Raw genomic sequence first — 144,179 nt, 5'->3', positions numbered from 1 at the left:
ACATTTTCAATAATATCACCATTGGCTGCAACACAGGTTTGTGCGCGGACAATTAAGTTCTCAAACGCTTTCTCTACCATTTCTGGTGTGACGTCTCGGCAAGCACTGATTATTCGTCTAATGAGTTCCTCCCTAGTTTCAATGGGCGTGGCGTATACCTTTGCTTTAACGAATCCCCAGAGAAAATAATCCAGCGGTGTTAGGTCAGGTGACCTTGCTGGCCAATGCACTGGACCATTTCTCCCTATCCACCTTTCAGGAAACTCGTTGTTGAGGTGCTCAGTTACTTGCCGGGAAAAATGCGGAGGGGCGCCATCTTGCTGAAACCACAACTGACGTCTTTCAGCCAATGGAAGGTCGTCGTTCTGTAGAAAATGTAAATACCTTTGGCCGTTGAGGTTCGTCGGCAGGAAAAAGGGACCAATCAAACGGTTTCCAACAAGTCCAACCCAAACATTGACCTGTTCAAATTGAACCTGGTGATGATATTCAAAACCCCAATGTGGGTTGATGTCAGACCAAAGATGGCTGTTTTGATGATTAAAGGGCCCATCTCTAGAAAATGACGCTTCGTCGGAGAACAAAACATGGCGCAAAAATTGTCTATCTTCTTGGACAGCATTTAGTAACCAGTTGCTAAATTCATAACGTCTTTGATGGTCTCCGTCAATTAGTCCTTGGTGGAGCGTAGCTCTGTATGGGTGATAGCGATTCTTACGAAGAATTTTCCACACACGATTTGCAGAACAACCCAAATCAGCAGCGGCGTTAGCGCAACTGTGACGAGGATATGCCACAGAGTACGCGAGTACATTGTTCTCGAAGTCTAAATCCGGTTGACCCAATCCGCGAAACCTAGGTTGCAAGTGACCAAATTGATTGAAATCGTGAATTGCTCGTCTTACTGTATTTACAGATGGTGCTCCATTTGGATGTCTTTCTGCGAAGATTTCAGTCACTCTTCTAAGGTTTTGCGCTGCTTCTCCATAGTAAATGGCAACTATCTCGGTACGCTCAGCTACTGAATAACGAGGCATTGTTCGAAATATTATCAAACACTGATAATAATCTCCCAAAGTTTTCCTTTAAATACCCAATGCATGTTTAGGATTGACCTATAGCCTCGTGTTTTTAAATCCGGTCGTTTTTTTAACCAAAGTTTCAACTGGATTAGGTAATTCGGTTTCAATTATCGTTTCAAACAATCGTAATTTGGCTTCACCAACTTGTAAATTTTTCAAGCTCGAATTTTCACTGATAAATAAATTGTTTTTCGTCGAGTGAACAATTTTTAAGGGTTTTCGATGACGGCCTACAACTTTATAATAGAAATTTTTTATCTCGCACCTAGTGGTCGAAAAATAATTTTTCAAAATTGGTTAAAAACATTACCGAAAACGCTCAAATTTCTCAAACTGATGTCCCCCGGTATAGAGAATTGACCTTCCAAATTTGAAATCGGTACTATAAATAGTTTTTGAAAAAAAACACTTTTCCGAGCAAAAAAAAAGACCCTGTATATAAAACGATTTTTGTGAAGCGTTTTCTCTGTGAAGAAACAGATGAAATAAAAAAGAGCGCCAGTGACTTTTGAACATAGCTAATCGTCTTATCTATTCCAGGAGGTGACAAAAAGAGGTCTTGATAGCCAGGTGACTCCGGATTTATGTGAAGCGATGTCTTATAACAGCTTGATTGTTTGGTCGGTCAGCGAGCGATAAATTTTTTGTCGACGGACTGAGCGACCACAATCGTTCTGAATTTTGGAAATGGGTATTCTACTCCTCTTATTCGGCGATGTAGTTAATAGATCAGTCGTTCAATGGTATGAACGACGGAGATTTTAAACCAAAAATTCTTCCTATGAATTTAGCCAATCACGACGTCCGTTGCAAAGGGTTTTGCAATCAGCTGCTGCCGGTCAGCTGGGGAAAAAACCCAAACAGCACACTGCGCGTCACACGTGGTTATTGTTGGCTGCATATTGTCGTGTTTTAGGGTTAATTTCATAATTTAAATTAAAATGGCAACTAACAATGGGAAACGGTCGGGGAAAATATCAGGTATACAAAGAGAAATAATGGTGAATTATATGAGTAGTAATCCGGAGTTTTTATCATCAAAACAATCGCAAACGTTCACAAACAAAAAAAGGCTTAATGTGGGAAACATTAGCTAACATTCTAAATAGTGATGGAAGTGGTCCACAATAAAGTGTCATTTAATTCGAAAGCTTGTGATTCATCTCTTATCACTCTTTGTCTTCTTATATCTCGACGACCTAACCTTTCAGTTATTTCAGCGTATCTTAATATTTGCATTTCGATTACTACTTCCGCCATTTTATTGAGAATATTGGTCGGTGAGATCTTAACTACACCATCAGACCATGTCGTTCACTGAACGAATAATTCTGGTAGTTACCTAACGAGAAAAAATTTAACGACGGAGTAGAATTCCATTTTTATCTTTTAGCGACCAATTTTTTTTAAACGACTTTTTTGTCGTTCAAAAGCCTAACGAGTCGAGTAGAATAGGCCTCCTGTACTGGTAAGTGGCGTCGTTCATTGGGATTTTAAATATATATGGATGCCGATTGGAGTTGAATGCTGTGACGCAGCCGCCGTAACGCCAGATTTCCGCGCGCGTGGTCCGAGATTTTTTATCTCGTTTCGAAAATTGTGTTTTTTTTTACCCCGCAACATCCGAAGTCTATAAATTCACCGAATTCAAGAAATCGACTCCAGAGCGCCAGTTACTTTTGAACATAGCTAATCGTCTTATCTATTCCAGGAATAGGGACTACGCCAGATGGCATAGTGTAAGACCCAAAAGAAGCTCAGCCTTTTGGTCTTTTAGAAATTAATTCGGCCTATACCATGAAAGACATGAAACCGGCAGAGGCAATAAATGACCAAAAGTCATATATGAAATTTGTTGATGATTCGCCACAGCTCAAAACATCTCACCCATATCATTATCAGGTTACGGCACAAATGGGATTGACAGGCTTTAGTTGGTGTGTATGATTTTAGAATATATTAATTATATATTTTAAATATGAGTATGTAAAAGTACAACTTTCCTTAATAGATCTCATAGTAAAAATAGATAACTCGTTCGTTGACTTCTTTACAGTTTAAAACTAATAAAAATGAGTTAAATCAGTACAAATGTATTTGAGCCTCTTAAGAAATTTATTTTAAAACCTATTCAACACAAATGTATTTTGATCTTGTTTGGTTTACATTCTAATGAAAAAATAAAATAAAATTTACATTAAGTTGTCATGTTTTGAATTTACATCCAATTCTCCTTCATTGTCATCTTCGCTAATTGCTAATAACTTGTTGAATTCATCCAAATCAATTAACGAGTCAGTAGCTTCATCTTCTTCGCACTTCAATATCGGATTTTGGAAATTGGTTTGAAGTACTACCACTGTCCAAATTTGATTGATCATAGGCGCTAATGTTATAGGAATTGGCCTGTCAAAAATATGAAATCGCTTAATTTTATTTATACGGCGTTCCACATGAATCCTAACTTTTGCAATATTTTGGCATTCAATGATTTCTTCTTTTGAAATCTGACTTTTCTCCTTTAAAAAGGCGGGTATGTTTAAGAAAACCTCTACAGGTAGTTTTTTTAGCAAATCCTCAATGAGAAACCCTTTATCTGCCATAACTGAATCATTTTCGTTAAATTCTAATCCCAAAAAACCGCTTTTCCTAGTCAGTTCTTTGTCCGAAATATTGCCAGTGTGTAGCGCGGACACAAAAGTGACGTAGCCATTTGGATTTATTCCAATTAAACCTTTGTACGTGTTTGTCGATTTATAGTTTGAATAAGTAGCCGTTTGCAAAACCATAGATTTTGAAACTTCGCATTTTATTTCCGTTGCGTCAATTATGCAACGTGTAGAAAGGTATTTAACTTTAAACACTTCCTGCATGTGTTTATCAATGTCTTTTAGTTCTGACAAAATATTCATTTGGCCCAGTTGCAAATACATAAAGTTAATCAACGATATGCATGTAAAACCTATCACACTTTCGGAAACACCAAACCGATGTGCCAAATCTTATACCATGAGACCCAAGTAGGGTCCTCGAGCCGGTCCCAAAACAGTACAGTGGAAGGCCGCCACCCGGTTGGTGAACGTAAAAATGCAGGGTGGCGCTGGTGGTGAACGTACAAAGGCAGGGTGGTGCTGGGTGGTGAAAGAATCAAAGGCAGGGTGGCGCTGGTGGTGAACGTACAGTGGAAGGCCGCCACCCGGGTGGTGAACGTACAAAGGCAGGGTGGTGCCGGTGCTGAACGTACAAAGGCAGGGTCACAGGTGGTGCTGGGTGGTGAAAGAAACAAAGGCAGGGTCACAGGTGGTGCTGGGTGGTGAAAGAAACAAAGGCAGGGTGGCGCTGGTGGTGAACGTACAGTGGAAGGCCGCCACTCGGGTGGTGAACGTTCAAAGGCAGGGCGGCGTCGGCGGTGAACTGTCAAGACAGCACCGCTGGGCGGCGGTGGATTAATAAAGTGACACCACCAAGCGGTGTGGGTGGTGAACTAGCAATGTTACATCTCCACCATAATGTTATAGTATAAATATAGGTGGGATCTTGGTAAAAGAACATTCTAAGGAGCCAGTATCAACACGAAATCATCTATGTAAGTATATTATTTTTTTTACTTAGTAAATATTTTGTTTATGTTCCTAACATATAAATTTTCATAGCATGTTTGCCCAAGTTTTGTTCGCCGTCTCGTCAGAGAAATTCATCGGTGTTACGTCTACACTAGACTTCGAGATAGTGCTACGGGAATCACAGTGGCGTAGCAATAGGGCGGCCTGGGTGGCAAATGCCGCGGGCCTTGGACCACGAGAGGGCCCATCGGGAGGGAACGTCATGCCTTGGTCGAAACATAGTTTCAAAATCAAAAAATATACAAAATATAATTTAGTATTTTAGTAACTACTTACTTTACTTACTTTTCGTAAAACGATTTAAAACATAATTTAGACGATCGGGGTCCTTTAACTTTAGGCTTTTTTTATAAAGTAGTACTAGGTTAGTTTCGTGATATACTTTTTCGTATGTGTCGGGGACCCGGTTTTACTACGAATATCAAAACTATCATGTAAAAAGGTTTTATGTATACATTTAGCTATTTCTGCGATAACTTTTCCCGCCTTTCACAATTTTTTCATCCTCTTTAAAGCGGCTAGTTCAAAGACTATATAACGCTTCGCTTACTAGACAGGCGTGTTCTATGGCTCAACTTGCATACCGATTGTGGCTCCATCTCGACGCTGGCCCAAAATTTCCCCTAGCTTGAGCTGTGTTACTAGTGGCGCCTCTAGCCGCGGGTATAAATATTACCCCAGCTTTTACAGTGCTACAGAGGTGTTAACATGTTTTTCCTAGGAACACACCTGTCTAGTAAGCGAAGCGATATATAGTCTTTGGGCTAGTTGTCAGTTGACTCGGTCTTGTTACTGAACTTACTTGTAACTTGTCTATTTGTATCGCAATATTAAACAAGTTGGCAAGCCAAAATATACCTCTCCTCGGAAGAATTGTCCCTAGTGGTATTAATTTCTCGAGATAACCCTTAAAGATATATCTCCGCAATTTAGAGTTATTTGTTAAAAATATTAACCCATTTCTATCCCGCCCGGTATAAAATTTTTATTATAATTAAAATAATTGAGACGAAACGACCAATTTTAATTTCTTCAGAATATCATAAGTTAAGTAGTTACAACAGTAAGTTAGACGTACTATAACAATGCACAATTGAATTAAACCCTTTTACAGAACAAGTTTATCAGTTAAATATAATACGAAGCAAATTTTAATGAAATAAATATCTACAGAGGCTTTTTGGAATTACTCGCTTACGAAATACTTGCCGCATCTTTAACGCTCATTTTATTTCAACACTCGCCCTTGATGAAGATACCGTAGATATCTGGTAGTGGACGACTCGTTCACTTCCTGTTGACGTTGTGACGCATACCACATGAAAAAGACCAATGCCGTCCAATTTCCAATATCATATAATGACTCGCACACCCAAGAAATCATTGACTGCGTTAGAAATCGTAGATATCCAAATATCCACACCAAATGTATTTACAAGAAGCAAAAACCTTACCATCAACAAAGCACAGAGAGCCACTTGACTAACCGCCAGCTTTTAAAGCAATTAACGTTAAATTATCTCCTTTGAATTAAATATAGGTCGTTAAGAAAGTGGACCACCCACAGGGTCTACCCTTTAACCCTCTAATCTCGGCTGACTGCGCTAAAACAAGATTTAACCTTTAAAAAATACCAGATTAGGCCTTCATAAATTCATTAATAAAAAAAGACTTTATTACCTATTATGCTTACGATGCCTGTCTTAATTTCAGTGAATCTAAGCAGCTATCGGTGGTTCTGTGGTAGAGCGCTCGACTGCCAAGCCGAATGGTCTGGGTTCGAAATCTGGGTGGCGCATTTGTTTTTAATCAATAGAGAAACGCTAAATTAGAATTTCTTCGATGCAATAATTTCAATTTCAATTCTATTTCAATTAAACCAAAATTTCGTACTCTATTAAATACGCTTCCGATAAAGCTGAAGGTCTAATTTTCAATAAGGCGTAACAAGTGTCGGTGGTTCTGTGGTAGAACGTCCGCCTGTCAATCAGGAGGTCTCGGGTTCAAATCCCGCCCGATGCGATCGCAAATTGATACTAAGACGAATACCGTGTACAACTGGTGGAAACCCTGCCATTGGACGTTGAGAGGTAGCATTACACTCAGCACTCGGTCCGTCCCAAAGTCATTAAGAAGAAGTTGGAGAGAAAACGCCCATATAAACACAACAGACTCAACATGCACATCCATCAGAACACAAACACAACAAATTCAACACTCACAACCTACGCATAAACATTACAAAAACCGTAATACACCAAACCGTCACGACGGTGAGCGAAAAAAACACCATCCAAACCAAACCGCAAATGCATCCGTTAACGCTCACCGTCACACGGTGGTTTTGCCAACCCTTTGAGAAACTGCGTACGCAGTGATTACACTTTGCACCGAAAATGCGAACGCGTTCGCGGTCCTGACAGACAGACACACCCACAGACCCACCCACAGACCCACAGACAGACACGGTCGTTGTATAACCCCTCCTAGGGGACTTTGTCCCCTCGGAGAGGTAAACAAGTTGGCAAGCCAAAATATACCTCTCCTCGGAAGAATTGTCCCTAGTGGTATTAATTTCTCGAGATAACCCTTAAAGATATATCTCCGCAATTTAGAGTTATTTGTTAAAAATATTAACCCATTTCTATCCCGCCCGGTATAAAATTTTAATTATAATTAAAATAATTGAGACGAAACGACCAATTTTAATTTATTCAGAATATCATAAGTTAAGTAGTTACAACAGTAAGTTAGACGTACTATAACAATGCACAATTGAATTAAACCCTTTTACAGAACAAGTTTATCAGTTAAATATAATACGAAGCAAATTTTAATGAAATATCTACAGAGGCTTTTTGGAATTACTCGCTTACGAAATACTTGCCGCATCTTTAACGCTCATTTTATTTCAACACTCGCCCTTGATGAAGATACCGTAGATATCTGGTAGTGGACGACTCGTTCACTTCCTGTTGACGTTGTGACGCATACCACATGAAAAAGACCAATGCCGTCCAATTTCCAATATCATATAATGACTCGCACACCCAAGAAATCATTGACTGCGTTAGAAATCGTAGATATCCAAATATCCACACCAAATGTATTTACAAGAAGCAAAAACCTTACCATCAACAAAGCACAGAGAGCCACTTGACTAACCGCCAGCTTTTAAAGCAATTAACGTTAAATTATCTCCTTTGAATTAACAGAACTATATATAGGTCGTTAAGAAAGTGGACCACCCACAGGGTCTACCCTTTAACCCTCTAATCTCGGCTGACTGCGCTAAAACAAGATTTAACCTTTAAAAAATACCAGATTAGGCCTTCATAAATTCATTAATAAAAAAAGACTTTATTACCTATTATGCTTACGATGCCTGTCTTAATTTCAGTGAATCTAAGCAGCTATCGGTGGTTCTGTGGTAGAGCGCTCGACTGCCAAGCCGAATGGTCTGGGTTCGAAACCTGGTTGGCGCATTTGTTTTTAATCAATAGAGAAACGCTAAATTAGAATTTCTTCGATGCAATAATTTCAATTTCAATTCTATTTCAATTAAACCAAAATTTCGTACTCTATTAAATACGCTTCCGATAAAGCTGAAGGTCTAATTTTCAATAAGGCGTAACAAGTGTCGGTGGTTCTGTGGTAGAACGTCCGCCTGTCAATCAGGAGGTCTCGGGTTCAAATCCCGCCCGATGCGATCGCAAATTGATACTAAGACGAATACCGTGTACAACTGGTGGAAACCCTGCCATTGGACGTTGAGAGGTAGCATTACACTCAGCACTCGGTCCGTCCCAAAGTCATTAAGAAGAAGTTGGAGAGAAAACGCCCATATAAACACAACAGACTCAACATGCACATCCATCAGAACACAAACACAACAAATTCAACACTCACAACCTACGCATAAACATTACAAAAACGTAAAACACCAAACCGTCACGACGGTGAGCGAAAAAACACCATCCAAACCAAACCGCAAATGCTTCCGTTAACGCTCACCGTCACACGGTGGTTTTGCCAACCCTTTGAGAAACTGCGTACGCAGTGATTACACTTTGCACCGAAAATGCGAACGCGTTCGCAGTCCTGACAGACAGACACACCCACAGACCCACACACAGACCCACCCACAGACCCACCCACAGACAGACACGGTCGTTGTATAACCCCTCCTAGGGGACTTTGTCCCCTCGGAGAGGTAAAAATATTATAGTGTATGAAAATGATATCATGTCTTACAAAAAAACAATTAAGTGGAAGTGAGAAAAGAAAAAGAAGGAGAGGAGAAAGCGTCTAAATTACCTAAAATCAGTGGATTTTTTGCACCTTTTGAAGAAACAAGTAAATCGACAGTGAATAAGTGCACTAGAACTACTGAGGAAGAAACAAATAATGATCAGACCAAACGTAACTATGAAGATAATGATTATGATGTGACTACCATGCCGAACATCATCGATTCTTCCGAGAAACCTAATAGCATAGCTAAAGCTAATAGTGATGATACCTGTTTCGAGGTAACTAGCATAAATTCAGAGAATCGTTCTCTTTTTGCTATTCCAATATTAACATCTTATCCAACGGACCGCGGTAGTATTTTGAACGATTAATACAAAGCGATATATTGTTGAAAGGGGACATTGTAGACCGACTGGTCCCTTTGAAATGGACGAAAAAGGTCGTTCTTTTTCCGAAAAATGGTTTTATTTTACATCAAACGTTGTATCGAAAGCTTTGCAATCTACAGACATAGATTTCATAAAGGCGGCTAACCTTTTATAAGTGTGTATGGGTGAACTCACTAGTGTTAGGAATAATTTTAAGGACATGTTAACCGAGGCGAAGGTTATTGCGAGGAGCTGGTCCATTCGGCCAGAGTTTGAAATGAAAAGACAAAGGAAGGTAAAAAAACATTTCGACGAATTATGTGAAGATCAGCGCTTAACGGATCCTGAAAGTTATTTTAGAGTTAAAATATTTTATCGAACTTTAGATATTATCATCGATCAGCTTAAATGTCGATTTACTGAGGTTGTGGAAAGATTTAACGTAATAAAAACGATAAGTTTAAAAAATCTAAACGATACCGAACTTTCGAAAGAAGCTGATAAACTTGTAAAAGCTTATCCTAAAGATTTATCTAACTCATTTGTACCAGAAATTCTCAGTTTGAGGTGTGCGTTGAAAGAAGATATCCGAAAGGTTTCGACCGTAAAAGAGTTGGCCAATTTATTCATCATAGATAACCACTCTTTGTCTGCCAGTTTCCCTGAACTCTACACGGCATTACTACTTTTTCTAACAATACCAGTGACATCTTCCAGTGCCGAGCGCTCATTTTCTAAACTAAAAATAATTAAAAACTATCTGAGAAGTAGCATGAGGCAAGAAAGGCTATCGGGGTTGGCATTGTTATCAATCGAACAAGACACTGCACGTCAGTTAAATACTGATAAACTAATCGATCAATTTGCAGTTTTGAAAGCAAGAAAGAAATATTTCACATAATGAAACATAATTATGTGAAAATGAGCTTCGTTCTAATCTCCTATTCCTAGACTCTAGTCGAAATAAATCCAACGCAATCAAACACAGATTAACGTATTTACACTAAAAATAAGCATTTTGAAAAATCTCACGTGATATTAGGGGGAGGGGGTCGAGCCAAATATCACGACATCTCACCAAGGGGGGTGGGGGGTCGAAAAACCGCCAAAATCGCCTCACGTAATTAATGGACGCTCCCAGAGCGCTCAAGAATTTCTATCGTATTTTAACGATCCATTTCTTGAAAAACATTGTGGGTGTTACGAAGGGGTGGAGCTAAAATCACCCTAGTACAAACAATTGCCTCGAGTCCACGAATCGTTGGATAAAATCTCTTGGGACTTTTAGGGAGAGAGCTTCCCTAGGAAATTTTTTTTAAGTGTTATCTAATATTGGTAGAGAGTGGTCAATTGCAAGAGATCCCTTGGTAAATTGTGTAATTTTCCCCAGAATACGATCAAAATTATGACTACCGCCTATTCCTGGATAAAGACAAATTCTAACATACGCGTTAGAAGTAAATCCTCTTTTAATAAACCTTCAACCATGCCATGTCTTAAGGAGCAAGATATTGTATCATATCAGAGACAAGCCGAAAAGATGAATTGGCAAATATTTAATACATATAAAAAGTTTCAAACTAGATTATGGGTTGTTACTATGGATCAGAGGTGGGCAAAAAGTTGCGAGCGTTCGGAAAAATGAGCATATAGAGTTTTAAACACGGCTTGCTCAAGTGAGCGAGTACTCAAGGCAAACGAGTTTATTTTCTCTATCTCTAATTGAGAAGCCTCTGGGCGAGCGCCGAATAGTTCGCTCCGGCGTTGATGGCTGACGGCGCGCTGAGGGAGATTACCCCCTCGACGGGTTAGTTCCCTCACTTTTAAGCGCTCACCGCGCGCTGAGCGAGATCTCCCGATCGTCGGAATAGCCCCCTCACTTTTAAGCGACGCGTTAGTACCCTCAGTAGAAAGCGCTGACGCAGCGTTGAGGGAAAATTACCGAGAGAAGGAATAGTTCGCTCAGATTTGAGCGCTAGCTACGAGCGGATTTTGATCACGGTGAGCGACGGTAAAGTTCGTTTACGCAAATCGCTCACAGCGCGGCGAGCAAAAATTTCAAAAATCAAACATTAAACTATTACTCGGCTATGGGTTTATTATTTACTTTTTTTATTAATAAAATGAAGGGTACTCTAAACGTCGGGAGTTAATGATATCTCCGATTGAATAAAATTCAAAGGTTCTTCCGAATTTATCCAACGATAAACTAGACTGCAAATATTCCGTTTAGTGTTAAAAGAGCTTTATTAAATATTAAAAGCCACAAATTATAACAATAGGCGCTAGTATACATTCTTTTGGTCTTGACAAACTTGGCAGGTGAAATGGGCAACGCGGTACGCGTTTCTTCATTTTTAGGGGATTGTGGCTCGCGCTACTTTAAAGGAAAATATTAGCGCGCTCTCAACTTAAATTAATGATCGGTACCATTAAAACAAGTGGACATTTACTAACCCCTAATCCAACTCATTTGTAAATCTCCAGAATTTAATAGACAGTTTTAGCAACTACCTACAGGGGCGGTGCCAGAAGATTCTTAGGTGTAGGCTAATAATGTTTATCATTTGTGGGCCCCCTGTTCCTCAATATTGGACTTAAAATTAAATTTTGCAAATTCAGGTAATTTATTTATTATTTGATATTAGTGCGGTTTTTAAAATTTTACAGTATTAACTATCATCACATATTTTATTTGAATTTAAAAATCGACTTGATGTGGCCCCATCAGATCGATTTGTGGGCCCCTATTTGAACACAAAAGTAGGCTATAGCTCGTGTTGCCTACCCCTAACGCCGCTCCTGACTACCTACACCGGGATTTTATTCACAGTGAACGACGACAGAGTTCGTTTACGGTAAATCGCGAAGAGCAAACATTTCAAAAATTAAACTTCACATTTGACGGTATGAACAAGTTAATAATAAGATTATTTTTAATGTATATATAAAATATAATACAATATCTTTGCATATAACCATCTTCGATTTTGTCCATTGTTTATGACATCGACAAAAATAACCATATCATCAAATGATCAAGCTAATTGCGAAGATTCACGGTTTTTAAATAATAATTTTTTTCAGAAAAAAGGGAGGGGTTGGAATTAATATAATGGCCAGCCTGTGCCAATATTAAAACTGTTTTAGTTCCAAATTGAGGTAACTCGATTTACGCGAATTTTCTTTTTTGCCGTTTTTCAAACTTCCTTTACACTAAAAATATAAATATTACAAATAGCGGCCAATGTATAGTTACAAAGTTATCGATTATTTTCCATTTTTAAAAAGCATTACGTTATAATTTGTTTTCCAATTTAAATAATATTTTTTAGATACCTGATTTTGAAACTAATAGCGTTCTTTTCGTTTTTATTTCACACCGAATTTTAGAAATAATAGAAATGTTTGAATAATTCTAATGTCTAGTTTGTGCGGGTAACAAAAATCAACAGTGAAGAAGCTGTCAACGATCACCGTCAAGCTCAGCATGTGGGGAGTGGGGACCCGCTGGCTGCCGGGGAGTATGAACAAGGAGGGAGGGGGGTGGAATTACCAAGGTAACCTATTTAAAGTTACTATAGACAGTAGGCTATAATCACTATGCTGTAAACATCTGTGTCGCGCGAAAGCGATCCAAATGTAACGACTGACGATTACTATAAAAATTACATCATTCTTCCGAACTTCAAAAGGGCGTTATTTTATTTCTGGGGGGGGGGGGGGATTTCTATTTGAACTTGTAATAACTTACACACAAATATTTTCTTTACATTTTTCTGTTTTTATTGCTTACGATGTTACACTTTATATACAATATTGGAAGTATTTCAATAATTATTTAAATCTTCGCTCTTGCTTGATACCTACAAAGATTCTAAAAAAAAATTGTGTGGATCGTGTCATTTTCGCCTAATTTGGTATGCACATGTTTCTTAACAATGAAACGAAACCAAAATTAGTTACAGACATACGCCAAACGAGGAGGCAATGAACACCGCTAATGCCCCACAATGGAACATTTTGAAAAAAAAAAGGATCCACCGTGGAACTTCGTATGTCATTAGAAAGTGTTCATCTTGTAAAATACGGAAGCGAACTTAAAGCCTGAAACTGAATAAAAAAACTCAAGCCACAGTCGAAGTACTATAACTCCAAAACTATGGACTCGAAAAAATTAAACTTCGAAGGCGAGAAAAATTATGAACAGCTAAAGCAAAAAACACGAAAAAATTAAACTAAGGAAGGACCGAAATACGAATCGAAAGACGCAGACTTGAGAAAAGTCGACAAGAAACTGTAACGAAATGAGAAAGGAACCTACTATTTATACTATTATTGTAGAAAGGATTACGAAGCGAGGTATAAGTATAGGAAACTTCGGAATTCTGGCGTTGACCCCCCGTCATATGACGTTAAGAAGTACACGCTATTGTTGAAATTGAAAACTGCGAGAATGAAGAAAATGGGTTCGATGCTAAATAGAAAAAACCCTCCATCGACTGTCCCCCTATTTTAATATTTTTGTCAGGTGCAGTAACGAGTAAGTGGCGCCCTTGCTGTCTGGAATGGGCAGTGTTGGAAAAAAAAGCCCAAAGTGGGAAAAAAGGTTTGCAGAGCCAAATAGGATTTTATGAATCGGGCCAAGCCGCCAATTCAATGCTTTTGAATTAACTAATATTATTCTAATGTCTGAATATGTCGGCTATAGATTCCAAGGTTCAATAATATCTAATCGGCCCGATTAGTCGCAACTTAGTAAATAGTAACACAGAATAAATAAATATTGTAAATAAATGTAGTAAAAATAGCTAATAATACCATTAGTTAATAATATTGTTACATAAGTATGACACGTCTTATTCTTTATATGCAAAACGTTTACTGATAACTAGCCACAAGAGACACTCTCTATAGAGGGCTTCTCGTGTATGACGTGCCCTTTATCAGCATCTCGCTAGGGGCGATTTTTTACCGTGATGACGTCACTCTGTAAATAGCTTTTAGTGAATTATTTCCATTAAATTATGGATTTATGATATTACGTAGTATTTTTATTTTTATTGATTAACGTTTTCATGTTAGTCTATCCGTAGTCCAGAAAAATATACTTTGGAGCTAACGTTCCGTAGACGCGGCCCGAATATACATGGTTTTCTCCGTTTTCCTATATACTTATTTCGGTTTCAGAAGGGCTAGTTTTGATCTAGTCTATCTATGAAGCTATACGACTCATTTTTAGGGGGAGTTCAGTTTAGCGAAAAGTATATTTATATATGTATATTATAAGTCAAGCCTAAATTAGCGAGTGAATGCCTATTTCGGGGAAATATTTGGTTAGTCATGTCCCGCTGCGACTAAGAGACGTTTCCTATGAGTAGTCAACCTTTGCCTTTTCGTTAAGATGCCGAAAGAGACGCCTTCGTGTCTGGACTCCACCTGCGGGTCCCAAAATTGAAACGATTGGGATAGTTTGGAAAGGGGTTGAGGGTCCACCCCCCCCCTCTTTTCAAGCTTCAAGTTGAAAGCCGATCGCTAAAACGTAAATACAGCAACTTAGTTTTACATATAGTTATTATTATTGTTTCTAATTATTGATAATTTTTGTTTTTTTATTTCTTAGGACGATTTACAGAAAAATATTTTGATATTTTCCGCAAAGACTATATAACGCTTCGCTTACTAGACAGGCGTGTTCTATGGCGTTATATAGTCTTTGATTTTCTGTAACGAACAAGAACTCGCCCAAAGGCCAGACGAGCTGATGAATTCCAAGTTAAAGAACGGGGCAATGGAATTTGAACTCCAGTTGTATAAGGAGCAGTTGGACAATGAAAACAAAGCCCCCTAAGTGGCTGTAGCTGGTTGTTCTTGCGTAAAGGTCTCAAAAATTCAAAAACCAGAAGAAGCCAAATAATTGGCTAAAACCAAAACGGTCCTTTTCAGGACCACCTTCGTTTGGTCTAAAGACCATTAGACTGTGTGATTCTAAAAGGCTGAACTATTGAAACTAAAATATATTCGCTGTTTTAATTGTTCCGTATTTTACAAGATGAACACTTTCTAATGACATACGAAGTTCCACGGTGGATCCTTTTTTTTTCAAAATGTTCCATTGTGGGGCATTAGCGGTGTTCATTGCCTCCTCGTTTGGCGTATGTCTGTAACTAATTTTGGTTTCGTTTCATTGTTAAGAAACATGTGCAAACCAAATTAGGCGAAAATGACACGATCCACACAATTTTTTTTGAGAATCTTTGTAGGTATCAAGCAAGAGCGAAGATTTAAATAAATATTGAAATACTTCCAATATTGTATATAAAGTGTAACATCGTAAGCAATAAAAACAGAAAAATGTAAAGAAAGTATTTGTGTGTAAGTTATTACAAGTTCAAATAGAAATCCCCCCCCCCCAGAAATAAAATAACGCCCTTTTGAAGTTCGGAAGAATGATGTAATTTTTATAGTAATCGTCAGTCGTTACATTTGGATCGCTTTCGCGCGACACAGATGTTTACAGCATAGTGATTATAGCCTACTGTCTATAGTAACTTTAAATAGGTTACCTTGGTAATTCCACCCCCCTCCCTCCTTGTTCATACTCCCCGGCAGCCAGCGGGTCCCCACTCCCCACATGCTGAGCTTGACGGTGATCGTTGACAGCTTCTTCACTGTTGATTTTTGTTACCCGCACAAACTAGACATTAGAATTATTCAAACATTTCTATTATTTCTAAAATTCGGTGTGAAATAAAAACGAAAAGAACGCTATTAGTTTCAAAATCAGGTATCTAAAAAATATTATTTAAATTGGAAAACAAATTATAACGTAATGCTTTTTAAAAATGGAAAATAATCGATAACTTTGTAACTATACATTGGCCGCTATTTGTAATATTTATATTTTTAGTGTAAAGGAAGTTTGAAAAACGGCAAAAAAGAAAATTCGCGTAAATCGAGTTACCTCAATTTGGAACTAAAACAGTTTTAATATTGGCACAGGCTGGCCATTATATTAATTCCAACCCCTCCCTTTTTTCTGAAAAAAATTATTATTTAAAAACCGTGAATCTTCGCAATTAGCTTGATCATTTGATGATATGGTTATTTTTGTCGATGTCATAAACAATGGACAAAATCGAAGATGGTTATATGCAAAGATATTGTATTATATTTTATATATACATTAAAAATAATCTTATTATTAACTTGTTCATACCGTCAAATGTGAAGTTTAATTTTTGAAATGTTTGCTCTTCGCGATTTACCGTAAACGAACTCTGTCGTCGTTCACTGTGAATAAAATCCCGGTGTAGGTAGTCAGGAGCGGCGTTAGGGGTAGGCAACACGAGCTATAGCCTACTTTTGTGTTCAAATAGGGGCCCACAAATTGATCTGATGGGGCCACATCAAGTCGATTTTTAAATTCAAATAAAATATGTGATGATAGTTAATACTGTAAAATTTTAAAAACCGCACTAATATCAAATAATAAATAAATTACCTGAATTTGCAAAATTTAATTTTAAGTCCAATATTGAGGAACAGGGGGCCCACAAATGATAAACATTATTAGCCTACACCTAAGAATCTTCTGGCACCGCCCCTGTAGGTAGTTGCTAAAACTGTCTATTAAATTCTGGAGATTTACAAATGAGTTGGATTAGGGGTTAGTAAATGTCCACTTGTTTTTATGGTACCGATCATTAATTTAAGTTGAGAGCGCGCTAATATTTTCCTTTAAAGTAGCGCGAGCCACAATCCCCTAAAAATGAAGAAACGCGTACCGCGTTGCCCATTTCACCTGCCAAGTTTGTCAAGACCAAAAGAATGTATACTAGCGCCTATTGTTATAATTTGTGGCTTTTAATATTTAATAAAGCTCTTTTAACACTAAACGGAATATTTGCAGTCTAGTTTATCGTTGGATAAATTCGGAAGAACCTTTGAATTTTATTCAATCGGAGATATCATTAACTCCCGACGTTTAGAGTACCCTTCATTTTATTAATAAAAAAAGTAAATAATAAACCCATAGCCGAGTAATAGTTTAATGTTTGATTTTTGAAATTTTTGCTCGCCGCGCTGTGAGCGATTTGCGTAAACGAACTTTACCGTCGCTCACCGTGATCAAAATCCGCTCGTAGCTAGCGCTCAAATCTGAGCGAACTATTCCTTCTCTCGGTAATTTTCCCTCAACGCTGCGTCAGCGCTTTCTACTGAGGGTACTAACGCGTCGCTTAAAAGTGAGGGGGCTATTCCGACGATCGGGAGATCTCGCTCAGCGCGCGGTGAGCGCTTAAAAGTGAGGGAACTAACCCGTCGAGGGGGTAATCTCCCTCAGCGCGCCGTCAGCCATCAACGCCGGAGCGAACTATTCGGCGCTCGCCCAGAGGCTTCTCAATTAGAGATAGAGAAAATAAACTCGTTTGCCTTGAGTACTCGCTCACTTGAGCAAGCCGTGTTTAAAACTCTATATGCTCATTTTTCCGAACGCTCGCAACTTTTTGCCCACCTCTGGAAGAATGGTCCCTAGTGGTATTAATTTCTCGAGACGACCCTTAAAGATATCTCCGCAATTCAGAGTTATTTACTAAAAACGTAATCTCGGTTCAATCCCTGCCCGGTATAAAATTTTAATTTTAATTTAAATAGTTGAGACGAAACAACCGAGTTTAATTTATTCAGAATGTTATAAATTAAGTAGTTACAACAGCGAGTTAGACTTACTAAAACAATGCACAATTGAATTTAACCCTATTTACAGAACAAGTTTATCAGTAAATAATACGAAGTAAATTTTATGAAAGAAATATCTACAGAGGGTATTTGTATTTTTCTCGCTTACGAAATACTTGCCGCATATTTAACGCTCATTTTATTTCAACACTAACCCTTGATGAAGATGGTAGTGGACGACTCGTAGACTTCCTGTTGACGTTGTGGCACATAACGCATGAAAAAGACTAATACCATCCAATTTCCAATATCATATAATGACTCGCACACCCAGGAAATCAATGACTGCATTAGGAATCGTAGATGTCCAAATATCCACACCAATAAAAAATGTATTAACAAGAAGCGAAAAACTTACCCTCACAAAGCACAGATGGCACTTGACTAAACCACAGCTCGTATATCAATAAATGACCGTAGACGGAATAGTTAGTGCGACACCTTACCATTAACAAACAGGAATTTTCGACGTTATTATAATGAAACCGGATAAGCTAAACAACACGACCTACACACTATAAAGTCTCCTCCAAAGATGGACGTTTTCGTGGAAACAAAATAAATTCAAAAAACCAAAGATAAAAATATAAGATCAAAGAATAGACAAAAAACAACATCATCTCGATCAGTAAAAATAACATACGACCCTTCCTTGCCTAAAACCCAAATACATATTATATTAAAATAATTTAAATCTTACACGAAATCTTGTTCTATTTCAATTAAACCAAAATTTCATACTCTATTAAATACGCTTCCGATAAAGCTGAAGGTCTACTTTTCAATGAAGCGTAATAAGCGTCGGTGGTTCTGTGGTAGAACGTCCGCCTGTCAAGCAGGCGGTCTCGGGTTCGAAACCCGCCCGATGCGATCGCAAATTGATACTTAGACGAATACCGTGAACAATTGGTGGAAACCCTGCCATTGGACGTTGAGAGGTTGCCATAACACCCAGCGCTCGGTCCGTCCCAAAGTCAATAAGAATGAGTTGGAGAGAACGCACCCATAACAACTGGCGCGACGGTGAGCGTTAACGAAAACCAAACGCAACGCAACGTAAATTTAGCCGTTAACGCTTACCGTCACACCGTGGTTTTGCCAACCTTTAAACTGCTAAAACGGTTATTCGACTGCGTACGCAATGATCCAAGAAACTGCGTACGCAATGATTACCCTTTGCCCCGAAAATGCGAACGCCTGACAGACCCACAGACAGACTGACACGGTGGTTGTATAACCCCTCCTAGGGTACAAAGTCCCCTCGGAGAGGTAAAAACCATTAATATCCTCTTCCGATAAGCTGAGTTTATAATTTTCAAAGAAGAGTAACATGTATCGGTGGTTCTGTGGTAGAACAATCGCCTGTCACGCAGGAGGGCTCGGGTTCGAAACCTGGGTGGCACTTTCGTTTTTAATCAACAGAGAATACGCTACATTAGAATTACTTCGATGCAATAATTTAAATGGAACACGAAATTTCGTTTTATTTAGTAACAACCAAAATTTAATACTTTCAGCACTCGGTCCGTCCCAAAAAGTCAATAAGAAGAAGTTGGAGAGAAAAGACGCATATGCAAATTCAATCCTCACAACCGCCATTACACAAACTCAACATTCCTACATACACATAAACATTGCAACAAACAACTGAGCCGAAACCGAAACGACGGCGAGCGTTAACGAAAAAAACGACTAAACCGCACCCTACGCAACCGCAACTTTACCAGTTAACGCTCACCGTCAGACGGTGGTTTGGCCAACCTTTAACAACGATTTCACGACTATTGGACTTTGCCCCCGGTAACGCGTTCGCACACACACACACAGACACGATGATTGTAAAACCCCTCCTAGGGGACTTTGTCCCCTCGGAGAGGTAAAAATAAACATTTCTTATTTAGATTGCAATATGTTGATTTTAATTACACATACTCAAAGCGATAAATTTTAAGTATATTTTTTTAATTGAACCTCTCCAAAAAGATAGACTTTATCAATGTACTCAAATCAATTCCCGTATATAAGGTCTGCACAATTTTTTCCGATCTGTAGTCGCTATTTTGAACAGATTCAATCACATTGGTTAAATTCTCACGATGTTTTCTTGTGTGTTATGCGCTAAAGAGTTTAGTCGGAAAGACGCGTTAAAACGTCATGTTAATGAACAACACGAGAGTGTCACATTTAATTGTGGAATTTGTGGAAAGTCTTTCACGCGGAAGGATAATCTGAAACAGTGGCGTACCTAGGGGGGCGGGAGGGGCGGTCCGCCCCAGGCGGCACTTTCTAGGGGCGGCATTTTTCACTCAAGAAAAAAATTCGTCTTTTAGTAATGGTTAACGTTTAGTCTTTTCTTGTAGTGAGCAGGCCCAGATTTAAGGGTAGACATCTAGGCTCATGCCTAGGGGCCCCCTCAAAAATTAAAAAAACAATTCCAAAGGATTGAAAAAATCCAAAAATTTGTTGAGACATAGCTACGGCCCTGGGGAGTTCCAGAGGGCCCCTCTTTAGTTCATTTTATGACCTTGATTTTATTTTATTCTACCACGGCACAAGGTTTTCAGTCCTTAGGAAAAGATTTTTTGATAAATCGGGGATAATTATAAATGAAGAAAGTATTAGAATTATACAAGTTTGTAAATACGAATTTTACTTTCCTGAGTCCGGCGGCTACTCTCACAGTAATAACCATAGAAATCTCATAGGTAACTAGAATGCTGCCGCCTACGTCCGAGCTTGACGCCAGTTCACCTTCACTTTAACTTACATTATTAGACTGCCTTGAAATCAGCGTTGCCAGACGTACAAGACGTACAATAATTATTGTACAAAACAATAATCTTAGGTTAAAATTTTGGTCGTACCATAATGTTAGGCTTGCACAATATTATACGCTTATTTACTGTAATATAATATTATATTATATATACTTTACATTGCGTTTTGGCTCTTGAAAATTGGGAGGGTTGGCAAATTCGTGACCCGCCCCGGGCGTCAATGGGTTCAGGTACGCCACTGGTAAGTTGGTTTTCCAAGGAGGATTTCAAACAGCGTGAAAACTTATTATCCTTGGTGTAGCCACGTGGTGCAGCAATGGACAGATTTTGGTGGTCAAAATATGACTGCTGGAATAGCTTGATTTTGAAATGACGTTTTAGCGCGCGACACTACAGGTACATGTCTTGGACACACAACCTTCTTTGCGTGCTTTTTTGACCATAACATGTAGATGTATTTTCACGCGCAAAGTTAATTTTAAAAGCCGTCAATTTCGCTCTCATTAGCAAATTTTTCGATTTTCTTAGCTCACCGGATGCATGGATTTTGCATAAAAACCGCGAGAGGCGCATTTATACAAAATAAATTCGGCAAAATCATGGAGGAAGAGAGAGGAGGCTTTATGAATAACCTTTTTACCCCGGGAGCTTGATGCCAACTCCCACAGGGTAGGAGAGTGGGGGCTGACAAAAAAGGGGATCAGCATCCGTCAACTCTTATGGCCTGGCTGCACGTTTTCTAGTTGGCTCCCTCTATTTTTGTTGAAATTGTTGCCCGTTGTGAAATTACTCCGAGTACGCCTAAACACTAAAAGAGGGCGCCAAATAGGGAACGCGTGAGACGACACGAAAACGGACGGATGCTGATCCCCTTTTTTGTTAGCCCCCACTCTCCTACCCTGTGGGAGTTGGCATCAAGCTCCCGGGGTAAAAAGGTTATTCATAAAGCCTCCTCTCTTCCTCCATGGCAAAATATGGTTCTCCTTTTTTTACAGAGAGATAGACTATGGCAGATAGCGCATGCGCCGTCGTTCTTTTTATCTACCACCTGCATGACCACTTGCGTTGCCCTTTAAGCTGAAATTAAAATTAAAGTGATAAACGATTCAAAAGCTAACAAATTTACCAATGTTGACATCAAAACCAAGAGTTAATCCACCCTTACAGAATTGGTGGTAGTTGGGACATTAGTTTGTGATATTTCGAAGATGATCAATTCTAATTATCCTGTAGAATTATATTATGAAGTAGGTAAATTTGTATTTACGAATTTTGGCATTAAAATGTATAGAATATTGAAGCGTATGTTTTAAATAACGCAGTTTTTGACTGAACAAATAAACTTTAAACATATTAGTAATTTAGGTAAATAGGTTTCATCCCAGTTCCACCCTTCCAATTTCCTTGCCTAACAACTTTTTATATCCCAGCCTTGTACGGGGTACCATATAGCACTGTATTGCAGACGATATTTCCATTTCGTTAGATGGCGGTATCGTTACCCATCGTCCCCCCCCCCCCCCCCGAGAATCGTTTCTCCTTTTGAGGAGGGTGGAATAGAGTAGTAGCACTCCGTAGCTTTGGCCATGGCCGCCATTGTGGGCGCGAATTTTTTATGAATAGGAAAAAGCATGGGTGACGTTGTGTGACGTAGCACTGCCATTACTCTATTTTCAACGAGAAAGAGACTTACCCCCTGGGCCCCCCCCCGCATTTGTAAGGCATTTGCGCTTCCAGAATTTCAGGCTCTGTGGTAAATTCTCCTAATCTAATTCTTTTAAACCTAATAAAATTCGTTAATGTAAACAAATAGTCCTCTAACGAAGCCCCAGGAGGAAAAGTGTTTAGTATTAACTATCCAGTTTAAATGTTGACTCGATTTCCCCACACTTATCTTTACAGGCTCTACTTTCAATGAAATTTAGATAAAACAAGCAAAAATGTATAGATTAGCAAATCTTTTATTTCTTAATTGAATAAGAAGACGAAGTTCCAAAAGGTCCAATAAATTGCTTAACGGTATTCTTCAAATTGACGTAGAGGGTGAGGCAGATAAAATTGTTTAAGATAAAGTGTTTGGCACTTTAGGGAGGAACAGGCGAAAGGAAATCGCATCCACATATGTCTAAACATATAGTTTTCGCGGGTCCCACTTTATTTCAAAATTGAACGAATAGAGAGATAAGAGTTTCCTCCTATGATGCTCCCATCTATACCAGCGTCAATCTAGCTGATGGTAAAAGTTGTCTTCTTGAGGGAGAGCAAGTTTTCAATAGCAAACATATTATTGCCTGTGGAATTGAAAAGGTAAACAAACAAGCACTAACTGTAAGCGCCCTGTGTGTGAAGTCTAGTGGTTTGCAAGTTGATCCATTCAAAATAACTTGCTGTTTAAATGGTGATGATGGTTTTACAATTGAGTGTTCTTGTGAAAGAGAAGAAAGCAGTAAATGCAAACATTGTATGGCTGTTATGATTTACATTAACCACAAAGGGGTCTCTACCCTTGAAGATATAAGCCAGACAAATCCTGAGCAAACATGGAGAGCAGTAAAGTCAACACTAAAAAAGACGTGCAAAGCTACCTCAAAAACCTTGCTAGAAACTGGTACATCTAAAAATGTTTTACCGATGTCCCCAAAATGTGTGGAACAAACGAACCCTCAATCTAACGCAACAGAAATTTTTAGATCAAGTCCGTTAAAGGCAAATGTTGAGAATTATATTGAACATGTTGTGATTTGCCACTCTAAAGATGAAAATAATGTGTTTGACAATTTGAGTGATATTGAACTATTACTACAAATTAACGATCAAAAGTGCCGAGACTATTATGAACGACAAGTATGTGTTAGTTTTCTTAAAGCTGTAGAAATATGTAGAGGAACTAGTTATCAGGGTTATGACATAAGTAATAAAACCTGGAGTTGTGAAAGGCGCAAAAGAATTACTGGATCAACATCTTACGCATTGTTCACCTACACGGAGAAGAAAAATAATTGGTCAACAAAAATTGAGAGACACTTAAAAGGGTTTGATTTCAAAGGGAATTCGGCTACCAAATTTGGCCAAAGATATGAACCAATGGCAATTAAACGATATGAAGAAGTTAACAATTTAAAAGTGGAATGTATTGGTATGGTTATTAATCCAAGTGCACCATGGCTATCTTATAGCCCAGATGGTGTTATTTTAAAAAATGGAAAACCAAGTATTCTACTCGAAGTCAAATGCCCTACTAAAGGAGCTGATGAGTCAATGGATGATCTACTGAAAATGAACAAAATTAACTTTCTGAAACAGAATGGGAAAAACCTAGAGTTACGCAACCACCATAAATATTACGGTCAGGTACAACTTGGCATGGCACTCCTCAATTTGTCAGTTTGTCATTTCGTTATTTTTAGCCAAAAGGATAATAATTTCGTTTGTGTTGTTGTAGAAAAAGATTTAGATTTCATTGAAAAGTTCATTCAAAAACTTGAAATGGTTTATTTCAACCATTTATTACCAAAAATTGCTGATGAATGAAGTATAATTTTTAATACATCAAATTGATTGAACTTATTTAAATAGATGCTTCAATAAATCATTCTCCAAGGAAATTGCCAAGAAGTATAATTTCCAAGATCCGGGACCTGCAAATGGCTGTTTATATAGTTGTCAGTCAAATATAGTAGAAAATAAGATTACACCAAGATACTTAAAGGATTAGACTCATAATTTCTGTGCCTTCTATTTCAATGAATTGATTAGGTTGTTGGGATTTTTCATTAGGACAGAAAATAATAAATTCATTTCCCTCATTTAATATAAGATTACCAATAAAGTTTTCCGTTGAATTGATTAACGCATTATCATCTACATATTCTTTTGATAGACTTGTATTCAAATGCTGATTTATATCGCTGTTACAGGTTATAAGGAGCTAATTTGTACCACTGAAAATAGTGGTAATAACAAGGCACAACGTAGTTACTATCTCAAAATACCTTTTTCTCCCGAGACACTAGTTGGAGCCACTCTTTTATTAACTCCCTCGCAGCTTAGCGCCATCTTTGTGGGTCTTATAAGGTGTTAAAAAAGGTAAGTATACTTCCTTGGGGAACACCTCTAGTAACACTTTTGAGTCATCGGAAATTTCGCCACCAATAACCACAGCTTGTTGCGTATCAGTGAGGTACGACTTGAACCAGTCCAATGAGTTATTAGAGAAGTTTTTATATTTTAAAATAGCCAGAAAAGCTCCATGATCTACAGTATCAATGGCTTGTGTTAAGTCAACAAACAGAACTTGTACACAGTGCCCATTGCTTAGTCGCTTTACTATTGTTTCCAGTAGATAAAATACGCTTGTCATTGATGAGTGTTCTTTGTGAAAACAGGACTGTAGTCTGTATAAATGATTATTTATCTCATAATAATCACACACTTGCTCATGTTAGGTTTTCTTTCGGCTATTGTTTCCCATATTTATTCTATCACCTGACTGGCACAACTTAGACTTTCTTCCAAGTCGCATGCAATTCCGGAAGGCGCTTTCCTCGTTAATGGACCTGTACAAGTAATGCTTCCCTGTCACGACGTGATGGGTTTTTTAACCCTTTGTTGAGCAAAAACCCAATACAAGAACTCTTCCATTCAGTGGGGAAGGTTGCAGTAGAAAAGGACAAGTTTATAATCTTAGTCAAGAAAGGTGTTATTACTATTTTGGGGGGGGGGGGGGATGTTATCAAGCACAGTAGCTTTATTAGCCGCGATACCGTTAACATAGTGGAATACTGGTTCTTCACTAACTGAATGAAAGCTAAACGTTTCTGTCGGTTCTTTTGGGTGCACAGAAGAAGCAATTTATTTAGGGGTCGTTAGAATATTACCATTTGATTAAATTCAAGGTTGGCTAGTTTAATCCACATTGGTTTAAATATGTAATATATATATATTATATTTTAGCTACTGATTTTCGATAAGAATCCTTATTTTTCCTTATGGTTTTTCCTATATTTTCCTTTGATTGCCTTGAAAATTTTTCTATAAAATTTTCGAGGCATTTTCCTGGTCACCCTGCATTTATACAAAATCAAAAAAGAAACTAAACTGAAACTTCGTTCTGGTGATATTTGGAAAAAATCAAAACCAAAACTTAAACTTCGTTCTGGTCAAGTGAGACTTGTAATAATACTCATATATTCATTTTTAGTTCATTGGATATATGTATGCACAGTTAAACAAAAGCCAAAAATAGTTTAAAAGTAAAATAAAGCCATGTTTAGAAAAACCTGATAAAATGTAATATTTTTTTATAGAAATAATGCTTAGACCAAACGATATTTTACAAAAACGTTTCTGTGTACAAGATGATGCACTGAAAAATGTATTCTTGATATTGGAGGTGTGTCGCCTAGTGAGTAAAATTTTAAGTGTCACCCCACGTTTTGACTCGTATATCAAAATTTATAGCAGATAAAATGAAATAGATTTCAAATTCTGTTTCAGTGTTCAGATTTACCTTGGGATACCCTTTTTATGTTTTCTAACCTTTAGCGAACGCAATATTAAAATAAATGTCAATAACAAATTTCAGAAAAACATAATTTTAAAATTTTTCAGGTAAACTTCGGAAATCTTCATTGTAGAGGTAGATGAACCCACAAAAAAAGTTTGGTTAGAATCTGTTACTATCTGATGATTTCAGAATTAATTACACATAGGCCTCCACCATCTTTCCTGATAAATGTGTAATTGGGAATATCAAAAGTCCCAATCTGATAGCCCTGTTTCCGATAGTCCAAGAATATCAAAGGTTAGTTTGTTCAGTAAGTTAATGACAGCAGTAATATGACATGGTAAGCCTTTGTGAAATATGGTAGGTAATAGTGATGATTGATCCTCTTTAGTTAGTCATTCTGTCATCTCTGAATGTGCACTTCGAAGTTTCCCCCTGCCATTTTGTCGGTTAAGTCGTGAGATATATCTAGTGATCCAATAGGTAGGTCGAGGTCAATTTAGTAAGTCCAGAACCAGTTGGTCATACTGCCTGTTACATTCGAATTGAAATGTTTTATATTTGGCCTGACTAGCTTCATTTAAAATTCCGGCATTTAAGCCTACTACCAAGTCTGTGCCTGTCTGATAAAACTAGGTTCTTTATTCGGGTCCTGCAGGTATTCTGAGATTTTTTCCTGTTACTTTTCCAGAAAAATATATAAAACTATATTTATGTCAGTGCTTGCTAGTCATATAGTTCAGTCAATTGTAAAATCAGTATTTCTTCATTATAAGTAATTTTTTTAAGCCAAGCAATATTGTTCTAAATCAGAACCACAATATATTTTTTATTAAAGTAATTTATTTTTAACTGCTTAGTTAATAAACAATAGATAAAAATATCCTGTTAATCGCTATGCTTATATAAATGTGAGACTCAATCTGAAAAATATTGACGTAAGTGACACTTTTTAGCAGGGAGAAATTGAGTTTCTTCAAACAATAATTTCACCATGTAATTTTTTTACCTAATATAACTGACTGTCAAAACTAAGAATACCACAAAAGGTCTATAAAGTTGTTAATTTTCATATAAAAAGGTTTTTGTTACTTCCATTGCCAGCGTGTTGCAAATGTGTCTGGGAAAATAGGCAGAAATTAACCATGCATAAAATCTAATAGTAATTATAAAAGGCTAATGCCCAAGGCACCACCTTAGGTCCAAGTCAGCTAGCTAATTCATCTAAGACGTAGCTGGTTACCATTGCTAAGCCATAGAAAAAAAATTACATAAACTCACTCGGAAAGACTAACCACGTACCAAATGGATTAAGGATACCCCAAAACAGTTCTCACACTGAATAACTTGGATAATTTTCCATACTCTTCATGAAACTATTTCTGCGAAAACCATGTATTAGTATTACAGGGTTAAAGAATTAGAGCAAAGGAGGTAAATGAAACAAGGTTTATTGTCAAATCTCTTCTGTAAACCATGCCTATTTCTAAAAGAATCATCAGGGCCACAATAGTCTTCCTTAGCCATTCTAAGTGTTTACACATGGTGTTGAAGATAAACAACGAAGATAGTTCTTTAATACAGCGGGAAAGAAAAACAAAAGAGGTGTTTTTTTTATTTAATCCCTCCGTGGTATTTTTATATTTTTTTAATGTTTATTCCGCTGGGGTTTTACTACAAATACCCTCTACACTGCGTTTTAGTGTGTCACATTTTAATCATTTGCAATAATGTAATAAGTTAGTACTTGTTGATCTCTGTGAAACGCTGCTGCTATAAAACTTCAACACAGTTTTCTGATTCAAGGTAGTAGCTAAGATAAATGTTATGAAATAATTTTTAGTAGAAATTAAAATTGATAAAAATCAAAATTATTATTTTATTGCACCAATATTGAAAGATTCATTGTTTAATTAATTATAAGACAAACGTTTATTAAAATATTAAATGACAACTAAAATACAATCCTGCTAATTAGAAATGATTAAAATTTAAATCATTATTTTAATGGACCAGAGCTAATTAAACCAAAAATATAGCATTTAATATAATATTGCAAAGCACCCTGCCAGCCATAGTTCGCAACAAAAACAACGTATTATTTATGCATTACATGGCCACGTAATTGAATTGCCTTAAACAGAAGATTTAGCTTTTTCTAGAAGTTCCTTAGCTATAATTGTACGTTGAATTTGAGCTGAGCCTTCAAATATCTATTGAAAAAAATAAACTATTTAATTTATCTTCACTTTTGAAAGAACTGTTTGGACTTGTTTATAGCCACAGTAAAACAAGACCTTAAAACCAAGTCATGTTTGAATGCCAGTTTCAAATAAAATTGAGGGAACCATGAAACCTGGTTTCAAGTGATGGTCTGACTGTGGCTTTCAAGTAGATTAAAATTTTCGGTAAATTCTGCAAAGCAAACATTCAATATGATATAAGACTAAGTGTCTCTGCAACCTGTAGGATTGCTCTCAGCAATCTCTTTAACAAGTTGGAATGTAGAGGTCTGGACTTAAATTCCAATAAACAAAAATAATACTTAACCTGAAATATTTTTGCATCACGCATCAGTTTTTCTACAGGGTATTCGTTATTATATCCAGCACCACCAAATATCTAGGAGGATAAGGGAAAGCCGCAAGTTAATTTTATGCTACAAATACCTAATTTAAACCTCTTTAAAATTTTCAAAGTTCATTAGTAATAGAAAGTGGTATTTTGGTATTGAAAAATAAGAGTTTAATAATAATATTCATGGGTTAATTTCTTTGCTTTTGAACCCTACCATTTCTCGAAAAAATTATATTTATTTCAACTCAGTCTAAAGCTAAGACAAGCCAAGAGGAAGAGGATGAGTGTTCAGCTAGTTGCTGGCCAACCAACCAATAAGAAAGTAGCACCCCTTGTGGCGGTAACCTATAAGTTAATAACTATATCACAAAGTTCAAAATTAGAATTGTAATCAACATTTCTCAATTTTCTAGTATTTGCAATTGGATTCACAAACCCTCATTGGGGTGGAGCTCTAGCTGCCTTGCAGTTACTCCGAGTAAAAATTTTGTACATATATTTGTTGGGAGTGTGGTCTTTATGTCTAGATTTACATTTTTATCCAAATTGAAATACCATACTAATTACTTACTTGAACAGCATCTGTAGCACATTTGTTAGCAATATCTCCACCTAAGCACTTGGCTATGGCAGCTGAATATGTGTTCCTAATTCCCTTATCTACTTCCCAGGCTGATTTCATCCAAGCTAGACGAGAAGCTTCAATTCCTATAGCCATATCCACCAACATAAATTGAATTGCTTGATGCTATGTGTATAAACAATTGTAAAAGTTACATTCAAAGGGAAACAGATCCAAGGACCCGTAGAAAAGCTTTAGGGGAAATTCGAGCATTCAAATACAAAAAGCATGCAAAAAAACTTGTTTATATACCTCTATAATATGTTTGCCAAATGTTTTTCGTACCAATGCATACTTCATAGCTTCGTCATGTGCTCGCTGAGCAAGCCCAACGGCAGCAGCAACATTCTGTTTTAAATAAGTTTTTTACACATAGTGCTGAGTTACATTTTCCAATAAATCATTTTTAAATTAGTTTCAAAGTGCTTCTTTTTTAATGATGCAAATTTAATTTGTATCTCCATAAAAAGGTTAACATTTTGCTAATTTATTGTCAAAATAGCATTTTCTTTATAAATGTTTTGATATTATTTTCTTGATAATAGTACCAGTTAATTATTGTAAAAAGTAAAAGTACCGGTGGTCTTGATATGTCAAAGGCACTCATTGCAATTTTAAATCCATTTCCTTCTCCCTGGAGAACATTCTTCAACAAAAAATTTAAACAAAACTATTAGTAGAGTACAATATAATTATAATTGTTTCACATAAATGTGTCAGTTTTCCATTTTCCGTGTGTTAGTTCTTTACTGAGAGTTATTTCTGGAATCACCACATATTATTGGCGAACTTCACACGTCCATAAGCTATGTATGTCTTTTTTGGCTTGTTGTATGTTAAGATGCTCCAAAAATAATTAACGAAAGCGACGTAGCAAAGCAAGAGCTGCAAATGGGATTATCACTGATTCCATAAGTTCCTTTTAAGTTGACAATATTCCATTAACAGACCACTTGCCAACCTAATACTAGTTTTAGAGACCAAGAATAACTTAGAGTAAACTCTGTGACTTGTCTCTGACCATCCATCTAAACCCGAGGTTGAATTGGCAATCAGCTATACTGTTAGAAAGAGAGTTCTATACCAAGCCACCAGGATAGTCTAGTTTTTTGAAAAGCCCATTTTTTAACAACAGTTAATTAATGCTTAAAAATATTTCAAGGAAAGGACCCATAGCAGAAAAGTTATTTAGGCTTTTCCTTGGACTCAGAACCGTCCCTTAAGTAGGGTGAGCGGGGCAGTGGCCCAGGGCGCCAAAGTTTTAGGGGCGCAAAATCAAAGATTTTCATTCAAATTGAATATTGAAAAATTAAAAATTTCTATCTAAGGTTTTGGGGGCGACATTTTGTTTTTGTTTTTTTTTGCCCAGGGCGCCATTTGGGCTAGGTACGGCTCTGCTTGGACTTCTATAGCCCTTAGGGATTTTAGTACATGGAAAAAAATTCACATGTTATTCTAAACATTTACATCTACAATTGAGTTTTGGGTTCAAAGACGTCACTTTAAAAACATGTTGACAACTGATTAAAATCAAATTTATTTTTAATGTTTACTAGAAAACCTTATGGTAAATACATTTTGTAAGTATTGCAAGTTTCGCTTCATGACTATTATTGAAATTTGGCTTTTAAAATTTCTAAATAAAAAACTATGAAACTAGAGGCTAGTGCTATCAATAAAGCCATCTGGCAATGTTACTGTTGTTCAGTCAGGAAAATAATTAATTTAAAAAGACATAATTAATCTTTTCTTTTAACTAGACCTATATTTTCTAGCCAATTTAAAAAATTTTAATTCTACAACATGGGGTAAAGGGAAACTTAAAGTATGAACTGGACTAACTTGAGTTGTTTGTTGGACCCTAAAACTAATTGTAGAAAGAGTTTAAAGTAACTAATGTCACAAAGGGGTATAGAATGACACCAAGTAAACAGTGACGTGTTGCTTAAGGGAAACTAACTTCGTAGCTATGGGATGCAGCTAAGAAATCTTTGGGTCACTTCTAGTTCTTTCCTTGAACTAAATATGTAAATATTATTCTGACCATTAATTACATGTCACTTTGCCAATAAATGTGCTTTTTAAATACTAGATATAGATGACAGGCCAAAACCCAATGAAGTCGAACCTTGCAAGTGATGACCAATAACTAACCTGTATATCGGAATTAATTCAAGTTCTTCGAGAAGTGATAAGCAAAATTTTCTACTAGAATAAATGATAAGGCTTTCTTTAAAACCACTGTTCGGATATTATATTATTATTATTATTATTGAGGGATGGGTGGCATGGCCAAGACCAGCTTAGCACCTTGATCAGAGGTCCTTTGTGCTACCCCAGACATTTAGACATATTTGACTGTATATTCAAACACCAACGACATAATTACTTTTAAAATCATCTTTGAACCAAACAATTTCCACCCTGGTAACTAAGGGAGTATTATGGGACTATTCAGCTCGCCATGAAGACTATACACTAAATGTAATACTTAGTATCTTATTTCCTTTATCCCAGTTCTACAAAACTTAAATAGTATCAAGTTCAGTAGATGCCACCACAATAAAAACTGAAGTGATAGATTTTACCTCTTCAGGTACAACAACGTCTTCAAAGTGGATTCCACAAGTATTAGATGCTCTTTGTCCCATGTTATTTTCCTGAATTAGAGATGAATAGTTTTAGTAATTTTTTTAGGTTAAAACAATTTTTTTGTAAAATATCAGAGTAATACTAGGATGACAATATTTCATTATATTTTAGAGTTTAATTGAAAATTCTTAACCATCAAGACATATATATAAGATATATATGATTTAAGGATATATTCAGGGTGCTGTCTGACGGTCTGAGCCATTAAACTCCATGTTTCATTACAGTTTTGATAATATGCCAAGGGACTATAGTTAAATAATAAAAATAGTTTCGTAAAAAATTAACACGTAAAAGTGATGTAGTAAGAAAATTTCCAGACTCAAGGTCAGAAGATTTTACCCTAAATGTTTACTTGACAGCTTTGCAACAGAGGGATAACTGTCAGGATGCAGAGGGTTCTATCATGTTAAATCAGATGCGAAAAAGGCATGCAATGTTTGACACTACAGAGCTTCATTATTACATAGAAAGGATGATAAATGTGTACTTTTTTGCCTTTAGTTACTCCAGGGCTATCAGCATCAACAATAAAGGCAGTGAATGCCTTTGAAGTAGGGCATTTTGGATCAGGATCAGTTCTTGTCAGAACAAAGTACCTTGAATATTTTTATGAAAAAGTATTAGAAATGTTAATTTTTACCTGTATAATAAAATTATATATAATAAGGCAAATATATATGTCTTGTTACACATAAATTCACACATTTGTATGATTAAAAAAGGAAATGAGACATGTTAACTTTTATTTAGGCCATCTAATCTATTTTCTTTTATGTTTATATTCCTACTAAACATAGTCCATTTCTAGCCATCAAATCCATTTTCTGGTATGATTATATTCCTACTAAACATTGTCCATTTCTTGCCAAGGCGTTGGCTTCATACCAAAGGTAACAAGTCAATGAATTGGAAAATGTGTTTAAATCTTACATTGCAGGTGCACTACAGTCTTAGACATTCCAAATGTATATATGTATAATTTCCAGATATTGTAGTAGTGTAAGTATGAAAATAATTATACCTATTACCCTTACCAAAAAATAAGTTGGATTTCAGTTTGTATTTAGTTTGTATACACATTATTAGTTGATATTGAGTTGGTATTAAGTAGGCTCAAGTTGTCAGCATATTTCAAGTTACTATTAAAGGGGTAATAAGTTGTTATTCAGTTGGTAGGAAAATACTGCTTTTGCTAAGTTTATAATTAGTTGGTTTTTAGTAGTCAGGAAATTACATAATATTTTTAAGTTGGTTTTAAGATGTTTCCCTAGTAGGATTTAAGTTGCTTTTAAGTAGTTAAATGTAAATGTTGATTCTGGTTTAGTTGGATTATAAGTTGATTAATAAAGAGGATTTAAGTTATTTTTAAGTAGGCATTTGTCCCAAATACAAACTGAAAACCAAGTTGATATACCATAACTATTATTTCATAATTATTGTAACATACCAATTAGCAACTCCTCCATTCGTGATCCACATTTTTTCTCCATTAATAATCCATTTATCCCCTTCCTTTACAGCTTTTGTTTTAATGCCTGCTACATCTGATCCAGCCCCCGGTTCACTTACGCAATATGCCTAAAATAATTATTATTCTCAGTTGAAATAATAATATACTTTATTATTAATCAGGAACTCTTACACCATAATCCTTAAGTCAAAATTTTTAATATACTATAGTAAAAAAAGTTTGGCTAGAGAAGAACTATGGTCCGAAAGCTCCCAATTAATAATAAAGTATAGAATTATTATTTCAATGCTGTGTTGTATTCGTTTTTTAATTAGTAAACAATTGGCAATGGAGTTTCCAAATTATGTGTTTGGTTGTTTGTCATTTTTTATCACAAAGAGATAACATACTGAATATTAATCAAATTTAATAAAACTGTATTTAATGTTAAATTATACAGGGTGTTTCAAAAGGTTATGCAAAAATTTTAAGGAGTTGTAGGGGGTGAGTTGAGAAGTATGCTTGCTTTTTTTTTATTTTCCTACTATGAGTTAAAAGAGCGCCAGAGAGCTTCAAAGTGTGGCCTACTAGCCCCTAGAAGTAGGCTGCAACAAGCACAAAACCGAGCAGCAGGGAAATGCGAACATTAAGGTTTGGGTTCGTGTGATAGTTAAAAAAGGACTTTAACAAATAGAGGTAACCAGAGTAAAAAAGAAAACTTAAACAGTATTTAAAGTCCCTTCTGACAGAAGGAAAGTATCCATCAATTAGACTGGAGAAGAAGCATTAAATATTTAAAAATTAAAGGGCAACGCAAGTGAGCTGGCAAAATAAAAGAAAACGTGACATGATTTGTTAACCCCCAAGCCGGCACTCGGACTGGCAGAGGCCAAGCAGAGTCTACCGTAAATTTAGCACTTTACACATATAATATGAACACAATAAAAAAATCTTTTTAAAGAAAATTGATTTTATTTTATCAGAAGTAAATAAACCGAAGTTATCAGACTGCTATACTCCCCATGTTTTCCTTATGAAGGTACATTTTGACCTCGAATTTGAAATTTTGCCCGCTCCTAAGCCAAAAAAAACCTTTTTGTTTTTATGAAACCATTTTTTATACATACGTAATAAACTCTTTTTCCATCGTCGGAACGATTACATTAACTTAATTATTATTAAGAAGGAACGCCTTAGTTTAGTAATTGAACATAAAGTTTATTCCACAACTCACTCTTTACCTTGAGCAATCCTTTCACACCAAAACCTTCCTTCCTATTCGTGGTCGGGTCAACGGTATTCTCTTCAAGGGACACCTCCTTTTATATCATAGAAATAGCTACAATTCCCAAGTGAAATTTAAGTGCGATAACTTCGGTTCATTTACTTCTGATTTTATTAACAAAAAGTGCCAACTGTGCTATTTAATTGATTTATTATTTTTAAGTTAATAGGTGTATAGATGTTAAAAGCAAGTGACTTACACAAATAAGTGGTTCCTTAACCATGGAAGACACGTACTTCTTGATTTGAGCTTCATTTTTAGAAATTATCACTGCATGTTGCTATGGGAAAGAATAAGCTTTATTATATATTCCCACTAAGTAATTTAAGAAAAAACTTCATTAAAACTGTTGAGTGAAGTTTTTATGACGGTACGAAATTGTGGACGAAGTATTTGAACAAAGTTAAATTTAATAAAATAAACTTAGTTAAATATATATTTACAACAAATGTTACAAGTGCCATGAGAGACAATAGTTAACAGTTAAATTTTAAACATAATACCAGGCAGATGGGCACAGCTGAAGTGTGTGACTGGAGTTAAGAGTGAGGTAAGTAGCTATATCTGCATGGCTTTATATACCAGAACATACTGATGGTGGCGCCACCAAGCGATCGTTACGCGTACTGTTTTTTTAAACAAATATGTTCAAAAGTAAATTAGATTAACATAAGTAGATAGTTAGATTTTAGTAATGCCAAAGTAATGGAAAACTATGTTTACCAACACTCCCCCTCTTTGGTATACCCAATACGATTTCAGGAATGTAGTTGTAATAAGTTTACACAGTTGTCAAAGTTCGCGCGATTTAATGTCTTCGTAAAGATGTCTGCAATGTTCTTCTTTGATTCGACGTACTTCAGCTCGAACAGACCGTTGTCCAAGACATCACGGATAAAATGGTATCGCACGTCGATGTGCTTCGATCTCTGCTTCTCGACATGGTTCTTTGAGTAGAATATTGCAGATTGACTATCGCTGAGGATGGTTGGTCGATCAAGAACAATGCCAAACTGTTCCAGCTCCTTGAGTATGGGTAATAGCCACAGGAGTTCTTTCGTCGCCTCTGATAATGCGACATATTCTGCCTCCATTGTTGATAATGAGACGGATTGTTGTTTCAATGACCGCCATGCGACTGGGGAAAAACCAAAACAGACGACATATCCACTGATTGATTTTCTGGAGTCTCGATCGGAAGCCCAGTCGCTGTCGCTATAAATAGTCATATTAGGTTTGCCGATTTTATTATATGTCAGACCTTTTGTTGATGTGGTTAAGAGATAGCGTGTCAATTGGACTAAACGACACCAGTGTACGTATCCAGGATTGCTGTTGTATTGTGATAACGCTATCACTGAATAAAGGACATCTGGTCTCGTCCGTTGAGCTATGAAGAGTAGGCTCCCAATCAACGACCGATAAGGGAATGATTTCATCCTGTCTATTTCCTCTTCATCAGTTGGGGAGTCATTCCTGGTCAGGACAGTACCCGCAGGAATTGGTAGGTAGACAGGTGTTTCGGTCGTTATCCCGTAGTTTTTCCCGACTTGAAGTATGTAGTTTGATTGATGCATCCTGAATGAGCCGTCCGCCTGGAAATCAAAGTCGATTCCCAGTAACTTTCGTATCGGGCCGAGTTGTTTGATTTCGAATTTTGACGAGATTCTCCGGAACACATCATTTAGGGAGTCTTTGTTCTTAGTCAGCACCACCAAGTCGTCAACGTAGACCAATACTATTGCTTGCATTGGTATGTAATATACGCAGTTAGTTCCTATTAGTGATCTGAAGCCCAACTCATGAAAACATTTGTCCAGTTCAACAAACCATTGGCGCCCACTCTGTGGTAATCCATAAAGGGCTTTCTTTAGGCGTAGGCAATGCGTTGACGTCTCTGCTATCTCGAAACCAGGTATTTGTCGCATGTATACCTCCTGATCCAAGCTCCCATAGAGATAGGCATTCTTCACATCTAAGTGGCAGTGTTCCCAACCTAGACAAGTGACAAACAGGACCAGAAAGAGTCGTATCAGGCTGAAGCTTACGACCGGGGCAAAGGCATCTTCGTAGTCAACTCCTTCGACCTGGTTGTACCCCTGGGCTACCAGCCGTGCCTTATATTGGGTAATGCGCCCCTGACTATCTTCTTTCAGGGTGTAAACCCAACGACATCCAACGATCTTCTTTGAAGTCGGTTTATGGACAATTTCAGCGACGTCTCGCACGTTGAGAGTGTCAACTTCGGCCTCCATGGCCTGCTGCCATTGTTCTGCTTGGGGTGATGAGATAGCTTCGTCATACGACCTTGGGATCTGTACATCAGCGTAATAAATCTCAAACCTCTCACCGGACGTGTCTTGCAAATGGCTCGGGTGAGTTGGTTGTTTTGATCCTGCTCGTCTATGAGGTAAGAGGCCAATGACGCTGTGATTGTTTTTCTGGAAAAATCAAACAATGATTTATCATATGCCAACCCATTTCCGCGGAAATATTCCTCCAGTGATTTCCACGATCGGAACTGCTTTCCGTCAGGAGTGTAGTAGTACACATCCCCTACTCCTTTAGAGGCTCCAGACTGACGTATACGGACTTCACGTCTCCAGCCCTGAGGTAACGTTGTAGCTGACGGTTGAGCCCGAACCTCTTGAATCGTAACTTCGGGCTTGTCCTCCATGTCAGTGGGCTCAGGACATATATTGGTCTCCGATGTTTCATTTTCCGCATCTGACTCTCTTACCTCATTCTTAGCAATGTGGTCTTCATTATCAGGTGCCCATCGGAATTCAACGAACTCATCATCAGATAAGTCATGTTCAATGTGGTTAATCCCGGCTTTGCTCTCGTCAACTCGGACGTGTTGACTTTCAACCACCGTGTTATTGTCAGGATACCAAACTCTATATCCTTTCGTTCGGGTGGCATACCCTACAAGTACTCCCATCTTAGCTCTTCGTTGGAATTTATTGCGCCGTTGCTGTTGAGGGATATGGACATATGCTATGCTTCCAATACGTCGAAAGTGAATCGAGCTCGGCTTCCGCCCCATCCAAATTTCCAACGGTACTTGGTCTCCGAGTTTATCATGTTTAGAATAATTTCTAACATATGCGGCAGTCTGAACCATCTCCATCCATAGATTGGTTGGTACTCCGGAATCTTCAAGGAAAGTTCGTACCATGTTGAGAAGTGTCCTATTAATACGCTCAGCAACCCCGTTCATGGCAGGTGAATAGGCATTCGTTCGCTCGTGTCTCAGACCCTCTTTGTCACAAAAGTCATCGAACTCCCTTGAACAAAATTCCAACCCATTGTCGGTACGAACTGCCTTGATACTTTTCCCGGTTTGTTTCTCAACAAATCTCTTATACTTCTGAAAACAAGGTAACGCTTCATTTTTAAGAACCATTGGATACACTGTCAAATATCGGCTCCTGTCATCAATGAACGTGATGAAGTATCTCGCTCCCCCTAGCGAGGGTATCTGTACAGGTCCCCAGACATCTGAGTGTATCAGCTCCAGCAGCTGTTCGCTCTGGATCTGGGCAATAGGCTTATGACTTGTCTTCGTACTCTTGGACAAACTGCAGGCTTTGCAGTTCTCCAATGATCCTTTTAATGGACCAAGACCCCGTAACATCTCGTGTGAAGCCATAAACTTAACATCGTTCTCGTTCAAGTGACCTAAACGGTAATGCCACAGATTAAGCTGACTTACAGTTGCCGTTGCCGCTGCATAAGACTTAGTACTCTTCTTGTCTTCCCCATCTGGACCATTAATCATGACCTGTGCGTCCACTGCATACAGGTTGTTTTTCGACAACGGGGCTTGAAACGCAAATGATCCATTAGGGAAATACGTACGACAGTTCTTTTTCTCTCTACAACTCCTGTATCCGGCTTGATCAAGCAATCGTTCGGAAATGAGGTTTTTCCCCATTCCGGAAGAATACATAACGTCTTTAAGTCGAAACATGTTACCTATGTCGTCTTTTATCTGTATCCAGACATCCCCTCGTCCTTCAATTCGTGAGGTTCCTTCGCCAATTATAGCATCAGATGTGAAAGAAGTAAAAGTGTAAAACCACTCACGCTGATTGCAGAAATGCTTGGTCGCTCCAGAATCAAGAATCCATTCTTTTGAAGCCGAGTTTGTGCAAAAGGCCATAGTCAAAAATGCGCCTCTTTGTGTTTTCTCTTTCTGTTGCTTCGGATTCTTCCGTTGTCGGCAATCGCCGGAACGATGTCCTTGTTTTCCACATTTGTGACATTCACCCATGAACGTCCTGGACTTGTCTTTAGTGGATTTACTTGCCGAAAATGCATTCTTAGTAGATTCCTTTTGCAATCGCCTCCCATATTCTGCGACCAAGGTTTGTTTTATGCGCTCTGGTTTGAACTCTGAATCGTCAAGTTGATAGATATGTGCCACTAAAGAATCATAAGTGCTAGGTAAAGTACCAATCATTTTGAAAGATACCTGAACATCGTCTATGGGATGACCTGCTTCTTCTAACTGTATCTTCAGTGTGTATAGTCGGCCTAAAAATTCCGGTATACCTTCACCATCGTGATACGTAAGCGCATAGAATTCGGTCATCAACGCTCCAACACGGGCCCTTGATACTGGCTCAAAATGATTCTTCAACACACTCCACAGGGTATAGGAATGCTTCGGCGTACCGGCAAATAGACCCCTCAACTCCTGGCTAATGGTCAACGCTATGATAGAATGAGCCTTGGAATCCCGACTTCTGAATTTGGCTACATCAGCATCCTTAGCAGTAGAAGGATCGGGTGGCGTATCGGTTCCGATTACTATGTCCCAGTAATCTTTCTCAGCCAACAGGTATTCCATCTCATATTTCCAATTGCGATAATTAGTGGAAGTTAGTTTAACTATCTGACTCACCGCTACTCCGCCTTCAGCCATGACGTCGTTTGTCTCTTCTCTTGTGGGTTTTCTCCAACAATAGAGTCACCAATACCGCCAACCACGCTCTGCTACCATGTTGAGTGAAGTTTTTATGACGGTACGAAATTGTGGACGAAGTATTTGAACAAAGTTAAATTTAATAAAATAAACTTAGTTAAATATATATTTACAACAAATGTTACAAGTGCCATGAGAGACAATAGTTAACAGTTAAATTTTAAACATAATACCAGGCAGATGGGCACAGCTGAAGTGTGTGACTGGAGTTAAGAGTGAGGTAAGTAGCTATATCTGCATGGCTTTATATACCAGAACATACTGATGGTGGCGCCACCAAGCGATCGTTACGCGTACTGTTTTTTTAAACAAATATGTTCAAAAGTAAATTAGATTAACATAAGTAGAAAGTTAGATTTTAGTAATGCCAAAGTAATGGAAAACTATGTTTACCAACAAAAACACATACCAATAGTTATAAAAATTACTGCGTGTATACTCTTTAGTTTGACGTTTAAACTGGCCATATCAATGATTGACTACTATTTACATCTTTAAGCAATTTATTATAATATTTAACCTCTACCTTTTACTTTCAAATACAATTGGCCAAGACTTATAATAATACAATGTTTTATGTCTTAAGGTGGGGTGGAGGACTGGAAAAGATCGTCAAGCCTGTTGCAATGCAGGGTCTAAAATAGCTTACTTATTTCTGCTCTTGTAAAAGTTTACAGTAAAAAATAAGTATAGACTATTCGCTGGCTCTGGGACAACTACTTTACAGTTATTTAAATCAGTGTTGTCTCTGCAATGGTGAGTAGTGTTAACAAAAGCAGAGGCTAATTGTGCTACACACTTTCAGAATCCCATATGTATAAGAAATTAAATAACAAAAATTGACTGTAAATGTACTTACTGCTAAGCAGTTTGTAAATAAAACAGATTTGATTCCAGCACAACCATATGCAATCTCTTCACCAATGACACAGGAGTCAAAGATATTTAAACCTTGCCCACCTAAGCAACCAAAAATAAAATAACATCTGTTGAAAGAAAGACCCATCTGACTAATATACCTGGCGGATTGTACCAGTTGCTTGATGACTTAGGCTTAAGGTGGTGCCTTGGGTATTAGCCTAGCTGATTATTATTATTATTATTATTATTTTTATATGTGAAAAGCACATTCTCTTACAAATTCATAATAATTATTTTAGTTGACTTATAAATAGGGAATCCTAATAGGCATCAGGAATTTATTAGTAAAACCCTTAGTGCGAGTTGCGTAGCTAAAATCTCTAGGGCCCCTCCTTGAAATTCTTGCTAAGGTTTTAACTAGTGTCTAACCTGTGGGTCGATAGGAATTTATGATCAGAAGAAGCCCCCCACGCATTCAGTGGCGTAGCTGAGATCTGGGAGGCCCCACCGCAAAAATCTCTATGAGGCCCCCCTTTTTAATTTTTTTATGGTTAGCGGGCCCCCCCGCACCGCGGGCCCACAGCTACGCCACTGCACGCTATGAGGGGTCTGTAGGGGTAATATTTACACCAATGTTAACTGTATTTAGAATATGAAGCCCGCCAATCCACATATTATGCAAATTCATTAAAAACAATATCACAGTGTATATAAACTCTAACCCAGGTAGCTTGAAAGCTTAATTGCTTCCAGTAACTTTCTTTACCCACATGTTATTATAAAGTATAGTACTTAAATAACTTTAAGGTATAAAATAAAATATTTGTAAACTAACCATATTTTTTTGGAATTATAATATTTACCAAACCAACTTCCCATGCTTTCTTAAAAATATCAAATGGATACTGAAAACAAAAATAAAAATATTAATAAATTTAACAAAAATTTTACATAATAAATGATGTAAATACATGATAGACTACCATTAGCATTTTGCCATAAATCCCTTCAGATTTTTTCTATCAGGAGCTTGAGAGGTTTATCAATTTTCCAAACAAAAAACATAACTTCCTACACACAGAGCTTAGGTCAATTTGGTACAAACCATAATAATACCAGATGTATATAATATATCTCTTAAGACAAAGTTTGAGCTATTATGTGGTGTGCGCTTCTGAGATTTGGTGGGAAATTTGCTGCCATCGAAAATAGCCTCAAGCCTGCAAAGGTATCTGTTTCATTTTAATGACCTAGATGCATAATTTTCTGATAAGAATTTTCTGTATGGGGTCAGTCCATGTCAAATCGAGAGGTTGGGAGGCACTACATCACCGATTTGTACATCAAATTTTGGTGCGTAAGTAGCCTTGAAATAATGACCATTTCCAAAATTTTGGCCCTCTATCGATAAAATTGTCCATTTTATGAACAATTGAAATTTTCCCACACCAAAGGCTCCGCCAACCCAAAAATCAAAATTTTTGGCCATATCTTCCAGCGAAATACCTTTAAACTATCGCAAATTTGTTTTCTAAGTGTATTTTGGTCAAGGAATCGTATTATTGCTTCAGAAATTACCTGCAGATATTGGTTTGGAAGATATTAACGTTTTCGGGGGGTCTAAGAAACCCCCAAGAAACGGAAATGACGTCACCTTAATTTTTTTATATTTTTTAGCTATTGACCAAAGAAGCACACATTTAATATTTCAACAATGAGAAATGTTTGGTTATAAATATATAAGAAAAATTCTAGTTCGAATTGAATTTTTGATTCTGTTGATAATAGAGATAATTTGTGAATGACCTTGAAAAAGGTGTTGAAGGTCATCAAAATTTACATTATCGCTGAGGCTTTTAAATGGTTAATGTGCCCTGAAAGTTTCATTTACTTGACATTATTAGCTTTAGAATTATTGACCCTTAAGTGCGTCTTCTTGGACCATGTCTGTTTAACATAAACTGAACAATGTTCAATGTAAAGAGTTTATTTCGAAATTATATTAACTCTAAATGAATAATGTCTATGACCAAACACTTCAGGTATAATAAGTCTGAAACTAAAAGTGCCATATAATTCAAACTTTCAGGGCACATTAACCATTTAAATGGCCTAGCAATAAAGTAAATTTTGATGACTTTGAACACCTTTTTCAAGGTCATTCGCAAATTATCTCTATTATCAACAGAATCAAAAATTCAATTCGAACTAGAATTTTTCTTATACATTTTTAACCAAACATTTCTCATTGTTGAAACATTAAATGTGTGCTTCTTTGGTCAATAGCTAAAAAATATAAAAAAATGAAAAAAATCGAAGGTGACGTCATTTTCGTTTTTTGGGGGTTTCTTAGACCCCCGAAAACGTTAATATCTTCCAAACCAATATCTGCAGATAATTTTTGAAGCAAGAATACGATTCCTTGTCCAAAATACACCTAGAAAACAAATTTGCGATAGTTTAAAGGTATTTCGCTGGAAGATATGGCCAAAAATTTTGATTTTTGGGTCGGTGGAGCCTTTGGTGTGGGAAAATTTCAATTGTTCATAAAATGGCCAATTTTATTGATAGAGGGCCAAAATTTTGGAAATGGTCTTTATTTCAAGGCTACTTATGCACCAAAATTTTATGTACAAATCGGTGAGGTAGTGCCTCCCAACCTCTCGATTTGACATGGAGGTTAAATATTTTCCAAAAACTGTGTAATATTACAATAACAATTAAATATAAGCTTTAGGTCATATGTGTCTTATGAAAGCTAACTACTAAAGTAGGTTTCTTACCAGATGAGAAAGGGGATAAGAGGGCACAAATTACCATGATTCGTACAGGATGTATGTGAATTGAAGCGTTGAACATAATAAATATTAGTTCTATTAATATTCCTGAAATTTTCCATGGAATTTCTGGCTGCATAACTCAACTGTGATAATTAATAAAAAATATTACCTCTCCAGTTCTGTCATGATAAGCTGCTTTAGGAATAATTTCTTCTCGTGCGAATTTCCTGGCCAAATCTTGATATTTCTTTTGATCATTAGTAAGTTCTATGAAATAAAATATACATTAACGAAGGTGCTACAGTTTCCAATAATATTGCCTCATGGACAAATGGATATGGCACTCAACACAATATTGCCATTTATCAACATCCAGTGAAGAAAAACCTCAAATAAATTAACATTCCTTTTTTTACCAATGATGCTACACATTTGACTCTGGACTTTTCTGATAATTTGTTACACCGCATACATAAGTTAAAATAATTTCGGTTTTAGAAAATCGAATTTAATTAAACCATTTATATTGTTTTTTATGTAAATATGCTTCAAATAAAATACTGATAAAGTAGTGAAAAATTGAAATTCACTCAATAGCAAAAATACACGTTTATGAAAGGTACTAGCACAAGTTGGATGCTAAATAATTCATAAGTAAGGAAAATGATTAATTTGAAATTTTAACATAATCAGCTAATAATAAGCTAGGCTAATACCCAAGGCATCACCTTTATAGGCCCAAGTTTTCAAGCAACTTATAATGCCTTTTTAAACAGGTGGCCGGGTTACAATGTGTATGAGGGTGGTGGCAAGCCCTTCATGCCTCGCAAACCAACCTCTCCCTACACTTACTATTACCGTTAACCTCTACAAGTTTTTATGGAGAGGGGAAACCGAAGAACTAGGGCAAAAACCCCTTTAACCTGTGGGGGAAGAACTTGCAAACTCCACGCAGGAGTGGTTCTGAGTTTTCACCCAGTGCCACAAGCCGGAATTGAATGCGAGGCGAAAGTGTTAACCACTCTGCAATTAGTAATTATTTAGTTTATAAAAGGCCATTAGAATAACTGGACTTCGAGTACTACATCTTAAGGGAAAGTGTGAGGTACTAATACCAGTGGCGCCGATCCCATGGGGGCAGCGGGGCCGAAGCCCCACATTGGGAAAGAGCCCCCATTGGTAAAACCGCCGATGTTAAAGGCCATTTACTTTTAAGCATCCGTAGCAAGAAAGTGTTGCCAGCAGCCTCATTCCAAGTTTATTAGTGAGCTTCGGCGCCCATTGGGAAAAAGAGCGATCGGCGCCACTGACTAATACCACATTATCCAATTGCGCCAAATTTTAGTGCGTTAAGTTCTTAATTGTATTCTGAAAAAAATTCCAAGTCTAATAAGCCATTTAAATCTGAAACGCTAAATATTTGTTTTAAATTGAAACTATACGAAACTTTGAGGTGCAATACATTTATTTTGGCAGCATATAAATGTTACACATTATTTTGTGTTTAGCTTGTAAATTTTTATTTTGGATACAATTTTCGTCTTGGTATTCTTCAACACAATTTTGGAATACCAGACCAAAATTAACCAGATACTAAAAATGGGATATATTATGCCCAATATATTGTCGCAGACAGACCAGGCTCGGAAAAAGCGTAGGACGGATTCACTTCGTGAGCTTGGGGTTCCGCAACCTCTGCTGTCCGGAGGATCGGACCGGCGACAACGCACAGCGAGGGGTCGCTGCTGATTATAGACAGACGAAAGCCCTGCTTGCCAACACGAGGCACCAGCGTAGGAGTATGGGGTGAGGGGGAGGGTAGGTAATGCAAGGTCAAACGCTCCCCCCTCCCAAAGTTTCCGTCTTTCAGAAAGTAAAATGGACCTTAGACCATGTGCTTAGACCAAGAAACACGGTCTAAGAATGGACCAAACCAAATTCTGTTGTGAAACAGTGAAATACTTTTATTTTTTAAACGTACACATGCTAGTCTGCACGGACTACTGCACACGTACCGTAGTGGCAAAAGCAATTCCTAGAGGTACTGCCGAAGAGACAGCCTAATTTCTCACAAAAGATGTCATTCTCCACTACGGGGCTCCTCGGGAGCTTATCACGGACAGAGGCACCGAAAACGTCAATAAACTCGTGGAAGAAATAAACAAGTTGTTCACCATCGAACGACGGCGTACCACCCCAGAACAAACGGCCAGACTGAACGGTTTAATAAAACGCTCGCGGACATGCTATCGCAATACGTGTCTGGTAACCATCGCGATTGGGATCATTTTTTGCCGTTTCTAGTATTCGCATACAACACTTCAGTTCACGCCGTCACAAAATATACGCCATTTTTTCTCCTTCACGGATACGAAGCGGATCTGCGCCTCGACACCGCTCTTCAGCTGCCTGCCACCTCCGTCAAGAGCCAATGGGGCTTTGAAAGTATATTATACGCACAACGCGCTCGTGATCTGGCAGCTTCGCGTCACGCGATTGCGCAACAAAAAGACAAGGAGCGTTTTGATCCAACGCGCCGGGAGATATCATACCGAGCAGGGGACTTAGTTTTTCTCAAAACGCCTCGTGGTGTTCCGGGTCTGTCGGAAAAACTATTACACCAATATTCTGGCCCCTATCAAATCATCCGGCAAACCGCGCCTAACAACTATGAAATTCGCAATTCGGAGGGGACCAAAACCGATATCATCTCTGTCAAGCGCCTAAAACCGTATTTCCCGCGCAAAGATTTCGCGGCAGATGATCCCCCAAACGCCACCTTACGGGTTACTTTTCAAACCTCGCCTACAGTTCTAGAATTTTCACAGGATGATTCTCCTGATTCTCTAAAAATTCCAAGAACCGTCTCTTATTGTTCGTCGACCACGCTCTCCATTTCCCCACATTCCGCTACCCCTTTTGCACCTACAGTCCCCCTTCCCCCGCTTGGGTTTCCCGGACCCCTACCGCTTCGTCACTCTACTCGTCAGCGGGCCAGCCCCGATCGACTCTCATACCGCCGCTAACCGCACCGGAAAGCAGCCATTGCCAGTCAACCACTACGGTTTCTTTTCTCCTTGGCCTCGCAAGTACACGCATCTTCACCTTCACTATGAAACCTTCCCAGCTTCGTCGACGCCAACTCTACCAAACTAGGACTAAATCATTACAAACAACGGACCCGCTCCATCCCGTTGTACTTCGACGGGTGGAAAAACAAAACCGTCGGGACGAACGTCGCCAACTACGACGCAATTTATTTCCAACTGCGACGGCTACGACACCCTCTTCGATATGCGGAATCCAAACATTTTGTAGTACACTTTCTCCGCAGGATCTCGCCTGCTTGAAGAGTCCGTCAAGGGATGCTACGGACTTCACGGCTTACGAACTTTCGTCTCCACTGGTGAGTTTTTTCATTCAACATCATCTCAACGCTGAACCTGAACGCGCTGCTTTCGCATATCCGGTTGCGTTTGGCGCCTTTCTGGCCGCAAATCCGCCACGCAAAGCTCTCCACTTCACTACATCCGAAATTGACCTTTCGCCAATGCCGTGTTACTCATCCCGTACTACTATGCCAACCGTTGGGCCCTGATTATCGTCGACCTTTCCGGCTATGTTTTTTATCATCTCGACGCTACTACGCCAACACCTTCCTAAGCCATCCTCGACCGCATCAAACAATATCTCACCGCTGAAGCTGCTACTCGAGGCATTTTGGAATTCGACGACTCCTCCTTCGCCACCAGGTTCTCGTCACCTAGACGTCTGCATCACAGCGTTAACAGTGGAGTCTACCTATGCACTTGCATCGCCCGCTACCTGCAGGACTCCTCCCGTCTCGATGCTCCTATCGATGTTCAAGAGGCTCGACGTCGCATTCTCAAAGAACTGACATCAGGATCCATCCTTTCTTACTAGTTTTTTATTTTTGTTTGTTGTCTCATTATCGCCGAGACGGCTCTTCTTTTTAGGGGGAGCTGTCTCGGACAGACCAGGCTCGGAAAAAGCGTAGGACGGATTCACTTAGTGGGCTCGGGGTTCCGCAACCTCCGCCCCGCTCTGCAGAGGTAGCCTTTGGCGAGATCTTATGACTGAAAAGTCCAGCTCGCTAAAGGTTTAGTAGCCTGGGAGTTAAAGCTGAAAAGCTCACCTCAGGTTGCTAAGTTTTCTTACAGTGATCTTAAAGCTAAAAAGCTCCGCGCCGTGAGACTTCTATTTCTGTAGGGCTGGTCTGCGAACTTTACGCCGTAAGAGTACGCCTGTACGCCCGCTCGTCCTGTCCGCGTTTACGTCGCGTTGTAAATGATTTATGTAAATATATTTTGTAAAATAAGTGTTTCCAAATAAATGGTTTAAGAGTATTTAAATCGACACACAAACTGCACGAGCATTTTAAGCTTGGACAGGTACATGTAACTAGTGCTTCGAACTATTTATCAGATAACAATTGCGTTATCAGATATCACATAATCAATATTTACATTTGACAGATATTATCTGTTGATTCAGGGCAAAATGCAAACCAGATAGTTTAACTCGATATTTGTCTGAATTCAGTGTAAACCGCCAGAGAGGATATTTGTCACCCAGGGTAAAACACCCAAATTTGCGCCACCTTTGGCTGCTCCCATCGCGCAGTTATAGAAGTATACCTTGTTTCCAAATGAAACCTAATCATTATCAGTCATAGTATAATTATTAAACTATTACAATTTAATTGTTATGATGAAACGTAAAGCCTAGGCTATAGTTCCTATAAAACAATAATATTTAGAAAATAACATTAAAATAATTAGGCATGTCATTCGGTGATTGCATATAGTACTTTATATTACAAATTGCGTTTTACAAAAGATTTATCTTCCTGGCCTTCAGTGCTGAAAACTGATCAATAACATCAAAGTCAATTTTTTCAAAAACAATATAGTTTGGTGTTACTCAAAATAAGTGTACTTTTCAAGTTTCAACAATAATGGTTTTATATAATCCAACAAATCAATTTTGGTCCCCCCAGAGACACCGGGGCCAGGGGCGACTGCACCCTTGCTACGCAGCTGCACATTTAATAAAACCCTATCAAACATGCAGGCAAAACGCCCCAAAATTTAAAACCACTGAGCATTAACTTACAAAAGTGAAAAACCTAGCAAAATTTTTCAAAAGTCAGTAATACAAGTGAGAGTTACTTAGCCCATAACAAATATGTATCAAAAAAGTACAATAGACCTATAGACGAAGTGTGCGATTGGGCTTATTTTGACCCATATCCCCTTTCAATCAAAAAAGTAATTTTATAATTAACTTTACTTTGATTTTGCCTCTTTACAGGTAAATAATTATTGGTTCCTACTTACCAAAGTTACATCCACCAGATTGCCTGGAAAATTTGGTTGTAACTGAGAAGGCCCTTTTTGCAAATAGCTTGAAGTATTTATTCTTAGGAGCTATCTGAAAATATTAGGAAACCTCTGATTTGTGAAATATATTTTTCTGCTAACTTTATTTATTTACTTGACTCAATGATTTTTATGTATAGAAACATTAACTTTTTTTTAATGAGCTTACAGTGCCAGCCAAGGGCTCATACACCAAAATATTATCTGAGCAAAGAATCACGAAATGTTTAGTGGAGTTAAAACTTGCTAGCTCTCAATATTGGTTTTGATTGCACTTTTTAAAAATCCAATTAAAAATCATTACTATTTTTTGCTCCAAATTATTGACAAACAAGGGCTGCATTGTCATTAAGCTCCAAATGACCTTAAAGGTTAAAGGAGCTTATACTGAACCTCACTTACACATGAATGCCCCTTTTAATCAAACAAATGTTTTGAGTAATAAAGTTTAATTCCCATGGTACTCAATTCATTTTCTTTACTTTTATACTTATTTGGTGTCAGACAAACACTTACCAGTACACGATTTCCCATCAACAGCATTTTAATATCCAAACTGAACTATTCCTATAAAAAAGTTAAGATACTCAACAACTTCCGTAAAACTAAGCAAAACAAATTACACTGATCATACACCAACTATAAAATATAAGGGTGTAGTGAATAATATTATCATATTAAAATAATAAATGTTATCTATTTAGCATTGTATTCATAATTTACTGTTTATCTATACACATGTAACTATGTTATAAAAGTATATTGTTTTACAATATAAAGACCACAGCGCCATCTGAGAAAAAAAGGAAGCTAAAAATTTTTATAATAGCTTGTCATAGGCAAGCATTATATTTCAACAGTCACCTTTGTGTTCAAATTTGATTTGTGAAGAGGTTAAGATGAAGGAGCTCTATGATGGATAATTACTACTATTTCCTTTAAGGGTAATTGTTTACTATCAGCCAGAATTTAATCATGGAAAAAATATTTTTTAATTATATTTTAATCGGTAATGTACCAAATCCTAATATGATATATCTTTGTATAATTATAAATCCTGGTTTCTTTGTAATCAGTGTTTGCCTTTGTTATATTAATTTAATATTGATTTATTTAACTGTAAGAGTTTTAATAATGCAACTTGAAATGATCATAAGGCACACTTTCTGTAAGGCAAAACTTTGAAGATAGTTCTGAAACAGCAGATTCCCATGGCACAAAACTTTTCATTTGGGGATAAATTCTTAATCAGTGGTATAAAGCCTAGGCGCAAATGAATAGTTTGTACCTCATTCACTTTCTAGATATCTACATAGTAAATGAATTATTAAATAGTTTTGGGGAAGTGAACATTTTAACTTCAGTGTGAACACAAATGGGAGATTGTTTATCTATGTTTTTGAGTGTTCATTTTCTAATGTTAAATTTTTACATCATTTGGCCATAAAACACCAAGACCACCAGTGATACTAGTAGACGTTTCCTGCTAGTTGTTACATCCACCATTTCAAATGACTATTCGCACTTAAGTAGGTAACTAATTATTAAATGACTATTTACAAAATATCAATTTATTTATAATTATATTACATGGTTTATTTATATAAAATTATGTAACATTTTTGAAACTTTGGTATGAAAAGATTAATTGATGATTACATAAGATAATTTTTGATTGCGAGCTATTCACCATTTGCATAAATCCTTATAAGTACACCTTAGGAAGAAGTTTTTGCTTTGTTTAAAAGTTCCCTACTAATAATCATGCGTTGAATTTGGGCAGTGCCTTCGTATATCTATTAAGCAAAAGTAGGAGTTAATTAATACACCAGAAGATTTTCAAAACAGTGTTCAACTTAACCTGATAGATTTTTGCGTCCCTCATAAGTTTTTCTACAGGATATTCACTATTGTAGCCAGCTCCACCAAAAATCTGAAATAAAATTGTAGAATTTCAATCTTAAGAATAACGTATGTGGTGATATTTTCAATAAATAAAAGCTATATGCCAACCAAAGTTTAAGGGAAAGATGTAATTATGATGAAAGAGCAAATATAATAGATTTTATAGAAGGAAAAGTTACATACTTGAACAGCATCGGTGGCACATTTGTTAGCAACATCCCCAGCTAAACACTTTGCAATTGAAGCCCAATATGTGTTTCTTATTCCACGGTCTACCTCCCAGGCCGATTTCATCCAGGCAAGGCGAGCAGTTTCAACTCCAATGGCCATATCGGCCAACATAAATTGAATTGCTTGGTGCTAAGTGTAAGAAATAAAATATGTTGAGAAATTGTCATGCCTAGTAAAATGAGGACATTTTTCGTTAAGTTGGGTTATTTTCAACAGCTAACTGAAATTAACAAATCCATGCACCCAGTCAACTCTAAAATGGCCATACTTTAAATTTTAGGGTCACACTTGCCTTTAAAAATTACTTTCCTCAATACTAAAGTTCTAAAGTTTATTGAAACTAGCAAAAAGCAATGCCCATCACGCTAGTATGAAAGAGATACAGAATAAAATGTGTAATAGTGAACACATACAAGAATATATACAGTATATACAATCAACTGAGCAATAATAAAAAATTACTACTGGAGTTCGAGATGTCGCTTCAATTCCCGCAGAAATTGCGAGCGAAGAGGAATGCACTTTAAATGGTCCGGTAGCAAATTCCATTCTTTTACAGAGGAAGGCAAAAAAGAGTTCTTACGAACTGCTGTCTTCACAAAAGGAAGAATAAAGGTATTCCCGCGACGTGCTCCCCGAGGGAGTTGCTTTCAGGGCGAGATTGACGCGGACAGTTGGGATAGAGCCCCGCACAACTTGTGAATCACAGAGTTGATCGCGACAAGACGTTTGACACGCCGACGCGACGATATAGTTGGCCAGTTAATGTTTTTAAGGACCCTAGTAAGACTAACATCCCATGCGTAGCCCACTGAGGACGAAAACCGAGCAGCCTTCCGTTGCACCATGTCAAGTTTATGGGAGCCTGCCGCTGTATGCGGGGACCATACAGAAGAACAGTATTCCAAAATCGGTAAGACATAGGTTTTAACCGCGGAAGACTTGGTTGTAAAAGAGCAACCAGAGAGGTGACGACGGAGGAAGCCCAAAGCACGGTGAGCTTGGGACACAATTCGGGAAATGTGGACATTCCAGGAAAGCGTGGTGGAGATAGTGACGCCAAGATATTTGAACTCGGGCACATGATCGAGATCAACTCCATCAAAACTGTATCCATAAAAGACCGGTGTAATCCCCGAACGATGCAGGCTGAGGACCTTACATTTTTTTTTACCAATTTCAATGAAATTTGCAAGGCATGTTAACAGGGTGAGATAAAATTGGTTAAAGAGCCAAAAATGCTATACCACCGACTTAAATTTTTTCAGACTATGATAACTACTTCAATTTCTAAATTAAATGTTGTAACGGTTTATTTTTAATTAAATAAATTTGAAGTTCTCTTTATGCCTTGTTTATTTGACCAACGTTTTCAACATCAAACACGAAATTGATAAATGGTGTGCAATTCCTTAAGCCTCCCCAAACGTTTGTTCTTATGTTTTCCTGCCATTAACGTATAACCTTCGTTGGTCTTGTAAAACTGTTGATACAGTTATCACTTGCCATCCATCGTAGAATGTACAAAGGGTAATCTAGTAATCATTAGACTTTCTCAATTTTGTGATGTCCACATGATTGTCATTTTGTAGTTTTATATATAAAGGTTTTGGTGTCAAAGGCCATTGCCTGACACCATAAGCTGATTTTTAAAAGATATTTTAGCCCTAGTAGTTCAGGTAAAAAAAAAAGTTAAGATTCATTGTCACAAAATTTAACTATTCTCTACGACAAGATATCTGCTCAACTTAATATTGCTATATCATATGCAACATAATCACTTATACCTCTTTATAACATTTCCATAGAAAAAAAATTCAATTTACACCAAACATGCAATAGATCCATTAAATGCTGCTCTCTTTTTCTTTCCCCCACTTATGTGCTAGTCATGCGCGTATCAACTAGCGTGAGTCATTGAATAAAATAGTCACGTGATAATGTTAGTTTTATTTGTAGGGCTAAAGTTGATAGTGCGCACATTTTTTTCTTTCAGGTGTGCGAAATTGAACGATCCTTAAAGTATGTCCTGGCTCTGTATTACTACTTATACAGCAAAACGCTGAGTAGGTTTTATTAAAGCTTCTATTAGTGGACTGAAAATTAAAAATTCTAGTATTCCTTGCGTTATTGAAAAGATTACAATGGGAAAAAATCTTGTGACTAGGAGGCACAGGCTAAACTTTTACCCTTCATTAGGATGTCAACGCCAGCAACGCACAAAAAATTCTAGACACTGTTAACTTCACTAACATAAGTTATATGATAATGCAATTATACCTCTGCAATATATTTTCCAAAGGTTTTTCGTTCTAAAGAATACTTCGTTGCTTCATCGAGTGCTCTTTGGGCGAGTCCAGTTGCTCCAGCAGCTACCTAGAAGAAAAAATTATTAGAAAGCATTCAAAAACATTGAAAAATGTAAAACAGTACTTTATAGGACAATAAATGTGGTTTGTTTGTATCCAGAATTTCATTTCAGGTGAGGTTTAAACTATGCACTTCCCTTTTTGACTTAAACTTAATTACGATATGCACTCCACTTTGAGACTTCAAATAAATGATACGTTTTGCACCACCCCTCGATCTATATCAGGGGGGTTGAACCCCAAACCCCATTAAATAAGCTGTGGTTTGTAGTTTGTATTTTGTTTCTCTGGAATCACCGGTAATACATTTGCATTAACTAAATTTATAAGTACCGGAGGTCTGGTTTTGTCAAAGGCACCCATGGCAATTTTGAAACCCTGCCCTTCTGAAAGGAGTACATTCTGTAAAGACAAAAAGTTACTTAGAATTTGCGAATGAAAGAATACCGTATTACATTCAAACATTTTTTAACATCATGAATATTCAACAGGATTAAGATAGATCACCTCTTGTTTAGCAATATATGGAGCATATTAAAAAGGCTTTAACTCTTTCAACTTTGAAACTAACTTTTGGATTTATACCAAGAGTATGTATATGCTTCTTCGAGCAACGTCCATTGCCGCTTGAAAAAACTACTTGGCAAAATAACAAATTTCAAAATTCCCAGTATAAATTTTTCTCAATGAAATAGATGGACAGCTTAAAATTGCTTACACAACTTTTGCCTAGTTAATCATTAATTCCTTTAATGCCCCATTAACTGTTCCCTCAAGCCAAACAGCCTGCTCTACACTGAAATTTATTCTTATTGGCTTAAAATTTAAACACATCACTCATGTTGTGAAAATGAAGAACAATTACAATATTGATTCTGTTGAATATTCAAGCTGATATAGAAATAAATGTTTCAACAGAAAATGAAATATGCTCTACCTCTTCAGGTACAACTACATCTTCAAAGGTAATTCCACAGGTATTCGATGCTCTTTGTCCCATGTTAAGTTCCTAAGAGGAAAGTTTTCTAAATAAATTGCCTTCATATCATATACCAAAATTTAACACAAAGAATTTGGAAGTTTGTAAAGAAAAATGTTTCAACCCAAAAAGTTTTTACCACCTTGTCTGATACCCTCACAATTTGTTTCTGGTATTATATTAACAAAAGGATATGAATTTCAGAGCTCTTCTAATAAAAATTATGTTCCAAATTATTAATGTAAAAAATTATTAAAAATGGTTCTAACAATACTGTTTTCATTGAGATAAAATTTATGAAAACCAAGAACCAATTATTAGCAAAAGAAATAACTTACAACCAAACAATTTTTAATATATACTTTAGGAGAATGACTTTAAATGATACGTGGGTCATATTTACCCCACAGTCACTATCCTGAAGACATTTATGGAACAATATTATACTTTTCTTTGGGGAACTAATAGATTTAGCACAATTATTTTTTTCAATTAGAATTTAAAAAAGTGAAACTATTTACTTTTCTGCCTTTGGTTATCCCAGGAGTATCAGCATCCACAATAAATCCTGTGAATGCCTTTGATGCTGGACATTTTGGATCAGGATTAGTTCGGGTCAGAACAAAGTACCTTAAATTGAACATATTTCAATATTTTGTAAATAGTAAGCTTTTAAACACTAAAACTTGAAAGCTATAACGAGAAATTCCATACCAAGAAGCAACTCCTCCATTGGTAATCCACATCTTTTGCCCATTAATAATCCACTTGTCGCCTTTCTTTTCCGCTTTTGTTCTAATACCTGCTACATCTGATCCAGCTCCAGGTTCAGTTACGCAATATGCCTGAAAAATTAACCTTTTTTATAAATTATATTGCAAAGACTACATTCAAAGTGAAACCAGGCAATTTTGAAATGTATGGATAACTAAAGTTACCTGCGCTGTCAAAGATAACGACAATTTCCTAAACTAGCTTGAAAGGCCACAGAATCATTGAAATTTCATTGGTCTCCGAAAATAGTGCTAAGTTATTATTGATTGAACATGCTATCATGAAGTATTTAAGGGGGAAAGCCACCTAAAGTTCTGGTTGCTTTTTTTAAATTATTCTATGCCCCTTAAAATATTGCATTTATTATATTAATTTTTTTATTACCATTGACCAATAATGAAATTAAAATTAACAGTAACTTTTAAGAGGTAATTAAGAAAAGCTTTATTTGAAAGTAGAAGATATCACCTAAAACATTTTGGTTTAAGTGTATGTGGCGTTACTAAAGGAATGTCATTTTACACTGTTGTGAATGTATTTTGTTTCCTGTATTATGCCAATAAATCTACTTACACACATAATAGGTTCTTCAATCATACGAGTTAAATACTTCTTCTTCTGGGCATCATTCCCGGCTATTAATACTGGAGTTTGCTGGAAAGAAATTCAAGGACTATTATAAATAATACCAAATTTAGATAAGCTTAATTTAAATACAAATTGACACTTATTATTATTATTGAGTGGGGTGGCAAGCCAAACACTTCGACCTAAGGTCCATTGTGCATCCCCAAACTGGTTGACTTAAATAAGTCCTATTGCCGACATAAAGCTTAAAATCTGCCCGGCCGTGATATTAGAGACGTCATACGTCTCCAACCGATGCATACCCAAATGCTCAAACCTCTGGGCTGCATAGTAATCGCAGCTACAGAGTACATGTGAGGCAGTTTTCTCCTCAGCTAGACAAGATCTGCAAATCGGGTCATCACTGACCCCAATAAGCGTTAAATGTCTGTTAAAATGGCAGTGGCCTGTAAGTAGGCCAGTAACAATCCTAATACTGGACCTAGAGAGCGAGAGTAATTCTCTAGCTCTCTCCCTAGATGGGGCAAGAGTGAACTCTTTGGCCTGCCTTTGACCCTCAATTTCAGACCATTGTCTGAGTTGACGATCCGACATAAACTTGGAGATTAAGCCGCGTACAAGTCCTCGGGAGATGGGGAGATCAGGTTCTGGACCAATGAACCCAGCCCTCGCACCTTCCTTGGCCAAGGCGTCGGCCCTTTCATTCCCAAGATGCCCCTTATGCCCAGGTACCCAACAAAGTTGAACTTTATTGTGCAACCCAAGAGTGCAGAGATGTAAGCAGCTAAAAACCAGTTTAGAAAGAATACTATACTGGCTGAGAGCTCTAAGAGCAGCCTGGCTATCTGAATAAATCTGGATAACCTTCCCATGATACCCCTGATGTAAACAGTGAGCAACACAGGAGCAAATGGTAAAAATTTCAGCCTGGAATACACTAGTGTGTATCCCTAGACTTTCATAAAAGCCAAAATTATTAGTAAGGCAATACATCCCCGCACCAGTGCCCTAGTGTGTCTTAGACCCATCAGTGAACCAGACGATCTCTCCTCTGGTACCGAGGGTCAAGTGACTCCACTCCGCACGGCTAGGGAAGTTGACCTCAAAAGGTTTACTAAAGTGGAGTTTAGTAACCATCAGATCAGAGCCCATAGTTAAAATCGGCATCTGATTGGACATATCTCGGAAGAGCTTGGTGTGGCTATGCTCCTAATTATTAGCCTTCCACCAGCCATTTTGGTTAAGCCTATAGGCACCTAAAAGGGCAGCTTCCTCAATAAAAAGGTGGAGAGGAAGCATATTCAGGAGTATTTCCAGAGAAGCGCTTGGGGCTGTTCTCATGGCTGCTGTAATGCCGACACAAGCCAGCCTTTGCAGAGTGCGCAGATCAAACTGCACAGTCCTTAAAGTAATCCTTGGCCACCAGACCACAGCTGCATAAGACAGGATAGGTCTGATGATCATGGTGTACAGCCAGTACACAGTCCTGGGGCTTAAGCCCCAGGTCTTGCTAACTGCACTTCTAGTTCTCCAAAATAACATTTTGCCCCTCTTGACTATGTAGTCAAGGTGTGGTTTCCATGTTAGTTTGCTATCCAGGATGACCCCGAGGTACTTCACCTCGGTGCTCTCCACTAGGTCCTTTCCAAATAAGGAAATACCCTCAAACATACCTTTTATCCTTCTACGAGTAAAAGGAACCAAGACAGTTTTATTAGGATTAACCATGAGGTTGACCTCCCTGCACCAGCTCTCAACTGATGCTAGGGCCCTCCTCATTACGTCCTTCACTGTTGCCGGGAATTTCCCAGTAATGATGATAGCAATATCATCGGCGTAACCGAAACAGCGGCATCCTCCCCTGTTCAACCTCCGAACGAGTTCATCCACCACCAGGCACCACAGAAGGGGAGAAAGAACGCCCCCTGTGGGCAACCACGACTGGTGGAGACCATAAGGGAGTCACCCAGCAAGGAGGATACCACTTTTCGGTCAGTTAACATAGATTTGATCCAAAGGCACAATGTGTCATTGATACCAAACCTTTTCGCAGCCTTAAGTATAACTGCGCTGGAGACCTTATCAAAGGCTCCCTCAATATCAAGAAAAACTGCTAACGCAATTTCCTTGTGCTCAATTGCTTTTTCCAGGCAGCTGCTGATACCATGCAGGGCGGTCTCAGTAGACCTGCCCTTCTGGTAAGCATGCTGCGCAGTCGACAAAGGAGAGTTGCAAAGAACCTCCTCCCTAATGTAGTTGTCCACCATTTTCTCCAGAATTTTTAGGAGAAAAGAGGTAAGACTAATTGGCCTAAATGCCTTAGCTTCCAGGTAATCAGATTTACCAGGCTTAGGTATGAAGATCGCTTGAGAAAGCTTCCAGGTGCTAGGTAAATGCCCTAGAGCAATACAAGCCCTGTAGATTCTCAGCAGCATAGGGCATAGAATATCAATGCCCTCCTGTAAGAGGATAGGAAAAATCCCATCCGGTCCCGGGGACTTATAGGGTTTAAATGACTTTACAGCCCATATAAGTCTGGAATGTGTGGCGACCTTATTCGCCACTGCCCAATCTTCCCTTTTGGTTCGATTGATCCTCAATGGGCGATTGTCAGTGTTACCATTGCTAGTGAGCTTAGAGTCCGGAAAGTGTACATCTAACATATGTGTCAGAGTGTCCTTACCGGACGTGGAAAAACTACCATCTTTCAACTTAATGGTGTCAAGATGCTTAGTATTATCGTGTGCCAAAATTGACACTTATGTAAGCAAGAAATTTTTAAGTCTTATCCCCAAAGTAACAGGCGTGGCTTATGAAGAAATTTTTATTAGCAGTATGTTAGGTTAAACCCTGATGTAGAGGATAGCGCCGCCGATTACTTTGATAACGCCGAAACGCCGCCGCCGAAACGTTTTTATTTCGCCGTCGAATTAATTTCCATTATTAAAGTATAATAATTGCGTTTTGAGATCTTAATTCGAACTACATAGATTTTTCTTTTGGTAGTACTACGATTTCTAGGCTGTTGGGTGCCGTTATGAAATTGGAAATAATTCATAATTTCCAAAAGATCTGGCACTGCGCGGACCAAGATTTTCTCTAGCAGACAGCTGGGATCGGAGAGAGAAACGAAAACGGTTTTGGAGCAGGGCAGGAAATAAGAAATTAAAGTTATCGGACATTTGTCCAGTGACCCCCCTCATTTCAAAAATTTTATCGGACATTGTCCAATGAAAACACTTGAAAAACAAGTTTAATATTTATTTAAAATGAGATCTATGCAAAGTTAGTTTTGATAAATATAGGAACTAATTTTTACAGGCAAGTCTTCTTCCTTTTTCTTTGTACCACTGTGTAATAGATTTTTCTGATTGAAAATCTTGTTATGGAAGGACCATGCCAAATAATAGTCATAAATTGACTTAAATGTTCATTAGTTATACTAGCGCGTTTATTGGTTTTTATATTATTCATAATACTGAAGCCTCTTTCTGCTTCAGCACTTGAAGCTCCAACACAGCTTCCCCGGTCCCCGGATCCCTGTGCCGCCACTGCCCGCCAGGGGGCCATCCCTCTCTCTTTAGCACAGCTACAGCACAGACTCACAGTTACAGAATAGACTATCAAGTATCAACTTCAGTAACTCGGTACTTCCTCATTTTTTTTGTAAAATAATTGTTAATATTTTTATTTTGTAGAAAAAAACATTCCCAGTTAATTGAAAAAGTTATCGGACAAATATCCAATGACCCCCCTAAGATTTTGAAAAGTTATCGGACATATGCAAAATTTATTGGACAATGTCCAGTGTCCTGTGCTTATTTCATGCCTTGTTTTGGAGATGCCTCACCTCGTATTTTGTAATAAGTACAGAAACGTATCAGCTGCATTCAGCAATAACTAGTCTTTTATATTTTAGAAAATTCCTTTGATACAAAGATAAAATAATTTATGATAATAGACTTAAACGCGCCTTCCCAATCGACCGCCATTACCTTACAGTCTACGGGGAGGGTGATGTAAAAACCAGTTTTGTGGGGATGAAATTTCTGCGGTAGAGGGCTGGCTCGTTGGTTGTCTGTACGATCATGGCGGCGCGGCGCCCAGTAAACGTTTCTAAAAAGAGTGTATAGATAATAATACTAGTGAAATGGTAGTAAATAAGTACAGTATTGTTATTACTAGTGTAAATGTTTTAGTTTAATAGTATCATATGTAACATAGTTACTCATAAGTGTGCCTCTGTTTAACATCTGTATTAAAAATTTAATTGAGACCTTGTCAGGCTAATATTAAGGGTAAGTTAGTTGGGTCAGATTAAGGTTAGGAAAAGTTCGGTTTTGGTTACGTTAAAACATTGCGAATAGGTAGAAAAGTCCATAATTACCTATTCATGTGTTTTATTATTCTTTGCAATGCAGTCCATAGATGGTTCTTATTAGCTTTACTTATGGTTAGGTTAAGTTAAGGTTAAATTGGGTTATTTTAATACCAAGGTCATACCGTTTGTCTTCTAGCTTAAAATCTACTTTAGACTATGCGGGGATTTTGAGGAATAAAAATGAAATAGTTTCAATCCAGTTTTCAAAAATGAAATAGTTTCAATCCAGTTTTCAAAAATGAAATAGTTTCAATCCAATTTACAAAAATGAAATAGTTTCAATCCAATTTACAAAAATGAAATAAACGTTTCAGTCAAATTTACAAAAAGGGAAAAAAAAAATTCAATCCAGTTTCCAACCGCAATTTACAAAAATGGAATACAAGTTTCAATCCAGTTTCCAACACCAATATAAAAAGATGGAAAACAAGTTTGAATCCAATTTACAATATCAATGCATATTGATCACATTGGGAGTTACTCACCAAGCATATTACTGCAACAAGACAGTATCACATTATCAGCTAAACAGGAGGGTCACGTACCTATCGACTGAGAGAGGAGTTGCCAAAGGCGCTTCAAAACTGATAATAACCGCGAGTGATTTGACAAATGAGCTTATTCCATGTCGACAGACAAAAACTGCGTTTTTATTGATATCGATAACTACTAAACACATTATTTAAGGTGAAACACTATGAAAATTACCTTGTCTGATTTTTTTAAATCTATTTGGCAGTTAAATTAAGATAGACTTGTTTTGAAAATAGCTTTGTAGTTTTTTTTTTATTAAAGACAGTGATTTTAGTCTAGACTATGCTACCTTTCACAGTCAGTTTAGTATCGTCGTTGGTACGGTTTTCTTTCAAATTTAATATCACCTACCGATCAATTTACCAATCACAATATTAGACCGTCCTTCATAAGTTCGATTTTGTTCTGTATATATCATAGATATGAGATATTGTAATAAATTTTGGAAAAACTAGAAATTGTTTTAGATAGAGATCTGCACAACTGAAAGATTAAAATTATATTGAACAAAGAATAAGAATTATCACTGGTCGAAGGAACAATAGGACATTAAAGATAGAAGTGTTTAGGCATCCCCCTACATGATAGCCAATTTGGCGACCAGTTAAAAATTAACCCCCTTAACCCGGGTCAGTACGCCTCAGTCACCTCTTTTTGTTCATTTAACGGAGAACGTTTGAGGAGAACTGGTCGGAGACAAAAGGTTTGGGTTTCGTTTATTTTGCTCAATCGATAGTAGACTAGGATCAGGAGCAATTTCATTTTCCATTCAGGTATGTAAATAATACACTTTAGCCTTCTTTATTTTGAATATAACCTGAGAAATTATTCTAGCTTTTATAAGTAACATAACAATAGATCGATTTTGAAAGTAAGTAGGTGATAATTTCGTCCCTCCTGCCTTGTGAAGTCTCGTTTCCCTTACGTCATAACGTAGCCCTTCCTTGAGCTATGGAACAATGCATCATTATTTTATGATAGACAGAGTGAATTTTACTCGTCGCGTAAAACTAGTTTTAACTTCCTTCCCTCCCCGCCAGAACTACTTTTGATGACGATAAAACCGTCATCGACTGGGAACTGACGTCAATTACATCATATCCTTGCAACAAGGTCTCATTGTGAAAAAGTTCTTTCTGGCACACTTATGATTAAATAACTTACCAAAGTTACCTCTTTCTCATTTTGGAAACAAGTGGTTCCTTTTTTAATAAAATACATTCTATTAAACATTTATTTTTTTCAAATGTGTTTAACAGTTTAAGTTCTAGCGGTCTATTAAAAGGCTGGCGCTATTTCTGAGGGGGGGGGGGCAGATTTTCCCTTAGGCGCCGCCACCACCGATTTTTTTCAACGCCGCCGATTACTTTCTGCAAATCGGCACACCACGCCCAACTAATTATCGTTCCCGCCGCCGCCGTTCAAAATTGGTTCGGCGCTATGCGGAGAAGGGAGAGAGATAGGCCCATTCGCGCACTTCAACCAATGGTCAATTGTGCAATCCCAAGCCTTATGACTTAAAAAACCTAATATCCGACGAAACTGAGAATCCGCTTGGCCGGTATATTGTAGAAATCAGAGGTTTCCACCTGATGCATCCCAAGATGCTCAAACCTTTAGGCCACGTAATAATCACACCTACAAAGTACATGAGAGGAAGTTTCATCCTCAGCCTGACAAGCCCTATGGATTGGATCGTCATTGATTTCAATCAAGTAAAGATGTCTGTGAGTAGGCACCCTTACCAAAAAATAAGTTGGTTTTTAGTTGGTATTTAGTTGGTTTTCACATTTAAGTTGGTTTTAAGTTGGTTTTTAGTTGGTATTTAGTAGGTTTTCACATTTAAGTTGGTTTTAAGTAGGTTCAAGTTGCCAGCATATTTTAATAAACAATTTAAAGAGGTAATAAGTTGTTTTTAAGTTGGCTGGAAAATACTCATTTTTTGAAGTTGGTTTTAAGTTGGTTTTTAGTGGTCAGATAATTACTTATAATTTTTAAGTAGGCTATAAGGTGGCTTTATTAAGAGGTCTTTTTAAGTAAGTTTTAAGTTGGTTTTAAGTGGTCTTTATTAAGAAAGCTTTTAGTTGGTTTTAAGTTGGTGTAAAGTGGTTTTTAAGTAGGTTTTTAGTTGGTATTTAGTTTGTATTTGAGACAAATACCAACTAAAAACCTACTTAAAAACAACTTAACACCAACTTAACACCAACTTAAAACCAACTAAAAACCAACTAAAAACTTACTTAAAATGTTACTTAATAAAGACCACTTAAAGCCAACTTAAAACTTACTTAAAATGTTACTTAACAAAGACCACTTAAAGGCAACTTAAAACTTGCTTAAAATGTTACATAATAAAGACCACTAAAATCCAACTAAATACCAACTAAAAGAAAAAGGCATTTTCCCACCAACTTAAAACCAACTTATTACCAAAATATGCTGACCACTTAAAACCAACTTAATATCAACTTAAATGTGAATACCAACTAAATACCAACTAAAAACCAACTTATTTTTTGGTAAGGGTAGCCCTCTCAATGCAATTACTTATGCCATGGAGGGTAGATTTGCCTTTTTGGTAGGCATACTGAGCCGTTGAGAGAGGCATTTGAGAAATAACCCCCCCCCCCCCCCTAGTATAATTGTCCACCAATTTTTCCAAAACAATTAAAAAAAAGGAGGTCACATCAAGCAAGAGAAAAGTTTCAGTGTCATGGCACAACATAGTGACTTACAAACAAAGCTTCAAATAGTATATTATGAAAAACCTAGATGATGTGTTAAAACTTACACCTAGACCATTAGTTTCAAGAGCAGTCTTAACTCCTGTGCATCCATAGGCAATCTCCTCAGTTATAAGGCAAGTGTCAAAAACGTTATGTCCTTGTCCACCTATAATTAAATTAAAACAATTAAGAAAGTATGTCTTACAAAAAATTCACTCCCATAAATAAGTTTTTGTGTAGGAAGGTGAAAGTATGTTTTTATTCGCTGTGGGAGTGAAGTGGGCAAGCTTGAAAATCAGCAGGTAAAATTATTTGGGCATTTATTGTCGGGCAAAGTAAGTAAAGATATTTTCCAAGATGACACCATAGTTTAATCAAAATTTATATAGCAGACTACAATTTTGACCGATCAGACATTTATCTTTTCTATTTACACTGATTGCCCCTACTACTGAGCATGAGTAAAAATTGTTACAACAAATGTCCCACATACACAAATTCTATCGATAGTTTAAAGTGTAGTGTAGTATAACATTGTATTTGGGAAGCAAATAATTTTAACTCATAAACATTATATCCTGGTACTGTAAGAGCATATTTTTTACTCATTGATAGTAATCTAATCAATCAAGAGTTATATTGAATGTAATTTTTTCATAATTTATTTCTAAATATAAAACGAGTATGAGTCCAGTTATATTAAATTCTAAATATGATTAAGTTTAAGATAATATAATTTATATAGTATTTTGAAAGCAATAAATCTTAAATATGACATCTTATCCCTTACCAAAAAATAAGTGGTCTTGTAACTTTTTAAGTTGGTTTTAAGTTGGTATTTGGAACAAATGTCAACTAAATACCAACTAAAAACCTGCTTAAAAACCACTTTACACCAACTTAAAACCAACTAAAAGCTTTTTTAATAAAGACCACTTAAAACCAACTTAAAACTTACTTAAAAAGACCTCTTAATAAAGACCACTTAAAGCCAACTTATAACCTACTTAAAAATTATAAGGAATTATCTGACCACTAAAAACCAACTTAAAACCAACTTCAAAAAATGAGTATTTTCCAGCCAACTTCAAAACAACTTATTACCTCTTTAAATAGTTTATTAAAATATGCTGGCAACTTGAACCTACTTAAAACCAACTTAAATGTGAGAACCTACTAAATACCAACTAAAAACCAACTTAAAACCAACTTAAATGCGAAAACCAACTAAATACCAACTAAAAACCAACTTATTTTTTGGTAAGGGATGTATCTTAAGTTTATAAGAAAATTACAAAATATTTTTCACAAGAGGCAGGCACACATAAAAACTTAAACCTTATAGCTACATTTAAAACATCAATAATTGAATGAGTGTTTTTTTCGCCTGTTCCTAATTCAGGTAGCCCAGCCAAAAAGTTAAAATCCTTATAGGAAAATTAGGATTTTTTTTCCAATTAATAGGATTTTATAGGACACTAAATTTGGTTGAAAGGATAATATAGGACTAATTTTTTCTAAAATATACGATACTATCAAGAACTAATTTAAGTATAAGAATGACCTTTGAAGCCTGCTGCACTTGTGAAAGTTGTAGTTCCGCCCTTCCTTTTTAATTTTACTAACATAACACCATATGTATATATATATATATATATATATATATGACACAGGCGATGGCCAAAAAATGTGCGCTTTCTCAACTGTTATCACTCAGAAATAAAAGCAGACGACGCACTCTATAGCTACTTTGAAGTGAAAGGGCAGAGTAACCGTAAAACGTTTTTATTCAGACTAACTATTGACCACCACAAAATTAAGGTAAAATGACATCATAGCAATACTACGTAAATTCCCAGAACAGGCGAAAAGAAACCATCTATAACCAGATATAATGAACAGTTTATGGTAGCGATTTAATTGATTTTATAATTAGTAACAATAATAAGTTGTTTTTAAATAACTAGATTAATTTTAAGCCAAGGCTTGAGGTGATTTTTCAAATTAAGTACAATGTGCTCATTAATTATATTACTTGATAAAACACTAGCCACATTTAATTTAAAGTAAATGGTATTTGAAATGATTTGATTAGTTTTTCAAGAGACTTCGCCTTTCATTAGCTAACAGACTTGGAAAAACTACTTATTTTTCAAAAGCTTAGTTTCCACTGCGCATAAATCCACCAAAAAACGGCCGAAAACCTGTCGTTCCAAAAAATTTTACGGCTGCCGTCAGCGAAAACGGATTTTCGGTGGACGATAGCCAGTTTCTATTTTATTCGCCCGTAAAGTTTTACATAGCCTATTTAGGGCTCTCAAAAAATTCACGTGACTTCTAGACCATTTCCTCTACCTGCAGCATCACGGCAAAGCCGAACAGATGGAAAAATGTAAATAATGAAAAAGTAATAGAAATTGTTAGAAAAAGACCGATATTATATGACACTAGTCATCTTGACTACAAAAATCTGATCAGGCCTAAAATTTATCGAACAGTTCAGGGGACATTCGAAAAGAACATACATGGAAATGTTATAACGTAAATTTTTTTATTAAATTGATATTTTTCAACAAGGCTTAGCTAAAATAGCTTTCTCTGTCACCAAACCGCTTTTCAAGGATTAAATTATTAAAATATCCCTGATCTTCGCGTTTTTGAAGAATTTCTCGAATCCAACATCTTTCCTTATATTTTAGTTTCTTCTTCAAAATATTGGTTGCTAAAAAAATAGTAGCTAGATTACAAATTATGAGATTAGCTCGAATCAAGTCATTTCTTCTGGGAGCCATTTTCCTTTCTACATACAAAATATCGGCCATACTACATCCAAAAACATCAGCCGTAAAATATTTCAGTGAAAATGCCAAATCATCACGAAACCCGAAAAAGAAATATTTTTGTATACGAAAAACGAAAAATTCCAGACGAAAAATATGCCCAGTGGAAACTAGGCTTAAGGAAAAACCACTTCTACCAACTTAATATAAAATGAGATAAATTAATTCACGCCAATTTCGATGTTAATAGTTCATAAATTGACGCCAATTTAGATATTAGTATTTAATTAATCCACGCTATTTTTGATGTTAGTATTTATAAAAAAATCATTCTTGATTACCTTGTCAACAATTTTTTTTATTTTAACTGAAAAGTTATTTTAAAAAAAAGGACTAAACTAACCATATTTTTCCGGAATAGAAAGATTGAGCAAACCAACTTCCCACGCTTTTTTTATTATGTCCCAAGGATACTGTAAATAAAATGTTATATTGCAAAATTTATGCAAAACAAATAAACAGTTTAGTAAATTTCTAGGAAACCTAATTATTTATAACCAACAGAGTTTGAAAACAAAAAACCCGACCCAAAAAACCCAGTGGGTTTTTTTGGACCCACCCACCCCAAAAACCCACCTAAGAAAAACACACTTTGAAATTTCATATTTTAATGAAAAGGCATTTTTTCAAGGTGCAATGACCACTTTAATAGATATACAGGGTGTCCACTAAAAAATGAACCAGAGCGAATATCTCAAAATCTATTTTAGGTAAGAGTTTAAAATTTTCAGGTTCGCATAGTGTGTAGGGGGAACACCTAGTATGAAAATGTCGATGATCTTGAACCATGTCTTCAAGGTCATCCAAAAATTATCTCGAGAACCGTAAGCGATAGAAAGTTGGTTCCAATTAGAAAAGTATTCCACATCACGTTTTATGTCTCAATAGCTTTGACCCGATCGGATTTAACCAATAGGAAGCCGAGAAATCTTTTACTAAAATCACAACTGGTCATAAAAGGGAAACTTGCAAAAAAGCTCTAATAACTCGAAAACAAGTCCTGGTATTTCTCAAGGTCATTTTTTAATGTCCTTGAAGACATTGTCCAAAGCTACTTAGACGAGAAGCGTTTTCAAGGTCATCCCATTTTACAAACTTTAAAGACTCCCGCAATAATGAGTTTGTCTAGCAATTTTCAATAATGTAACATGACTTGTTTTCGAGTTATAAGCCTTTTCTTGCAATTTTCCCTTTTACGACCTTTGTGATTTTAGTAAAACATTTCTCGGCTTCCTATTGGTTAAATCTGATCGGGTCAAAGCTATTTAACCATAAAACGTGACGTGAAATACTTTTCTAATTGGAACCAACTTTCTATCACTTACGGTTCTCGAGATAATTTTTGGATGACCTTGTCATCGACATTTTCATAATAGGTGTTCCCCCTACACACTCTATGCAAACCTGAAAATTTCAAACTCGTACCTAAAATAGATTTTGAGATATTCACTCTGGTTCGTTTTTTCGTGGACACCCTGTATATATTTAGTAATTTACAAAGTTAATCGGCTTGTTAACTCAATAGTTGAGAGTTGAGACTTGAGACTTATGACTTCTACCACAAAAAAGTGAAGCAGTCTACTTAACAGACGATATCTAGTCCCTACAATCTTTTTTAGCAAGGCTTGACATAAGACATTTCTAATTTCTCTTGATTTGGGTTTTATTTGACATATCATGTAATACAAATATGGAAATAGTATACTCAAATAAAAAAAACCCACTGGGTTGGGCTCTTTGGAAAAAACCCAGGTTTGGTTAATTATTAACCAAACTAAATCAAACCTGGTCATAAGAATTCCCTACTCAACATACTCTAACACCTTACAGTTAACAGTATGTCAAATTAATTGTCAGTTTGTTAAAATTCAGTTAAAACTTTTTGTATGTTTAACCACATAACAAGATTTCAGGGCTTTATTGATAAATGTGTTAAAAAAGATTTGATGTAACAATAGACTTTGCAGCATGGCAGCCATAGCCAAAGTTAGGGCATGACATCATGCTGACAAATCCTTATTTATGTAAACTAGCCTCAGCTAATATTGACATCCTCTGTAAAATTAGTTGAAATCAATTTGAAGAAAATCACTATTGTACAGTAAAATTAGCCTTATTGACAAACCACTAGAGCTGTTTTGATGTCCTAACCAGTGTCACTATCAGATGAGGTTAATGTTTTGACAATGACGCTGGTTAAGGTGTTGTGTCACTAATTAAATTATGTTTTTAATAATATAAATTTATAACAAATTGAGGTTTGTAGTCAAATGCACCTACACTTAAACTTGCCATTAAATTAAAATAAAAATATTAACTATTTTCTATTTCCCAAAAGAGGTAAGATTTTGAACAAAAAAAGTTAACAGTTCATATGTAATATGTTATCATAAATAATTATTAGGATTTTAACATAAATGGGATAGAATACAATAGATTATTTTAAAAAAGAGTTACGTTAATCCTGCGCTAGAAAACATTTCAGGGATCTTGGAAAAGTGAGATAATTAAAAAATGCTTAAATTCTTTTTGTAGTTTCGTTTATTTAGTAGCACTTGTAAATAAATTAATATAAAATATGATTGGTATTAAAATTTCATAACATTTCATTTAAGTCTCACTAAGGTACAGTTTATTTTTAGACACCAAAATAGACAACACAAAAGAAGTTAATAAGTTAACAAAACTATTGTAAGACCCATTATTGGCAGGAGGCCAAACAGAGCCCCATAATGCTAGCGGCGCCCCCGTGCGTCGTCGTATTAGTATATATTGGGAGACTCTTAGTGATGAGGGCAATTGAATAGTGAAGTTAGTTGGAGCTAACAGTAAAGACGGCCGATTTAAGAGGTAACTCCCTCGATTATTCCGACAGCGGCCTAAACCAGTCCCATGCATGTGAGTAATGTTAATAAATAGGTTCTGATTATATAGTATATTGGTTCTAATTGCCTACGTAAAAATTAGTTCCTTATACTATCAGGGTGATCAACACAAAGTTACAGAATATTTATAAATATTAACCACTAGAGGGCTGTATCCTGGAGTTTCATGTAATAGGGATCACAGGACAAAAATTAGAGTTCATCTAGAGGTAACACACAATGTGATATATCAAAGTGATTATCATATGTAACATAATCACTTATAAGTATGCCATAAAAGCATTTACATTAATGAAACCTTGTTCACAAGGTATTACGTAAATTACGTCACTTCTGACTCAGTGATGAAAAATGCGTCATCAGCTTTACTAATGGGAAACAGAAGTTAGTGAAGAACTTCTCCCGCGTTTCTAACTTTAACAATCTACAATGTAGCTTGTGCCTTGCGCTTTAGTTTCCATGGAAGCCTTTTCAAAAGCGTAAGGATTATGAAAATCTTCCGGGTGAAGGTAACTACAGCGGCCTTATTGTTTTTTTCTCCAGCTTGCGCCTGGTAGATCTTGTCACGTAGATAGCGTGCATATTTTTTTACTGCAAACGAATATTTAATTTATCAATTTAATTGGTTAGGTTAGGTTTTGGGTGAAGCTTTCTAATTTTTTTGACTTGTAACTTTTAGACCTTGTCACGTAGATAGGGTGGTTATTTATTTTTTGGCTACAAAGATTTAAAAAATTTGGTAGCCCACACAACGTGTTTTTGAGTCCCATTTATTGTTGGTACATTTTTAGTTTTTTTAGAGGGCGCCACAGAAGCTTCTATTGGCTTAGGCGTATTATGTACCCTCTTTATGTATTAATTTAATTAATTGTACTAGTTACAATGTTAGTAGGTACGATTCCATATGACCTATCGGTGCAATATCAGTATGGCGCTGAGGTGGCACCGCGCACCCCCAGCACAAGAGCACTACCACTAAAAACTGTTCTTTAGAAAATTTTTAAAGTGTGGTGCCAGCAAATACATGACGAAAAGAATTGCAAACAAAAAACTATAGACTTCCAAAAATTGTCAAAACGTTGAAATTAAATAAAAACCAATGCATGTCCAATTTTTTTTATTTTTTTGATACTCTAGACGATACTGAACACTTGTGACCAAATTATTTTGCGGAAATGGAAATTCACGGAGATATTAATTAATATGCGGGCCGCTGAATTGTATGTAGGTGAAGTAGGATACGCGATGGGGGCAAAATCGCTTTTTTGGATTATTCAGCCCATTCCATAGTTGTAGGTGAATTAGGACACGCAATGGGCTCAAAAGAAATAAATATGCAATAAAAGTAAAGCACTGCAAAATTTCTATTTACGGAAGTTAAATGTTAGTTACATGGTCAAAAATGCCAAAAACAAATTTTCCCTTAGACATTTCGCGCGACTGTGGAACGTTACTGTAGTCAAATACCCCGGGATAAAACATGTTCTCCTCGGATCAAGGATCACCCCAACCCCATGGGCCGTCTAGCATTGCGACCTAGCCCTTACCAAAAAATAAGTTGGATTTCAGTTTGTATTTAGTTTGTATACACATTATTAGTTGTTATTGAGTTGGTATTAAGTAGGCTCAAGTTGTCAGCATATTTCAAGTTACTATTAAAGGGGTAATAAGTTCTTATTCAGTTGGTAGGAAAATACTGCTTTTGCTAAGTTTATAATTAGTTGGTTTTTAGTAGTCAGGAAGTTACATAATATTTTTAAGTTGGATTTTAGATGTTTCCCAAGTAGGATTTAAGTTGCTTTTAAGTAGTTAAATGTCAATGTTGATTCTGGTTTAGTTGGAAATAAGTTGATTATTTAAGAGGATTTAAGTTATTTTTAAGTAGGCATTTGTCCCAAATACCAACTGAAAACCAAGTTGAAAAACAAGTTGTCGTAAGTGGTTTTTAGCCAACTTATTTTTTGGTAAGGGAGAGGACATATTACCAAGAAAAAATATGATGTACTTTGTCTAAACCCAATATTCCAGAAACGGGAAATTTCCTTTATCCTACTACACCACAAACGCAAAAGTAACGCTAGAAAACGTTAATTTTCAATAGAAAAAGTTAATTTTCAAAAATTAATATCTCCGTGAATTTTTATTTTCCGCAAAATAATTTTATCACAGAAATGTTCAGTATCATCTAGAGTATCCAAAAATAAATAAAAAAAAACTGACATGCGTTGGTGTGTTGATATTCACCCAAAAATTTAAATCATTTAATGCGCAAAACAATACCCTCGTAGTCGTCAGCCAAAAAACATAAGGAAAAAAAGGCAGCTGTACTTTAATTTTACCAATTTTAAAATTTTTTCTATACAGTGATTATGTTACATATGATATTATATTACTATCAACAGGAAGAACTTGCAGGGTAAACAGTATGTGCATAATAACACTGACAACTAGACAACCCGAGGTGATAATCACTATTTTGTTCAAAGTCGGGTAAAATGTACACCTCTATGTAACTTGAAAAACCTGCGAGGGGAAAGTTGCGACGGGCTTTCATTTTGCCATGGTAACCGAAAACGTTTTTGACAACATGATTTGGAATTTTTTCCATTGAAAATAACATGGGAATCTGAAGGTTTTCAAGGGTCCCCCAACTGACCAAATTGCAATTAAACTTGATTAAATTTAATTTTTAAAATCAATTAAAATTTTTTTGAACCTTTTTGAAATTTTCAAAAATTTATTTTTTAAAAGGTTTCACAGCCCTTAAAATCCTTCAGATTCCCATGTTATTTTCAATGGAAAAATCCCAAATCATGATGTCAAAAACGTTTTCGGTGTACACTATACTAGAGTTTGAACAAAATCGGTGATTATCACCTCGGGTCGTCTCCTTGTGAGTGTTAACTCATAAACATTCCCCTACATGTTTTCTATTCCCTTACCAAAAAATAAGTTGGATTTTAGTTTGTACTTAGTTGTCAGCATATTTTAATAAACTAGTTAAAGGGGTAAGTTATTATTAAGTTGGTTTTTTTAAGTTGATAATTAGTAGGTTTTTAGTAATTATTTAGTAGGTTTTTGGTTAATATTTAGTTGGTGTTAATACAAACTTAAAACCAACTTAAAGTAATTCCTAGACAACTTATTTTTTAGTAAGGGTATTGTAATCTTAACCCATCTATTCTATTGTTTGTATATTTCTTTACCTAAAATTTTATGATACTTTAAATAAAGTGTTAAAATGAATAATCAAGTTAATTTTTTTTTATTAAAAATAAAAAGATTGAATCACCTCCCCAGTTTGGTCATAATGAGCCGCTTTGGGAATAATTTCTTCACGTGCAAATTTTCTGGCAAGATCTTGGTATTGCCTCTGTTCCTCTGTGAGCTCTGTAAAATAAAAACCAGAAAAAAATTTAACTAAGTGAAATAAGGATGCTAAAATTTATTTTCCCCCTGATACAAGGCAGGAAAGATTATTTGACAGATTTGCTACCGTTTGGTACCTGACGTTTTCAAATGATTCTGTGGCCCCTTTAATAAGAAACTGTAGTATAGCTTTGAATAATAGTTGGTATTTAGTATTGTAACTCATAAATGGCGGGAGAAGTGTTGTTCAGGTTATGTACAGATTAGTGGTGTTTATTAATCATTAAGCATTCTCAGATGTAAATGAACCGAAGTTATCGAAATAGCACTCAGAATCAGAGGGCTTTTTCCTTATGAAAATGGTGAGAAAATAAGAGTCAAATAAAAGCTTATTTTCATCTCTGTCTTTAGACGCGATAAATTGCACTTGGGAATTGTCGGTATAGCTATTTATATGCATAAAAAATGGTTTCATAAAAACCAAAACGTTTTTTTTTTTTTCGAAACCAATATCCTTAAGGAGCGTAATTTATACTTTTTACATTATCAAATGAAGAAATACATGCAGTACATTTAAGACTTCATACAAAATGTTCCCACCATTTGGGATAAAAATGTTCTTAATGAAAACGGCCTTGAGCCAGCAATGGTAAAAGTTTCATTTTTATTAATGAGATGGTTACTTTCATATATTATTATTAACTAAATTTTAAACAATAATCAGAACACTGTACATCCATTTGAAAATGTTCCAAATATCTAAGAATAGAAATACTCACCGAAGTTGTAGCCTCCAGATTGTGTGGACAGCTGTGAGGTAGCTGAAATGCTCCTGCTCTGCAAAAGCTTTGAACAACCACTCTTTACCAGTCTCGTCTGAAAAAGAAAAAGAAAATGGCTATATTAGTCACCTATCAATGGATTAACATTTCCATATTAACCAGCAACTCTAAACAATATCTAATTTGTTATTCTTTGCATGAGCTCTAATTCAAAAGACAGTATTAATTATTTAGTCAGACAACATTATTTACAGTAGTTAATAAATATTAAATTCAGGCTGATATAAAATTACTTACACATAGTAAATTAAATTTTAATATTACAAAATAAATACAAGTTCGAGGCCACAAGAAAGGGCAACGTAAAATAAGATAAAATAGTTTTCTTAGTTAAATTAACTCAAGAGAGTTAACGGACTGCCACACTGAGTTTCGGTGTGAATGAATCATGGACTATGGGGTTAATTTGCAAGTTTGCAGCATTAATTTGTGATTTCAATTATAATTAAAACTGTGAAGACCAGCTCAATTGAGCTAACGAATGGGCATGATGGTTCGGTAAAGGAAGAACTGAGTTAGTAGAGAGTTGGCAGTGGAAAAATGGGAACTTTTTAAGTGTAAGGACAAGGGTTTTGTGTTTGTGAACATTCGGAAGGCAACCAAGAAGTGATTCCGGCCCTTACCAAAAAATAAGTTGGTTTTAAGTTGATATTAAGTTGGTTTACACATTTTAGTTGATATTAAGTTGGTTTCAAGTAGGCTCAAGTTGCCAGCATATTTCAAGAAACTAGTTAAAGGGGTTTAAAGGTGGTTTTAGGATGGCTGGAAAATACTTCTTTTTTAAGTTGGTAATTAGTTGGTTTTTAGTAGTTGGAAAATTACATTATTTTTAAGTTGGTCTCAAGTTGGCTTTAAGTTGCCTCCTTTAAGCGAAATCAGAGTTGGTTTTAAGTCTACTTCTAGTTGGTATTAAGTGGTGTTTTAGTAGGTTTTTAAGTGGTTTTTAGTTTGTAAAAAAACAAGTTTAACCAGTTTTTAGACAACTTATTTTTTGGTGGTAAGGGTCGTTAATTTATTTGCGTGGGTATAACCCGGGTTATCCAGAATGTCCGCTGGCCAACTCTAACGTTGCGTCGGATGGTCAAGCGTCTCACGGCAATAAACTCGGTGATCCATAAGTCGGGTGGGGCGTACTCCGAGCTCAGCGCTTCGGTCTCGCCTTGGAAGCGTCCCCCGCGAGGATCTCGTTCTGGTGGCTCTTATGTCCTCCAGGGTTGGGAAAAAGCCGGCTTTTTTAGAAAAAATCCAGACCAGTGGTTTTAATTGGCTATAACCGGTTTTTATTCGGTTATACCCGGCTAAAATATAAACAGTACCTTTTACTTATGTAAGTAGAAATTGTCTGCAGTTATTGTCGTAAATAAGAAACTAAACAAGTAAAGCGAAATAACATTATATAAAATAACTGAATTATTTTGATTTCCTCGGGAAATTCCCCCTAGTTTTTGTGTATGACGCACCGCCAGAAACGAGGCAGCGAACTTTGGAACTTTAAACCTACCGAAAAACTGGTAATAGTAAACCGGTTTCTAAATAAACTAAATTTCTAAATAAAAACTATTAATTTACTAAAATATTCATATTGTAATTTTTTTTAAAAAAGCCACAAAAATCTGGATTTTTTCAAGTCGCTATAACTGGTTTTATCCAGGTGGCTATAGCCGGTATGACTGGTTCTATGCCAACCCTGACATTGTCCTCCCTTTCATGAGGACGTCAGTCCGGAGAAACTCATTTGTGCCATCTTCAGTAAAGGACTGGAACTCGCTACCAGATCACTTAAAGTGTATCCCGCTTCGGCCAAAATTCTCCAAAGAACTAAAACTGTATTTAGGCTTAGATTACTAAACCTATTGCTGTTACTATTATCCTGTATTTTCTTTCTGTAAATACTCTACTTCTGGCGTGATGGGCTTCGCCTTTTGACAGCTCAATAAACTTTAGAACTTTAGAACTATCTGCGGATCCCTCCTACAGTTTCGGCACAATTTTCGATTAACTCCGCCCCCTCCCCCCAAACTGAAACGTTGTTATAGATTTCTTTAATAAATATCCCTTCTAAGTCGTTTTTTTATTTATTTTAATTTAATTAACAGCTCAGGGTAATTTTGAAAATATACAAATTAGTTTTAATGGGCAATAAATAAATAATGCCCATTATTATATGTATTGAAAGTTTGTGCGATGGCTGTTCCAAGGCACTTGGGTCAATAAAGCAAATAGCATTCTTTTCAATAGAGCCCTGACACTGGCCATAAGCTCCGCCTCCGTTTCTATGACAACCACTGCAGCAGACGACTTTTCAAACTCTTGGAGGACAAGCACGGTTTTACAGCGGGAAAAACTATGGAAGATAGCTAGTAATTTTTAATTATTTCAGTTTTAAAATTGGTTATAAGTCAAAAGTTACTAATAAGTGAATATGTTAAAAGTCTGTGTATTACAGACGTAGCAGCGGGGAAGCGTTACGCTAATAAAATTACTTTCATAGATGGTGAAGATACATATTTAGTTGGGGTTAGGCCCAATGACAACATAACTGATATCAGACTGTGGCTTCCAATTACATATTTAGATTTATTTACATACTTAATTTTACGTAAAAGTGCATACACACTTGATGAATTGAAAGCTTATAAAAGTTTAGAAGCATACAATTTTTATTTTGACAACTGTTTTTTTCCCATTTTTAAATGCAAGCAATTTCACCTGAGCACAATGGAAACCTACTGAATCCTCGTATCTATGAATAATTAAATATAATGTTTTAAATATATTTTGAAGGATAATATTTATGTTTTACCAGCAAGTATTAAATGTCCAGGCCCCAGATTTTTTAATATACCACAATTTTCAGTCAAGTGTTTATCAGACACTCTTCCACCCCATGATTTGGACAAAAATGAAACAGAGCATAGAGTGGTTACTCCAAATTAAGAATTTTTCTGTATGATGATGTTTGTATTGCGACTGGAGCTGCCCTTTAGCTAACAATTTAGACGGTTTTTCCATGAAAATCCCGAAACAGTCAATTTTAACAGTTCCTTTATTCCCGAACACATAAAAAAATGAACGTGGCATAGTTTTGTAGAGTTGATCTCTAGATGGGCAAATAACAAGATGCCCAAGTTGAAAGGGAAAATACATCCAAAATTGAATGGAATATTCTTGATGCTGTGTGATTGGAAACATTAAACCTGTACGCTATATCTAAAAAGTCCAGATTTAATCTCAACTTCATTAGAAAAATAATAACTTGTTCAAATTTCGCTAGAGCAGATTTATTTGGTTTGACAATGTTAAATACAATCATTAGAGTTTCACAACTTGATAAGCCAGTATAATATTTCACTTTCAATTAATCTAGAAAGTTTTCTTCCGTAATTGCTGTAGCTTTGAGTTTCGCGGTAGTTTTTTGGAATTAAGTTTTGGTTTCTAAAGATTTCTTATTCAATTTTAACTATATCTTTTTCACACGAATCCAATTGAGTTGAAGCATCTTGAATGTTAGGACAAACTTGAATGCACCAATAGACGAAGACTCTTCGTGTTCAGGTAAAGAAACGATATCTTCAAGAACCACCTCTTCTTCCGAAACAATAAGGGTGTCTTTTCCCTCTTTAGGCGTATCATGGGTGTTTGTCTTTGATTTAGTAATTTCTAATCTTCGCAATAATCTTTCTCTTCTATCCATAATCTTTAAATGTTTATTGGAATTTTGAGATTTGTTGTAACCCAAATTTAAACTTGGGATCCAATCTCTGTTATCTTGGTCTAACAATTTGGCAGGGGCTCCCGAAACAAATATTTGTTAATTTACCATTATGTACTTAAATTTTAAAAGAAACATATAAACTCACCTGTGATGAAATGAAGAGAACATATTATTGCACTTTTAATTTTTTCTTTACTTAGGTCTTTCCTTTAGAAAGCTTGAATCTTGCTTGAATCATCTTGAATCCACCTTTGCCTACTTATTTTTGAGTCTTACTATGCCTTGGTTCTTATTCTTTTCGTTTAATGATTGAAAGCGATAAAAATATACCTTATTGCCGTCTCGATTTCCGCGTATCGTAAAAAGCGCAAAAATTAATTATTTTTAACATTTTAAATAGATAATTTCACGAAATTAATAAGAAAATAAGTAAGTTTATTGTAAGCTCTATATGCCGCCAAAACCCTGTTTGCCATCCAAGGCTCGTTTTCAAATTGAGAATATGACGTCACACCTACGTAATTTGGCTAGACCGCGCCCAGTGTCAGAGCTCTATTCTGCTAATTGTCATACTTATTGTTTTTATGTTACTTATGGTAATACTATAAGAGTAGTAACGGCTACGTTATTACCCGGTAGACCCTAATACAGTCGAAGGCGGGGAGCCGATATTACTGGTGTATAAACCAAAAGAAGACTTTTTTTTAAATGCCTCTATTTGTTAAAGAAAAATCATCCCTCCTAGACTGGTTTGTAGAGATATTTCACAACAAAATAAAACACACACAAAGCAAGCACCTCTGACGTCAATAGGAAAAGAGATTAAAAACGAGTCTCCTGATTAAAATGAACATTCAGAGGCTAGAGAGGAAGTTATGTTCAATTTATTATCAATAACAAATATTTACTCACCAGTACATTATTTCTCATCATCTTTATTATTCAAAATTATATAAATACGTTATCGAAATGTAAAATAGTGCACCTATAATTGTTATAATTTATTATTAAGTCAATAACTCTGAACAACCGGCCCAGATTAAATAAAACAAACACAACCCCACACACGGTCCTCGCAAGGAAAATAAGCCAAAAAATTTCGGAATCACATTACTTTATACGTTAATATGGATGAAAAGGCCAGGAGACAGGACAAATTTTCATCAATTCATTTATATATATTCTACAGTCTACAGACTGGCAGTACTGAAAGAAATGTCTGATTGACCATGATCGACACATTAGTAAATAGTGATATTTTTGTAGTTTTGACCCCTTCATTTCTATTTTTCGGGAGGGTCACAGACCCGTTGATGGTTGAAATGAGGATCAAAATTAAGAAATTATATAAAAAAACTATTTTTGGAAATTTTTAATTCCAACAAATCCAAACCCTACTGGCAAAGATAATTTAAACTCGTACCCTAGATAGGCTAGATTCGAATACTGAGAGCTTTCCTATTGACGGTTTTGTTACGAAGCGTTTACCCTTTTCTGGCACGTGACCTCAGAAAAATCGGGCTCCATCGGTTGCGGTAAGGCGCAAACCATGGAGCGAATTTTTTCTGGGTTCCAGCGGGAAGTGGGTAAACGCTATCGGCAACGCGCGAGAGAGTGATTTCGAATCTAGGGTACGAGTTTAAATTATCTTTGCTACTTGCTAGCATTTAGGTTGAGAGGCAATGACCACGTCGTAGTCCCAGACTCGTAAAAAGTGACTATTTTGACGAGGGTCCGCTGAACGCAGACCCTTTTATAGTTTGGTTTAGTTATCAACTCCACTATTTTTAAATTAAATTGGGTCGGGTCTATAGAGACTGTATTAGTGTATATGGGAAGATAACATGGAGTGCCAACTCCCTATGGGTCGTGCAGCCCGAATCGGCCTCATTACAATGTGATCCATTTGTGATAGAAGTGATTTTTTAATTTAACATTGTTCAATAAAGATGTTTCTACATATTGCTTAAGCATAATTATAGTTCTTTATTTAACCCTCCAAAATTTTGAAATACCCATAATAACTAACCTACTAAGCCTATGCCCTAGCACATATTGTTAAGAATAGATAATTTGACCATAAATTATGAAAGCCTGATTTTGAAGGTTAAAAATGGTAAGTGGCCAGTGGCCAGATTTTAAATTAAACTACCTAGGCTCTACTGGCCACAGGTCCAGTTTAAATAAAATCCTTATTTCTCAGTCTGCGAGTATAAATCGACCATATTCCTATTTACGCCAAGCGGTGAAAAGGGGGAAGCTCATCGGGGGACAATGCAGTTTTTGTGCGGGCCTAATAGGTTCAGAGGGCTCTGATCGTAGATTTTTAAAATGGCGGCGTAGTTACACTCGACGTTTGTTTTGACAGTTTTTTCGACTGTTTCCATTACAAATTTTTGTCGTACGATAAAGATAAGTTATTTATTTTATTCTTTTATACTTGCACTTTACTTGGAATAAGATTCTAGGGTATTTTCCTTAAGCCTAGGCAAATATTGCATGAACTATAGGGTTATTTAAGCTTGGATTTATAATAGGACTACAAAACCATTTTTGTCTTATTAAAAATTGCAAACTTAGATTTTTTTTAAACTTAACTGTTTTTGGCTTAAGATCTTTTAATATTTAAGTCTAAGGTATTTTGCAATATTGCAGAATGGTTAAAGTATGCTGTGTGGTAGGATGTCTTCATCATTATTTCTTTCAGTTTCCAACTGATGAAGATGTTAGAATGAAATGGGCAGAAGCGTGATAATGTAGCCATATAGTACGGGTAAAAGAGGCCCAAAAAGAGCTCTCCAGCGGCAAAATTCGTCCCAACTTGCAATGTGGCCTAAAAATTCTATTTTGATGTCTACTTTGAGGATCCAATGAGTCCGCAGCGATGCGGGGTGGACAACACAGTTTTTGGGGGGCAGGAGGGGGCAGTTACCCCTTAAATTTGCTTTCACCGAATTGAGCCGTGTTTGGTGTTGTTCCCGATGGTACATTTCACCCTGAGTCGAATGCGACCAACCGCATGCCCGTAAGAGGAACCGTTTCCGAGTTAAGGCCGAATTTGTACTGAATCGCGTGGTTTTTTCTCGAATATGAAAAAAAATCCCCAAATGTTAAATTTAGCGATCCGGTCAAGTTGGGTTTCGTTTCTGTAGTATGTTTTTACGTTGAGTCGAATGAGACACGCCGCGGATCGCTGGGACTAATAGTTTCGGAGGTGTGACCAAAAGTACACTAAACAAAGGTTGTTTTTCGGAATCTCACTAAATGTTGAAAAGGTATATCAACCATTTGGCCAGGACCAACCATACTTTCGGATCGTACGTATTATGTTGTGCCGAATCGAATGAGACCAACCGCAATTCCGTAGGACAAATAGTTTCCGAGCTATAACGAAATATGTGCGAACCATAAATGGTGTTTTTTTTCAAAAAGTTCGAAAATATTCATTTAAACCACCACCCGTGTCTACAAATTTCTCACCGGCGACCACTATAGGTGGTTTTTTTCGCTTGTCCGGGGACAAAAAGTGTAAACTTTTTACCCTAAAACGTTTTATTCGCCTGTTCTCGGGGTAAGATTTACCCTGTCCCGAATTTTGTTCGCTTGTTCCGGAGTATTAGGGTTACACTTTTTACTCCTCCTCAAAAGGAGGTGTAGAGGGAGTAATCTAGTTTTGTCGTCTGCTTAAATTTCGTTTCACGAAAATATGATGGGAAACTTTTTATTAATAACCTTTAACCTTTAAAAACTCTCTTTCTACTCCAACTCGTTTTTTTCGTCAAGACAGAATTGTAGTAAAATGACGTCATATGGCTACACTTTTTAACCTGCTCAAAAAACCCAGAACAGGCGAAAAAAACCACCTAATGTATTCATCTTACATGCTACTAAGTGCTGAATCGAATGAGACCAACCACAGCGCCGTGGAATGAATAGATAACGAGTGATGACGGAATTTACATTAGATAGTTGACATTAAATCCTCAAACAGGTTCTGAAAATGTTTTTTTTTCTTTTTTTTTAAGTTAAATTTTAACATCATTGTTGTGTGTTTGCTACAAGAAATGATGAAGATATGTTTAAAAACAGGTACAATTGAACACATTTTTACTTAGTTAAAATTTGCATCAGACAATACAACTAAATAGAATGAATGAAATATAATAATAATATATCTGAAATTTCTATGGCATTTTTTGGGGCAATAAAAGTAGAAACGTTTAAAACGAAGATGGCGCGACTAAAGAATATCAATATGACGTCTTGCAACGTCACACATGCTTTTGGTAGTAAACATTAATCGAATACAATGATGTTTAAAAATAAATTATAAATAAATTAAAAAAAAGATAAAAACATTTTCAGAACCTGTTTGAGGATTAAATGTCAATTATCTAATGTAAATTCCGTCATCACTCGTTATCTATTCATTCCACGGCACTGCGGTTGGTGTCATTCGATTCAGCACTTAGTAGCATGTAAGATGAATACATTGTGGTCGCCGGAGATAAATTTGTAGACACGGGTGGTGGTTTAAATGAATATTTTCGAACGTTTTGAAAAAAACACCATTTATGGTTCGCACATATTTCGTTATAGCTCGTAAACTATTCATCCTACGGAATTTCGGTTGGTCTCATTCGATTCGGCACACAATAATACGTACGACACAAATGTATGGTTAGTCGTGGCCAAATGGTTGATATACCTTTTCAACATTTAGTTAAATTCCGAAAAAAAACCTTTGTTTAGTGTACTTTTGGTCATACCTCCGAAACTATTAGTCCCAGCGATCCGCGGCGTGTCTCATTCGACTCAACGTTAAAACATACTACAGAAACGATACCCAACTTGACCGGATTGCTAAATTTAACATTTGGGGATTTTTTTTTCCTATTAGAGAAAAAACCACGCGATTCAGTACAAATTCAGCCATAACTCGGAAACGGTTCCTCTTACGGGCATGCGGTTGGTCGCATTCTACTCAGGGTGAAATGTACCATCGGAAACAACACCAAACACGGCTCAATTCGGTGAAAGCAAATTTAGGGGGTAACTGCCCCCTCCTGCCCCCCCAAAAACTGTGTTGTCCACCCCGCATCGCTGCGGACTCATTGGATCCTCAAAGTAGACATCAAAATAGAATTTTTAGGCCACATTGCAAGTTGGGACGAATTTTGCCGCTGGAGAGCTCTTTTTGGGCCTCTTTTACCCGTACTAATACAACAACTGGTGTTTTGCACAATACATATTTTATTAAAAAGCTAATGTGGTAGAGAGATATTTAAAAAAATTTGAGAAATCAGAATTTAAGTTTAGATTGTTTTTCTTTTTTGAAATATTGTGATACTATGTACAAAATGAAGCAAAATAAAATATTTAGTTTTCCAAATGTATATTTACTTTAATAATAACTTTACAGAGGTGCACTATTACAATGAAAAATTCCTCCATAGGAGTTAATTATCTTGTTGGACCACGTTTAACATTCGCTATCTCATCAAGCACTTCTTTAGTTTTACCCTCCTGGCCAATGTATGATACGGAGGCTGCCTCGGGCAACAAAAATTGGTAGAAAGCACCAAATTGTTCATAGGATGGAAATCCAGTATAAAATGTAATTGGTTTATCGCTGCATAGAAATTTATTTTAAGTCAATTTCCCCTTTTTGCCTCAGTTTGAAAAACAAATTGGTACTTTAAAGGGATCCCTCACTCACAAGTCACAACAGGGGAAGGCATAGGGGTCACACAAAAACTGGTTTTCAAGCACACTGCAAGTCTGGATTTTATGTTACCCCTATGCTTCCCCCTGTTGTGAGTGATGGATCCCTTTAAATTGCTAGTGATATAGTACTATAGTCAGATCCAATACTACTTAATGGCATATTGGGAATCAATAATTGGTTCTCCAGCTTGTGGGATGAGATTTTCCAAGTCCTTGATAGAAAATGTTTCCTGATCATAACTACTGCCTGTTTGTAAAATATACTTATCGGTCATGCTAGTATACACATAAGAATGTTCAATCTTTCAAAGCTTTGCTGTAGTGTTCGGCTGCCAGAGAATAAGCGTGGTCTGAATGTTGCTCAGTTTCAGTATTTTCAGTTGACCAGGGAAATATCGGTAGCGTAGCATAGTGTTTCAGAATGGGTATCTTTCCAACACCAAATGATCTCAAACACGAGTTTTCTTCAAAATGTATCAAACAAACTATTTCGTAGTTCTTTGTATCATAAGACTGTTTTTAAACAGCTTTTGCCCATTTCATCCTAACATCATCATCACTTAGAAACTGAAATAAATTTAATAATTTTGTTACATAGCATACTTTAACTTTTCTGCAAAATATCTTAAGATTTAAATATTGCAAAGATCTTAAGCCCAAAACAGCTTAGTTTAAAAAAAAACTTAATGTGCGATTTTGAATAAAACGAAAAGGGTTTTATAGTGGCTTTAATAATTCTATTTCATGCAATATATGCCAAGGCTTAGGAGAAATATCTCGGGGGAAAAACGATAGAAATCAAATTTTACTCTAGAATTTCATCCAAGTAAAGTGCAAGTATAAAAGAATAAAATAAATAACTTATCTTAATCGTACGACAAACATTCGTAATGGAAGCAGTCGAAACAAGTTGGCAAGCCAAAATATACCTCTCCTCGGAAGAATTGTCCCTAGTGGTATTAATTTATCGAGATAACCCTTAAAGATATATCTCCGCAATTTAGAGTTATTTGTTAAAAATGTTATCCCAGTTCTATCCCGCCCGGTATAAAATTTTAATTATAATTAAAATAATTGAGACGAAACGACCAATTTTAATTTATTCGGAATATCATAAGTTAAGTAGTTACAACAGTGAGTTAGACGTACTATAACAATGCACAATTGAATTAAACCCGTTTTACCGTACAAGTTAATTTATTCGGAATATCATAAGTTAAGTAGTTACAACAGTGAGTTAGACGTACTATAACAATGCACAATTGAATTAAACCCGTTTTACCGTACAAGTTTATCAGTTGAATATAATACGAAGCAAATTTTAATGAAAGAAATATCTACAGAGGGTATTGTAACGACCGTTCGCTTTTTGGTTTATAATTTTAACGGAATAGGGCCGATTTTAATTAAACGATAGTTTATCGAAATTTTGTTAAAAGAATATTCCCTAAGGCCGCGCGATAAGTTTACGATAATAATTTCCCGTCGCCGTTATATCGAAAATTTATTTGATTCGGGATTGCCAGAACTGTAATGTTGTGGGCGAGTGATTAGAAAATAAAATGGCAACCAGAATTATGCAAAATTATAAATGTCTATTTTTATTCAGAACAGTCTATGGAACGTTCAAGATTTAACTTTCATCAATAACCCAACAATATATATCCCTTCTACGTAATTTTACAGAACTGGTACTCAAGTGTCTAAGACTAGATTTGTCTTAGTTCATCGTGATTGAAAAATAAACCAAAACACACTTACACTTAAGTAAATATCATAAATTATACTGAGTAATTTTAACTAAATTCAAACTACCTAACTATAAACTCTGTCTTAATTAACAGCTGAGAGCTGTTCGCTACTAATTACTTCCAATCTACTTAATTACCCTCACAGGTTGAATTGATAATTTCAAGGGTATAATTAGGTTATTCCAATTCAAAAAATAATAACAATCAATTTTATCTTACAGCTGACTTGAGTTAGCCACAATTACTTTAACACTTTCAGTCTTAAACACGCACTGTTCTTACACTGAAGTCCATTCACTCACGTTCCAAACGCGAAACACAATTTATCTCTTTTCTTGACCGAAGACCAAACAAACTAATTAAAACCGCAAAGTTACCTCATAACTTTTGACCGACACCAGGACCCCGCCCTGAAGTAGTTCGTCTGACAGCCAAGAACTAAGAAAGACTAAATCTTCTATATTGACGGCAACGGCCTTATATAATGTTATTTTGTGTTTTTTTTACCCGTCGAGATTTGACTAAAGTTCGAAAAATTGAAGAGATTATATTTTTTACCCGGTTTGATTGATAGTTCTCCACACGGTGGCGCTATATTATTACTTTGATATAGTTTCCGCGGTAGTTTGGAATAATCATCCTTTTTCTAAGCGATATTAAAATTTAACAATGAACAACTTTTTGTGTTTTAACGAAATTTTGTTAAGAATTTAACAAAAATTTAAAACAAAACAAAAAACCGTACCAAAGAATAAACAAACAAATGTCAATAAACAATATATACAGATATTGTATTAATCCATTTAGTAAAAAAACCCGCCTTATCATAATTGTTCCTTTACTTTAATATTTTCCCTAAGGAAGTCAATGGCTCGGCGGTGAACTATCCGCATTGTTTCAATGCGACCCGAGTTCAATTCCTGATCACGATCAAATTTTACATTAAAATACTAAAATATTTAATTAAATATAAGATTAATATAATCTATAAATATTTAATTAAATATAAGATTAATATAATTTATAAATATTTAATTAAATATAAGATTAATATAATTTATAAATATTTAATTAAATATAAAATTAATATAATTTATAAATATTTAATTAAATATAAGATTAATTTAATTTATAAATATTTAAAATGATGTCGAATAAATTATAGTACCTAACGTTATAACTTTGTAAAGGACATTCGCCAAAGCTGTTTTTTAAAAAAACACCGTAAATTAACAAGCGTTGGTGGCTGAGTGGTTAGAGTACATCTCTTGCACGAGGCAGACCCGGGTTCGATTCCCGGCCGGCGCCAAAAATCGCCAATTGATACTAAGACGAATATCGTGTACAACTGGTGGAAACCCTGCCATTGGACGTTGAGAAGTTGCGTAACACTCAGCACTCGGTCCTTCCTAAAGTCATTAAGAAGAATTTGGAGAGAAAACGCCCATACAAACACAACAGACCCAACATCTACAACCTTCGTAACACAACCAACTCCACACCCACAACATTCACAACACGAACTCAACATTCACAACAAACTTAACACCCACAACCATCACAACTCAAACCCAACCGCAAAGCAATCCGTTACCGCTAACGGTCACACGTTGGTTTTGCCAACCCTTCGAGAAACTGCAAACGCAGTGAGCCAAGAAACTGCGTACGCAATGATTACCCTTTGCCCCGAAAATGCGAACGCGTTCGCAGGCCCGACCCACAGACAGACAGACTGACATGGTGGGTGTATAACCCCTCCTAGGGTACAAAGTCCCCTCGGAGAGGTAAAAACAAGATCTTGATCACCAATAAACAAAAACACAGAAAAGATTGGACAGAAAACTATTAAAAATACAACACTGAACGTTATTTATCCATGCAAAGATATTCGTATTGAATTACCATTTAGTTCATATTTACATAACTTATAAAAATTAATTATTTTATTTTAAATTATATTATTATTATAATTTATTCCACTAAACTTCCTTGTTAGACTTCTTCTGTTCCTGACCAAGTCTTCCTGTTCATCTAAGACCTGGCGTCCCTTACAATTTCCCGATTTTCTCGTGAATTTTTAACTATTAAAAATATTGGAGTTTTTATTATTGAAATATTGTAATTAGTAATTTTTTGTACTTACATTTCTAATGATATCCACGATTTTTTTAAAGAATTCAAAATAACAATTGAAGAAAAAGTAATTGCAGCTGTTTTGTTTTTATTTATAATTAATTTTTTTCAGTGGCGCCATCGAACGTCTAAGACTAATATAACGGGTCGTCTGCTTCTTCTAGGCGCTCGCGCTTCAAAAACGTACGACAAAATTATAACATTGCAGGAATAGGAAGAGGCGCCTCTCTATAGCGAAGCGACTTTACCCTCTCTGAGACTACCATGCCGGGAGTAGTGGCGTGCTCCTGTAACAGACTTGGAAATAAGGTTTACTTCTAAACTGGTCTATTTGGCCAGTGACTCCCAACCATAGAAATCTTATACTCCTACCTAGAATGCTCCAGTCTACGGGAGAACCTGACGCCAAGACATTTTGTAGCAACGACTAATGATTATATAGTATTTGCTTAAGCTTCAGCCAATCAGCGGCCATTCATTGACTAGGGCAAGCCGCTAGCACCATAACATGGCGGTTAAAAATAGTAGAAGCTCAGACGATTTTTACAGGATCCATCCGATCCAAGCTCGCAGAATTCCCATAGGTTTTGCTTCAACGTTTTTGAATTTTTATTTAATAATAGCATATGTAACATAATTACTCATAAGTATGCCACTGTACTTTTATTCCATTCAAAAATCTTCACTAACGGTTTGTTTCACCACGAACCAGTAAAAAGGTGGACTACGTTAGATTTTAACCCTTTTATTCATCCTAGTAATTTTGAGAGTCACAGTATTGGCTAGTAACCTATTTATTTAAGCCAATCGAAAACCTCTAAATTGAGAAGGAATTGTTTGCGTAGTCAGCCCAATATGTAGCTTTATTAAAATTTATAAACTCGCTCGGTTTGTGCGGATGAAGTTAAATTTTGAGTAGTTTGGAAAAATAAAGGTTGGGGAAAATGACCAATAAGTGATCGCTTTCCGAAAATGGAACAAGTCGTCGAAGTTAGATATTCCACCAGCGTTATCATTGCTCATATCAAGCCTAGAAGAGTTAGGCCTAGGCTCAAAAGAATCTGCAAAGATTCCAACCTTGTAGATGCGCCAGAAAAGCTCAACCGGAATTTCAACTATTTTTTTCAAAAAACCTGCTTCTTTTATTTGACAATGCAAATTTATTTTAGAACGTGAGTCTCCAAGAACTTCATTAATTTGCAAATTTATTACATTAACAGAACTTGACACTATATTGTAGTTCATTTTAGCTCCTAAGCCTTGGTTGTTCAAACCGGTTTGTTTAATAAAATAATGGCCGTCGGTTTATCAGACGTAGAGCTAATTGGGCGACGGCATAATCGGCATTTGAGATTCGACGCCGTCAAATATGACATCAAATATTACGTTAAATATTACGTAGGGTACGGAAGACGCAATATCTGTGAAACAAACCGTTAGTGAAGAAATAGAGCTAGTGGCATACTTATGAGTAATTATGTTACATATGATAATAGTGTTAATTTTTTTTTAACTTTTAGTTTTGTTTTCATATTTACTTATAATAAGGAATAATTAAATGCCATTGTGAGGAAGATAAATAAGATTTCGTTTAGGTTCACTTTGAAAATATTTAAGCCTAGGCCTGACATAGGCCCCAACTTTTAAAATAGCATGCAATGTCAATGGCAGTTTTGGGAGAAGCAGTGACTGAAGGCCCTTAGTATTAACCTTTGTATTTAAAGGTTATTTCACATTTAAAGTAAGTAATATTATATTAATTATTATGTTTTTAGAAACTTAGATAAACAAAAACCTTATGAAAAAGTAACGCGTGCAGGGGGCCGTGACTTGATTGACGTGGGCCAATCCAATGCGGGTTCTTAAGGTGACGTAATCTAAAATCGAATTATTATTTTCAGTAACTCAAACTAGATGACAACGAGTCGTTGCCATAGAAATCTCATAGGTAACTAGAATGCTGCCGCCTACGGCCGAGCTTGACGCCAGTTCGCCTTGAACCTTCAGCCAATGAGAGGCCGTAGAGTGGTTCCGCCAAGGAGGATAATAATCCTCCTTGGATCCGCTACTATAGCGGGAGATAGGTGACGTCATTCTCTCTGGTGACATTAAACTCTTGGCAGAACCACTCTTTGAGCTCTGATTGGCTGAGATCTGGCTATCGTCTGCCACGGCGTTTGGCCCATTTGCCAGTTTCACGGCAGCATTCTAGTTACCTATGAGATTTCTATGGTCGTTGCCGTAGTCACTCTTTGAATCGTGATTGGCTGATAATGACGAAACCTCCGAAAATGTAATTGGCCCATTTTTTATTTATACGGAATCATTCTATGTTAAAAGATTTCTATGCTCCCAACTCTTGATGCCGCCTTTATGGAATTGGTCACGTAGACCAGTTGGTTAATAATACCAAAGATAATATAACTACGTACCCTAGATTCGAAATCACGGCGTTTCTAGATAGCGCGTTTCCTCCTGAGGCTTTTACTGAGTCGCACCGGAAGTCGGAAAAATCGGGCTCCATAGCAGGAATTTCAATAGATGTCCCAAGATTATATTACTCACCTTTATTTTTATTTCGTTTAGAAACATTTTTAGAGCTACAGGCATGATCCATTATTGTTTTAAAACAATATAATGCAAAAATATCTGGTATCTTGAAAACCGCAAGTCAAAAACCACGGCGCAATTTTCACTAAAACTTTACGTTTTAACTAGATGTCGGTAGCCCTGCCAGCTCGATGGAGGCAGTTTTTTTCGACTTCCGCCGGGAACTCAGTAAGAGCCTACGTTACATGAAAGCAAAGATAATTTAAACTCGTACCCTAGATTCGAAATCACTCTCACGCGTTGCCGATAGCGTTTACCCACTTCCCGCGGGAACTCAGAAAAAATTCGCTCCATGGTTTGCGCCTTACCGCAACCGATGGAGCCCGATTTTTCTGAGGTCACGTGCCGGAAAAGGGTTAACGCTTCGTAACAAAACCGTCAATGGGAAAGCTCTCAGTATTCGAATCTAGGGTACGAGTTTAAATTATCTTTGGTGAAAGGAGCTTGATTTCGAATATAGGGTACGTAGTTATTTTATCTTTGATAATACGGTAGATAATTTTGAATTAATAAACTGGACACTGGACCAGTGAACCCCTATCTTTTGAATAAAAAAACTGGTCTGAGCAATTAATAAACTGGTATTTTGACCCAGTGACCACCGCTTATTTCCAAGCCTGTCCTGTAATCCAAAGCGTCTGGGAGGCAGAGTTTGTGGATGGCCGTGTGAGGACGACCACCAATCCCCCAACGTGTGGTCGGAATACTTCCGCCACGGGTGTCCCCACGTATCCCCCCGTTGACGTGGCCGTTACACATATCTCGCCCTGATTAATCAGTGGACGAGCGGACTGAATTTGACCAGAGTCATTCTGCCAGAATCTGGAATGTCTTCAAAAATATTTGTAACAGATGCAGCCGGGTGCGCGACGAATTAAATAAAAACGATAAACAATACTAATAATGTATTTCCGTTATTGTTATTTAAATTTAATTTACTAAAAAAATGACACATGTCATCGCTTTCAAATTTACATGGTTTGTACTATTGAAAGCGGCCTGTCGAATGGCGTAACAATTTCCCGGGGTAGCTGTTATAGAAGAATCGTAATAATTCATTTAAACCTAGCTCACGTTCCAACTTGTAAATTTGAAAGCGATGACACGTTTCAATTTTTATTAAATTGAAATTGAATAGTTAACATAATAACCAATTTCCCGCTTCTTATAGTTGGAACGTCGGGTAGGTTTAAATTAATTATTACGATTCTTCTATAACAGTTACCCCGGAAATTGTTACGCCATTTGACAGGACGCTTTGAATAGTACAAACCATGTAAATTTGAAAGCGATGACACGTGTCAATTTTTAATAAATTAAACTTAAATAGTTTACAGATTAACCGTTTTCCGCTTCTTATAGTTGAAACGTGAGGTAGGTTTTAATTAATTATTACGATTCTTCTATAACAGCTACCCAGGAAATTATTACGCCATTCGACAGGCCGCGTTCAATAGTATAAACCATGTAAATTTGAAAGCGATGACACGTGTCAATTTTTGTTAAATTAAATAACAATAACGGAAATACATTATTAGTGTTGTTTATCCTTTTTATTTAATTCGTCGCGTACCCTGCTGCATATCTTACAAATATTTTTGAAGACATTCCAGATTCTGGCAGATTGACTTCGTCCTGAATTTGTCCCACACGTAAGTTACAACCACGAATGCAAAAAAATGAGACTACTATACTCGAGGGGTCCGTCACTTCGAGGAATCTCGTACGGACCTTGATTCCGTGATTCCGAATATCAAGAATCTAATCAGGAATCTCTAGAATATTCGAATCTTGGAATCCTATTCGAATCGATGAATCACATACGAATCACGGAATCACAGATTAATCACGGAATCTAAAATTGATTTAAAAAATCACAGTCATAAGCCTCGGTCACACTTACAGCAACTGTCGGCTCTATCATTGCCATCTGTATTATGATTCGAAAAGGCCCCTGTTATTAGAGATGGCCATGAATCTATCTTATTCTTCGAAAAAAAATGACTTGAGTGGAGACCATAGAAATCTCATAGGTAACTAGAATGCTGCCGTGTAACTGGCAAATGGACCAAACGCCGTGGCAGACGATAGCCAGATCTCAGCCAATCAGAGCTCAAAGAGTGATTCTGCCAAGAGTTTAACGTCACCAGAGATAATGACGTCACCTAGCGCCCTCGAATCCCGCAATAGTAGCGGAACCAAGGAGGATTATTATCCTCCTTGGCGGAACCACTCTACGCCCTCTCATTGGCTGAAGGTTCAAAACGAACTGGCGACAAGCTCGGCCGTAGGCGGCAGCGTTCTAGTTACCTATGAGATTTCTATGGTGGAGACCGCGGTGCCATGGATTAAATAATTTTGTAAGGATATTCATCCATGGCGATGCCATCTATTAAAGAAAAGTGAAGTTAAATTTTAACGTCCACTTTGGATTTTATGATGTGTTCCGCGCGGACCGCGTTTCTCTCCCACCCCCGCCCCAGGAAGCTCCTTACGCTCCATAATGGGTCTGAAATACTCACTGACCAGAAAAAGGTTGTGGAGTGTTTGGCATCCTCAGCTGGTGCTGACATACATCCCCCGCCAATGGCCCATTCTCGGCAGAGGAACTATATGCGGTCATATCCCGGTTACGCAATACGGCTCTGGGCGTGGACAACATTTCTAACCTTATTATCAAAAATACTACTACGGCGTTCCGCACAGCACTTCTGAGTTTCTACAACAGCCTGTGGGAGGCGAGCATCATGCCGTCGAGGGGCAAGCCAGCCATCCTCCATCCGATCTTAAAGGCGGGCAAGTCCCCCACTTCTGCTGATTCATACAGAGATATCTCTCTCCTCCTGAACCTGGGAAATCATGATGATCTTACCTCCCAAGTGCGAGTCAACCTTTTACGGTTAAGCAGGGCGTCCCTTAGGGCAGCTCGGTAAATCCCCTCCTCTTCAGAATCATGCTGAATGGGATTCCCTTGCTATGTCCCAGGGCGGTCGACCAAGGTGAACACGCAGATGATTTTGCCACCTGGATATGCGGTCGGAACTTTGAGCGTCTATATACGACCATGCAGGTCGCCCTGGACAATGTTTCGTCCTATGGCGTAAGATGGGGCCTAAACTTCCAGCCGCTGAAATGAAAATACATGGTTCTATTCAAGATCAAACAGATTCCGGACGCTTTTCAACTTCAGCTAGGACGCAATATCCTGTCGAGGGTGACGTCATACAGATATCTAGGGGTTACTATAGACGACAGTCTCTAATGGGTGGCCCAGATCGAAGGGCTGATCTCGACTTCTCTGGAGCGTCTCAATCTTATGAGGGCGGTTTCGGCGACTGGCTGGGGAGCCGACAGGAGCAGTCCTTAGACTGCTTTATACCCATCTCATTCGCTCCAGGATGGATAATTCCAGCTCTCTCTATGCGTCGGTCACCTCCACTGTTTTTGCTTAGCTCGACAAGGTTCAAAATGCAGCTCTCAGAGTCATCCTTGGGGTCGCGCCCTCAACGGCCATTTGTTGGACCTCCTCAACCTCACTCCGTGCGGCGCGGCGGACACTCCTGCTTACTCCACCTCCGACTTCGGTCAGGTAAGGGCTGGAAACTGAGTTTCGGCAAAGGCTAACGGAGAGGGTCCGTGCAAACTGACCGCCTCGGCGGATTGGGAAGCCTGCTGTGAGGCGGCGGGCCTCCGTATGAGGGCAAGGCGGTCCTGTTTCCCGTCCTATTGGAGTCACACCGGGATCTCCAGTGCCAGCTGTGCCGGGTTACTAGGACTGCTGCGTGCTCGTCATTCCCCTTTAGGAGCTCTCTCCAAAGGGTTTGACTCTTTACCTACGTAGGTGGGGTGTCGGCTGGAGTTGCTACAGCATCCACTCTTAATCCCACTGCTAAGTGGGGATTGGTCCACCCATTGCTGCACCTTCTGCTGGGTTCAGTGGCTTGCGTCAAAGGTGCGACCATCAGTAGTAGGGTTCTACTACCCATGCTGGATTTGTCACCTGTCTGGGCTAGGTGGACGCTGGCGTAGGGCACTATGATGATGGACCTCCGGTGGTATGGCCTCTGTTACTAGGTACACCGGGCTATAAATTCGGACACACTGCTTACTACACCTCCTTTTTGAGGGAAGGATTGTCTCCTCTCGAGACTTTGGAACATCGCTTACCATTCCTCCTCAGGGCTTGGCGTTTGGCACAGGCCAACAACCTGAGCTGTGTCTTCAATACCTCCCGTCGCCATTTGTCTTCCAAGGATTCGCCGTCCTGGCAACCACCCGCCGCGACGATTCTCTCGACTTGGCTCACTACCGCTAAGGAGGACAACAGTTCGGATATGCTGCGACAACTTTTCCTCGCGGCTCTAAAATCTCACGGAAAGAACGCTACAGTCATCTGTACCGACGGCTCGTTGTCTGAGGGCTCGGGTGTGGCTTTCGTGATCCCGGTTATCAATGTCGGTGCGACGTGTCTTGTGGATTCCGGTCATCCCATACATAGGATCGAACTCTTCGCTATTCAAATGTTTTTGTCTTACGCGTCGGTAAACCTCCAAGGCACTTTGGTTATTTGCTCGGATTCGAAAAGCGCTCTCACGCAGCTTCACTCTCGTTCTACGGACCCGGTGGTCACCACCATTCACGACCTTTATGATGGATACCAGTGACCCATAACTCTCCTGCGATGTCCGGCTCATGTTGGAATTCCGGGCAATGAAATGGCGGACCGTCTGGCGGGAGTTACTAAGCTTCTACGCCCACCAAAGGTGAACTTCCTCCTCGCGTAGGAAAAAAGCGCCTGCCGCAGGGCAATTTCATCAGCAACGACTCAAGAGTGGTCAGTAACTTGGACACAATGGCCTCTTCTAGACGTGAAGCCTTTTCTGGCTCTCAAGCCATTATGCGGATAACTTTGAACGCGGCGGGATGACACGCTACTCACGCGCAGATTTCCCACTAGGGTGGTTCTCCATCGCTTTAATCTAAGTCCCATGGCCTCCTGCGCTCAGTGTGGAGCCGCAGTGGATTACGCTTCCCACGCCTTATTCGCTTGCCTATCGCGACGGAGGGCTCGGGCTTTTCTTCTTCGGGCACTTACTTCTAGGGCTCTTCCGACCAATCTAGTAGACGTCCTCAGTGCGGTACACGCCGGATACTCCGACGTCGTTGCGGCCACATGTGACATTTTACGTAAAACCATTCAAGCCTGACTATAAAGGCCCAAACACACGATTTCACCTGCGAATTTTCGCGCACGCGCACATGCGCCATGACTTCCATTCTATTTAAGTCACGCGACGCGACGTGATTTGCTAGCAAAATTGCGCGCGCGAAGGCTATGTGTGCATCCGCCTTAACTCTTTCCGGACGTCTGTTTGAGCCTTTTGTTTTACTTTATGGTATTGTAGTGAATTAGTCCCTTTACATGGTGTTCCAGCCATATACACCCCCCATGATAACGTCGTCAGAGAGCCGTTGTTGAGTATTTTAATTAAACAAATTATAGTCTATTTAGTGTACTTTAACCTAAATTATATATCCCAGATTCCCATGTAAAAATATTGTTTATAATTGCGGTAATTTATGTTATTCACCAATTTTCAAACGATCCAATCAACGCGAGGTGGACCTATAATTATTGCCTTTTGGGTCAAAATGTCACTTAACTATCTTGTTTTGGTGTCAACGATAGCGACATCTGTTGAAAAAAGAGCTACTTGGCGTCGAGCCGACACTTGCTTTAAGGCCCGAAATCAGTTTTTTAGAGATTTAAGCGATTTAACCAGAGATAATTTGTAATGTTATATTATAAATTCTCTCTTATTTAACTAGTTTCACACTTATGGTCGAAAACGATTTGAAGAGCTTCGAAACCTTTTTAGACGTATCGCGTATGTGTGAACGTGGCTATAGTTGAATCGTATTCGTATTACCGAGCGTATTAGCCTCGGTATTAGCTCGTCATATTCTCGGGCGTATTACAATCGATTATCATTTGGTTGGCTCTAATTTTTTTATTCGATTGTAACGTGTGGGACAGTTCAGTCCTCTCGTCCATTTGATTAATCAGGGCGAGATATGTGTAACGGCCAGTGGCGGAAGTATGCCGACCACCCGTTGGGGGATTGGTGGTCGTCCTCACACTGCCATCCACAAACTCTATCTCCCGGACGCTAGGGAGTACAGGAGTGAGCCCCTACTCCCGGCGTTGGCTCGAATTTGTAACTTTGAAGGCGAGGTTTGAATCTCAAGCAGACGGAAAGTTAAGTGAGCCCCTTTACAGGGTTGGAAATAAGGAACTTTTTAAATTGAACCAGTGAGTGGCAGTGACCATAGACTTAGCCTTCGACCCCGTGCCCTGAAATACCTGAGCTAATCCATAATATGTATCCGTGGACCAAGTTGAATTAAAGGCCACACCGGCCTTCGAATTATTACAATTTCCTGTGCGAAATTATGACCCTTTTATTAAGTGGGTCAGTGAACCACTGACCCCTCATCTGACCACCTTCGATTTAATTTTTAAACTGACCTAGACACTTTTTAACTGGTCATTTGCCTAGTCACACCGCCTTTTCTATAATATTCAAAAAGGTAGATTGGTTTTGGTTGCGAATAGATGAATCAAGCAACCTTGTACAAGTGTGTAGCCGAACAAGAATCACGGAATCAAATAAGAATCAAAGAATCAAGAGGGGAATCACGGAATATTAAGGAATCATGGAATCTGGCTAGAATCTAGAATCTTAGCAAAATCAAGAATCTTGATTCCAGATTCCTTGATTCGGAATCACTATTGGGAGCGAGCGATCGACGTGCAGCGCCTCTCGTGGCGAGCTCGCGCGTAACTTGGTTAAAAGTTTCTACCCGCCCCCATTGAAATTAATGTAAAGTTGGCGATAATTAAACGTTAATTAACCTACCAAATGGTATATGAAATATTCCACTGACAATTTTTCCCGTTAATATGAACTTAAATGTAATATAAAATCGTCTTGAAAAATCCTTTATCGCTTTATAACCTTCAAAAATATTATATTTCCCACGTCATGTAGATAATCGAGCATCTGCTCGTCTAGGTAAAGTTTGCGTGGTCAACCCGCGTATTAGAAAGCAAATGAAAGGCAGTGAATCTTGCCCAGTACTAAGCCTCGGTTTAATCTGCCGCGTATTTTCAAACGGAAAAACCCAAACGCTCCTTGTTATAAGAAACAAATAACGAAATATGTTCTAAATCCATTTAACGCCATTTCGTTATTTGTTTCGTTTTACAATTAGCGTTCGCCATCATTTAAAGATAGTACTCGGGTTTTTGAGTTTCAAAATACGCGGTAGATTAAACCGAGGCTTAAGGCTGGGCAAGAGTCACTGCCTTCAAATTTTCGTTTACTTTAAAGATACATTGTGAACGAACCAATGGATGAAAACTTATGAAACTAGCTTTTAAATAAACCTGGAAACTTATTTCAAGTCATATTTATAATTCACTGATGACAAAATTCGCGAAAAGTATTAATATCGTTCCGAATTACAACCTACTTTCTAAAATCTCATTTTGCTTTCTAATACGCGCGTTGCAAACGCAAACTTTACCTAAACGAGTAATGTTCGATTATCTACATGACGCGTTAAAAATATTATTTTTGATCATTACAACGCGATAAACGATTTTTCAAGACGATTTTATATTACATTTAAGTTCATATAAACGGAAAAAATTGTCAGTGGAATATTTCATATACCATTTGGTAGGTTAATTAACGTTTAATTATCACCAACTTTACATTAATTTCAATGGGGGCGGGTAAAAACTTTTAACCAAATAACGCATGATCGCACCACGAGAGGCACTGCGTGTCATTTTCGTTTGAAACCGACAAATTGTATACTGGTCTAATTAAAGAATTATGAAATTTTTTTTATCATAAGGTGGGACTCCCGAATTTTATAAATATAGCTTTGGACTGTACTATGCGTCTTTTAAAATCCCATCATGTTGTAAGCCAGCTTTTTTTAAAATCTAATAACTGCTTTTTGGATATTTTAATTCTGCACATTCCTTTTAATTAAAATTTACGTCAATAATAGAAGAGGTTTAAAGGCCACAATTATTTGAAAATATGAGCCTTAATTTTAGATAGCTCCTCCCTATATGTACTTAGTGGTAACATATTCGACCAATTATAATATGGCATTTTTCAACCCATAAATTTTTTAATGATTCCGAGTCATTTTAACCTGTCTATTATTCATTAATATACATTAAATATTTTATGAAAAAATACCCCGTATTTTTTACTTTTCCAGCTAAATGACTTACTCTTTCTACTTAACATCTACAAGAATCATACACAAGAAAATTTAAAATTTATTTACAAGTCATTAAGAGTATGTCAGTATCGTTAATTTTAATTCTCCAACAAAGTCAATTTTTAATTCGTGATTTTTTCATGGAAAAATAATGATAATTAAATTCAGACACACGTTAATGAAAAATCTCGGTACATGAAGTTAGTGCATACATCAATTTTATTGCAAGTTCCACTGATACTTAAAAGCTGGAAAGAAAAAGAAAATACATTAAATGTAAAATTAAAATCAATTTTTAAGAACTCGTAAAACCAAGAAATCATAATAGGTACTAGCAAAAGTATTTGGCTGCCAAGTATTTAAAATATCTATATAAGACAGTAGCGGAGTCAGGATTTTGGTTCGGGGGGCACACCATTTAAAAAAATGTAAAAATAAAAATATTTGTGCAAACAACCATACAATACACTACGCCCAATGGCAGATACATAAAGGGGGCGCCCCCCCCTTCCTCCTTGACGCTTAAGCTTTGCATGTGACTAGATGATTCGTTATTACACCCATAGGTCAAGATGTCTTTTAGCGCCCCCCCCCTTGAGTTTTTTCTGTATCCGCCACTGACTACACCACACCACTGATATAAGATAAATACTCATCTAGGCTATAAACATGAAACCCAAATATTTTCTGCCAAACAAAAACATACACTTCATCATGGGCTCAAATGTGTTTTACTGCAACTGACAATAGAAAAAGTTAAAATACACAGGAAGATATATATATTAACAATTTATTAACCATATTTTCTTGATCTATTAGTTTTAAAAGGTCACACTACGTTTTCTTCCCTAAATGATTCAAGTATTAGCATAGGAAGATTTCTCACCGAGATACATATTGTATACTTATACAAGGAAAAATTATTACTCCAATTTAAGGATATGGGAATTCCGAGATTCTAAACCACTTTCTTGCATATTTCGTAGCATTAGTTCCGTTTGCTTTCAATTTCTCATGCCACTCTTTGGTACTGACCATCACCATCTACTTTTACATTTTGTTATTAAAAAGCAGAAAAACATACACTACAAAGTATACGAGGATGGTACAAAAGGTTAATTAAGGCTATACTTCCATATTATTAGGTACCTGAATGCATTATTGTACTAACAAATTACAAGTGTTAACTTGTATTTATAAATTAATTAGATTAATGTTATTTATTTTATTGATTTTTAATCAATTAACGGCATTAGCTTCTCAGAGGTTGCGCCTATGATCTAGCGTTTACTACAGACCAATTAAAGTTATAAGAAACAATTTTTAAATAAAAATATAAGCAAACGATACCAAAATTATATTAAAATGCAAGTATCATTATTTATAAAGTGAAATTTATGAATAACAATGAGGAAAAACTAGTTGTGTCTGCTTAAGTTTCAATGGCGAACCAAAGGGGCCGCAGACTAATATGACACCCCCAAGTATTTTCAGTGGAAAAAAATTATTATAAAATTAAAATATTTAAATATTTAATCAATGGGTTCTAAATTCGTAAAATAAAGCCAAAAATAGGCTTAAAACATTTTTGGCTCTATTGCACAAAAACAATTACTTGGAGACCTAAATTTTTGCTTACTACATTTTTTAGGCATGCTGGCACAGCCTACTAATAACATCATAATAAATTTTTCATGGTAACACGACTGACCCAGGGAACATTCAAAAACAGATTAAATGTAACAATATCTCAGTAATTATAGTTGTATCAAAAAATTTACATCCCATGGAATGGAAGCTGTAGCTCTTTCTACTAGTGTAACCTCTGTTTGCCTCTTATCCCCGAAAGGATGGTTATTTCTAGTTTATTTTATCTGCCAGAAATTGCCACATCAATCAGAGAGCCAAGGCCAATACAGTTCCACTTCTCATTCCTGGCAGGTATATTCTTTGGTTGTATTACATATGATAATATACAAAAATTACTTTAGGTTGGGTTTTCTCCGAAATGGCAATGCTGTAAACACTCGTTGCAGAAGAGGCCACTTCCGCTTTGATTTCACCACAATAACTCCAGTGGAAAACAGCGGGAGATGAACCTCCAGATATCACCTATAATAGAATAATTAAAAAATTATAAACATTTAAACATAGCTTATTAGAAAAACGAAGAAATTTATAAAGCTCTTACTAAATGGCTTATTGGGTGCAGTCTTCTAGCTTGGAGGAATAAAACAAGTATGCAGGAGTTGCGGATAGCCAGACGACGTGAAAACAATGCTATAAAATGAGAATAATTGCAAAATTCCATATGCAGTTGGCGCTAGTCGCGTTTGAACCCCTCCGTCTCGCGCGAGTTCACGGTCACTGACGAAATCGATTTCGCAGCTTTCCGCAACTCCTGTATACTTGTTTTATTCCTCCAAGCTTCTAGTGTCATATGCATGGGATACGGAAAAATTGCACCCAAGACACTACCCCCGCCCAAAATCCCCCCAACATTTTTAATGAACAAATTCTATTTCTAACTATATTGAATATAATATATCACACATTTTCAAATTCAGTTAGGCAGAACCCTACCATAACTGAAAAAATATTCAATGTAATGTTAGGTAACATTGATTTAAACAAATACTGTTTATTATGTACAAGATATTTAAAGCGACTGAAATGAGAGGTATAAGAAGGACGGACTGCTGTACAATTTAGCGCTGGCTGAATATATAAGATGAAATAGTTTGAATATAAGAAAAATCGCATCCGCGGTTTATCTTGATTACACAGTTGATGCATGGCAAAGGGTTATTTCTCGATGGTTGATGCTCACTCAAAACACTAACATATGACTAGGCCTAAAGTGGTGCCTTGGGTTAATATTAGCCTAGCTGACACGTTTTTATTTTTATTTTTAATAAAATCCGTTTTTTTGGTTTAAATCAGGTTTTTTTAAACACTGCTTTATTTTACTTTTAAACTATTTTTCGCTTTTGTTTAACTGTGCCTACATATTACCAATCAACTAAAAATTAATATGACCAGAACTAAGTTTTAGTTTTGGTTTAGTTTTTTACAAAGTTTCAGTTTAGTAAAATTTTTGATTTTGTATAAATGCAGGGTGACCAGGAAAATGCCTCAAAAATTTATAGAAAAATAGGAAATTTCCAAACGAATTAAAGGAAAATATAGGAGAAACCATATGCAAAAATAAGGATTCTTTTTGAAAATCAGTAGCTAAATGAAAGTGAAGTATAGGATTTAGAAATGTTATAATTTCGGTAAGAAAATGTACAAACATTTTGGAATAATTTTTAGTTAAATTAATTAAATAACACATAATTTTTTTAATAAAATCACATGGTTTAAACCAGTGTGGATTAAACCAGCCAACCCTGCTAGCTGATTATTATCATGGGACTTGAGACACCCAAGGCTACCAGTCTTCCTCAGACATTTCAAACATACACCTAGTGTATACCAATAATTTCCTAGGTCTAGGAATAAAACTAGGTCCTATAATCTTACCATGTCTTCGTAGAATAGTGCAATGTTGGTGGTGTTGTCTGTTTTGAGTGGTATGGCAGGGTTTAAAGATCTCATGTGCCACAAACACAAAGTCGGTCCTCCACCACACACCTATTAAACACAAAAAGATGTAGCTGCATACCAAGAAAAGATCCACCCATTTCAAATATTACAAATGGGAGTTGGAATATGGTTTTAAATATAATACAGTCGAGACAAGATCTGGGCCATAGTACAATGATTATTGGGACACTAATTTCTTTTAACCAGAAAAAACAACTTACAGGACCCTTGAAATGAAAACTATAGGAAATTGGATTACATCATATTAAAAATTTAAGAGTAAATACCAACCAGCCAGTCATCGTTGTAATCCAAAGCAACACAGCTGATCCATTTTCCAAATCGTGGTCGATTTAGTGACTAAACAGAAGAAATTCTGATCTTTACTTTTTTAAACCACTAACCAACATCAACCAGAGCAAGGGATCAATTAAATAGTTGACAACAGTGGACGATTTCTTATGGTTTTTAGAAATAATTGCAGTATTCAAATCCAATAACCCAGTATTATAATACTGGGTTATTGGATTTGAATACTGCAATTATTTCTAAAAATATATATATTTTATCCAGCCACATATAGGGTTGTGTCAACTGGTTAGATCACACTAAATAACCAACACAGTTGCGAAATTTAAAAAAAGGCAAAAATTAAAAGTATAAATATAAGCCTTATAATAAAATTTTAATGAAAGAAACATGTATATTTAAAAAAAAATTATTTGAAACTATGGTGACCTTTGCTAGCTGCGGCTCTCTGTTAATTTAAAGCTCAAAGTACATATTAAACTATATGTATATATAGTTTGGTTAAAATAAAATAAAAATACATTTAACTAATTATTTTAACAGGGTACAAGAGTTTTCTGTCAAATATCTCCCAGTTTCTCTGATTTTTTCCTAATATCTAATATACACTAGAAATCTTACCTCCTCCTTGTGTGGGTGAATGGTGTGAACTGATTTACCTTTCTTTCTTGTATCTGAAATTATAATATAACATGCTTGGTTTTAATAAAATAATCAGGAAACTATAAATGTATACACTTGGAATATCTAATGATGATTATGGTGATTCTCATAGAAATGGGAATGGTTTACAATGGAAATTTCATTTTGCCACATACTAACCTAGACTCTGTTCCTAGTTGACACTTAGCCTTCTCGCACAATGGATGTGAGGTCGAAGTTCACAGCTAGGCTTAGTAACCCGCTTTCCCCTCTCAATAGAACTGAAGCCTTCTTGTAAATAGAAGTTCCTTTGCTCTTTTTTTAAGCATCTAAATAAGTGATTTTAGGTGGAACTAGACCTATTTCCTGAAGAACATGAAAATTATCGAAGATCTTCAGTGTGAAAACTAAATGGGGTTTCTTAAATCCATTTTCTGGTAGGTCTATTTACAGAGTGAATGTCCTTCCTAAACTTGGGTAGTTTAAGGTTTTATTTATATTTGGGCGGGTTTGCTTGTTAATTGGGACATTTAGGGCAGTTTGTGACATTTGGGTGTTTCCTAGTGTGCGATTTTAGGGTTTACTATTTTTTGACCTTTGGTTAATATAAAGGTTTAGTAGACTGAATAAGAAGGAAGGGCTACACAATAACACTTAGGCCTCAGGATATCTAGCACACTCAGTCTTAGAAACTCATCCTGCCAACTGCGACAGGACTGAAAACCCAGGTTGTAGGTATTAATTTATTATTTGCTACTTATAAGGTTTGGACGAAATACCCCTTTCCAAAATTGCATTTTACAATAAACATCTTTGAAATGCCTACTTACACCACTGAACTTACCCCAAATTCTGACACTTCCATCTTCACTTCCAGAAACACATTCTTGCCCAGAAGATGAGAGACATATACTGTGAATGTAATCTTCATGGCCTTCGTACGTGGACTATGAAAATAAGAAGTAAAAACCAAACACCATTGTCTGTTAAACAAATTTAACTATGATGATCACTGTCATAGATAACAAAATCACTTAAGCACAATCTAGTTTTAAATTATATGAAACGAGAAAACAAGTGTATTATTCAGCACTCCAATTCATCTGTTTTCTAATTTACAGTTATAGTTGAGTTACATATTTATGACCAAAATAAAGCTAAACTTCAATCTTTGGAAAGGAGCAAGCAGGATAAAAATGTGATAAAAGAGGATAAAACACCTACATACCAAGATGGATCCACTTTCAATATCAAAGGAGTAGACTTTATTGTCTCCACAGCCAGCGTAGAGCACCTCTTTCGCCTCCTAGAAACAATTTATAGGATAAAGAAAGTTGTTTTTAGTTGAGCATTGAACTAAGCTTCAAAAAATATTCTAGCATAATTAATTAATTTAATTGTAATACAAGCTTACAGGATAAAACTTTTGTTGACGATAAAAAAGTAGGATTAAGTATATTGCAAAACTAAAGGTCCACATAATAAATTTGGAAAATTTGTGCTGAATTTCAGGTAGCTCTTCCTCTTCAATCATGTAATTCAGACAACCCTTACCGCTTCCCAAAACATGCTATTCAGTAACACCCTCAAAAATCAAATGATTCTGTGGCCCTGCGCTTCTAAATCAAAAAGTCTGCTAAAATGTGTTATGGATTCTATTTGATGAAAGTAAAAAGGCAAAAAATTTGTGGTGGATCACTTAATTTTACATTTCTGCCAGGAAATTTATCAAACAAGGGTAACTGGCACTAATAATATTCATAACCAGATGTATTTTTGATTTAGAATATAGCCCCTTTAAACCACAGAAAGACCCGAGTTATAAGTGGACTTTGGTGCCATTGAGTATAGCAGAGATGATAAATATCATGATATTTTGGATATTTGATTAATATTGTTTAATAATTTCAAAAAGTGGTTAACAAATTATCACATTGCTCTAGTCTTTGGTTGGTTGGAAGCTTCAATCTCAAGAATGTGGGGTGACCCGAAAATTCCTCTAAAGGGGGTAAAATTGTTATTTTCTTCGCGTACTTACAAAATTACTGTAATTACACGTGTTTCCTTCCACATTTAATCATAAAGGGAATTATAAAAAATATCAGATATTTTCACGAATATATTAATGTTTTTTTTATCCAATATACACACTGAAAACTTACCTTTGATCCGACTGCTAAGCAATTCACTTCTGGCTTTGTCAAACTGTCCCTAGAAAATTTATTGCAAAACTTGTGATAGTTACCAGAAGTCAATAATTGACAATAAGTTGCTTACCCTTGAGATATTTTGAGGGAAGAAGTCAAGGGCTTCGCCTCTTTTTTCTTCAAATCTTTCCAACTCCAAATATTAATCTCTCCAATACTTCCCCTGAAAAAACCACAACAATTTAACATCATATTATTAATAAAATTTCAGTGAGAGCTTGAATATAAATAAATTGCTGAACACTTTACAGGAAGGAAATCCCAAAATCTTCTTGAAAATCATTTCTTAAATCACAAAACCACAATGAAAATGAAATCCCCAATAAAATCATAACATTCTAAAATTCAGTTTTTGATCTCGTGAAGTGATTCCAACCCCGGTTCATTCCTATGAAAGAAGCCAAGGGGTTGAAATAGTGTGTTTTTAAGTTTTAACCAGGTAACACTGCAAAAATTGCCACAAAAAACCGCCCAATTGGGTGGGTTTCTTCACCTTCAATATTTTCTTCAATATTTGTCGAAAATGGGCAAAAAATGAGAGATGCCGTTACAAAATGTACTACATAAAAGGTACAATATATAAAAGCTCTAATAAACCTCATTTCGGGACCAAGGGTAAAAATTGGGGCTTTGGGTGGGGTATATATAAAAGGTACAATATATATATATAAGATAATAGTGTTGAAAAGGCCTCTATTATAGGACAATTAGCGTCCTATATGAGAGGCCAATAGCTAATGTTACGTTGGAATGGCCTCTGTTAGAGGACAACTAGCGTCCTGTATGAGAGGCCAATAGCTAGATGTTACGTTGGAATGGCCTCTGTTATAGGACAACTAGCGTCCTGTATGAGAGGCCAATAGCAAGATGTTACGTTGGAATGGCCTCTGTCATAGGACTGAGAGCGTCCTATGTGAGAGGCCATTACAAAATGTACTATATAAAAGGTACAATATATATAAGGTCTAATAAACCTCCTTTCGGGATCAAGGGTAAAAATTGGGGCTTTGAGTGGGGTATATATAAAAGGTACAATATATATAAGGTAATAGTGTTGGAAAGGCCTTTATTATAGGACAATTAGCATCCTATATGGGAGGCCAATAGCTAGATGTTACGTTGGAATGGCCTCTGTTATAGGACAACTAGCGTCCTGTATGAGAGGCCAATAGCAAGATGTTACGTTGGAATGGCCTCTGTCATAGGACTGAGAGCGTCCTATGTGAGAGGCCATTACAAAATGTACTATATAACCACGGTACGGTAAGGTTAGGTTAGGTTGGGTTAGGTTAGGTTAGCCGGGCGCGCCGCAGGCACGTAGGCACAGTTTTCATGTAGGCAACTATTTCATGTAAAACCACGGAGGTTTACGCTCCTAGAACAGAGGCCTTTACAATGAGAAAAGACTCCATTCGCAGTATTCGTGGTTATAGGTGGTGCTAGGGGCTTAGCACCATTTATTTGGACTAGTAGCTCTTAGGAATATGGACTAGTAGTCCTTAGGACCTTTTTTATGGACTGGCAGACTTGTGCATCATCGATATATCTTTCGTCATTTCGATTACACGGTGTACATGTGGTCAGTTAGTATATGATTTCGGGAATTGGCTTAGGTCTATTTTACAGTATAACGCGTTTTATTAATTGCCTTTTTGAATTTATATTGCTCGACTGAAGTTAAATGTGCATTCATTTGGTAAATATTGTACTTTTCTTTATAAAATTTTGCTCAAAAAATTCTTACATGGCTAAATAGCTTTCCCGCACCGAGGCTTAGCCTCAAGGCGGTAAGGCCTATTTTTCCATTTTCATTGACGGCTTTTAAAATTGATTATGCGCCTGAAAATACCGCTACATTTCATGGGCAGAAAAGCATGTAAATAAGGCTGTCTGCCCAAGAAATGTAGTGGTTGTGGCGCGCGCCAAAATTGCATTTCAAATTTGGTCAATTTTGTTTTGGGTAGTCGTTTAAAAAGGTGCCTGGCAGCACTGTACTAAAACCGCCACTTTGGCGGTTTTGCAGTGCTGCCAGGCACCTTTTTTTACACACTACTTCAACCCCATGGCCTCTATCGTAGGAAAGATCCTCCAACCCCTCATAAAAAAATGACTCAAACACAGTATTACTCACGTTAGTAACAAATTATCTGTTGTTGCAATAGTATACGTGCAAGATTTATGTGCTGTAAATATTTATAAAATTATTTATTATTAATTTTAATTAGACTTTATTGGTCAAGTATTTACTATAAAGATATTTTACCTTCGAACTGGTATATTGGAAAGCTGTGTTGTTTCTGAAGCACAAACGTTTCATCGTTGATAAGAAATGGCGAAAGACTGAAATATATTTTAAGTTTTTTTAAACAATTTCATGTAAATTAAGTAACTTAACCAGTTCCACCAGCCTCATAAGAAAAATAAATGTTCTTTGACGGAAGTATGATGAGATAAACTAGTCTGAAGTACAGCACCATTTTGCCAATAGAACATATTATCAAACACAGCTATGACGCTGATAGAAGCCTTTAATAAAAATTTGTTTCTTCTCCATCCCTACAATGTACTCAGCTTCAGATTAACAAAAGATATTGAAATTGGGCCTAAAAACTTACCATGATAGGACGAAAAAACTCTTTTGGATTTTTAGTAAAAACTATCCAAAAAAATGCCAACTCTGTGTTTCGCCAATTATCAGATTATGTATCATCAAGTACGTTCAACAAGTGTAAGATTTCAATTTTGTCAAAAATTTCTATTCTACTTCAGTAAATATTAATGGATATCTTAGACTACACTACATGTTCAGATTGAGACATAAAAAAGCTAGATAAATACAAAATGGGTATTTGGACTACTCTATAGAAAAAGGACGAGGGTTAAGCAATTTTTACAAACATTTCAAACTATTCCTATTTGTTAATTAACTTTAAAGTATCATTTAACCAAATAAAATAATTATAGTTTGAAATATCAATTTTTTTAAACCACCCACTCTGTTTCAAAATATATAAATACGATATGTACCATAAATATTTGATGAATAGGAATTTCCTATAAAAATCAATAATATTTGCATTTAAGGAAAAATGTAATTACTAATCCAATTTTTCGTGGCGTTTACGTCTAAACAAAATAATTGGCGTCGTGAAGCCTATGTTACTACAAAAGAATAAAATTCGAAGTAACTTGTCTCAAATTTAACCGTACGCTGCCACTAAATCAACGAAAACAAAACTCAAAACTTACTTAAAAAGCATTATTTTCCCATAATTATTTGCAGCTGCAAGTAATTTCCCACACGGAGAATATGTCTGAGAGTAAATTGTTGTATAATATTGTTTCATATTTTCTAAATTTGCCATGATTGCTTGAAGTTAATTTACTATGCGGTTCGATATGCAGAACTTTCCGCTCTCAGAGAAAGTGACTAACCAGATTGAAACTAAAAGTTTGAAAAAGGAAAAATTAACCGTTCAGTGGAATACCCGACGAAACAGAATTAAGCTGTCACAGTGGTCGTAGCTACGGCGAAAAACATTAGAAATTTTCATTAAACTCTAAAAAAATAAAGATTTTTTTTCTAATCCACTAAGGAAAAGTGATTGAAATGAATATTATTTTAATATGATAAGTCTAATGATCAATTAATTTGGGTGGGACCGTGGGGGTGTTTATAGTAATAGTAGGCCGAATATTACGCTTTACTAAATTTAAAGATAGATACTATATATAATTAAGTGGTCTGAAATTATATCGAGGGGTCCTTGCAACCTTTTTAGGGAAATTCTCGTCGTAATGATTGACGGAAATATTCCTAGCCCTTGCTCAAAGATATTAATTCACCAAGGCGGGGGAACATGGTGACACAATGCAAGTCGTGGCCTTATCGTGGGGTGAATTAAATCCGAGAGAGGGGGTTACATACAGGGAAAAAAAAAGAAAAATTGGGGGGAGATTCGAATTCAGAATGGAAACCCTTTGTCGTTAATCAATCACAAAATCTTTATTTAACACTCAATTTTATAAAAAAAAAAACACTAAAATACAAAAATGAACAAAATTCGGGGGGGACTGAGGGGATAGTTTTACTTGACAATAATGATGGTTAGGCCATCTCCATTATGGTTCTTTTAGCTTTTTTAACATAAGAGGGGGAATTAAAACACGAAAATATACACTCTTTGAATATATAATCTCTTACGGTTATCCATGAGATCGGTGCCAACACTCGTAAATTCTGGCATTAGAAGCGGGGACAAAAACAAATACACACTAAACAATAAACACTGCAATTAAACGTTCTACAATTAAACTCTGAAATAAAGCAACTAACTCAAATAATATTAGCGAGGGTAATACGAACCAAAAATTACGATAATCCTAACGATATTAATATACATGTACGAAACGGAATGAACTCTCAGCCTCGTGGAGACCTGTTTATAACATCTTTCTCGGACAATAACGGGGTTTATCCCTTGTTTATTTATTTAAATTACCAATATGTAAAACTTCAAAATCAATTAATTCAATATTTTATCGCGGTGTAAAAATGTATAATGAAATGTATAAAACGATAAAAGATGTAAAACATTACTCCTCTGTTAAACGAATTTTTAAAAAACAGGCTTTTGAAGACTTTTTCAAATAATGTTTAAAAGTGCTTTATGTCTAAAACGATAATTTGTGTTATTCGCTCCAATCTAAAAATAATGCTTACTTTTTAATGTTGTGCCGTAATGTTACTAAATTTTTTTTTAACTTTACATTTAATTGTTAATTTTACGAGTTTTTCTTTCTCATTTGTTAGTTATTTATCATATTTACTCAAAAATGCGAGGGCTATAAGTCACATGCTGACTTAGCCCTCTTACTGCAAAATTTTTTAAGAAATTGAAAATAACAAGTTGGCAAGCCAAAAAATACCTTTTAAAACCATTTGGTATAAACCTAGTTTCGAAAACCACTATCACATTAGGAAAACAACTTGCAAAATTAAAACCAAAAATTTCCGAAGAAAATTTACGAGGTGTAATTTATGAAATTCCCTGCTCGTGTTCTAATGTATACATTGGAGAAACCAAACGTTCAATTACCGATAGAATTAAAGAACATAAAATTTGTATAAAGAACTGTGACAAATGGTATTGCGAAGAATATTTGGAAAAATTCTTAGAAGGCATATTTATTCGAAAAAAGGGTAGGCCTACTTTAAATTTAGATAGAGGCTGTTCAGAAATAACTAACTGGGGTCTACTTAATGTTTAAAATTATATTTTTATTGTATAGTATTTATTTCATTTGGTATCTGTTTTGTTTCACGTTCTTTCTTTCTTTTTTGTCACACATGAGCCTCACGCGACATGCTTTAAAATCTCGTGTTTTTTAAATTTATATTAATTTAGGCTTAAAAAAATGGATTGATAAAGGGCCACGGCTCGAAACGTCTCCGAATAATAAATTACACGTGTGATCTTCTCCAGTTTCATTGTTTTTTAATCACAGTAATCTCTTTTAATCAGTAATTTAAATTTCCATGAAAAAAGATTTGACCATTATTTCAAATAATAATTTAGAACATTGTTATTTTGTCATATATTTTTTATACTCACAATATGATTACAAAAATTTTACTTGCGTTACGTATTATTTTGTAGCCTTTGACGTTTTCAGTATAGGGACGTCACCACTGCCTTAATTAGCGAAAACGCATCAAGGACCGAAAGTCCATTTCGAGAAAATCATTGAAATTCATTTGGAAAAACCATTTAATACGTTTTTGCTTAATTAATTAATAGACCTACATTCAAAAAAATGCTATTTGCAAATTTGTTACTATCTAGTTTATACCAATTAATGTGTTATTGCACAGTAATTTTAAAATATCATGACTGATGACGCGTCTATATCTAAAAAATATTCAAGCTAGAAAGGTTTGTTGCTTTAATAATAATAATATTTCGCAAAATAAAACTCTGCAGGCAACCACAGAAGCCTATACGTGGTGGTTCGATTTCATTAAAAATTAGATAAAGATTTGAAAGCTCTACAAAAAAAGGTTTAAATAGATAAAACCAAATTTTAAAAAAAATTAAATTTAACATAAGAAATTAAGAATTTTGCGGAAGCCAAATGCCAAAAAAGAATTCCGATACTCAAGAACGAAATAGCGGAATTGAATTCTGAGCGACATTCTCCCTGATTCCAGCCCAGCACCGTAACCAGGATTTGATTTCAGAGGGAGCACACAATGGGAAACAAAAAAAAGCCATACGTTTCGAGGAGGTGGACTTGCCCCTTGGCCCACCCATCTGGCTATACCACTGCATGCTCCTCTCTATTTGAACTCTGTTTGAGCCCAAAAACCAACCTTTTTCTATTTGACTAGGCAAAAACCTAACTTTTCACCCTACCCCTCTAAGACCGAGGGGTAAGACAGTCTCATATAATCTGTACACCGAGTTCGTGCATTTAGCACTGTTAAAGGTACATATTTTCTAGAGTTCGCGAGTTCCATTTAGCACTGTCAAAGGTACGGCAGTGTACACCGAGTGTCTTACCCCTCGTCTATGACGAAGCACTTAATTACATACGTTCCTGATTTCCATACGTGACAAGTCACAACGTAACTAAAACCAAAAAAAAAAAAAATGCCATAGCACCCACTTAAAGGAAGAAACAACTGGACCATGATTATCCAAATTATAGTTCGACTATTCAAATTTGTTTAATGCTGGGAAAAGGGTGGGGCTACTACCTCTCTGCTGAGCGGCCTGACACGTAGTCACAGAGTGGATAAGAGATTGGTTATGTAAGGTTACAAGGTAGTCGTTTTGGTACGGTTTTACCTCTATAGATCACCGTAAAACGAAATAGAGGCTACTTACTCGAATTCGTATTTTAGTGTTTTTCGAAAGAGTATTTCATATTTCGTTTATACTATAAATATGAAAAATAGAATCAATATAGTTTCAAAGTTATTGGTTGTTTTCATTTTGGAAAAGCATGGGGTAAAACTGTTATTCAATTTAAATAAGCTTAATGTTTTTTTGAACTAGCCTATTGACGTGGGATCTTTCGGGGACCCCTGATCCAGGAACTCTAAGTTCACCCCTTTGCGTCTTTGCGTAATACAGCAAACCGGAAGCTGTCAAACATGCATTGAAACCGGGTAAATCGATATTGTTTCCACATATTACAATTAAAGATTTTGTAAAATTGCGATGTTTAAATCGGGCTTCGAATTCGTGAGGTTACCGGCGAGACGCGATCGGTGGAATTTCTCACGCAAAGAATTGCTATTGCGGTTCAAAGAGGGAACGCAGCATCAGTTCCCCCTGGTGCTTCACTTGCCGATTACCTGGCAACCTTGTGTTAATTTCTTTTATTTTATTTTGGTTCACCATAAACATTCTATGTAACTTAATTGTTTAAGTGCTTAAAGTGAATAAATCTATTACTAATAGTACGAAGCGCTCTTCTATCACACGTTTAAAGAAGAGTAAAAAATTCGCCATTTTGGAAAATGACGACCAAAGTTATAAAAAAGCTACATATTTACATACTGAGTAATACCATAAGTAACATAATACTGTAAGTATGACACTTCCTATTCTCCTAATGATAAATTTCTTAATGATAGTCTGTCTCGGCAATGACCATATAAATCATTAATAATAATAATAATAATATTTATTTCGCAACACAAAGTTTGCAGGCAACCACAGAGGCAAAGCCTATACAGGGTGGTTACCAAAACAGTACAAACAATTAAAATAAATAATTTAAAAACAAATACACAATATAAATTATACCAGATATAAATTAAATTATAAATAAATAAATTAAGAATTTTGAAGAAGCCAATCCGAAAAGAAGAACTCCAAGACCAAAGACCGAAAATGTTGAATTGAAAGAGAAGTGGCATTCTACCGGATGTCAGCTGGCAAAAGATTCCAAGTCCGTGCACTTCTGAAGAAGAAGGAATTTTCTAAAGCCAAGTATCTAGCAAACTTTAGATTATATGTAGGGCAGGTCTTCCTGGTGCATAATGTCATTTTGTCATCTGTATTAAAGGTCGGTGACTTGACAATTTTCAAGAGTGTGACCATATCCGAAACACTTTTACTAACGGAGAGTCGGCCAAAGGTGAAGATTTCGTAAGCGTTGGCTATAAGGAAATGACCAGGCAAATAATACCGAGCCTACTTAAGGTAGTAACTCGGGAAATTACGCTGTACGCGTTCCAGTGCTGCAATATCCTTATTGAGATAAGGATTCCAAACTGGAGACGCATAGTCCAGCACTGACAAGCACATCGAACGAAAGAATGTGGTAGATGCAGGCGTAAAACCAGTGGTTCAAAGCAATACCTCACCAGTGATCCCGATTCTTTGAAGTTTAAAAATAAGCCGCTTGTGGCAAACGGAGCCAACGCTTTTGACCAGTCAAACGACACCACGTGAATGTCAATTGGGTTACGCTCATCGAGAAAGGAAGACTTCAGAAGCTGGTGCGTGCAAGAGCGACCCTTCGAAATCCATACTGCGACTCTGCGAGGTAGGTATTAAGGAACTGTCTTCCAAGAACTTATTCAGCTTCTCGTAATCAATCGATTCCAGTAATTTTCCAACGACAGACGTGAGTGATATAGGTCGATAATTTGAAAGATCGTTGCGCTTGCCCGACCCTTTGAAGACCGGCACAACATTAGCAAGCTTCCAACCAGAAGGCAGAGAAGACATCGATAGTGATAACTTAAACATTTTCACCATCGGGTCAATTATGGCAGGAGACATCGCGCTCGTGCTCTTCTCTTTTCTCCGGAAGAGTGGAGCTCGTGCTCGTGCTCTTCTCTTTTCTCCGGAAGAGTGGAGCTCGTGCTCGTGCTCTTCTCTTTTCTCCGGAAGAGTGGAGCTCGTGCTCGTGCTCTTCTCTTTTCTCTGGAAGAGTGGAGCTCGTGCTCGTGCTCTTCTCTTTTTTCCCGAAGAGTTGTGCTCGTGCTCGCGCTCTTCTCTTTTTCCTGAAGAGTCGAGCTCGCGCCCAAAAATAGCTCTCGGACTCTTTAGAGCCCAGAGCCCGCCGATCTCTGAATCAAATATAACAGATTTATCCACCGGCAGATTCGTTTGACACCATCGGTTTTATATTGTAGCGTCACGATCAGAGGTAGCAGAAGTTGTCCGAAAAACGTGTTTTCCGGTTGTGAATCGGTAGGTTGTTAAAAACCGCCTTAAATAAAACTTTGGGGCCCTCTACAGGTCAAAACGTACATTTTAGGATTTTTCGTTCCATTGAAACCTTGATCAGCAGATCGAGATCTACCCAAAATCCAATTTTCATCAAAATTAGAGGAGAGCACATATCCATGAACATTAAATGTGCGGGGTCCTTTTTGAACGCAGCTGGGAGTACAAATTTACGAAATAAATCATAGAGAAAGAAGGAAGGGGGGAGATAGTGAAGGGGAATTTCAATGTATTTCCCCTTTTCACGAAGTGGCTCTTCGCGTCATATGGCTACCATGGTTACCGACTGAATCTGTTACAATAACGCGCATCGTTGTGCGCAACTACGTCACAGTCTGTTCGTTTGCGTTTTTGTGAAAATCCACCACGGAACTGGAGCCTTTTAGTGATATTAAATATGGCTATCTTTGACTTGGGGTTCTTTGTTTATTGAATATTAAAGGTTAATTTTACCCGGATTAATTTAATATTACGTCATTCGCTACGGCAATAATTATTATAATTAACTGTAGAGTTTGAGATTGACTTTATATTAGATTGGCTTATGACAATAAGTAACTTAAATATTAATTATTGGGGAAGATTATGGTCTCTTTTACTGGTTAAAGTATTCCCTTTTATGGGGGTAAACGGATAATAATAATAATACACCAAATAAAACAAAACAAAACATAACATGTTTAAAAATAGAAATACAAAAAAAGTTTCCCTTTAAGAGGGGTTATAATGGTGAATTGTTTGCGCACTCTTGTTTTAAATGGGGTAACACTTCACAGGCAGCAAGTCTCGCAGTGCACTCCAGTATCGCTCTATTTTCTGCCCCGTTTTTGTACATGAGAAATATTAATCAGTACGAAAGTGTGTAGCTCAATATCGCAGCTGGGTCGTAATAGCAGCCGAGTTCAATAGCTCAGCCGGGTCAGTATAGCAGCGAAAAAATTCATTAGCGCAGCGAATTAGTTCAATAGCGCCGCAAAGCAGTTTTTTTTTAAATTACTTGTTTATTCTACAATTTACCATTTTTGAAATAAAATAATTACGCTCGCATGTTGTGCAGATCCAATATTCATTCATCTGGCCATTTCGGAGCACTCTGGACGACTTTTTTCGGAATGTAAAGCTAACAACTGCAGGGCCGTAGCTAGGGTCCATATTATTATATTAGGGGGCGCTCAAATTGCAGCTCGCCCCTGGCGCCATTTTCTCTAGCTACGGCCCTGAACAACTGTGTTGCTTTGAATTAGAATTTTTTTTTTTATTCGATTGTGACGTGTGGGACAATTCAGTCCTCTCGTCCATTTGATTAATCAGGGCGAGATACGTGTAACGGCCACGCCAACGGGGGGATACGTGGGGACAGGGGTGGGGACACCCGTGGCGGAAGTATTCCGACCACCCGTTGGGGGATTGGTGGTCGTCCTCACACGGCCATCCACAAACTCTGCCTCCCGGACGCCTGGGATTACAGGAGTGAGCCACTACTCCCGGCTGAATTAGAAATTGAATGAAGAAATGTAGCACAATATTTAATCTTATCTTATCTCGTTTTCGGTATATATTTTTTAAACAAGGATATTTTTGAAACTTATCAAAATATACGTTTTAAATTTTCTGCTGCTATATTGAACCATTTGGTTGTGCTATTGGGCTTTTCAGTTGCGTTACTGAAAATTCAGCTGCGATACTGACCCAGCTGTGCTACTATAGGCTCGGCTGCTTTATTGAACCCCAATCGTATGAAATGACCTATTATTCTTATATTTTGGAAAAGGTTTATTTGGCTTGTAAGGCTCACTTGATATAATATTTAATTTGATATCATCATTTACAAATTCAGGAAAGAGACCTGTCTGTATTTAATTTGAGGGTTCCAATTAACTTCTCCTGCACGTTGGTCGGTTGTAGATCTACTACTGGGGCCTTATTCTATCTCTTTCGTTATCGTTAAAAATGGCTCGTTACTCGTTAAATTTTACGAAAATCGTTAAGTTTATCGAAATCTGATTTTTAGCAATTCTATCTCTTAACGGTAACGAAAATTCGTTAGGCTTATTCGTTAAAGATAACGAGAGCTATTTTGGCTCGTAAACGGTTACGACTGTGCTCCCATTGGACGAAAGTATTAGGTGTTTTCTTTTAATACATCATTTTTGTGTGAAAATATAGAATATAATGGCGGTACGTGGTATCTTTAGGTTGGAGTTTTTAAGGCAATTATTTGAAAATGAAAATAACAATGAAATTGGAAATAGAGATTTAAGGAGACAAAGAGTTATAAGAGATGCTAATAATGCATGGGACTTAAGTGAATATAAGTTCAAAAAGCTGTTCAGACTTCCAAGAATTTTGGTTTTAGAACTTTGCCAAACTTTGGAAAATCGTCTTTCTGGCTCTCTGAGTACTGCTGTTCCAGTTGATAGCAAAGTATACGAAAACATGTTTAATATTTTAAAGAAATAATGAATTTATTATTATTACCTAACTAGATATTGATTGCATTACGCTTTTACGCTGTGGGTTGCTATCAGGTTCCTATTGGGCAGGATCTTAATCTCAGATACAGACAGTCCACAGTAAGTAGGTGCATAAATAGTGTCAGCAGGGCAATTTGTGAACATCCTCAACTTATGAGTCATCTAATAAGGTTCCCAGTCACGGAGGCGAAACTAGTCGTCCGTTGTTAAATCTTTAATTTTTAACTTTTTTGAAATTTAAAGTTTAATAAAACTATTTTATTGTATAAGAAGTGGTTTTGCAATTTCTTAAACCTTCATTACAAGTTGCCATTTTGATTTTATTTCGTTCCTGGTCTATAGTAAGCATGTTCTTTGCAGTCAACTCAAAATCTCCTCCATCATTTTTCTTCTTTTTCCGTGGCATTCCTTGGTAAATAGGTTATCATATTAAAATCGTATTTGAAACTATAATTTATATAATATTTTACTTTCAATATCTGATTCTGTAGAAGTATTTTGGAGGTCTCTCCATGTTTTCTTTCTGGTGGAATTTGACTTTGCATCGTTAAGTTCACTTCTTGTACTAACTTTTATTGGCGTTTTATTTTCCAACCAGAAGTAGTCGTGATCTGCAGGTTCAATTGTAGAGTTGTCAATGATTTTGTGGTCCACAGGTTCAGTTGTAGAGTTGTCAATGATTTCGTAGTCTGTGTTTCCTAATGTAGTTACTATTGGATTTTGGTTCACCTAAAAGGTGCCAAGATTTTATTTAATATGGGTATTAATTAACATTTTTAAAGGACTTACAGGTTTTGGTATTCCTAACTCCTTACTAGGTTGATCATTACTATAGGAATTGATACCTTTCGCTAATGCATATTGTTCAATTCTAATTGGAAAATTAGCGCATGTCAAAGGTACATCTGAGTTTCCTTCAACAACTATTGGTCCTATAATTTGAAGCAATCTCTTCTCTAATTCTGTTAATATTTCTTTTGTTTTTTCCCCTCCACCAGTTCCACCAATGCTGACTTTTATTCTCGCTGCTTTTGCTTTAGTAAATGATCTCCAGTCTTGCCATGTCTATAGTACAAATTTATTAACAATCAAACAAAATTCATGATGAAAATACCTTTTTCCATTTATCAACATCTTTAATAGGAGCAGTTCCATCGTTATTCAAGCTCATAGAGAGTTCTTCCCACATTTTATCCGATTTCATTTTAGTAAAAGAGTCACTAAATTTACCATTTAAAAATTCTGGATGATTCTCCATATATTCTAAGAATATTTCTTGTTGTAAACTTGTTACACGACCACCTCGTGACTTCGCCATAATGTTATTAAAATATTTGAGAACTTAAAAATAATGGGCTATGAAACAAATGAACACAAGTGGTGATAAATTTCAAATAATGTGAAAAAAGGCGCCTTTGTAACACCACATTTCATTGGCTTATCAATCGGAACTACGTCATCACTCGTTACCAAAACGAATTCGGAAATAAGGAGAAAAATTAAACGAGAGCTTAACGAAACGCGAGATAGAATACGTTTTTTAACGAAAATTCGTTAAGCGCTCGTTAAAAGAAACTCGTTATATTTTACGAGTCTCGATTTTACGAAAAAGATAGAATAAGCCCCCTGGCCTTACTGGGGTGTTTTCAGCATAGAAATAGAAATTAGACTAGAACCACTGCGCTTTCCGCCAATCCCAAGGGAAACGGGCAAGCTAGAAGGCTGCCATTAGGGTGGAATCGGGCCATCTCACAAGCGCATTAAACGTTGTCGCCATGGTTACGGCGGGAATGTGCGCAGTGACGGTACTTTTGCCAGGGAAAACAGGAAAATCACGGAAACGTCAGGGAATTTTAATAATTTGTAAAACGTCAGGCAAAAGTCAGGGAATTCAATTTTCTCTTGACACTTTTTGAAGGTAATTTTACTCTAGATCTATGACAAATTCTATGATTATCATTTATTTCCTTGAAAGTTTGGCTAATTTCTTCAACATTGACATAACCTTTTTACAAGTCCATTTAAATTTATTAACTTCTAATTAAAATTTTAGCCTTAACAAAGTTAGGGAAAATCTCTTAAAATGATCAGGGAAAACCGGGAATAGTCAGGGAATTTGAATTTGAAAATTTCGTCGTTTAAGCATAACCGCGATAAATAAAAAGGGTAAAAAATGGCGTGTTTTTTGCACTGTAAACACAGATTTTATCAAGAAATAAAATGCTCATTTCATAAGTATGTATAATTATAGGAATAATTTTATGCTAATCTCGGAACATAAGTGTTTTTCATTTTCAGCGAACTTCAAGACCTTATGTTTGACTTTGAGTTGGGGATGGGCTATCATCACGTTTATAAAAGTGGCTTACATGTAATTTACGTTAATTTAGATTCTTAATTGTGAACGTAATTATTTGCATAGTTGTTTAAATAACTTATTTAATGTCGTTAAAATAATAAATAAGTTTTTTTACAACTCTGCAATGTCGTAAAACGATCGAAGAACATAAACAAGCCTGACGACGTTATGCCACGTGATCATATTTAGTTTCAATTTTTTTTACTAGATGGCGCGGATATGCGCGATTCCACTCTAATGGCGGCCTTCTAGCTGGTATATCTCCCCCCAATCCGATTGTGATTCTAGTCTCATTTCTATTTCTATGGTTTTCAGGGTTGGTATCTGTTGAAGAAAAAGAGCAATTAAGATAATTTTTATCAACGAAATATTATCTTTCCGTTATCTCCTTTAGAGATAAGATTTCGACCGTATATAAAACCGCCTGTCATTTGATTAACGGGTGTCATATAGCTTCTGTAGTTCTTGCACTAATGTTGCTACAGTACTAATCTAGTAATATTCGTTAATTGTATATAATTTGTAAATATTATTTTAATGCCATCATTAATAAATTACTAGTTAGTTATTTAAATCGTCGTTCAGTTTGTTCACTCCTAAACCCTCAAGCAGCTATGCCCTGCGTGCGCGTTGTAAACTTCAACAGTATCCGAGGCATTTGTTTTCGTTATCCTTTGACTGAAGTCGCCTCTCCATCAGAGGAATCGGATGAATAACTTAAATTTGAAGCTTTGAACATAGGAGCTAATTTTGATCTGCTTTGAAACTTCTTTTGCATTCTTCAATTTTTACCTCTCCGAGGGGACAAAGTCCCCTAGGAGGGGTTTTACAATCATCGTGTCTGTCTGTGTGTGTGTCTGTCTGTCTGTCTGTCTGTCTGTGTGTGTGTGTGTGTGTGTGTGTGTGTGTGTGTGTGTGTGTGTGTGTGTGTGCGTGCGAACGCGTTACCGGGGGCAAAATCCAAAACGCGTTACCGGGGGCAAAGTCCAATCGTCGTGAAATCGTTGTTAAAGGTTGGCAAAACCACCGTCTGACGGTGAGTGTTAACGGGTAAAGTTGCGGTTGCGTAGGGTGCGGTTTAGTCGTTTTTACCTCTCCGAGGGGACAAAGTCCCCTAGGAGGGGTTATACAACGACCGTGTCTGTCTGTGGGTGGGTCTGTGGGTGGGTCTGTGGGTGGGTCTGTGGGTGTGTCTGTCTGTCAGGACTGCGAACGCGTTCGCATTTTCGGTGCAAAGTGTAATCACTGCGTACACAGTTTCTCAAAGGGTTGGCAAAACCACCGTGTGACGGTGAGCGTTAACGGATGCATTTGCGGTTTGGTTTGGATGGTGTTTTTTCGCTCACCGTCGTGACGGTTTGGTGTATTACGGTTTTTGTAATGTTTATGCGTAGGTTGTGAGTGTTGAATTTGTTGTGTTTGTGTTCTGATGGATGTGCATGTTGAGTCTGTTGTGTTTATATGGGCGTTTTCTCTCCAACTTCTTCTTAATGACTTTGGGACGGACCGAGTGCTGAGTGTAATGCTACCTCTCAACGTCCAATGGCAGGGTTTCCACCAGTTGTACACGGTATTCGTCTTAGTATCCATTTGCGATCGCATCGGGCGGGATTTGAACCCGAGACCTCCTGATTGACAGGCGGACGTTCTACCACAGAACCACCGACACTTGTTACGCCTTATTGAAAATTAGACCTTCAGCTTTATCGGAAGCGTATTTAATAGAGTACGAAATTTTGGTTTAATTGAAATAGAATTGAAATTGAAATTATTGCATCGAAAAAATTCTAATTTAGCGTTTCTCTATTGATTAAAAACAAATGCGCCACCCAGGTTTCGAACCCAGACCATTCGGCTTGGCAGTCGAGCGCTCTACCACAGAACCACCGATAGCTGCTTAGATTCACTGAAATTAAGACAGGCATCGTAAGCATAATAGGTAATAAAGTCTTTTTTTATTAATGAATTTATGAAGGCCTAATCTGGTATTTTTTAAAGGTTAAATCTTGTTTTAGCGCAGTCAGCCGAGATTAGAGGGTTAAAGGGTAGACCCTGTGGGTGGTCCACTTTCTTAACGACCTATATATAGTTCTGTTAATTCAAAGGAGATAATTTAACGTTAATTGCTTTAAAAGCTGGCGGTTAGTCAAGTGGCTCTCTGTGCTTTGTTGATGGTAAGGTTTTTGCTTCTTGTAAATACATTTGGTGTGGATATTTGGATATCTACGATTTCTAACGCAGTCAATGATTTCTTGGGTGTGCGAGTCATTATATGATATTGGAAATTGGACGGCATTGGTCTTTTTCATGTGGTATGCGTCACAACGTCAACAGGAAATGAACGAGTCGTCCACTATCAGATATCTACAGTATCTTCATCAAGGGCGAGTGTTGAAATAAAATGAGCGTTAAAGATGCGGCAAGTATTTCGTAAGCGAGTAATTCCAAAAAGCCTCTGTAGATATTTCATTAAAATTTGCTTCGTATTATATTTAACTATTACGACACTATAACTTTCAGGGGGGTTTTAGGGGAGTCGTGGAGATTGGAAGGGAGGGAAGATTCAAAAAGTTCCAAATGTAACCTTGAGAATCTGACCCACGCACTAAACTCGAGGGAAATTTAAATACTATTTCCCCGTGCCGTATGTATCGAATTTATTTGTTCGGGATCCGTAGAGTCGTTATTGTTACGTAGTAGGTAAATGAAACCAATAGTAGTTATGCAAAAATAGTAACTCTTTATTATTGTACTTGGTAACATCGTATGGAATATTGCAAAGGCACTTAAGGATATGGCTGTCGCTATAAGGCCCGATGGGTCGGTAACAGATTGAAATTAAACAGTTCTGGTTAGTTGAGTTTCCGGATATTTACAAGAGAGTTTAATTAGGGCTGGAGTACTTGGTTTAATTTATACGGATGAATCAGTTAACGTCCAAAATAATAAATTAAAAGTACTTATCAATCTTCTATATACAAAGTCTTCTTCACAAAACACAACACCTTATGATGGTCACTCGGCATTCGCCAACACACACAACGTCCGACACACGGTACTAAGATTACCTTGGTTAACCCGAATAACACACCATAATTTAAACATTAAACTATAACTCAATAACTCAATAAATAGCAACATCCTGATAAATAATACTAAACGTTAATGAAAATTATAACAAGGTATTAATTAAACTGTAATCTGACAAACATCATAATCTCAAAAATAAATAATTAATCTTTCCAATAATATTTCTAATAATTCTTTTTCATACTAATTCTGTTTCATACTGTCCCAAAAATAAAGCTGACTTGGCTTTATATACGGAAAAAAAAACTATTATCTTTTCAGGGTTCGAAAAAACGAATTACGGGGCTGCCAGAATAGACGCGATTCATTTATACAAAATGATATTTTTAGCCGGCCCCTAGATGGCCATACTGAGGGTAGAAATTCAAAAAAAGTTATAAAATGGCAAGATGATCACTCCCGAAAGTTAACGGGTCGTGATATCTCCCCCCACCTTAAAACCCTGTTCGTCCTCGAACAAAAAAAAAATTTAACTTGAGGGGTATAATGCTATATCGAATTACCACTGTAGGTTTAAATACTGATGACAAACAATAGTTATTTGGTTTCATTCATGCGACCACGTAACAATATGACTGTTAACCTACGAATCCTGCCGACTGCGAGCTATTCCAAGTGCCAAAAATTGACCCCTTATCCGCGATTAATTCAATGGGGCTTATTGCTGGGAGCAGCGTTGCCAGGCAGAAATGATATTGCAAAGACAACAGAGTGTATTAAAACAGAAGTCTCGTAGCCTTCTTCAATGCAACTGGAATATTTAATATTCTTTGGTTTGTTTTAATTGTGTCAGTAATGGCTTGAATTTACGCGTATACAGATTATTTTGACCACTATGAGGCAAGTTAAATTATTTTTTTTGAATGCTTGCATTTTTGCCGTTTTATTTCCATCGAAGGGCTTTAATTAGAAAACGAAATATGATATCGCAATATAATTTTTGAAAACCAAGGCTTAATAATCAGTTTTTTTAACCAATGAAGTTAAAACAGATAATTTTATGTAGAGTGGAACCGGCGACGAACTAAAAAATATTGAATATTTTTAATACTTTTGGTTATTTAATAAAAAAAATTTATTGCTGAAAATGAAAGAGCACCCATTAGTTATAATAATAATAGTAATGTAAAACTATCTGAGAAATAATATTATTTGTTCTCTTTGCCATAAGGCTAGCTCTTTTTGTATAGTTACAACTGTATTTTACGTTAATGGTTTCAATTTGTGGGGCCGGTCTAAGCAAATACTAAGTTTTAAAATAAATATTTAAATATATAAACTTGTAAAAATTTGTCTTGAAAGTTCAAAAATTTGTCTTGAAAGTTCAAAAAGTTGTCACGGAAGTTTAAAAAGTTGTCACGGAAGTTTAAAAAGTTGTCGCGGAAGTTTAAAAAGTTGTCGCGGAAGTTGTTTTGATACATACATAAATATGTGTTGATACATACATAAATATGTGTTGATACATACATAAATATGTGTTGATACATACATAAATATGTGTTGATACATACATAAATGTGTTGATACATACATAAATATGTGTTGATACATACATATGTGTTGATACATACATAAATATGTGTTGATACATACATAAATATGTGTTGATACATACATAAATATGTGTTGATACATACATAAATGTGTGTTGATACATACATAAATGTGTGTTGATACATACATAAATGTGTGTTGATACATACATAAATGTGTGTTGATACATACATAAATATGTGTTGATACATACATATATGTGTGTTGATACATACATATGTGTTGATACATACATATGTGTTGATACATACATATGTGTGTTGATACATACATATGTGTGTTGATACATACATATGCGTGTTGATACATACATATGTGTGTTGATACATACATATGTGTGTTGATACATACATATGTGTGTTGATACATACATGTGTGTTGACACACACGTATGTGTTGACACACACGTATGTGTGTTGATACATACATAAATGTGTGTTGATACATACATATGTGTTGATACATACATGTGTGTTGATACATACATGTGTGTTGATACATACATGTGTGTTGATACATACATGTGTGTTGATACATACATGTGTGTTGATACATACATGTGTGTTGATACATACATGTGTGTTGATACATACATATATGTGTGTTGATACACACTTATGTGTGTTGATACACACTTATATATGTGTTGATACACACTTATATATGTGTTGATACACACTTATATATGTGTTGATACACACTTATATATGTGTTGATACACACTTATATATGTGTTTATACACACTTATATATGTGTTGATACACACTTATATATGTGTTGATACACACTTATATATGTGTTGATACACACTTATATATGTGTTGATACACACTTATATATGTGTTGATACACACTTATATATGTGTTGATACACACTTATATATGTGTTGATACACACTTATATATGTGTTGATACACACTTATATATATGTTGATACACACTTATATATGTGTTGATACACACTTATATATGTGTTGATACACACTTATATATGTGTTGATACACACTTATATGTGTGTTGATACATACATATATGTGTGTTGATACATACATATATGTGTGTTGATACATACATATGTGTGTTGATACATACATATGTGTGTTGATACACACTTATATATGTGTTGATACACACTTATATATGTGTTGATACACACTTATATATGTGTTGATACACACTTATATATGTGTTGATACACACTTATATATGTGTTGATACACACTTATATGTGTGTTGATGCGTACATATATGTGTGTTGATGCGTACATATATGTGTGTTGATGCGTACATATATGTGTGTTGATGCGTACATATATGTGTGTTGATGCGTACATATATATGTGTTGATGCGTATATATATATATGTGTTGATGCGTACATATATATGTGTGTGTTGATGCGTACATATATATATATGTGTGTTGATGCGTACATATATATATGTGTGTTGATGCGTACATATATATATATGTGTGTTGATGCGTACATATATATGTGTGTTGATGCGTACATATATATATATATGTGTGTTGATGCGTACATATATATATATATATATGTGTGTTGATGTGTACATATATATATATATATATATATGTGTGTGTTGATGCGTACATATATATATATATGTTGATGCGTACATATATATATATATATATATATATGTTGATACGTACATATATATATATATATGTGTTGATACGTACATATATATACGCGTTGATACGTACATATATATAAGCGTTGATACGTACATATATATAAGCATTGATACGTACATATATATATACGCGTTGATACGTACATATATACGCGTTGATACGTACATATATATATGCGTTGATACGTACATATATATATATACGCGTTGATACATACATATATATATATACGCGTTGATACGTACATATATATACGCGTTGATACTTACATATATATATACGCGTTGATACGTACATATATATATATGCGTTGATACGTACATATATATATACGCGTTGATACGTACATATATATATACGCGTTGATACTTACATATATATATATACGTGTTGATACGTACATATATATACGCGTTGATGCGTACATATATATACGCGTTGATACGTACATATATATACGCGTTGATACGTACATATATATACGCGTTGATACGTACATATATGTGTGTTGATACATACATATATGTGTTGATACATACATATGTGTGTTGATACATACATATATGTGTGTTGATACATACATATATGTGTGTTGATACACACTTATATATGTGTTGATACACACTTATATATGTGTTGATACACACTTATATATGTGTTGATACACACTTATATATGTGTTGATACACACTTATATATGTGTTGATACACACTTATATATGTGTTGATACACACTTATATATGTGTTGATACACACTTATATATGTGTTGATACACACTTATATATGTGTTGATACACACTTATATATGTGTTGATACACACTTATGTGTGTTGATGCGTACATATATGTGTGTTGATGCGTACATATATGTGTGTTGATGCGTACATATATGTGTGTTGATGCGTACATATATATGTGTTCATGCGTACATATATATGTGTTGATGCGTACATATATATGTGTTGATGCGTACATATATATGTGTTGATGCGTATATATATATATGTGTTGATGCGTACATATATATATGTGTGTGTTGATGCGTACATATATATATATATGTGTGTTGATGCGTACATATATATATATGTGTGTTGATGCGTACATATATATATATATATATGTGTGTGTTGATGCGTACATATATATACATACATAAATATGTGTTGATACATACATAAATGTGTTGATACATACATAAATGTGTGTTGATACATACATAAATGTGTGTTGATACATACATAAATGTGTTGATACATACATACATGTGTTGATACATACATACATGTGTTGATACATACATAAATGTGTTGATACATACATATATGTGTTGATACATACATATATGTGTTGATACATACATATATATATGTGTTGATACATACATATATATATGTGTTGATACATACATATATATGTGTTGATACATACATATATATGTGTTGATACTCACATATATATGTGTTGATACTCACATATATATGTGTTGATACACACTTATATATGTGTTGATACACACTTATATATGTGTTGATGCGTACATATATGTGTGTTGATGCGTACATATATGTGTGTTGATGCGTACATATATGTGTTGATGCGTACATATATGTGTGTTGATGCGTACATATATATGTGTTCATGCGTACATATATATGTGTTGATGCGTACATATATGTGTGTTGATGCGTACATATATATGTGTTCATGCGTACATATATATGTGTTGATGCGTACATATATATGTGTTGATGCGTACATATATATGTGTTGATGCGTACATATATGTGTTGATGCGTATATATATATATGTGTTGATGCGTACATATATATATGTGTGTGTTGATGCGTACATATATATATATATGTGTGTTGATGCGTACATATATATATATATGTGTGTTGATGCGTACATATATATATATATATATGTGTGTGTTGATGCGTACATATATATACATACATAAATATGTGTTGATACATACATAAATGTGTGTTGATACATACATAAATGTGTGTTGATACATACATAAATGTGTTGATACATACATAAATGTGTTGATACATACATACATGTGTTGATACATACATAAATGTGTTGATACATACATAAATGTGTTGATACATACATATATGTGTTGATACATACATATATGTGTTGATACATACATATATATATGTGTTGATACATACATATATATGTGTTGATACTCACATATATATGTGTTGATACATACATAAATGTGTGTTGATACATACATAAATATGTGTTGATACATACATATATGTGTGTTGATACATACATATGTGTGTTGATACATACATATATGTGTGTTGATACATACATATGTGTGTTGATACATACATATATATGTGTTGATACATACATATATATGTGTTGATACATACATATATATGTGTTGATACGTACATATATATGTGTTGATACGTACATAAATATGTGTTGATACGTACATAAATATGTGTTGATACGTACATAAATATGTGTTGATACGTACATATATATGTGTTGATAGGTATATATATATGTGTGTGTTGATAGGTACATATGATATATGTGTGTTGATAGGTACATATGATATATGTGTGTTGATAGGTACATATGATATATGTGTGTGTTGATAGGTACATATGATATATGTGTGTGTTGATAGGTACATATATATATGTGTTGATAGGTACATATATATATATATAAGTATTGATAGGTACATATATGTGTTGATAGGTACATATACCCATACCAAAAAATAAATTGGCTTTTAGTTTGTATTTAGTTGGTATACACATTTTAGTTGGTATTAAGTTGGTTTTAAGTTGTCAGCATTTTTCAATAAACTAGTTAAAGGGGTAATAAGTGGATATTAAGTTGGCAGTATGGTTTTAGTTGGTAATAAGTTGTTTTTATGTATGGTATTAGTTGGTATTTGTCCCAAATACAAACTTAAAACCAAGTTCCTAGACCACTTAATTTTTGGTAAGGGTATATATATGTGTTGATAGGTACATGTATAAGTAAATATATATATAAACACGCATATATATGTATGTATAAACACATGTATGTATGAATAAGTGTTTATACACCCTTACCAAAAAATAAGTGGTCTAGGAAATACTTTAAGTTGGTATTTGTTCCAAATACCAACTTAAAACCAACTAAATACCAACTTACAAATAATATGTAATTTTCTGACCACTAAAAACCCACTAAAATTACCAACTTAAAGAAAAAAGTATTTTCCCATCAACTTAATAACAACTTATTACCCCTTCAACTAGTTTATTGAAATATTTGAACCACTTGAGCCTACTTAAAACCAACTTAATGTCAACTAAAATGTGTATACCAACTAACTACCAACTAAAATCCAACTTATTTTTTGGTAAGGGCCAGCCCACTAGCGTTGCCCTTCAATTAGATTATAGCTTGATAAATGGTCATAGTTTTTAGTAATTAACATCTTACCAGAAGCCTACTTGTAAGGGATAAATCCTACATAGTTAATTGTCTTTTATCTCTGTGGAAGCCCTTATTGGTCTAGTGATTGAGATTTTTTACTTAATCTTAAAATTAACTTGGAAATCTCAAAATCTGGGTGGAAATCACTGCTAAAATCTCGAATTAATTGAAGGATTTCTAAAATCACTGTACCCAAAATTTGCCGGCGTTAGGCATTAGACTCAGTGAGATGTATAGATACGTGAAACTAAAGAAGCTTAAATTACTTCATCCAGTAATAATATTGTCCCGCAATACAAATCGGTAATAATTGGGAAAAATATGTTGAGTATCTGGCAGCCCTAAATCAGTGGATTGGTTCATTATGGTCGACCATCAGCTCGAGTTATGTCATCAACCTAACCCTTTTAAATAACATATAACAAGTATGAAATATCTTTGGTCGTTATTTATACATATATAAAAATGTTTAGCTCCTAAGTTCTAATAAATTTTACAGTTCGCTGCAGAGCAGTTAAATAAATTAATTAATAAGTTTGAAAGATGAAAATGTCACTTAAAATAAAAATAATTTAATGGACAATTACTGCGGCCTTTTGTACAACTTTTGGCCGTCCACATTTCCATAAATATATTTCACACAAATACATATAATAAATACATAAGTTAGCTGTTGTTAGCACATTGTTGTCCAGCACTTATAAAATAATATTTTGATTACCATAATAATAATATTATAAATAAATATAATAATTTAAACCTCATGTAAACATGGTTGAGAGTAAACTTTTCCAACTCTTAAACCATCTGTAGGCGTCATATTGGAAATTACTTTTAACTATTAATTTTTTTTCCAACTTACTAACATCGCTATAGGGCTATCGAATGGCACCAATGAAAACTGTATGCAGGAAAGCTAATTTAATTATGTTCTGCGTCACTCCCCTTACCAAAAAATAAGTTGGCTAAAAAATATTTAAACTTGGTTTTAAGTAGGTTTTAAGTTGGTATTTGAGACAAATACCAACTTAAAACCTACTTAAAACCAACTAGAAGTAGACTTAAAACCAACTCTGATTTTGCTTAATGGAGGCAACTTAAAACCAACTTGAAACTTGCTTAATAAAGACTACTTAAAACCAACTTAAAACTTACTTAATAAAGGCAACTTAAAGCCAACTTGAAACTTACTTAGTAAAGACAACAACATGTTTAGTGGGTGGCCTACCACCAGGGTATTTGCACTGCAGGCAAGTCAATATAAAGGCGGACTGACAGAAGCAAACCTAGGCCTTTAAACCACTTAACAACTACTAAAATATACATATACATACTCCCTTTAAAACTACATATTAAGGGGGGCGCAAAAGCGGCGAAATACCCCGGGCGCCATTTTCTCTCGCTACGCCTCTGCTGGAACAACACTAGTCACAAGCATGAAATGTGCCCGAAATATTCTGTTAAAGAGCGACCCTTGGACGGATCGTTACAAAGTACCCTCGTAGGTTCTTAGAAATATAAATACGTTCTTTGCATATTTGGACGAGCATAGTTATTTAGTAGAAAAATATTCGTCAAAACATTTTAAACCTTCTCGCGATACAAGCACAAACTTAAAGCCAACTTAAAACCAACTTAAAAATAATATGAAATTTTCCGACCACTTAAAACCAACTAATTACCAACTTAGAAAAAATAAGAATTTTCCAGCCTACTTAAAACCTACTTAAAACCAACTTATTACCCCTTTAACTAGTTTCTTGAAATATGCTGGCAACTTGAGCCTACTTAAAACCAACTTAATATCAACTAAAATGTGTAAACCAACTAAAAGCCAACTAAAAACCAACTTATTTTTTGGTAAGGGTCCTATCCTTTCCTTCAACTAAATATTAAATTCTTACAATTTTTTTTAAATATTACCAAAATTTGGCTTCTTTTAAACACTGTCTGAATAGTAGTTAATGCTACACTGAGATAAAAATTTAGAGGCTTCATCCTTAAGGAAGTCCTTTATAAACTTTGGATTTTAATATTTTTAATCTTATTAATTATTAATAAATTTATTTGAATTCATAATTAATAATTCATTTACTTATTATTAAAATTTTTGAGTGCTTTTAATTCTAAGAACAGCATTAACTGGTATCATTACCAATTTATATGTTACCTCTTTTTGCACGACGCAATAACAAGATGGTACATAGGTTGAAGAATTGAGTTTTTTAATAGAAATTAGTTCATTTCTATTAATTGATTTGATTCGCGATATAGTGAAATTATCTAGTGACTAATGTTAAGACTAGTGACACATAATCTCTTATTGTCCCATTGCTTTTAAAATATATGGTGCTTTAGAACCATAAATGAAAAACAAAACCAAAAACAAACAGAAGTTGGTTGCATTAAATCAAATTATATTTTTGAACAGAGTTTTATTTTTAAAAATGCAGTTCAAAATAAATATTGGAAACCTATTTAGCGATGTAATTTTAACATTTACAATTTTTAATTGAAAAATTTTAGGGTTTTGCCAGTGGTGACCCTGAATAAGAGAACCAGAACTTGCATCCAGTGTTAAAGGAGGTGGCTGATAATTGATGATCCCCAAAGCAAGTTGAAATGTGTCGGACCCCTAGTTTTCTAATTAATTTTCCCACATTTAAACTTAACAAAGTTTTTTTTCATTTCCTCAATTAAAACCTGCATATCCCTTACCAAAAAATAAGTTGGTTTTTAGTTGGTATTTAGTTGGTATTCACATTTAAGTTGATATTAAGTTGGTTTTAAGTGGTGAGCATATTTCAGTAAACTAGTTAAGTTGGTAATAAGTTGGTGGGAAAATGCCTTTTTCTTTAAGTTGGTATTTAGTTGGTTTTTAGTTGGTATTTAGTTGGTATTCACATTTAAGTCGATATTAAGTTGGTTTTAAGTGGTGAGCATATTTCAGTAAACTAGTTAAGTTGGTAATAAGTTGGTTTTAAGTTGGTGGGAAAATGCCTTTTTCTTTAAGTTGGTTTTTAGTGGTCAGAAAATTACATATTATTTTTTAAGTTGGCTTTAAGTGGTCTTTATTAAGTAAGTTTTAAGTTGGCTTTAAGTGGTCTTTATTAAGTAACATTTTAAGTAAGTTTTTAGTTGGTTTTAAGTTGGTGTTAAGTTGTTTTTAAGTAGGTTTTTAGTTGGTATTTGTCTCAAATACAAACTTAAAACCAACTTAAATAGTTCTTAAACCACTTATTTTTTGGTAAGGGATGACTTGCATTAAATTTACTCTCATAAATTAGATAAATAGGTTTCGTGTTGAAATTAAAAATAACTGTCACTAGAGAGATTTATCACCCCACAATTATAACCTGGTCATAATTTTATATGCTAAAAGGATTTTTTTTGTAGAATAAAATGAATACAAATTTAGCTATTGATTATATTGACATATAAATTGTTCAAAGATATTACTGAAAGTATGCGTAAAATATATATACTAATTTTCTTTGCCATTGGGCCTAGATCCGCTTTGACCTTGCATATAATACACATACCAAATGTGTATTGTACGAAATTAGTTTCTCCTATAGAGTAAACCAAACACAATAATAGGTATGCCTTTATGCACAATATCTCAATAGAAGACATTTTAATGAGATCTTAAGTTGACTGGAAAGAGAAACTCTAATTTAATAATTCTAGCTACTTGTGCAAATTAATTTAGTAAAGAAAAGTAAAAGACAACGAAAGTTAAATTGTGCACAAAAAAAATTATTTAAAATATTTTTGTGCACATTTTAACTGTCTTTTCTTTTACTTTTCTTTCCTAAAGAGAAACTCTTATATATTCCTTTAATTTTTGAAAACATAAAAGCAAGATGCATATCAAAGTTGACTTTACAAGGCCAAAAACACTTGGAAAAGCTTTGCATCGTATTCATGCTAACTTTTCCCATGTATAAAGTTGGTGATGCTAATTTTGTTTAAAAGAGAAACTCTTATATATTCCTTTAATTTTTGAAAACATAAAAGCAAGATGCATATCAAAGTTGACTTTACAAGGCCAAAAACACTTGGAAAAGCTTTGCATCGTATTCATGCTAACTTTTCCCATGTATAAAGTTGGTGATGCTAATTTTGTTTAAGATAGTATAGTGTGTGAATATTCTAAATTTCTTACATGGGTAAAATTGAATGATATGCATGGCTTAACAAAGAGGAAATATTTAATCCACCCTTCCTTCCGTAGAATGAAAATTTATTTCATTGTAAATTTTTGTCACTTTTTGTGATGGTTATACATGTTCATGTGATATGCTTTCTTATTTAGTTTTTACATGATTAGGGCCATTTTGCATGTCCGTCATTTTTTTTCTATAGTAAACTTACTGTCACCAAAGAAAGCTAGATTTTCACTTAATAGCTTTCTATCTACTACAGAGAGCCTCCCTCTACTCTTTTTAGATATTGCATGCACCTGGTAGTAAGTTTGTATCTAAAATTTATGCCTGTTGTTAAATAAGCTTTTAAATTGTATAATGATTCACTACTTGATTTGAACTTTTATGGAATCAGAGCTAAAAATAAGAAGTATTTTGCCTAACCTGCTCGATAAATTGACAACAATTCACTTGTTGTCATTACGTTAAAAATTTATTTGATTTGAGATTGCCAAATTGTTTGAGTAAGTGCCAAAGATTAGAAACAAATTCAGAATGAAAAATTAGATTTTATTGGATTTTCTTAAAATATTACCATATAATAATTACAAGTTATTATTGATTCAATTTCAACATTAAGAAGTTCAGAGTTAACTAATTACTAAACTATATTACTACCAGACTATAATAAAACTTTTTTGAGTACTCGTAGTTGAGAACTTTACCTAAATTTACTCAACTCATTTATACCCTAACTACACTAGCCTCTTGGGGCTTAACTTCGACAATTTAAGTTACAAAATTTCAAATTTCCCCAATAATAACCAGGAATAAAAAATGGCAATAAACTTTCTTGACTTTATCACTTCATATCGACATTCTTTTTCACACTTGCTCCCAGATTAAATTAATAAATCAAAGTCTTTAACACAAATATCATACACAGAAAAAAGTTCAAATCCAAATAGTTCATTAACACATTTAAAACCGTACAAAAATCATGAATACTTCTCTACTCAGAGCACAAACAATTAAATTATTTAAAATACTTAAAGGAAAAGTCCAGGTTGGATAAAACTTGGATCTATTTGAAAGATCATGTTTAAATATACTCAAAAATATCAGTCGTAAAATTGTATCTTTTTTAATGACGAGAATTTAATTATTAAACGAGCCAAATTTACCCGCCAAGCGATCTGCCATTTGGTTTAGCGGTGACGTTTTAGGACTTAAATCACGCGCTGTTCGCGCTATCACAGCGCTCTGTTCCCTGCACGTGCTTGCGGAGGGATGGCGAAAGAAAATGGCAGCTCGCTTGGTGGCTAAATTTCGCTCGTTTATAAATTAATTTCTCGTCATTATTTAAACATGATCTTTCAAAAAGACCCAAGTTTTACCGAACCTGGACTTTTCCTTTAAATAAGCTAAGTTATTCCACCGATTACAGTTTGATATAACCATTAGTTAAAAATTTATTATTATTATTTTAACCTAAAAACCTATCAAAATTAGTTTCATAAGCACAGAAATATGTCTTAAAAACTTTGTTAGGATCTTCGACCCATGGTGGCATGGCTTGGTGAATCCGTATGGAATGAAAATTGTGTTTGTAAAAACTAACTTTTTAGTTTTACTGCAAATTGTTGCTACATTTCTGCCTTTATTGTAATTTTGGTACATTTTGAGAGCATAAGCATAACAAGATCATTTGCAGAGTTTATGGCAAAGGCAAACTTTTGCATCCATACGAGATGTGCCAAGTTTTTCCTAGTTAATATTTCACTCAAGATATTATAGAATGTAGGTACTCTTTCAATAAAATGACAGCAGTAATTTTTTTTATTATGACACCTTATTGATGGACAAAATGTAAGATTGAGGTCATCAGACTAAATGTTAACCTAGTCTTAGTGCCACTTCTCTAAATGGGGTTCTTAAAATCTTAGAATCTGCTATGAGTGGTAAATAACTTATTTTAAGAACATTAGCTGGCTTATCCCAATTTTACCTGGTCATTATGAAACCTAAAATTAGATAGCTGTAGTTTAAAGGGCAAGGCAAGTGGCTGGGCATAGGGAAGAAGAATTTTTTTCGATAGGAGAAAATTTATACAGGGTCATGTTAGTCTTCCCACTGTTTTTAAATTTACGAGACTGGGCATACCAGCTAGCAATTAGGATAATAGTTTTTTGGATTTTGAGAGATATTGGGTAAAACCCAGCGTAGAGAGCAAAACACAGCAGAAAAAAATATAGGGGAACATTTATAAAGGTTTGAGAGCCATAACATACAACGTTACAATAGCTAGTTAATTTTTATTTGACTTATTTAAAGGCATAAATTGCATTTTAGAGAATTCAGTGAAGAGCAATTGGAACCCGTATCTGTAATTGTAGCAGCTATATTATTGGTTATGCAGACTAAAAAAAATAAACTGTAAATGAACCAATTGTATAAACTAGTAGTAATTTGTGTATTGTCGTAACAAATGATCAACTATCTGTGGCCTGTCCGAATGATTATTATTGAATATTCTGAATAATGCTGTGCAGTCTGTCAAAAAATAATTCCCAAAGATAATCTTATTTATTCAACTGTGCAACTGTTTTTAAGATCAAGCATTATTAACTCCCAAAGTAAATTTTAGGTATTATAATTAATAAGTGTTTGCTGGTAATGTAATATAATGTAAAGTGATTTTGATGTTTAACTGATACCTATTTTATTGATATGGTAACTCAATACTGGTACAGAGTTATAACCAATAATCAAGAAGCCAAAAACCTCTCATAGCAGCCAATGTTAAATATGTTAAAGTAAAAAGTTGTTAGATATTACAACCCATGTGTTCCCGTATTTGGATATTATTAGGTTTTAAAACTCCCATAAAAATGGTATCAGCATTTTCCATGAAATAACTATAATTTTGTTTTCGCCTCTAGGATCGTCGTTGATGATGATTCAGCTAAGCAACTCAAGCCATGCATTTAAAAAAAACCACACTGGAGTGAAGATTTGTCAATTGCGACTCCAAATTTTCCAAACACTTCATACTCCCTTTAATATAATACCAGAAGCTCAAGTTTAACACATATACGCCCCCTGTGAGAGCAGTAGGTATATACCATGGGAAGAAGGGGTAAAAAGTGTAAATGGGGTTTTCTAACTGCAATATACCGCGTTCAAGGTTGAGAAATATCTGCATAAGTAATGTTTTAAAGTATACAATGAAGTTGTAACGAAAAAGATAAACATACGTAAATTAACTTTTCTTATGTGAAGAAGTTAAAACACAAATTCCTGTTGAAAAGAATGTTAATAAAGCAACTTGAATGCAAGCAATGCTATAGAATCTCCGAAATCTAGGATGTAATTAGACATCTTTTGAAAAAGGTATTAACAAACTGAATAGTTAAATTACAAAGATCATGACAAATTTATCTCTAGACTGCATTTATATTATTTATAAATTGTTGTTTATATTGGTTCTATTGTTGTGTCTAACAAGATTATATTATTTTCGTATGATATTTAAGGATCACACCAGTATTTGAAAAAAAATTGGAAGATATGACTGATCATACTCTAGAAAATGGTTAATTTCAAATGCCCGTGTGGCCTATTAAATAACATTAGTAGTGCCACAGAATCATTGGAAGTATAATTTAACTTTATTAAGGATTTAACATTTAGAGGTTCTCTGACAGTGCTTCCGAAAGTTTCCTCGAACCAGAAAATTATTCAACAACTTTGTAAATTCTAAGAGCAAAGATGGATTTTATAGTACTTGTGGATTCATTTGTTAAAAGCTGAGAGCACCGATGGTGCTGCAAATACTTTGGCGTGCCTACTGGTTTCAATGGTAGAAAATTCTGAAAACCTGTGTTGTCCAAAGAACTAAAAGTCCTTTTTAGAATTTCTATCTAAAGATTTGGCAGTATAAGCAATTTTTCCATGTAGTCAACTCTAGGACTTGTTAGAGAAATTGAACAATGGATTGCAAATAAGGCAACATCCTGATCAATTGAAACTTTAGCAATGGAATGTCCAGTGTTGCATGACTTGATTTGGAATGAAAATTTTGAGTCATATGCCTTTGAATCTAAAACGCTTATTTCTAACAAATCCAAAGCTTGTTTCCCGCAGGATGTGTCAAAGGAAGTAGATTTGGCAAATCCTCAAGATAATTTAGCTGAAAGCAGTGATAAATTAGCATGCATTCGAGGAATCTCAAAGAAATGCAAAGGGGGAGTTTTTGTAGTGGATAAGTCAGCAAATGACAAATCTTATTCGAAAGATTTTTCCGCAAAGCATTCCACACTTGCGCCAGGGATATTTACGATCTATTTTTACGGAAAGCATTCCACACTTGCGCCAGGGATATTTACGATCTATTCCAAGCATGTTAAAGATGTTTTCCTTTGTTATACTCATTATTTTGAAGATTTAAATTTTTGAAGCTATTTCAGTAATTGTGTTAAGTAAATAGTGTATCGTAATTTTAGTTTTATAAGCTGCATGCTCCCAAAATAACTGAGTTAAGTTTTTCATGTTGACAGCATGAAGAAAATAGCTAAATAGCCAAGTTATAGAAGTTGGGTTAATCATTGACCTCATTAACAGGGAATTTTAAATTGCAATACTATAGTAAAATTTGAAACATTTTTAACAGTGAACTTAGGGAAATACAATAATTTAGGGTAATGCTTATAGCGCCGTATATCCAAAACTGCATTCATATTTTTGTTTGAAATTCAGATATGGTAGTTTAAAAAAAAAAACAAATGTGTATACAATTTGGCAATAATTTCTTAACCTATGGTGACATCATTGTATTTATGATCCCAGAAAAAAAAATTATTATTATTGAAATACATGCCAGCACCATTTTTAACTAACCAAATTGCATGAAATGTTTAGTAAATATATTTTAATAGGTTGATATAACTAGTGTAAGCTGAATGTTAGGTGAGATTCTTCAATGTTTATATACATATTTTTTCTTTCAGGCGTTTGTTATGGTTTTCAAGCTTCGCATAAATCTGAATTGGTGAACATACAGTTTTCTATACTGAGGACAAGATTTTATCATTGTATGAATAATTGTTTTTCCTAGACTTTTAACATGCATAGCATGTGCTCCATTAATATAAGCATACTCTTAGTCTTTTTCTAAGTTTTTTCCCACTGTGTACGAGCTTGGATTACGATAAATCTCAGCATATACAGCACCCTCACATATCATGTGCACCCCAAAAAATTCCATGGACTACAACATGCCCTAATTATATCCTATAAATTATCAGAAAATACAAACTTATGTTTAAGACAATCTTTCTTATAAGAAATCATTTTCTAGCATTCAAAATAATTAATATTCTACTACCTGTTACTAGTTGAATTTTCGCTTTTTAATGTTGTATATTTGACTTCATTTGTAGGTCCACGTGTTCTTGTTTATGATTTTGCTTGTGGGCTACAAGAATATTGTCTAAACAGAGACCCTTCCTTTTTTAAAAATACAAAGTTTTTAATAGATAGGTTACATTGGAAGAATCATTCTGGTATTTCTCTGTAATTTAAAAAAATCTTATTATTTCATATTACAACAATTTATTGTTTTAGGGCGCTCTATTGGTTTTTGTCTAGACAAGTATATTCAATATCGAACATTAAACACACAAATCAATAAACAGATTAATTCTTCACTGAAAAAATAAAGCATATTTTGAGATTCATGAATGAAAAAAATTTTATGATTCATGGCCAACTGTACTTATATTCCCATAACAGAAGGAAGAAACCAAATCAAAGAAATATTTTTTACCTCCTTATTATGTCTATTGATATTCATAACATATCCATCTGGTAGTGAATTAACTATGTTAACTTGATAAAGAATTTTGTGGGTTGCAAATATAACTGGATTATGATCTTGGTGGAGTTGTTCATTTGTTAAACTATTCAAAACTTTTAAATTGTGTGTTGGTAAAAATAAGAAAAGTAGAAATTACTGATTTCTAATAGTTTTTTTTATTTTTCAGGTAAATAGAGTATCATGGACGTTTAAAAATTTGTCACACTCAATTTCAAGATGGGTGCATTTGAAGCCCATTGCTGTAGCTAATAATATGGCCTGTGCAAATCTGAATGCCTAAAATCAAGATCTTTGAAGATTACATTAGTTCATTTATCAAGGAAATAATAATCATCATCCAGAGGTCCCAAATATCTATAACATTGTCCACCGTTTTAACATTTTATTTACTTGGTTGTCAACAAACGCTTTAATTTTTACTTTAGTATGATTACTGTAAAAATTTAATAAAATAGAAAACTTAAAAAATAAATAAGCGTATGGTATAATAAAAAACTTTGACAAAATTGTTTTCGCGCAGTTGTAAATACTTTATACCAATGAATAAAACTTAATCTCTCTTAATTAAATCGTATCTTTTATTATGAACCCTATATGCTTTACTTCAAACTACACGTCAAGATATAATCGTCAGTTGTGGAATGCCATTTCATCTGAAGACATTATACCTCTTGATGACATTCCTGAGTCACTTATTCTTTAAGGTATTTACACTATTCCCAGCCTATCGCTAAATTATATGGGATCCCCCTTATAAAAATAACAGTAGTTTTTTCCCACGTGGTTTTTTTGTTTTGGACAATGACTATATCTGCCAACCCCTAATGGTATATTCACTGGTAACCACTCTTAAAGGTTTTTATCTTACTTTCCCCTATCCTTACAATGTATATTATGTTCCTCTAACTATTTCAATACCAATTCATTAATACCAGAAATTCATGTTTGAATGTGCATTTGGCTTATTTCCTGTAAATGAATTGTATTTAAAATTTATAAAATAATGTATTTATTTTTTCCTCTTAAAACTTTTTTAAAGGCCTTAAATCATACATTTTTTCTGATATGGTTTTCTTTACACCATTCTCTGCAGACTGCTGGTAACCTTCATCCGGTTTGGAGTCAAAATTATTTTTGTATTTAATTTAATTTATCGCCTACTTAGCAGATGAAATTCCATCAGCTTATGAATCACTTCTCACGATATTTGGATGTCCATTGGATATCATAATTAAAAATCGATTTGGATGTGTTTGTATATCATTAGAACATCTGAAGGGGATTAGTGTTTACATTTATTTTATAATTTAATTTTATATATTTAATACATTTAATAACTGTTTGTATAAACTATGAATCATTGGCTAGCTCTTACAAAATAATAATAATAATGTCTTTATTTGCCTTGGCAGAAAGAAGAACTGTTTTACAATGAGGTTCCGTGTGTATTAAATTACAATATAAATTACCTGAAATAGGCAATCAAATACTTCTTACATAATTAGCTATTTCAGTTTTAAAAGAGTTCAGACTAGTAATAATTTTTAGTTTGGTTGGTAATTTATTCCATATTTGTTTTTCTAAATATTGCACATTTTTTTACATTTTACTTTTCACAGTGAAACCGTACCTGTCGGTTCTTGTCATGTGGTAATGCGAACAAGAGTCATTAAAGATAGTTAAAATATAGTCTGGAAAAATAATATCTATTGTAATAGAGATAGAGAGAGTTGGGATCTTCGTCGTTCCCAGATTGACTTAAAGATAGGGACTATTTTGGCTTCTTTCCATAGGTTTGGGAAACGATTTGTTTCAAAAGATAGATTTATAATTGTGGCCAGGACTTGAGATAATGGGTCGCTATTGTTTTAGCAGAGATACCGTCAGTAACTCTTGCGGTACTATTTTTTAGTTTCTTGATATAACACATGATAAGTCTTCTCGTTTACTTTTTCAAAGCTAAATTGAGGAAATATTGAAGGGATAATTTCATTGTTATCAGAGATTGATAAACTGCAATGGTTAAAAGCTTCAGCAACATCAAAAGGTTCAGTTATATGTACATTATTTACACTTAAGGTTACTAGCATACACCAATATGGAGCCTTTGGGTTGTTAACGTGACACCAATTGTGAAGTTGTATTGGAAGGTGTTTCTTTCTCTGTCTTTACGGATTATTTTATACCCATCAATTTCCACCAAAGAGTCACTATTTTCGTTACTTAGCCAGGTTTCAAAATAAGTAATGTATCGTAGTTATTAGATCGGACTATGTTAATCACATCACCAAAGTGTTTCTTCAAACTTCGTACATTTACCTGGGCAATATGTAGTCCTTTCGGTTTTTGCATAGGGTCCCTGGGTGATTATTGGGGGAGACAGTCATATTTCTAATCTTTCTTTTTGTCTTAGAAAATTTACTGTCTCCCCCAATATACACCTGTACTCAAAAACCAAAAACCGAAAGGACTGCATATTGCTCAGGTAAATATATGAAGTTTGAAAAAACACTGATGAAATAATTTAAATTTAAGCTTAATTAAGGATCACTAATCATTTATAATATGAGTTTATTTTTGTTTATAATGCTTCCGTATTCTTCAGAATATCTTAACTTTAACTACCCAAAGGCGAATAAACAAAACTAAATATAAAAAAATACTGTTAGTTTATAAACAAGTTATTTCAAATTCCCGCCTGTAATCATCAAAAATTGTAGATTTCCCTAAATGGGAATTAAAGCCAAAATTAAATTAACTTAGCATTCATAAACGAAATTGTAGGGCACGTCAATGAAGTAGTTAAATTTATATACAAAGAAAAGCATTTAATCGTCAAATTAAGTTTAAGCGCGATCCTAAAATTTGAAATTTCAGCGGGAAATTTGAATTCGGGAAAATGTATTAACGAGTTAAATTGGCTTCATTTTTAGCTATTTATCTAAATCAAACTCACACTGAGATTAATATCGATAAAAACCCAAAATATTTATAAAAAAAAGTAGTTTTTACTAGATTTTTTTAAAATTTCAGTTATACTTTCATCTCAAACCAGTAGATTACGTTATTTATTTAGTTTACATTCAATATTATTCTTTTTAAAGCAGTTTAACCATTGGAATTCAAAATTCCCGCCAAGATTTTAAATTCGCGGATAGCTTAAATCTGCATTTAATAAAGTCTTAGGATCTCTAATTACTTTAGTAAATTGGGTTAGTTGGAAACATTTTTTATCGTTTCCGTAAATCGCGAAATTTCGCCCTTTTCGATGGTAACAATTTCTGTGGAAAATTTACAATTCCTTTAGTTTACAGCACTAAATAATATAAACTAAATAGTTTATAGGTTAAAGAAATATAAATAAAAAATTAAACTGCTAGAAAATTGCAATTAAAAATTGGATAAACGCCTGTAATTTCGTTCTTCACGCATTGCATAGACGTGTCGAGTGAAGCTCGCTACCAGTGTTAAGCTTAGTGTTGCCTTCGCTATAGGACCCCTGTAAAGTTGTCACTTTTGCCGCATTTCGCTGCTCGAGAAGAAGTTGACATACACGTACTTTCAGCGAAATTTCGCGTTTTAGAAAAACGATAGATACGACTGCGGCTATTTCAGCTCATCTATAAATTGTTAATATGTATTGCAAAAGAAATAGTTCAATTTTTTTAATTAAAATTATAAAATATCAAGGAATTATAACCAAAATGGTTATTAATTTAATTAAGAATTGTGTAAAATTAATCTTGGAAAATGATTACGTTTCATATCATTAGTATAATGATTACAATAATAACGAAATATTTAATTCATCAATTACGTACACGCAGTTTCAAATGCATAACAAGCACATTCAATCAGCATCTATTTTGCAATCAGTAACAATTATTAATTAAGAATTGTGTAAAATTAATCTTGGAAAATTATTACGTTTCATATCATTAGTATAATGATTACAATAATAACGAAATATTTAATTCATCAATTACGTACACGCAGTTTCAAATCCATAACAAGCACATTCAATCAGCATCTATTTTGCAATCAGTAACAATTACTTTTTCGTTTATTGGTATTCAATTACCTATAAATCGCATGTAGTCATTATACTTGACGCGTTATTTATATATTAAATTATAAGTTAATTAGTTTTCAATTATTTATATCTACCAATATAATACCAACTATAAACAGTTACTTGTTCAATTGTAAATTAATTGGGCTAGTTTGAAGCCTTTCTATCGTTTTCCTAAAACGCGAAATTTCGCTGAAAGTACGTGTATGTCAACTTCTCCTCGAGCAGCGAAATGCGGCAAAAGTAACACCTTTACAGGGGTCCTATAGCGAAGGCAATACTAAGCTAAACACTGGTAGCGAGCTTCACTCGACACGTCTATGCAATGCGTGAAGAACGAAATTACAGGCGTTGGTCCAATTTTTAAATGCTATTTTCTAGCAGATTAATTTTTTATTTCTACTTCTTTAGCCTAAAAACTATTTAGTTTATATTATTTAGTGCTGTAAATTTTCCACAGAAATTTATTACCATCGGAAAGGGCGAAATTTCGCGATTTACGGAAACGATAGAAAATATTTCCAACTAACCCAATTTACAAAGGTAATTAGAGATCCTAAGACTATTAAATGCAGATTTAAGCTACCCTCGAAATGAAAATCTTGGCGGGAATTTTGAATTCCAATGGTTAAACTGATTTAAAATTAATAATATTGAATGTAAAACTAAATAAATCACGTCTAGTCTACGGGTTTGAGATGAAACTATAAGCGAAATCTTGTAAAAACTCTAAAACGCGAAGAAAGAAAATATTGGAGGATCGAACAGTTTTATTTGTAAAACCTCAATGAGAGGTATGGTTGTTGTTAAAAGTTGAAAATAAAAGTTCGGGCTAGACTACTTTTTTTCTTAAATATTTTGGGTTTTTATCGATATTAATCTCAGTTTGAGTTAAATTTAGATAAATAGCTAAGATATTCTGAAAAATACGGAAGCATATTATAAACAAAAATAAACAGTAATATTATAAATTAGGATCAATTACAAATTTTAGTGATCCTATAATTAAGCTTAATTTAAATTATTTCATCAGGAAAAGCATACCATCGGAAAATAATATTTATTTCGTAAGAGTTTTGCATGCAACCAATGAGTCAGTTTATACTAACAGTTATGAAATGTATTAAATATATAAAATTAAATAATAAAATAAATGTAAAAATAAAAACTATAATTACCCAGCAAGCACTAATTATTCATTCATAGAATATCCCATGCATATCTAAAAAACACATCCAAATCCATTTTTATTTATGATATCCAATGGATATCCAAAAATCGTATGTAGTAATTCATAAGCTGCTGGAATTTTGTGATGCCAAAAATTCCCCTTTAATTGCCAATTAAATATCGAAATTAACGCATTAAAAACCGAATTTAGGAGTTTCACAGGGTGTGGACATAGCAATTTGTAGGGTTGTTGGATTAGTGGTTTCAGGCAATTGAGTCGGTTATCAAGTGTTAATTTTTTTTCGAGTATTCGAGTCCAGTAATCGAGTACTTGATAAAGGGGAAAATTTATCTTATTCGAGTTGAGTAACTTAAAAAAACCTTGAGTAATAATTTTAATGAGTCAGGTTATCGAGTACTTGATTAGAAGCTGGTTTTATTCAAGTAATTATGAAATTAAATTTAAAAGGAGTATGAAGTAACTTTCAATGTTGAAAAATATTCCTTTAATTTAAATGAACCAAAGTTTCCATAACTTTGTTTATTGCCCCCCAGAAAGTTGTAAAAACCCCTCTTTGAACTTTGAAGCAACGACGATGGGAAAAATAAATACTCGACGTGTTTAGAGAGCAGTTTATTTGAGTAAT

At 35.6% G+C, this 144,179-nt stretch overlaps 5 protein-coding genes and 1 long non-coding RNA gene across 8 annotated transcripts; 2 read left to right on the top strand and 4 right to left on the bottom strand.

Annotated features, from left to right (window-relative positions):
* Positions 1 to 3,274: 3,274 nt before the first annotated feature.
* LOC149945555 (uncharacterized) lies at positions 3,275 to 4,015 on the bottom strand. The gene has a single exon (XM_090176602.1). The coding sequence runs from the start codon at positions 4,013 to 4,015 to the stop codon at positions 3,275 to 3,277; it is 741 nt and encodes a 246-aa protein (XP_090032728.1).
* An 18,922-nt stretch (positions 4,016 to 22,937) lies between these two features.
* On the top strand, positions 22,938 to 24,507 carry LOC149945554 (uncharacterized). Its single transcript, XM_090175153.1, has one exon. It carries the CDS (start codon positions 23,307 to 23,309, stop codon positions 24,372 to 24,374), a length of 1,068 nt encoding a protein of 355 aa, XP_090031279.1. The 5' UTR covers positions 22,938 to 23,306; the 3' UTR covers positions 24,375 to 24,507.
* A 3,774-nt stretch (positions 24,508 to 28,281) lies between these two features.
* On the bottom strand, positions 28,282 to 49,559 carry LOC149945553 (medium-chain specific acyl-CoA dehydrogenase, mitochondrial-like). Its single transcript, XM_090174361.1, has 14 exons — positions 49,491 to 49,559; positions 48,933 to 49,026; positions 43,742 to 43,839; positions 41,628 to 41,697; positions 40,791 to 40,891; positions 35,138 to 35,218; positions 33,651 to 33,781; positions 32,691 to 32,799; positions 32,137 to 32,208; positions 30,126 to 30,194; positions 29,801 to 29,896; positions 29,498 to 29,674; positions 28,900 to 28,971; positions 28,282 to 28,562 (listed from the first exon to the last, which is right to left on the bottom strand). Exons 1-14 carry the CDS (start codon positions 49,515 to 49,517, stop codon positions 28,485 to 28,487), a joined length of 1,275 nt encoding a protein of 424 aa, XP_090030487.1. The 5' UTR covers positions 49,518 to 49,559; the 3' UTR covers positions 28,282 to 28,484.
* A 1,002-nt stretch (positions 49,560 to 50,561) lies between these two features.
* On the bottom strand, positions 50,562 to 78,197 carry Mcad (Medium-chain acyl-CoA dehydrogenase). The gene is made up of 14 exons (XM_090174448.1): positions 78,025 to 78,197; positions 73,335 to 73,431; positions 72,479 to 72,576; positions 66,645 to 66,714; positions 63,527 to 63,627; positions 55,806 to 55,886; positions 55,173 to 55,303; positions 54,980 to 55,088; positions 54,417 to 54,488; positions 53,813 to 53,881; positions 53,391 to 53,486; positions 51,063 to 51,239; positions 50,836 to 50,907; positions 50,562 to 50,770 (listed from the first exon to the last, which is right to left on the bottom strand). The coding sequence occupies exons 1-14, from the start codon at positions 78,043 to 78,045 to the stop codon at positions 50,693 to 50,695; spliced, it is 1,272 nt and encodes a 423-aa protein (XP_090030574.1). The 5' UTR covers positions 78,046 to 78,197; the 3' UTR covers positions 50,562 to 50,692.
* A 19,518-nt stretch (positions 78,198 to 97,715) lies between these two features.
* thoc6 (THO complex subunit 6) lies at positions 97,716 to 107,767 on the bottom strand. The gene is made up of 12 exons (XM_090174724.1): positions 107,636 to 107,767; positions 106,650 to 106,726; positions 106,518 to 106,569; positions 104,457 to 104,549; positions 104,342 to 104,390; positions 103,408 to 103,485; positions 103,024 to 103,126; positions 102,159 to 102,211; positions 101,520 to 101,588; positions 101,166 to 101,276; positions 99,627 to 99,752; positions 97,716 to 97,888 (listed from the first exon to the last, which is right to left on the bottom strand). The coding sequence occupies exons 1-12, from the start codon at positions 107,749 to 107,751 to the stop codon at positions 97,805 to 97,807; spliced, it is 1,011 nt and encodes a 336-aa protein (XP_090030850.1). The 5' UTR covers positions 107,752 to 107,767; the 3' UTR covers positions 97,716 to 97,804.
* Positions 107,768 to 122,182: 14,415 nt separating this feature from the next.
* Positions 122,183 to 138,821, top strand: LOC149945550 (uncharacterized). 3 transcript variants are annotated; one of them, XR_016480809.1, is made up of 5 exons: positions 122,183 to 122,400; positions 130,791 to 130,876; positions 135,355 to 135,525; positions 137,422 to 137,505; positions 138,457 to 138,821. It is a non-coding gene; the product is annotated as an uncharacterized LOC149945550 (long non-coding RNA). The 3 variants fall into 3 exon arrangements; XR_016480808.1 differs by having other exon boundaries at positions 130,791 to 130,888; positions 135,355 to 135,529; XR_016480807.1 differs by having other exon boundaries at positions 122,184 to 122,400; positions 135,355 to 135,529.
* Positions 138,822 to 144,179: the final 5,358 nt, after the last annotated feature.

The sequence above is a fragment of the Leiobunum rupestre genome, chromosome 5 (genome assembly GCF_980474605.1).
Source record: "Leiobunum rupestre chromosome 5, qqLeiRupe1.1.hap1, whole genome shotgun sequence".
NCBI lineage: Eukaryota > Metazoa > Arthropoda > Arachnida > Opiliones > Sclerosomatidae > Leiobunum > Leiobunum rupestre.
This window is presented reverse-complemented; position numbering and strand designations above follow the sequence as displayed.

What these genes read in the sequence shown, in the direction of transcription:
- thoc6 (XM_090174724.1), bottom strand. Translation starts at nt 107,751, where the DNA reads ATGGCAAATTTAGAAAATATGAAACAATATTATACAACAATTTACTCT. An exon ending in TTGAAAGTGGATCCATCTTG is followed by an intron (nt 103,127 to 103,407) that starts GTATGTAGGTGT and finishes TTATTTTCATAG; the next exon opens with TCCACGTACGAAGGCCATGA. An exon ending in CACTATTCTACGAAGACATG is followed by an intron (nt 99,753 to 101,165) that starts GTAAGATTATAG and finishes ATTCTATTATAG; the next exon opens with GTGATATCTGGAGGTTCATC.
- LOC149945553 (XM_090174361.1), bottom strand. Translation starts at nt 49,517, where the DNA reads ATGCTGTTGATGGGAAATCGTGTACTG. An exon ending in TTGGCAAACATATTATAGAG is followed by an intron (nt 29,675 to 29,800) that starts GTATATAAACAA and finishes TTATACACATAG; the next exon opens with CATCAAGCAATTCAATTTAT. An exon ending in GTGCTACAGATGCTGTTCAA is followed by an intron (nt 28,972 to 29,497) that starts GTAAGTAATTAG and finishes TTATCCTCCTAG; the next exon opens with ATATTTGGTGGTGCTGGATA.
- LOC149945555 (XM_090176602.1), bottom strand. Translation starts at nt 4,015, where the DNA reads ATGTATTTGCAACTGGGCCAAATGAATATTTTGTCAGAACTAAAAGAC.
- Mcad (XM_090174448.1), bottom strand. Translation starts at nt 78,045, where the DNA reads ATGATGAGAAATAATGTACTG. An exon ending in ATCTGGAGGCTACAACTTCG is followed by an intron (nt 72,577 to 73,334) that starts GTGAGTATTTCT and finishes TTTATTTTACAG; the next exon opens with AGCTCACAGAGGAACAGAGG. An exon ending in TTGGAAAATATATTGCAGAG is followed by an intron (nt 51,240 to 53,390) that starts GTATAATTGCAT and finishes TCTTACACTTAG; the next exon opens with CACCAAGCAATTCAATTTAT.
- LOC149945554 (XM_090175153.1), top strand. Translation starts at nt 23,307, where the DNA reads ATGGCTGTTATGATTTACATTAACCACAAAGGGGTCTCTACCCTTGAA.